The 144179-nt window shown below is 36.9% G+C and overlaps 4 protein-coding genes across 9 annotated transcripts in view; all 4 read left to right on the plus strand.

Annotated features, from left to right (window-relative positions):
- The window catches only part of creb3l2 (cAMP responsive element binding protein 3-like 2), a 39797-nt gene extending 31775 nt beyond the window's left edge, over nucleotides 1–8022 (plus strand). Inside the window, exons 10-13 of the mRNA XM_028451250.1 lie at nucleotides 1794–1893; nucleotides 2050–2179; nucleotides 4001–4229; nucleotides 5639–8022. Coding sequence (XP_028307051.1) covers nucleotides 1794–1893; nucleotides 2050–2179; nucleotides 4001–4229; nucleotides 5639–5714 — 535 coding nt within the window. The 3' untranslated portion in view covers nucleotides 5715–8022. The remainder of the gene's footprint in view (nucleotides 1–1793; nucleotides 1894–2049; nucleotides 2180–4000; nucleotides 4230–5638) is intronic.
- Nucleotides 8023–14458: 6436 nt separating this feature from the next.
- dgki (diacylglycerol kinase, iota) lies at nucleotides 14459–102770 on the plus strand. Of its 5 annotated transcripts, none has more exons than XM_028449145.1 (34): nucleotides 14459–14931; nucleotides 60800–60908; nucleotides 63981–64076; nucleotides 67356–67430; nucleotides 68506–68562; nucleotides 69468–69536; nucleotides 69643–69711; nucleotides 70867–70983; nucleotides 71267–71341; nucleotides 71763–71858; nucleotides 72495–72577; nucleotides 74870–74930; nucleotides 75022–75135; nucleotides 79719–79844; nucleotides 80544–80622; nucleotides 80708–80763; nucleotides 82344–82406; nucleotides 83584–83657; nucleotides 83777–83888; nucleotides 83962–84048; nucleotides 84714–84826; nucleotides 86581–86643; nucleotides 89451–89551; nucleotides 91125–91204; nucleotides 91456–91500; nucleotides 92524–92593; nucleotides 93872–93912; nucleotides 93995–94119; nucleotides 94276–94301; nucleotides 95890–95927; nucleotides 99058–99178; nucleotides 99258–99294; nucleotides 99409–99508; nucleotides 101097–102770. In XM_028449145.1, exons 1-34 carry the CDS (start codon nucleotides 14699–14701, stop codon nucleotides 101202–101204), a joined length of 2919 nt encoding a protein of 972 aa, XP_028304946.1. In that variant the 5' UTR covers nucleotides 14459–14698; the 3' UTR covers nucleotides 101205–102770. The 5 variants fall into 5 exon arrangements, with proteins under 5 accessions (XP_028304946.1, XP_028304947.1, XP_028304948.1 ...); XM_028449146.1 differs by having other exon boundaries at nucleotides 67359–67430; XM_028449149.1 differs by lacking the exon at nucleotides 14459–14931 and adding an exon at nucleotides 51915–52075.
- Nucleotides 102771–110228: 7458 nt separating this feature from the next.
- LOC114465410 (apoptosis facilitator Bcl-2-like protein 14) lies at nucleotides 110229–117193 on the plus strand. 2 transcript variants are annotated; one of them, XM_028450403.1, is made up of 7 exons: nucleotides 110229–110493; nucleotides 112181–112590; nucleotides 113644–113763; nucleotides 115109–115176; nucleotides 116723–116884; nucleotides 116966–117079; nucleotides 117153–117193. In XM_028450403.1, the coding sequence occupies exons 2-7, from the start codon at nucleotides 112182–112184 to the stop codon at nucleotides 117189–117191; spliced, it is 912 nt and encodes a 303-aa protein (XP_028306204.1). In that variant the 5' UTR covers nucleotides 110229–110493; nucleotide 112181; the 3' UTR covers nucleotides 117192–117193. The 2 variants fall into 2 exon arrangements, with proteins under 2 accessions (XP_028306204.1, XP_028306206.1); XM_028450405.1 differs by having other exon boundaries at nucleotides 112181–112467.
- A 1626-nt stretch (nucleotides 117194–118819) lies between these two features.
- Nucleotides 118820–144179, plus strand: part of rassf3 (Ras association domain family member 3) — a 74308-nt gene continuing 48948 nt past the window's right edge. Inside the window, exons 1-2 of the mRNA XM_028449929.1 lie at nucleotides 118820–119415; nucleotides 131099–131211. Of these exons, the coding sequence (XP_028305730.1) occupies nucleotides 118905–119415; nucleotides 131099–131211 (624 nt within the window). The 5' untranslated portion in view covers nucleotides 118820–118904. The remainder of the gene's footprint in view (nucleotides 119416–131098; nucleotides 131212–144179) is intronic.

A 144179-nucleotide genomic window follows, 5' to 3' on the forward strand; every position in this document is an offset into this window, starting at 1 on the left:
CTCAAATATTAGAGCACATAGGGGACTTTTTCTTACATTTAACAAATAATTTGTGTTTCTCATGTTTTATATTTGCACATAATGCTTAACATTATTCCCCCTGAGAAAGTGCACAGCTTTAATTTAGCATCCGTGCACAATCAGGAGGTCATTTTGAAGTAAAACATCCAAGCTGCAGCTTTGTTGTTTTACACTCATTAGGCCAGAATGAACAGTGTGTGTGTGTGTGTGTGTGTGTGTGTGTGCGCGTGTGTACCCAGTGATTTTTGTGTGTTAAGTGAAGCTTCATGGATTGCAGCTGTTTTGCACCCAATGGATAAAGTAAGCTTCACTGCTAATGTTAATTCAGTTAAATGAACCAGTCGTGTTTGAGCGTGTGTGTGTGTGTGTGTGTGTGTGTGTGTTTATTTTTGTGCCTCTGCACCTGGGCTTCATGTTTGTAGAGTTCAGTTGAATTATTTTAAGACTGAAAACAACAAAAACTTCTCTAAATATTTCATAAACAATGAACAATGCCATTGTTTGCAGCGTTAAATGAAATGCTACGTATTCCTGAAGAGGTTGTATCAGTTTGTCCCAGTTCATCTACAATCAGCTGTTTTTAATCTTAAAAGTAGCGTCTTATAGGACAGGGATGTCATAGTCATTTGATCTTAATAGTCCCTATAGCAGTGGTTCCTACAGCAGTGGTTCCCAACCTTTTTTTGGATCGTGATCTCATTTTGAGATCACACATTGTTTTGCGACCTGGAGACTAATATGTTCTTTCTAGAATTAGCTTTTGATAATGTTTGTCACAAGATGTACAAGGTCAGAATTTTTTATAGTGCATTTTATTTTTACTAGATTTAACATTTGGGAAAGGGAAAGTGAAAATATAGAATATAGTTGTTCAAGATAGTGTGTGGTGTTATAATATGAGAAAGAATAATAATTTAAACATTTTAAATATACATTTTTAATTTATTTTTTTTAAATGATCAATTTCTAGACATTTCACGCGACCCCACATGGGGCCACGACCCTAAGGTTGAAAAACACTGCCCTACACAATCTTTACGTCAAAAGTAATTGATTTTGTAACCAATTTTGCAACAAATTTTGTGGGATTTTTGGGGGAAAATTGCAGGATTTCAGTAAAAAATGATTCTTTCCACAAGTTGCCATTAAAAATGACTGCAGTCATGTGATATAAGCATGGGAAAACTTCAAATATGTGATAGCTGTTAAAAAGCCACATTTAAAACAAAATCTATCAACATTAGTACAATAAAAAATGGTACATTCTAAAATGGAAAAAAATAATAATTCACCTACAACTGAATTATTTGGTATTTAGACAATGATCCGTGTTTTCTCAATTATGCGGGCCAAATTGGATGTTCTAAATGGCCAGATTTGGTCCACGGGCCTTGAGTTTTACACATGATTTAGGGGTTTTTATGTTTGCTGTCCTCTAGTGGTCTACAGAAGTATGACAGTAGCAATGTAGACGGCAGTGCACGGAGAGGATGGGCAGGAATATAAAAGTATAAAACAAGATAAAACTCATTACATTACAATTACATAGTAATTCAATTAAGATTACATTGCTTAATCCTTTAAATATTCTAATAAATAATGTTTTTTTTGTCGTCATTCATCGCATTTGACATCAATGGTCAAAAGTTACCTTAGTTACTTTCAGGTTGTATGTTACGGAATGTGAGTCTAACGTGTGTGAGTCTAATGTGTGTGTGTGTGTGTGTGTGTGTGTGTGTGTGTGTGTGTGTGTGTGTGTGTGTGGTCCGCAGGTCTCTGCTGCAGCAGCTGCAGTCTTTACAGGCGGCCGTGGCAGGAAAAGTCCCCAAATCCTGCAGAGTGGCTGGTACCCAGACCTCCTCCTGCTTAATGGTACAGTGTGTGCACCATTGATTATAATACCAAACACCTGCTAGCAGCTTAGCATTTAGTGTGATTCATAATTAATTTAGCCCTTCTCCCGCCCCTCTCTTACTCTCTGCTCCTCTTCTTGTCTTCCATTCTGTCTCTCTCTCTGGTTTCCTGTAGGTGGTCGTGTTGTGTTTCGCTCTGTTTTTGGGGAGTTTTTACCCCGGTGGGTTGAGCCCCTGCTCCAGCGTCACTGAAACAGGCCTTTCCTCCAAACAGATGGATGTCAAAGAAGCATACACAGCCACAGGTACCAGCTCACTGCACACAAAAATGTTACAAAAATGTGATTGTATCTGATCTGAAGGTCACATTATCAACATTGTCTTTTTTTTGTCTTTGTGGTTTTGTTGTTTTCTCAATTTGTCTTGATTTTGTGTGTTTTTTGGAGTCATTTTGTGTGTTTTTGTTATTTTTTTGTGTTCTTGTTGCAATTTTGTGTATTTTTATGTCACTTTCGGCATTTATGTTGTTGATTTGTGCATTTTTGGGATCACTTTCTGTATTCTTGTTGTTGCTTTCTGTATTTTCCTGTCATTTTGTGTAATTTTGTTGCCATTTTGTTTGTCTTTGGACCTATTCTGTAATGTGTTGTTGTTTTTTGTGTCTTCATAGTCATTTTGCTTGTTTAAGTGGTTGTTGTGTCTGTCTTTGTTGTCATTTTGTGTTTTTTATAAGTACATTTTTTGTGTGTTTTTGTGTACTTTGTGCATTTTGCTGTCGATTTGTGTGTTGCACAGAGGCCACACCCTCACAAACGATGCACAAACAAACTCAAGTGTGGTTTGCATTGCAAAACAAAACATCATTCAGCAAACTAATACATTTTTTCCCCCTTTTTTTTCTTTATAATAAGAATTGCAACAATCAAACAAATACATGTTTTTTTACCAATTCAATTACAAACAAAAAACCCCTAAAAAACCTCTTTCAATTACAAACTAAAATATTTTAAATACAGAACAGAACATTTCATCAAAGGTTTACTTACATTTGTGTGTGGATCTGCAAGGTGGAAAATTAGTGGCAAAAGTACAACAACAACAAAAAAAATCTTTCAAATACAAAAAAAAACCAAAAAAAAAACAATTCTACAGCAAGGAAAAAATGTCACTTGACTTTTTGACACAATTTTACCACATTTCGACAAAATGTTCTTTTATTCTTTTTAAAAACAGGTTACAGGATATTAAATAACCACCTTTCTTTTTATTTTTTTGTTTATTTCTTATATATCTGATTAATACAGAGCAATGTTGACAAAGACAAGGCAAATGTATTTGTATATACTGTAGCACATTTCATACACAAGGCATTTTAATGTACGTTACATGATTAAAGAATTGCAACAGAAAACAGTTTGAACATCAAAAAGAACATTAAAGATGACAAACATTTAACCCTTGAGAATATATAGCATCACTAAGAAATGGGTGAAGATTGAGAAATCAACACAAAACCAATAAATCAAAGTTTGAATTTAATATAAATATGATTAAACGAGTGTGAACATCATTGAGTTTGTATTACTTTTTTCCTTTAATGACGCCGCTTTTTTCCCTTTACTATAATTTTTACTTAGATGTACATAAATAAATATACTGTGTCACCTTTATGAATGAATGGTCAGTTGTTGTTGCTACTGATCTAAATATCAGTAATAAGAGCCACTCTCATTATGTTTTTAGCCTTGTAGACCTTCCATGCCGTTTTCCATTGTAATGACTCTATTTCCTGACTACAAAACAGTGGAGCTCCATTATAACGTTGCCAGTAATCATATTCCACCTACAATAATACGCCACTGAGACTGATTAGAGGAGCTGACCTTTTACTACACGCTCTGTTCCCTCCCACGTGCTTTACCTCAACAGGACCAACCACGTTTCATTTTCCTAACTGTTTGTATTCACTTTCTGTTCCCATTCTTACACACACTCACACACACACACACACACACAGAAAAAGGCAAAGAAGAGAGTGATAAAATATGCACGTTGTTTTTCCCCAAAAATATACAGCATTTAAACAGCATCAGTTTGATCTTACATTATTGTTGCTTCATTTTCAGTGAAGTCCAGAAGTCTGTTATCAACCTTCGAGGACGAGCAGCCGCATCTGCTCGGCTTGGGCGGAGAATATCCTGACCAATGGGAGGAGACGCCGGCCGTCGTCATGGCAGCGTGGCGTCGTTCAGAGCAGCAGAAAGTCGCGGTGGAGGAAAATGCGGAGACGCATCCGCCTTCCAGGAATATAAACGACACGCAGACGGCAAACAACGTTCTCCTGGACCTACACAGGTGAACACACCCACAAGGAAAAACTAGGAGAATCAATTGATAAACTATTGCTGCTGAGTAGCAATGGGCGGGGCCAGGCAATTTTAGGCAACAGCAGCTGTCACAGATTTTAAACGGCTGTCAAAATTTCAGTCATTAAGATAAAAAACCTGAAAAATCACAAATTACACCGAGACAGCATGGAGATGTTGGTAATCTGTTTTTAACAATGATTTATTGCAGTGGTTCTCAACCTTTTTAGGATCGTGACCTTATTTTGATATCAAGAATTTCTGGCGACCCTAAAGGCGTTTTTTTCCTAGAATTAGTTTTTGATCATTTTGTGACACTGTATTACAAATACAGAGGATTAGTGACAAGTTGTGCCAGCTCAGATATATATATATATATATATATATATAAATATTCAAATTTGACAAAATTAATGTATAGAATACAGATTTTGTGTTGTTTTAATCTGAAAAAGAATAATAATAAAAAAATCTGTAATTTTTTTTATTATAATCATTAATTACTAGACATTACAGGCAACCCCATTTAAACTTCAGGTGATCCTACTTGGGGTCCTGACCCTAAGGTTGAAAAACACTGATATATTGGCTTCATAAGTGAAAAACTGATGTTTAAAAATGACATTTTAGCATTGACCCCAATTTTTTGCACTGAGAGTGAAATTCGAAATGCTGTAAAATAAGATTAAAAAATTAAAAATAAAAAATTCTGACATTTTTCAAATAGAAATTTGGATATTTAAAAAAAAAAAAATTAGGTATTTTTCAAATAACAATTCTGATATTTTTCAAATAAAAATTCAAATATATTTCAAATAAATATTGAAATATTGTCACTTTTCTAATGAATATTAAAAATGTATTTAGCAAAAACTTACAAGCATATGTTTATAGTATTTTTCCTGTAAAGTGCCTTTGAGTGTCTGGAAAAGTGCATTTAAATAAAATGTATAATAATAATAATAATTTTATTATTATTATTGTTGTTGTTTTCAGTCATATATTTCACCCACTGTAGGCTCAGTTTTGGACAAATGAAAAATCTGTCTGTCATTTGTGTAGGACAGTCTGAAGATGTGCTGTAGCAAGTGATGGATTTCATAAATTACAATAGGTTTAAATGTATAAAAGTTTATTCAGTGTTGGGGCTACATTTTAGTGAAAGTTATAAATCTACAGCACATTTGGTTGATTTATTGTACATTATCAGAGTTCTGAACTGTAGAGGCTTCCTGTAGCACCTCCTTTAGGACGATTGGCCTGATTTTGCAGCTGAACATTTGGTAATTGTCCACTCAGTAGAAAAAGAAGAAGAACATGCTCCTGTCTACATTGCAGCAGTGTGACATTTGTAGCCACTAGAGGTCACCACAAACCTGCATTTCTTTTGTGTCTCAGGTCACTGGAGCAGAGAGCGAACGAGAGCAGAAGTAAAGTCATCGATCTGGAGCAAACGGTCAAAGAGACCTCGTGAGAATGATGTTACCCCCGCCCTACCCTTCTTCTTACTCTTTGTCCCGTCGTGACCTTTGACCTCGGGGTTCAGTGTCCTGGAGCAAACCTCACAGAGTCGCTCCTTCTGCTGATTGTTAAGATTGTTGATCCCAGACACTGTAGCGGCACAGATCATAAAAACAAAGGGCACTGGTTGCCTCAATATTTGAAGTCAAGTTGCACTGACTAGTTTCTCCATGAGTCAACTTTTTACCAGACTTTTAATAACGACCCGGCCTCGAGAAGCTGTGTTGAAACGTTGTTTATGGAGTGAGTGTTTGTACAGGACACTGATGAGGACTTGTGTATTTATATATATATACATATATATTAATAATTAAAAATACCTGTTTCTTTTTTTTATTTTTCCAAAAAAAAAAAATGTAGCTCTTCACAGCCATGAAATGTTTTTATTTTGTTGCATTTATTGCATAAATCCCATTTTGATACCTTCATGTTGTTTTTTATATATTGTTTGTACTTTATTCGCAGTGCCAGGCATTGTGGGAAATGTTTTTAGGTTTGGTTAAAAACAGAGTGCTGAGTTTGTACAGAGTGCCTCTCATTTCAAACAAAAAAAAAATGGTTTGGATCATGTGTCAAACTCAAATCCGGCCCTTTAGATCAGTAAAATCAGTATTTAGTGCAGTGGTTCCCAGCCTTTTTTGGATCGTGACCCCATTTTGATATTAAGAATTTCTGGCAACCTCCAAGAATTTTTTTTCTAGAATTTGCTTTTGATCATGTTTTTTTTTTTTATTTAATTTAACTTTTTTCCTTCATTTAATTTGAACTAGATCTATATTTTACTCAGTGAAAGTATAGTAATACAGTTGTTTAGGATTGTGTGTTGTTTTAATAAAGAAAAGAATTAAAAAAAAATTAAAAATCTATTAAAATTTTTCTGAAATTTCAGGCGACCCAATTTAAACTCCAGGCGTCCTCACAGGGGGTCCCGACCCGAAGGTTGAAAGACACTGATTTAGTGGCTCCTGATTTATTTCTATAGTTTGTATTTTTTGCGTCATCTCACGCCTGGAGTTGGACCAACACTTTATTTGTTAATTTTCCACTCTCTCTGTCTCTCAAGTACCCCCTGTACTCCTATCGCGTACCCCTTCAAGAAGAAATTTTAAAAGAAAAGAAAAAATACATTAATTACTGCTCAAAATTACCAAAGTATTCGGTTAAAGATATCAAAAATTCAATGAAACTCCACAATATTTGGAGGATCACGTCTCTCCCCATGCTTTTTTCACATGACTGCCGTCATTTTAAATCGCAAATTGTTCAAATAACACAATTTTCCTGAAATTGTTTCATAAAACTTCACAAACTATTGTTGGTGCCTTACAAACTTTATGCATGAGTGTAAAGTACAAACTTGGGGACATTATTGTTGCGATTGCTCGTTTTCCCGCCTAAAATCCATGGCCTATTTAAGATCCAAACTACTTGGTGTTTGGTCCCTGAACTAAAAAGAGTTTGACACGTGTGGTTTAGCTGTTTAAAGGTGGGCTGAGCAGTTTACCGTTCCATTCGCACTCGTTTCGCCCTGTTTTTCCACTGTAACTATTGACTGAAATTCAAGCCAAAGTGGATTTCTTCCTTTGTGGAATCCCTTTGAGGCTTGTGGTTTAACTTAAGTTTGATTGACATGATTCTCGGTGTCGGATTGCTCTTATTTAAAGCCCTATTATTACTGGGCTCTATTCATTCATTCATGTATAAAGTAAAAGAGCTGGAGCGTTGCACATTTTAGCTGCCTGCTCATTGTTTGGTTTATTTACAGCATTTACCAAAAAACTTTATAGGAATGGGAATAGAAACGTAATTCTGTGCGATTGGAGGAAAAAGTATGTTTCTGTTGGGTTTATTATAGATTCTAAACTGTTGTCCTCAGGTGTCTTAAAGGGGTCACATTTTAAATGTACGATCTTCGTGTTTTCTTCATCACTCTTTAAATTTCACTCATGTATAACCTAGACCATGAAATATTAGTGTTGTTTCATCGATGTATCATCATGTTGTCTTCTGTCTGTAAACCATATGCATTCCACAGCCAAATCTGAGTAATTTTCTGTAAAAAGAAATATATTTTATATGACGCAAATCTGCGAAATTTGTTTAATTCTTTGGAAAGAATGACCAAGTTTGGCCTGAAATCAGCAACCAGCATAAAGATTTTCAATGTTCTTTATTGTTTCCTGTGTATAGCCAGCCTTAACCAGGCTTCCTGTCTCCTCGCCTTCAAATTAATAAAGTATTTTTCACTAGTAAAAGCAGAATCAGTTGTTACCTTGTTGTTTGTTAATCTGTTTGACAGATGTGGACTGAATTTCCTCAATTTTTATTTCGTTTTCGAGTTTATAATTCATCACTTACCAAAATCCCTGAATATTGTGCAACCAAGTATTATTAATGAGTCAAAAATAAGTATTGGAATCTCCAAATATGGGATATTATTTTAACAATATGCACCAATTATTTTATTTTAGCATAAAAATATGATAGAGTTAAGTTCAGATACTCTACATGGGAAAATACAGGACGTCATTGTTACCATCACAGATACACAATAGACACAAAATGACTAAAAAAAACACAAAATATAACCAATACCATACAAAATTACAGAAAAACACAGATAAAATACACAAAATGATCAGAAAATATACAAAACGACAACAAGAATACGTACTCCCAAAACGACTACAAAAATATAATCAAAATACAAAAAATTACTCCAAAACATATAAAATGACACAAAAGAACAGCAAAACTACACAACAGTAATTACAAAACACAATATGACTACAAAAACACAAAATATAACCAAAATTAGCTTAAATTACTCCAAAACATACAAAATTACACAAAATGGCTTAAACAGCATACTTAATTACAGAAAAACACACAAAAGGAAAACAAAAATGCACCAAATGACTCCAGAAATATACAAAATTACTTCATAAAATGTAAGTGATTGCACTTACCAACTACCAACACAAACAAAAATAACCAAAAAATATAAAAAACAACAAAAAATAAATTAAAAGAGAGGAAAAATGCACAAAACAACTCCAAAAAAACATAATAAGAAATTACCAAAAAATGTACAAAGAACCCAGTTGCTGTTGCTGCTGCTGCTGCTGCACAGCTGCTGACCAGTGTGTGCCCACACTGACCTCTGTATCCCACAGAGATCACCATACATGGGCAAATGAGTGTCTGACGGACACGGTAGAACCACTGCAGGGTCTGATGACCCATTTAGTTTCACGTTGGAGAATATTATTGGAAGCAATAGAATAGAGCCTAGGTTCCCAAAGTGGGGTACGCAAATTGCCATAGGGGGGTATATGTGCAGAGAAATGAAACAGTGTGACAACATCGGATTACACATTAGCCATAAGACTACTTTCTCGCACAAAACAATCACATCAAAAAAAGCACGAATTTGGTGAGCGCTACATTGCTTTGAGCTAGCCAAAAATGTTTGATGCCTTTTGCCACCACGTACTTTTGCGGAGCCCGCCAGGGGACATCACGAGGGAATTAATTATTGCGTTATTTCGCAACAATTTGTGATAAAACGCATTAACTATTTTAAAATAATGCAATACTAATGCAAAATAACTCAATAGTTTTGCAATAAAACACAATAGTTAGAGATTATAACCCTAACCCTAACATAATCCAATAAACTAATAAAACACGTCTGTTCACTTTGAAAACAAAAATAAACAAAAATGAATTATTATTGTTTTAGCAAAAATAAATTTTCCGCTTGTGCATATTTGTGCATGTACAATCTCAGTACAATGCGCACTCAGTACATGACACCGGAAGTGCTCTCTCTCGTCCTCTACTCCAAATATGAATTATTGCATTATTTTTGCGATACTGTTGCGTTTTTTAAAAATAGTTATTGCATTTTATCACAAATTATTGCAAAATAATGCAATAATTAATTTCCTCGTGACGTCCCCTTGGCGAGCTCCGTTTCAACAGGATAGCTAAAATTCAGGGACAGATTTCACAGTAGAGGTAAATTGTATAGCACATTACATTAGAATATTTTTATTTCTTTAGTTTGTTAGTTTTTATAAGTGTGCAGGAGTAGGGGGTACATGGCTTCAGGTTAAATGTCTGAAGGGGTACGACTGTACGGGACAGTGAAAAGTTTGGGAACCACTGAGAGCAATAGTTGCTTAAAGAATTGAGGTCTTAGCTGACGTGCATCAATGCTGGAAAAAAAGAAAAATAAAAGCTTTGATTGTGGGCGTGGCTCCTTAAGCAGTTAAGCCATGCCCAGTCCATTTTATAAAATATCCAAAGAACAATCTGCTATGCTCAAACTCACTAATCTCTCTATTCATAATTTTCTAAATCTAATCTACTCGCCCCAGATTGCAGAGATGCTAGTTTTATCTAAAAGGGGCGGGGCTAACAGTGGGGGTTTGTGATGTAATAAGTCACCAAAACGTCACAAACCACCATTCTCAGCCAATAGCAAAATTAAATTGTGATAGCAAGGTTTCAACTAATACTTTGACTTAAATCTCAAGAGGAATTGAACAAGAATTTATCGACATTGTTTATTCGCAAAATATATTTGTTTTCAGCAGAAAAAAAGTAGTTGGGGGTTTATTTACTCTTTAACTTCATGTAAAAAACTGATTTATTTGCTTCTGTTGCTCAAAGTGTGAATCAAAACGGCTCAAATTCTCAGAGGAAGTTAAGGGAGTGTCAGCTGCTTCAAAGCATTTTACAACTTTAAATAGTGTTTCGGCTTAACTCCATTAGGGATCAAAGACAGAGAAGTGGTTACCAAGGTGCAGACAAACAGAAAAGCCTTTTTTTTCTCCCCATCAGGACAGATTTCCATAAATAGCTTTTCTGCTGCTGCTCAGCCTCATAATGAGGAAAAGAAACTGGTCACACAGTTCATACAGATGATGAAGTCCTGATGATCCACATCTATGGTAGCGTAGAGCTGCAACAGAGATCACTACATTGTAATAACAATATAATCATATTGTACAAACATTACATTATATTGTACAAACAATATACTTATATTGTATGTACAATATATAGTATATTGTACATACATATTATATTGTACAAACAATATACTTATTGTAGGAACAATAAAGTATATTGTACAAACACTATACTTGTTTGAACATGATATTATATTGTACAAACAATATACTTATTTTGTACAAATATTATGCTTATCTTGTATGAACAATATATAGTATATTGTACAAACACTATACGTAGATTGTATGAACATGATATTATATATATATATAATATATATACTTATATTGTTCGTACATTGTTTGTACAATATAAGTATACTGTTTGCAAAATATATGCATATTGTTTGTACAATATAATGCCATGTTTGTATAATACAATTATATTGTTTGCACAATAGAATATCATGTTTTTACAATATAAGTATATATTTTTCCCTGTGCACTTCAGCAACAAGTCTGTATAATCTGCTCTACATGTGTTTGTGCTCATTCTGTCTGATTCTAAGCCTTAATTTGACAGCAGGATGATGATGATGATGATGATGATGATGATGATGATGATGATGATGATGATGATGATGACGATGATGATGATGAAGATGATGATGATGATGAATGTGGTCACTTCAGGTCAGTGATGATTATTTGATGATCTGTGACGCAGCATCGCAGTGAAAAAGCACTGTGACAGATGATGACAGATGTGTCCTGGTGTTTTGCACTCTGAGGTAAATAAACGCGTCACTAGAATGAACAGCTGACACAGAAACAGACAGAAACAGACACAGAAACAGAAACAGACACAGAAACAGACACAGATACAGAAACAGACACAGACACAGACACAGTAACAGACACAGATACAGAAACAGACACAGACACAGAAACAGACACAGATACAGAAACAGACACAGACACAGACACAGACACAGTAACAGACACAGATACAGAAACAGACACAGACACACACACAGACACAGAAACAGACACAGATACAGAAACAGACACAGATACAGAAACAGACACAGACACAGACACAGTAACAGACACAGATACAGAAACAGACACAGACACAGAAACAGACACAGATACAGAAACAGACACAGACACAGACACAGAAACAGACACAGACACAGAAACAGACACAAATACAGAAACAGACACAGATACAGAAACAGACACAGATACAGATACAGACACAGAAACAGACACAGATACAGAAACAGACACAGATACAGAAACAGATACACACACAGATACAGTAACAGACACAGATACAGAAACAGATACAGACACAGATACAGTAACAGACACAGATACAGAAACAGACACAGATACAGATACAGAAACAGACACAGATACAGTAACAGACACAGATACAGAAACAGACACAGATACAGACACAGACACAGACACAGATACAGATACAGAAACAGACACAGATACAGTAACAGACACAGATACAGAAACAGACAAAGACACAGATACAGAAACAGACACAGATACAGATACAGAAACAGACACAGATACAGTAACAGACACAGATACAGAAACAGACACAGATACAGATACAGACACAGATACAGTAACAGACACAGATACAGAAACAGACACAGATACAGATACAGACACAGATACAGAAACAGATACAGACACAGAAACAGACACAGGCACAGACACAGAAACAGACAGAGACACAGACACAGAAACAGACACAGATACAGACACAGAAACAGACACAGACACAGATACAGACACAGAAACAGACACAGACACAGATACAGACACAGACACAGAAACAGACACAGACAGAGAACAGAGCGTGTGAACTGTGTGATTAGAACTATCCCGTGAGAACGAGATGCCCACAGCTCACCCTGTGCCCTACTTTCTGACTGATGATGCTGCACAACGGAGGAGAGAGGAGAGGGAATATCCCACAATGCCATGCTGCTCGTCCCGCGGGATGGATGAAAGATGGATGAACGATGGATGGATGAATTGATGGTTGCATGATGGATGCATGACGGATGGATGATGGATGGATGACAAATAGACAAAGGCATCGGACAGATGGATGCACTCCATTCACTATTGCTGCATCAGTGATGATAGTGAACTTGTGTTATGTTACAAAGCATTAAAAAGCCTATTTCCGGTTCAGGATTTCACAATAAATGCGTGACTGTTCTGCCTCAATTACATGCGTTAGCTTATTAGTCCTGTTAGAAATATTGGTTTATAATTAAACATAATTACAGTCATTTACTCCTTGGGGCTTTGCTTCGTCCAGCTTTAATAACTAGTGTATTACTTCACTGGTTTTGTCAAAAATTCCATACATTATTATTATTATTATTATTATTATGCAAGGCAAATTTATTGGTGTAGCGCATTTCATACGCAAGGCAGTTCAATTCAAAAAGTACAACAGAAAACATTGAAAAAAAGAAAATAATAAATAAAACATAGTTTGAAATTAACATTAAAACACACACGCACGCACACACGCACACACACATCCCACTCTTTTTAGAGCAGTGAATTTATGTTTATGTTAATAAACATCATATGTATTAGCCATGTAAGCTTCAAATGGAAAACTGTATGTACACAAAAGCTTTTTCTTATTAAATTGTTGGAAATAGATAAATGAATTAATAAAAAAAGGAGTGCTTTAAGCTTGAAATGTATCTATTTATTTATTTGAGTTTGAATTTTATTTTGGCAGTCTTCAGAAAAACCAAAACAGAACCAACAACACTCGATTATCTAACTCTTCAGCTCAAAGGTTGAAGCAAAAACTTATACACACCTACCACATCATAAAAAAACAAAACAAAACAAGGCTCTACAGATATTGTCACACAATTATTACTATTATTTTGTTAAACTAATATTACTATTTTTGCATTACACATTCATTGTATACAAGTTTCATCTATACATTTTATACATTCACATCAAACATAATCCTACATATATATATATATGAATATACATGATATGTACATAATATTAATAATACACAATTCCAATTTCATCAATGACATTTTAAATACAAAATACAGTGTGGCAATGTTCAAACTAATAACATCCTCCATAACAATATATACATGTTATTATGTGTATTAAGTATGCATATTTTTTTTATACCATTATACATATTATATATTATTTCTGTTCTAGGTAAAATTGTTGCTCTTCTTTCTTATACTTGCTAACGATATATGATTTATAAATGTTGTTTTAGCATATTGCATTGTGAAATGTAGTTTTACATTTATATTCCCCTTCTCTGTATAAAAATCTTCTTTTTTTTTCACAACCACATTGGAAGTGCACCTTTACTTGCACTGTCCTTAAAACTGTACATGGCAAATAAAACATTTCTGATTCTGATTCTGATTCTGATAAATCATTTGGACAGCTTTGAGTTGGATGAGACCGGGGAGTTTTAAATAAATGCCATAATAATAATAATAATAATAATAATAATAATAATAATAATAATAATAATAATAATAATAATGATAATAATAATAATAATAATAATAATGATAATAATCACATTGCTGTCTTTGGATTTTATTTTGAAGGTAATGTGTACAACTCCTCGTGTGACGTTAGTTTTTTTGACGTAGCTCTCTCCCAGTTGCTTAAACCGGGCTCGTGAGTAGTACACTTCCATCAGCACTCTCGGCGGCAGCTCGTGCAGACCGCCTCGTATAGATATATATATATATCTATATATATATATATAGATATATATATTGGACTAACGGTCGTCACGGTGCAGAGGCTCACCGTCCCTCCACCGTTACCGTGTTTCCCGTCTGCTCCTCCACGTACCGGTGGTCACAGTGTGGGAGGGGGCGGGGGTCCAGCGCCGGGACGAGCTGCCAGCAGCATGGACCCCCAACCCAAGGAGCACCGGAGCAGCCCACCGGCGGCGGCAGGGAGCTTCAGCGAGCGGCTGGCCTCACTGGGAGCCGACGGCGGTGACTCGGAGTCCGGAGCCGGGTCGGAGGAGGCTGCGGTGGGCTGCTGCAGCGACACGTTCAGCAGCCTGCCCGACATGGACCAGGAGAGTCTGGAGGAGAAGCTGAGGGGACTGGCGTTCAGAAAGCAGACCTCGTATCGGTGAGTAGAGACTAGAATTGTGTTTTTATTTACCTCCATATCCAATGTCAACACTAACATTCATATGACACAGACTAACATGGTGTTTTATTCGATTCAATGTCAGTATTTGCATGTAAACCTGAGCAGGACAATGTAGTGCATCCACCCTCACATTATCACAATATTATTATAAAGACGATAAAGGACGTCAGTTAAGCTTTGTGTGTGACTAAACTGAATTCAAATATATTGATATTTTCGTCAACTAATAAAGACGAAACTATAATTTCGTCACATGGGACGAAATCCAATCATGTGATCATGTGGTCCTAAGCATATCACAACAAATGTATAATTAACACAAACATTAGTATCTCATATTAGGTTGATAAAATGGTTATTTAATCTTTAAAAAATAGGCATAAACTTTTATGCATTTTATTTTAGTCGACAATATCTGTAATAGATTTAGTTGACAAAAATGTCAATGTAATTTAATTGACAAAAACTAGAATATAACTGAAATAGTCCTGATGACTACATTTTGACTAAAACTAAGTTGCATTTTAGTCAAAAGGATAATAATAATAATCACGCCGTTGTCTTGAGATTTTATTTTGAAGGTATTCCGTACATGACTAGATACGACTAGAACTAAATAAAAATTTGCTGAATCCATCCATCCATTCATCCATCTATCCATACATACATACAAAGACTATTGCATCAGTAAGAAGCCTACAAGCAATGAATGACAGATATCAGTGCTGGATCATCTTTTCAAAATTACTTCTCTTTATGACAAATTTTTGTGTAATTTTGGGCGATTTTGTTGTTGGATTGTTTGTAAGAAATTGCAGGTAGTTTTTATTGTAAATATTGTCATTTCGTTTGTAAATTTGAAGGACTTGAGATATCTACATTTGGATATTTTGTTAATTTACATAGTGATTTATAATTTCTCAGTCATCTTTACTTTCTCCGGCGGGACGAATTGGATGCTTTAAAGCACATGTGTCAAACTTATGGCCCTGGATGCCAAATCTGGCCATTTGTAGCATCCAATTCAGTCCGCAGGAGAAAGTAAAAAAGACAGAAAACAAGAATCATTGTGTAAATAAACAATATTTACTAGGGCTGAATGATTTTAGAAAATAATCTAATTGCCATTTTTTTCCACAATATTGCTATTGCGATTTAATATGCAAATATTTTTTCAAGGGCCTCTTGTCATGTATTTTTCAATGAACATAGGCAATAAATCAATCTGTTTCATAATAAACTATTTCATATTTATTTAAATTTCAAATAAATATAAAATGTAAATTTTAAAGCACAGATTACAACAATAAAGCAAACAAATCTGTGGCTTCACGTTTCATGAAACATGTAAACATGTGGACTGCACTTCTTAAACACTCTCTGAATTTAACAGGACAGTACAAGACAGGACAAGAAAAAAAAAAAAAATAATAATAAATTGCGGCCTTTGCGATTAGAAAATTGCTTTTTATATCGTGATAATATCGCAAATGCAATTATTTGTTCAGCACTAACATTTGTAGAGGCTCGCAGTTTTCCAGGTGCTCACATGATTGCAGTCATTTTTAATATTAAAAAAATCCTTACATTTTCCTTAAATTATGACATATTTCACCTAATTAAATAGAAATTGATCACAAAATCTAGGAAATGTAAAGTATAGATTCTGTTGGGACTGATATCTGTCACTCATTGCTTGGATATTGTCGGTTTCTTACACATTTTGTATTTTATGTATACGTAGAAGTGCAAACTATGGCATAATAATGTTAAAATGACTTGTTTTCCTGCATAAAATCTGTGTCCCACTTGAGATTTAACTGCTCCGTAATTGGCCCTGAACTAAAATGAGTTTGACACCCCTGCTCTAAAGGGCCGGATTTAGCCCTCGGGCCTTGAGTTTGACACACGTGAAGTAAAGCAACATTTCTGTCTGCTCAAAATAAAGACATGTGAATAGTTATACCAATTTATCCTATATACGAGAAAGGAGGGACAGAAATCTGTCAATTTTTGCACAATCACAGATCCTCCATGACTCATAGTTCCTGTAAATGTAAAAATAGTTTGTGTCCAGATATTTCCTTTTCCTTGGATTATAAATGTATGCATTACGTTTACAGAAAATGAATCCATTTTATCTGCATTTGTAGTCCTGCCACCTATTTTAATAGTTTTGTAAAACTGTTTACATTGCTTTTTTGGTTTGCATCTCCATACAATGCCTATTATGAGGCATTTCTGCCCAATGTATGGAACAAAAACTATCATCAAGTGTGTTATTTGTGTACTTTTCTGTTATTTTGTGTATTCTTTTTGTCATTTAGTCCATTTTTCGTGGTGATTTTGTTAATTTTTGGGGTCATTTTGTGTGTTTTTTGTTGCCCTCATGTCTGCATTAATGTGGTTAATGTAAATAAGTATATGATGAAGACATCTATAATTGATGCATATTGGTTTCATTTCCCTTTCAATAAGTAGCAACATGTACTGTATAACATTTCAGCGCGAGGAAAGCATTTATTATCTCTCAGCTCTGTTTAAGGGATATTTTTAGGTCTGTCATACAGATATAGACTAGATTAATACATCCTTGATTTATTAACAAGGAGGCTTCTCTGAGTAATAAAAGTCAGAATGGGAAATAAAACTATGTACTACCCATTATAATGGAATTAACCCATTTTGGAAAGGAAATTAAACTAATTTTAAAATGAGCTGGCGCTCTATAATCATATTACTGTCCATTCATTCAGCTGAGGATCATTTGTTCTGTTGACTAGTTTCTCTTTTTCCTCTTTTTTCCCATACGAAAATCTTTCAATAACAGACTTCCTGAAGTAGATCAGCAGCCGGATTAGAAAACGACTCTTCTCTCATTCATTGTCTCACTCTCATTTTAGTTTTTTGGTGAAGTTTAGAAAAGGGTATTGATGTTACTTAAACTTCCTACTTCTCAACTGATTTATTCTTTCCTCACACAAAATAAAAACACATACATTGTGGTTTATGGAAATGTTAAGGTTGTGTAACCAAATCGTACGTCGAAGTTGTGGAATTTGCATTAATGAAACTGGTGCAAAAAATTACATTTTTAAAGCAGCAGTAAGCATCCGAGATCTATTAAAGCAGCGAGGGGATGATCATTATTTTAATCAGATAAAAACATACAGTAGGCCTCATAGATGAATAAATCAATGATCATTTTCTCAAAAAAATATGTTAAAGGTTAAAATTTCTGTGCAAAAGTTTGTTTTGATCTCCACTGTAAACAGTTTCTTTTTTTTATTTGTCTCTTATTGACAATATTAGAATAGTTTGACGCACTGCATTGTGGGATGTGGAGTCCCGTAGACAGATGCATAGAAGTGCTTTTTCTTAATTCTTTAGCTTGATTTCTTGTGTTTCTATGCCAGACAAGGAAGACATTGATTCACAATTTTTGTTGTAGTTCAAGGGTGTCAAATGTCCGGCCCGCGGGCTGAATCTGGCTCGCCAGAGTCTCAGCTTCAGCCCATGAGAGGATTTTGTTTGTATTTTAATACATTATGTTTTTTTTAATTACAACACAAACGTGAATCATATCAGTCCCTCACTTTGCCAGAATTCTGAATATTTTTCAAAATCCTGCAATTTCTCCGAATGATTCTTCAAATTACAATAAACAATTGGACTTTTAAGGTACACACGATCCTGGAGTTACTAATATCTGTGACATCATCTTTTACACCAAGGATATTATAAATGAACAAAATACTTTTTCTTTTAATGTGAAAATCTAACTTTGAGTACAAAAATAGTAAAATTGGTCTTACATTGAAATTATTTTTCTGCTGCTGCTCCACTTGAGATTAAACTAGGTTGTGCTGTATGTGGCCCTTGCAGTAAAAAAAAAAAAGAAGCTTGTTCCCAGTATTTCCAGTGATATCACCTCACTCCATTAGAAATTCAATTTCATCCAGATTAATTTTTTTCAATGTAAGTCCTGAAATAAACATTCACCATTTTTTTGCCACAACTTTTAGTCTGTGAAAACACCAGAAATGTGTTGGGAATTCACTTTGGCAGAGTTTTTGGAGGTAAATGCGATAAATCACAGTAAGAATGAAGTAAAAACACTTCCATGCATCCGTCTATGGCTGTGGTTCAAAACTTTTGGGTCAGGACTCCATTTTGGGTCGCAAGACACTGGGAAAGGGTCGCCAAATGCCTTCAAGAAACTACTTTTCCTGCAACTACACCAAACTTGCCGTATTTTAACCTTTTTTCATCACTTTTTCTTGCCATATTTTTGCTCCTTCTAATGCATTTTTGTGACATACTCTAATTTCTGCCAGTTCTCCATAAAATTTCAAAGCCTTTTTTTGCACATTTCAAGACATTTTCCACACTTTTAATTACCCCTTCCACCACTTTTCCCACCTAATCATTTGTCACATACTGTATGTTGACCCATTATTGTCATGTTCAACCTCTTTTCACCATATTTCATGCATATTTTTTTGCTAATTTAACCACATTAACGATTTGTCAGGCCCGTTATTTGCTAATTTAAAGTAATTGCTCCTACTTTTTAAATTGCATTACCCCAACCCCCCCTTTGGTCACTTTTAACCCATTTTATTTCTGATTAAAACAAGGATTTACTTCTATAATATATAATGTAATAATAAAGTCCCTGGATAACAGTGGATATTATTAAGATAAATAAATAAATGTGGTTATCACAGAATGATCTGGGATTTACTGACTATGAGGCCTACACTGTGTTTTTCTTCATGTGATAAATAATGCTGGTCTCTCTCCATCAGCTTTAAGTGTTCCCCGTCACTCTGCACTGTGTATGTGTTTGTCTCAGCACTCGTGTGTGTACCTAATGGCTTCACTGGTGTCCCTCGTTGGATTAATCTGTGGTGGGAAAGCTTGGCTCATGATTCATTGGCCACTGTTTGGTATACAGACCACCAGAGAGTGTGTCGCTTTATAGCCTACAGAGTGGAAGTCAGAGACCAGCTGGTGACACAATTACTCTATTGTTGTTGTTGTTGTTAATAACGTAGCCTCTCTTTTCTATGTTTATATGATCGAGTTACTTATCATTACTTAACCATGTTTTATCATTCGTTTTAAATTGAGTTTTTGAGTAATAGTCCAACCAAATTGGAGACATTGTGGTATTTTTAACACACATTATAGTAGTTTCCGACTACTTTGGTACATTTTTATTATCCTGGATTTAATGAACCCTGTCCCTTTCAGCATAAACACTGAAAAACAAGCTATTTATTTAGTATTACTCAGAACTTTTGCTATTTGTGGAACCGTTCTTTCTATCTGACATAAACAAAAGTTGAACTGTAGCTCTCTTTTCCCCTCTCAATTGCTGAGTTAGTTAGTTGTTTTCGGGTCTAATTCTTTAACTTTGACCCGTGTGGATCAGGCTACAAATAATCCGTCAATTTTCCTCTTCATAGCCCTGCTCAGCCATGTGGATAATATGGAATTAGCCAGTGAGGTGGTTGGTAAGAAGGAAGGTTTACAACGCTTTAAAAAGCCCAATGCTGAAAAGTAAATGACTATATGTGGGGAAAAATGGAAGAAGTCGGACATCAAAGGCCGTGTGTGTGTGTCTTCTCCTGTTTTGTGTGTCAGTAGCAGTGTGAGGCACGTGTACTTTATCAGCCAGACATTCGTCACACTTTGTCTGTGTGCGCTTCCAGAATAAATCTCTTCTTTTTTTTCTTTATCTATAATTAAACATCAACAGCCCTTCCCTTGGTCAGAAAGACAGTTTTGTGTGTGTGTAACAAGCTTACTAGTTAGTCAGCAAATCGGTTCCCCCTGTATAGCATTGCTTTCATTAGTTGGTCAGTCAGCAGGCCTGTTTGTGTGTGGGAAAGTAGTTTTTCCTGGCAATCTTTCTCGCTCCAACTTGACGGTTGGTCTATTTATCAATTCTTCATTTTAGCTTGTCTCGTAAAGTTTACACACAGAACAACATCAGAGCTCTCAGCAATAATATTAGAAGCACCGCATCATCATCATCATCATCATCCTAATGTACCTTCAGCTAATGTTTGCCCACAGTAATCTCAGCCTTACTGGAATACAGCAGAAATAAAGCCACAACTAATGGAGTTGTTGAATCCAATTGTATGAAATATTCAAAGCATTTTAAAGTGGCAATTAAAGGGGACATATCATGGTTTTAAATCCTTCCTTTTTACATATAAATCATACAGTTGTGGTCTATATAAAGCGAAACTGCAATGCTTGGGTCTGAATTCCTCATTATTATAGCCCCACAGGCCTCTTTTCTACCCCTTTTCTGATGTGCTTCTGAGAGCAACTCGTTTTGGTGCGGTCTCTTTAAATGCAAATTAGACACTCCATACCCCTCTTCAGGTGAATCTCGGTTCAACTCCACCCTGCTCGGCCATTTTTGTAGTTTGATAGAAGAGATACGGCTATGTAGCGGCGCATAAACTTTTTATTCACACGTTATTTACAAAATGTCAACAACAGAAGACTTGTCCATCCAGCCTTACATGTTCGAGCCAGAGTCGGACCCAGCGGAGTGAGATGAAAATGAAGATGATGAACCTGCAGAACCCTAACAAGTGAGCTAACACAAGCACCGAGCTAACGCTAGCGCCAAGCTAACGTCACGAAATGCATTTTAATACAGTCTTTTCAGAGACAAAAACGGCAAAATGAAATGACTAATGAAAACTTTAGACTTAAATTAAATCACGTAGACCATATCATCAAGGATCTAAAACGAGCACACAGCGCTAACATATGAAGTCTGAAGACGGTGCAACTGCTAAGCAACTGCTAATGCTAACAAAACAATGACAGGGACGTCTTATCATCACACTTTTTAGTGTTATTTACAGCTTACCGAAGTGCTCTGTTCGTCATCACCAAAGCTAGAAGGAATTGAACCCTCAATCAGACAAAGTGCAGAAGCAGTCATCCTTGAAGTGCTTCGCGCACACAAAAATGACCTTACCCACAGATGTGGGTACATTTCTGTAAAAAATAAAACTCAACCAGGCACATTGAAAAGGTTCTGATGCTGGGAGACGGTGTAATGAAGCGTGTGAGTTACTACATCCAGCAACTGAAGATTTTGACTTATGCTCTCATAACTTCGGCATCCTTGAGCTTGGACTACAAAATAAAAGCGAGAAATAAAAATGGCGGATTGCTCGAAGTGTTGGACCTGGAGTTGATGTACTAATTTGGCAGTTCCGCTGCAAATACTGTGATGTAATAGTTCAAAAAACGTAATAGAGAATAGAAAAATCGAAACAGATTGAAAAATATGAGCAAAACAGAATATAAAGATATCTACGGAGCACCTGAAGAGACTTATTTGATTTTTTCTGTACTTCTAAGCACTCTAAATAAACAACAAAATGCATTTAAGGGCTAAAAAAGTGGATTTAGCATGATATGTCCCCTTTAAGCCGCAAGATTGGCCGATGAATTTATCTTACACACATCATGATCAGGCCTCTGATTTTTTGTTTCAAAAATTGCCAAATTTTCTTTCAAGGTATACCAACATACACGTCTTTCCATGTTTAGATGACTTTACTGGTTAATAAACTTCCAGAAACTGAACCACACATGCTAAATAGGGTTATTAGAGTCAAATACTGTTATTATTCTGACATTTTATATGCTTTGTGAAACTGTTAACCGCTAACGCCTCACATTTAGCGTGTAACCCCATGCAACTTTTGCCGTGACGTGTTACCAAATAAAATGATCACCAGTTCAGCTAATACACCAACAGCTAAACCTGTGTTTGTACCAGTGCATTTTCAGATTTGAATGCAGTCATAATGATCCTGAACTGCTTGTTCGTAGCAACACATTAAAGCAGAACTAAGTAACCTTAGCTCTGAATAAATCTGAATAAATCCTTCTTGTAATCCCTCTGAGGGTAATACAAGTGTTTATGGGGTGATTGGGGGGTCTTTTATCTCCCCCTGCTGTCTCTGGCCAGAAAACCACACTTGCAACTTTCCCTGCCTACGGACCGCTACCAGTGTCGCAGCTTTGTTCTGCTTTATGGGGAGACAACTGGCTGATCACTTCACTGCTGCCTCGGGGGGTGCAGTGTGTTTACGACAGTGACATAACCAAAAGGGAACTTTAGGGGGAGTTACTTAGTTCTGCTTTAAAAACACACTTCAGATGAACAGAATAACAGGATAACATGATCGCCACTTAGTCCGTAACACGTAGCTAGAGATTTTGACAGGATTACCCGGTGGAATGGGACATAGTCGTCCATTTGTCAAACTTTGGAGACATTCAGTCACTGTTGCTGCATTGATACTTAATATACCTTTTTCACGACAACCGGAAGTAGCGCCTCTTGGTGCCGAGTAACTTCCTGTTATTGTAGGTCTAAGGGAAAGTAGCTCGTGTTTTTTCAACCGTTGCTCAACTTGTCAGCTTTTTCGTTTGCTGATACGGAGGCAATCGCAGCGGCAAATACTCGAACAAATAAACTTGATAAGGGGAATAAGTTCTCCCATGATTAATATATCCACAGCTATCAAGATAAGAAAAGAATTAGCTTTGTGAACTAACCACTATCAACAACATATGAAGTATAAACATTGTAATAAAGAAACCTAATTTAGTCTGCTAAAATATTCAGAATGTTTAAAGAGAGGCATGTTATAGGCTTTTAAATTATGTTTTAACATTCTGATATGTGTTTGTCTTATTTACCTGTGGGTGGATGTGCCGTAGCAGCTTCAGCCTAGCTAGCTTACTGTGAGAGGACAAGCTACCGTTTCTGAGCCCAGGGAAAGAGAAATGGAACAGCTTCACTTTTAGTGGACTGGATCCGCTGACAAAATCCTCCTGAGTGAAGTGCCGGCTGCATACGAAAGTGCTCCCTGGCTTTATACAGATTCTGGACCCTCATCCCTCTTAGCTGCTTAGATCCACTGGCTCCTTTGGTCTGGGTCAGTCAGAAAAGTGTGGTAAGACAGGTATGGGTGTTTTCTTGCCCCACAAGAGCAACCAGAAACAGAACAACAGCAACCACGCCGAGACTGAGCATTTTTGTCACTGTTTAAAAGCTAAAGCTATAGCCACAGGAAGTTGTTGCACACCACTTCCGGTTTAAAATGCGAAAGTATGAAAAAGGTCTATTGGTGCTTAATAAATGTGTGCTAGTTAAAAAATAATGAAAATAAGTCTCCTAACGGATGTCACTCTTTGCGGATGCTTATAATGCCTATGCAATGAAGTCATAATACTTCATTTGGTAGGGATGAAAAACACACTTTTTGAAATAAAGTAGATAAAGAGTGATGAAAACACATGAAGGACATTTTCTTGGTCAACAACTCTTGACCAGTTTAGAAACATTTCACTCTATTGTTCTACTCAAACCACGATACCGTGTGAGGGACTTTAATAATCACTGAAATCCTGAACAACTGCCCCTGACTTCTGACAGCAAACCTGGCAACACAGCCAGTCTGCCTCAGAGGAAATAAAGGCAAACAAAGGACTGCTTTGTTTTGCCACTCGGCCCAACATGCAGTGAGTTTACAGCCACCTTAGCAGGAAACAATGCAAAAAACAAAAAAACAACAACATCCCTGGACAGGATGCTGAAACATTACCCGGGCATTTCAATGTACACGATCCTGTGTTGGGCACGTTTGGTCATCTGAATGTTCGAATTAGAGACGCATGAAAACCAAGAGTAACGGAGAAACATGAAAAGATGGGTAATGTATCTCATGTGAACCACCTGCGGGGTATAAACATTGATCAAAGAGCTTTCATCATCATCCGATGCAGCCAGAATATAAAACTCCATTCAGCCTTCAATTAGACCCAAACACAGAAGGAGAACTGAGGGATGGAGATAAAAGGGCCAGTATTGAACACTCACTCAAAGGCGTTTGCGTACAAAAAAAGTGCAAAAAATATTTACCCTTTTAAAGCGGATACTTAAAGTTATGCAGTTAAAAGCTGATAACTGTGTCCACAAATAAACAAAAACACTCACTTTTATAAACACAGCACAGATAAACTCTTAAATTCAGGTGAGTGTGTGAGGAAGGAGAGCACATTTCCTTTTGTAGTGGCGTCAATTTGTCCTGTTTCATGGCAGAATCCCCTTCAGGCCAACGTGGATTGTTTACTTTGTGTTTTTGAGTGGTTTCGAATAAACAATATACACGGTTCACAAGCCTCTAACTGCCTTCAGCGAAAAGCTATTTCACATTTAGATCCTCTTTGATGCCATGCTGCATATACAGTGATTGTGTAACGGCGTAATGCATCACAGTGCAGAAAAATAGAGTAGGTTTGCCCAGGGGAAATCATGTTTAAAAGACTAAAACCTAAGAAAAAACAATTCTATAGGACTAATATGTTCACCTCTGCAAAACTATCCCTGTCACAAACTATTTGTTTTAATATCTCATATAACATTTAATGTTTTCTTCAGAGGGGCTTGTTATACATTCCAAGAAGTATCAAAGAGAAATCAGCGTTTTTCTCTACAGTTTTAAAACAGGGTCAGATTTAATGCCTTCCAAGGCTGCACACTCTTATAAATGTTGATATTCAGCCAATAAAATGCATATTTTGATTAGTGTGGCATGTAACAAATAGAAAACTAGCTTTTTTATTCTTTACACAAACTTACAATGAAAAACTATTATATATTTCTTTATAAACAGCACACCTTTGCAAGTAAAGAATAATAATAATAATAATAATAAAAATAATAATAATAATAATAATCAATCCGAGCATTAATAAAGGAAAGAGTAAAAGGTTTGTGTTTTTGTTGTCATTATGTGTATGTCCTGTCATTTTTTTGTTTTTGTGTCGTGTTTTGTTATATCCATTTTGTTAATTTTTCTCCCATTTTCTGTGTGTTGTTTTTGTGCGTTTTTCAAATCATATATTTCTTATTTTTGTTGTAATTTTTGTTGTATTTTTCGTCATAAAAAAAAAAATATTTTTGTGTTTTTTGTGTTATTTTGACAATTGTCTATTTTTTTTATATAACATCTTTAAAAAATGGAAATTTAATGTTGGTTTAAAAAAAAACATACTTTCATGGGGGCATGTTATACATTCCAAGAAATTATTATTTTAATTCAGCATTTTCCCTACAGTGGTAAAACAGGGCCAAAATTAGTGCCTTCCAAGGATGCATTGCACACTCATAGAAATGTTGATATTCAGCCAATAAAATGCTTGCGAAACTAGCTACTTTTTTATTCCCTGCACAAACTTACAATGAAAAACTAATAAATATTTCTTTAAAATCAGAGTACTGTGTTTTCTTCATTTATTGAACACCAGTAAGCTAACTCTCCATTACCAATCATGGATAAAGTGAATATAGATACAAATCAATGAGGACTGAAAGCTTTTACAGCTGCACATTGTACGTATAATAACGACCTAAAGCTGGTGTATGTTTTGTGGGGGAGCTATAGCTCTATAGTTTTGTAGCCCACAGTGTATTAGATCTAGTGGAGTGGCCTGCCTCGCAGTCTGTGCAGCTTATGAATTTTTAAGCAAACGATCAGCGCTCCAATTGTTGCTGAAATTCAAGGCGAACTGACACAATTTCTACTGCCCCGCTCTTCATCCTCCACGCGGGGAAACAGATATACATACATATTTATGATGGCCTCTCATTTTGAAGCATGAGCGAGATTTCCAGAAAGCCACGCGTTTATGTTAACCAATTAAAAAGACCTAAGTCAATAAATTATTGAATTATAACAGTGTCTGTGTTTACATAAAGAGGTTCTGTGATCCTTTCTGGTTCTTTGATGTTATTACATCTTTTTTTTTTTTTGCCATCGGCTGAATCAAAAGTTGATTCACAGACAAACATACTCTTACTTTATAGGTTTTATTTAATCAAATATTCATGTTTCACATGAGGAACTAGAGTAGATGACAACTTCTACACAAACAATTCAATTCAAGCATGAACAATTTCACAATAAAACATGTTAAGGTTTCATTTATCCACTTTGATCGCCTGATATATTTCGACTAGGGATGTCCCGATACAACTTTTTCACTTCCAATACGATACCAATATTGCAGCCTTGCATATTGGCCGATACCGATATTGAGCCGAAACAATATCAGCACGAATCATACATACAGTACTTTTATTACTTATTTTGTAGTATGGAATGTTAGAAAAGGCTTGATCAAGTGATGTTACTCAAACAGAGAACAATAGTCAGCAACAGCAGGTAATTAGGTATGAGAAAAAGCTATTATTATTATTAACCAATTGGTTACATACATTTTAACCTTCAACATAATATCCACAGTATTCTACAATTGAATAAATACAATACAATATATATCATAGATTTTAGATGCAGTTTGATTAAATCCGATATTCATTTTTTTTTGGCTGATATCGGACCGATATCTGATATCAATATCGGATCGGGACACCCCTAGTTTCGCTTTGATGTTGTTCTGCTGACATGTCAGGAGATCAAAGGGATTTCCTAAGAAACAGTTATCTCAATAAATGAAACCTTAACATATTATTAAAAATTAATCTTGCTGGAATTACTATGCAGAAGTCAAGGAAACTTCAAAGGAAACATCAAAGCGACCAGCAGACTCCTCTGACGAAGACTGGCTGTTGTCAGTCGAAATATGTCAGGATGATCAAAGTGTATTTCCTTTTCTGAATAAATGAAACAGTAACATAATATTCACTTCTCCTTTTATAATAACCAAAATGTGCTTTTCTTACTATTATATATTAATGATTATATTAAAATTATATATTCAGTCATTTTTTTATTTTTCAATTAGTAATGTACTTGTTATTATTCATTTAGTTTAGTTTGTGTGTTAACCATGATGAAAGGAGTTTCCTGCTGCTGTGACTCATGTTTTTAAAGCGTGCATTATACAGATAGTCTAAAGGTGTTTGTACTGGTTCGCTCTATCAGCTCTGACTAATGCTGTTACAGTTGGCTGCAGCTCCGTTTGTGTACAATTATGCATCAGAAGGCAAAGGAAGGAATTATGGCAAGTCTTTGCAGAGTGTTAGATTTCTGTTCCATCTCTTTCTCTCCCTTTCTCTCTCCATTCCTGGTTTTTTATGTAGTTTTTGACAGGGAGCTAGTGTGTGTGTGTGTGTGTGTGTGTTTCAGTTGAAGGGATTTTTTTTGTGCCCATAATGCAGAGGCATTAAGGGAGGATTGGCTGACGGGAGCCGCTCCTTATTAGTCGTCTGGCTGGCTGTAAGAGGCTCTTCGGGCTTAAAAGGGAGAGCAAAAAATAAGAGAAGAGAGAGAAGTGGATCATTGTGGTGCAACATCTCAGAAGCAGAACTTTTCTCACCAAACACTTCCTTTTGCTAACAGACTTTTGCATGGTTACGACAGGAGGGTTTTTCTGCTTGGACATATGCAATATTGTTGTGACCTTTTATTTTGAACAGATGCCACCATTGTAGAACATCAAAGCCATCCATCTTGCTTTAACTGCCCTTCACTGTCATTTCTAAGCTGCTGAACGCACCCTAATAATAATAATAATAATAATAATACAGCAAAACAACCAAAAAGGCATCATAATGCAATAACTAGTAGATGGAAACAAAGTTAGTGTAAGCAGAGTCCACTGTAAAACACTGTGCTGACTTTAAAAGTACATGACATGACATGCTATGTAGACATAGTTCCCCGCTTCTTTATGAACTGTAGATGTGTTTACATTCCATGGATGTAAAGAAAAGAATTAGGTAATAAATTTAGTCAAGGCCCAACAAAAAGAGAAGAACACGTTTGTTTTTTTCATTAATGTTATGAGTGTTTTGTTTTCATTGTTTTGTGTATTTCTATTGTCATTTAGTTTACTTTTCTCATGTTTCTCTTATGTTGTTTTTGCATATTTTTAAAATAATATTATATATTTTGTTGTGATTTTTTTGTGTTTTTGTAGTGTTTTTGTGTATTATGTTCTTTCTTGTGTGATGTCAATTTTTTTTTAAAAATTTTTCATCATTTAAAAAAAAAAAATGTATTTTTTTGTGTTCTTGTCTTTTTGTGTGTTTTTTGTGTAATTTTATTGACATTTTGTGTTTTTCTGTCATTTTGTGTTTTTGTGTAATTTTGTTCTCCTCTTTTGTAATATTGTGTGTTTTGGAGCAATTATGTTTTTCATCATTTTGGGGGCCACATAAAATTAGACCCAGGGCCACCAGTTGCCCTTGACTGATGTAAAGCCTTCATTACTTGTTTTCATCACACCATTTGTGTGTCACTCTATCTCATCTCATGAGGCGCTGACGTGAGAACAGTTAGTATAGAAAATAGATGTTAATTTTGACCCGAATAGCCATTGATATTGATTTATTCACCGCTAACGGCTACCTCAGCAACACACTAATAAAAAAATACTTCAGTGGAGTACACAGAAAACAAAGGAATGACATTTATTTAAACCAGGGTTTACCAGGTGGAGGTTAAAGTGTCAGGACTGCCGAATGAATGATTGATTGGCTGAGTGACGGAGTGCCCCGACTGAATTACAACAGTTCGGTGATTGACCGTTGTTACTTGATAGTCTGAAAAAAAGCTTAACCCCGTTTTGGAAGTGTCACCTATTACAGTAGATAGCTGGCTAATTTGCTAGCTCACTTTTCCCTTAGCCCTTGTCATGGACAAAATCGTAAAATCTAAAATGAACAAAGCCAAACATTTTAGGCTTATTGTTTGTATCTTTTTTTTTTTTTCATCCTTGTTTATTTATTGTGTTTACATTTCTGACAAATATACACAAAGGGGTTTAGGAAAGCCCGCACAGGTGGTGTCGAATCACAAAAGTAAACAAGTGCCTGGCTAAACAAACAGATCAAATCAAGACCAGAACAGAATGTGTGGATAAGATAATCTGCTCCGACAGAAGAAGAAGAAGCATGGAGAGAGAGATGAGTCGTCATGGTTTGATTCATTACACAGCAGCACATCTCTCCTCCACTCAGCCCATCTGTCGCCATAATGAACTTGTGGGTTAGACTCCTGAGGTGTTATTAGCCCCATCGCTGCTACTTTGGCTCTTCTCTCACTGTTTCTACTGTTTAACTCTTTTATTAATGGTAGCAATGTAAAGTTGGACCCATTTGTTTGAAAGCCCTTAATGGTTATCGTTAGCCAACTTTGAAAACCTTTACACATGACACAACGTATAACTTAAATATATCAAAAATGGATGTTAGGTAGGACCTTCGATATTCCGTGATTGCAGAAAACTGACGGGAAAAATTAAGAAAACAATCTGACCCGTTTATTTTTTTTAATTTTTTGTTTGTCTATGATTGGACGCCAACACAACACAGAAATGCCTCACGGGCATGTTTTGGGACAATGTTATGCTATTTTTCACTGAAAAACAGGTGAATAAATTCAATGCCTGTTTCAGCAAATCTTCTTAGGCATATACTGTAAAATGTCAAATGTAGTTTGACTCTGTTAATCCAATTTAGCATGTTTGGTACGATTTCAGCAAGTTTAAAAGCCAGTAAAGTCATCTAAGCACTGCTGTACCTTTGCACTGTAAGTAGATATTTATGTGCTTTTAATTTATTAAAGTTCACGTAAAGCAAATTCAGCCATTTTAATCTAAACTCATTAAATAGGTCATGAATGTATTTCCTTAAAACATGTAAAAAGCCATTCAGCCATTTATATATTAATTGTGGAGCTAGGCTTCACAAACGATGTTTCAAATATATGTGTTCAGGATTTATTGGACGGGTCAGAAATCATAGCAGTGTTTCGTAACAGAGCCATCATTAGCATAAACCCGACCAAACTTCTGTTGCCTCCAGCCAGAGCAATTTGGCCCATAGCCGAAAACAAACCGCATAGTCGGACTCGGGGTAATAAAAACCGTCCACTGGTGCCGCATTTTTCATGAATTGAGCACTTTTTTGCACCGCGATTGTGTGCTTCGCCTCTAGTGGGCACAGTTCTGACCTACCTTGTATGACTTGTGTTGTACAATGACAATCAAATCTAAGAAAGATGAGGAAATGGAAACATGATGTGGAAATGGGGAAATACTGAAATGGAATTTGGGAAATTTTGAAAAATTTGAAAATTGAGACCCAAGTAACTAGATTCCCTGCTTTTCATCACCCTGAAAGGAATGGATTCAAATCATCCAGCAAGAATGATTTCAGTAATTGTATTAGAATACAAGTGGTAACTCGAATTCAAAAAAATTGAATTAAAGTTACAAAAACAACAATATTACCAAATTGAAGAAGATGCTTAAGAATGCTTTCTGATTCAAGTAAAAGCATTTTTCCTCTTCATTGCTGTGCCTTTTACAGGTAGGCACAAACTTCTGTCCTGTCATTTATTCAAAGCTGTCCGAGAGCATTTTAACTATAGCTTATTACAGTGGTTCTTGAATTTTAACTAGACAGAAATGTAACAAAATGTAACCTTATTTGAAAAAGGTCAAACTTGTGATTATTCTTCTTCACAACTCATGAAAAAATACAAGATGTGCATTCACATTTATTAGAACAACAATTATAAAGTAATACTATTAAATAATAAAGCCCCACTATTTGAGAACCACTGGTCTGATAGATCTATACCTGGTATTACACACCTCCCAACTGCAAACTCTGTGTTTCTTTATTTCATCAGGTACATTTCCTTTCATTTGGACACTAGAGTTGCCTCACCTGCTTCCCTTTTCTTACAGTTACATCATCTTCCCGGCCTTCTATTTATAGCTCTATCATAGCCACACTTACGCACTGTGCAATGATTGTAAACATGTGTATGTGGATTAAAAAGGCCTTTTGGGAGGGTTTCTGGCATCTGCCTGTGCTAGTGCTTGTGTTTACGATTAGCAAGCGCTGATCATCACTCAGCACTCAGAAAGATGAGTCCCCACTCAAACTCAGATCTGTGTCACACACACAAACACTGGTGCTGGAGTCAAACTACTAGCTTTGACTCACCTGTATTAACCCTGATTAAGTCATGCGTTTGTAATTTTGATCTTGTCCTTAAAAGTTGATGCACTGTAACTCACACACACACACACTGGCCGGCAGACCTCAGCTGCAGAGACACACTGTAATTATTGAGACAGCATCTTTATTGCACTCTTTTTTTTCTGTGCAAGTCGCACAATAATTAGTTAGACGGGAACCATTAGTAAATCCTTTTTTATAGGCAGCTTTAGCCTGAGGTTACTCCACTTAGTCCTTGAGTTTTATCCAACTTTCTTCTTTAGCTAAATACACACCATTGTTTCTTCTAACATGGCTTTACTGAGTAAACATTCTTTATTTTTGTACCCACTGTACATGGAAGAAACTTTGAAGTAGACCTGGACAATATATCGAGATTCAAGATATATCGAGTTTTTAATTTTGGCTATATAGAAAATTACAATATCGCCTATATCAATATATTTTTTATTTTATGGCTTATTTTGTATTTAAATAGTCATTTTAGGAGTTACTGCTACTTCTCAGAACAGCATGAAAATCACAGTTAGATGGATTGATGAAGTGGTTGAATACAGACATGAACATTGAAGAACAGTCATGTGGAGACAGGGGAGAGCTTTTTAGGGGCCCATTCATAAAGTCAGCAAAATGATGGTCCATTGTTTTATGAATCTGTGATAACCATATTTATTTATTTATCTGAATAATATCCACTGTTATCCAGGAAGTTCATTATTATTTCCACCATAGCATATTTTCATCTTAAAGATGTAATTCCATGTTGTAATCAGATATAAAATGGGTTAAAAGTGACAAAAATGGTGAAAAGGGTGGTGAAATGGGATTTTAAAAACCACAGAAATAGGTTTAAAGTTGCAAATTAGAATGGCCAAAAATGGACAGAAAAAGTGGTTAAAAGGTTCAATCTTGTAACAAATAGTAGGAATGATTAGTTTAAACTGGTAAATAATGGGCATGACAAATCGTGAATGTGGTTAAATTGGCAAAAAATAAGCGTTAAATATGTTGAAAAGAGGTTAAAAGTGACAATAATCGGTCAACATATGTGACATTAGGTAGGAAAAGTGGTGGAATGGGTTTAAATGTCGTGAAAGTTGAAGAAATGTGCAGAAAAGGCATTGAAATTTGATGGAGAAGTGGCAGAAATGAGATTAATGTAGCAAAAATGTATTAAAAGAGCAAAAAATGTGCCAAGAAAAGGTAATTAGAATAGGTTAAAATATGGCGAGTTTGTGGTTTCAGAAAAAGGGTAAAAATCAGCAAAAATGGGCTCAAGTTGTTAAAACAATATTGTTAGTTTCTTGACAGCATCTGGCAACCTCCTCCCAGTGTCTCGCAATCCCAAAATTTAACCCAGAATTGTCTTTTTAGTCAGACTTCATTGAGTTAAAAATATTGAGATTCATAATCATATTGGATATCAATATTTTGAGAATTTTGGTCTATATCGCCCAGCCCTACTTGTCATTTTAATTATAAATATAATAAAATAATACTTCCTTTCTGGCTTCCCACCTCGTTCTGCTTGTTTCTTTAAGTCCCACCATATGTTTATTCCATGAGTTGCCCTTATCTTTGTGTTAGCTTCTTCTGAGCAGTAAAGGTCAGATACAGATGCCCAGCATGAATCTTAATGCCTCCCCCACATTACATGATAGAGCTCTCTCTCTCTCTCTATCTCAGTCACATATGCACACACCAGTGCACTAACTCTCTGTAATTATGCATGTGTCAGAGGAGGATGTGAGATGCTGTGGGAAAAAGCGCGTGTGAGGAAAGGGTAGTATCACCCCTGTGTTCTGGCTGTGGTTTGTGACACATAATAATTGATTGTAGAGGTGGATGTATGCACAGTGTAATCACTGCTGTGTCTTACTACAGCCTAGAGCATCAGTATCCTTCTCACCCACCAACTCATCTATGTATATTTCTAGCATCAGTTCTTCCTTAATCCTGTTCGAAACAGTTGGTATCTTTGCAATTTTTCTTTATTTTCCTTAACGTGTCAAGTAAAGTGAGTAAAACTTTTCATCTCTTTAACCATTACCATTCAATTATTCAGTTTCACAGCCTTAAATAATTCAATATAGATTGTAATCTGAGTTAGCGATAACAATTATTATTATTATTATTATTATTATTATTATTAACTATTCTATAAATACAAAATCAAACATTTCATCTCAATATGTATATCTTTCCAAGTGATTACCATTCCTCTCAAGGTTTTTATTTAAAAAAAGTGTTTGCCAAGGCGAGGACACCTGCTGGTCTGCTTTTACATTTGGTAAAAGCCATTTGCATCTATTTGTGTCTATCCAGGGACTTTGTCCTGCTTGGCGTTTGCATTTGATTTTGTTACGTTTGAACACTCATTTGGCTTTTGCAATGTAGGACATTCACTCCCTTAAATCTGTTTCTGAAATGCTTGATTAAGTAGAATTCATCACCCATTCTAGATATTGTATTGCTGTGTAATACAGTTCATCTAGTTTTGTGGTATAAATTTGCATTGCAATGTTTCTCACTAGTGGGCAAGTTATTTGATGAATCATTGTTTAAGTTAGTGGTTCCCAAACTTCTACAAATCACCACCTAATCTCTATTTCTGTGGATAAAAATACAGAAGAAAATTTTAAAATATCTTCTTTAGATTAAATGTATTTGCTAATTTACATCATCCTTGCCAATGGCAACACAGAATCTAAACAAATTACTTATTACTTATACTTACAAATGATCAATACTTTGACATTTGAGCCATTTTCATCCCAGCAAATGAAATAGATTTACTTGACAGCAAACATAAATTAAAGCCGCGAGCGGCGTCATAGGGTCCGATGAAGCGGCCGGGGGCGGTAACCCACGGTCACGTATACCACTGTTGGGGATTTGGGAATTGGCCTGAGCAACTTTGGTGTAAATTGGTGTAAAAACAACTGAGATATTGCATTTACCAAGAAATGGCGAAAGATTTTCCTGTCATTTTAGGCCCTTCCCACTGATGACGCTAGTGTTTTGAAGTCAACACGACATGTCGTCTTGCCGCTAGAGCTGCTGGCGTAGGACGGCCCAAGAAGCGGCGCCCTCTGAGAGTGCAAGGCATTGTGGGTGTTTTTGGTTATCGTTTGTTGTTTGGGGCTGTACGGTCATCATGTGTATCAAATATGAAGCACTTTGAACTTTGCATTCTGGAGTTGTAAGCGTTTTCGTATAACGGCGTAGTTATGGCAAGGATTTTCCTGTGTCATGATAGGCCCCTCCCACTTTTCACAGCCTGCTCTATTTGCCATAGCAATGTGCTTCCATCTAATAAGATTCATCCTACAGTGTTTTGAAGTCAACACGACATGTCGTCTTGCCGCTAGAGCTTCTGACGTAGGACGGCCCAAGAAGCGGCGCCCTCTGAGAGCGCAAGGCATTGTGGGTGTTTTTGGTTATCGTTTGTTGTTTGGGGCTGTACGGTCATCATGTGTATCAAATATGAAGCACTTTGAACTTTGCATTCTGGAGTTGCAAGCGTTTTTGTATAACGGCGTAGTTATGGCGAGGGATTTTCGTGTGTGATTATAGGCCCCTCCCACTGGCCATGATGGGTAATTTGGTCATCGAGCGTTGTTTATGGATGGACAATCATCGTGTGTATCAAATATGAAGCAGTTTGAACTTTGCATTGGAGCGGTATAAGCATTTTCCTATTACAGCGTGTTGATGGCGAAGAATTTTCCAGTGACATTTTAGGCCCCTCCCACTGACCACAGTCTGTTGTTTCTTCAATAGGAATTTGCTCCCCTCTGTGTAGGTTCATCCTACAGTGTTTTGAAGTCAACACGACATATCGTCTGTCTGCTACAGCTGTTCGTGTAGGACGACCACAGAAGCGGCGCCCTCTGAGAACGCAAGGCATTGTGGGTGTTTTTGGTTATCGTTTGTTGTTTAGCTCTGGACAGTGATCGTGTGTATCAAATATGAAGCAGTTTGAACTTTGCATTCTAGAGTTATAAGCGTTTTCGTATAACGGCGTAGTTATGGCGAGGGATTTTTGTGTGTGATTATAGGCCCCTCCCACTGGCCATGATGGGTAATTTGGTCATCGAGCGTTGTTTATGGATGGACAATCATCGTGTGTATCAAATATGAAGCAGTTTGAACTTTGCATTGAAGCGTTATAAGCATTTTCCTATTATAGCGTGCTGATGGCGAAGGATTCTCCTGTGTCATTATAGGCCCCTCCCACTGATCACAGCCTGTTTTTTCTTCCATAGCAATTTGCTACCCTCTGTGTAGGTTCATCCTACAGTGTTTTGAAGTCAACACGAGTAAGTAAGTAAGTAAGTAAGTATTTATTTATAAAGCGCTTTTCGCAGATAAAATCACAAAGTGCTGTACACAGAAACAATAAACATACATTTACATCACATGTGTAGCATCATAAAAGGGCAGTAAAAATTAAAAATAAAATCTTGTTAACTAAAAGCTTTTTTGAAAAGCGAAGTCTTCAAATGTTTTTTAAAAACGACATATCGTCTGTCCGCTACAGCTGCTCGTGTTTGACGACCACAGAAGCGGCGCCCTCTGAGAACGCAAGGCATTATGGGTAAATTGGTTCTCGAGTTTTGTTTATGGCTGTACGATCATCATGTGTATCAAATATGAAGCAGTTTGAACTTTGCATTCTAGAGTTCTAAGCTTTTTCCTAGAACAGCGTCCTGTAAATGCTAACCGTGTACATGACCTTAAATGACACCGGTCAAAAACACAAGGCATGATGGGAAATGTTTCAAAGCAGTCATGACCAAGCTTGGGCACATGTCCTTTGTGTGAAATTTGAAGCTGATCGAAGTTTGTGTGTCAGAGTTATGGAGATTTGGAATTTTCAGCGTGCTAACGAAAATTAGCATTGCATTTTTGTGGCGGCGCCACGACCAAACCGTGACAGATACGAAAATTCTTTTGATAACTTTTCATTTTCAATGGGTCCTAAGTGTTGTTGCCAAGTTTTGAGCGAATCGGATGAATCCCCTCAGACTAGTTCGCGCAGATGCGTTTCGAGGGCGAAACGCCATTTTTGACCTTTGACCCAAGATGGCTGACTTCCTGTTTGGTTTTGGGCGGGGTCACAATGTAACTTTTTGCTCATTCTGGGGCGGAGACTACATGTGGCGATTTTCGTACATATCGGTCAAACCTGGTGGTCGTGCGGTTCCATCGTTTTTTTGGCGGCAAAGCGTTTTCTGTCCGTTTTTTTTCACGCCATCAAATTTTTCGCCAGGCCTGAGGTGCGTGCAAATTTCGGTGAGTTTTCGGGCATTTTTAGGGGGTCGAATTAGCGATCAAAGGTAGGCGGGGTATAATAATAATAATAGGAAATAAAAGCAAAAACAATAGGTTCCTCTGTCCCATTCTGGGACATCGGACCCTAATTACCCATTTTTGGTCTTTAAGCATAGTTTGGCAAACAAAGATAATGTGCTGCATTTTTTTTACATAAAAAAATAATAATATTTTTTTCTGCACTTTCATCTGTGATGTAAAAAGGAAAAAAAAAACATGTGGTGGTGGTGTTCAATATGTTGGTAATGTTAGCTTTATCAGGACTGACTTGGAACAGGTTTATTTAAAATTTTTCTATAGAAATGATGGAAGGATTGTTTGTGGACAATAATAACATTTCCTCCGCCATGTTTCAAACCTGTTTGTGTCAGTCACAGCACAGACTTGGTGTGATTTTACACCACCTGTCTCCGAAGAAATGTGTTATTTTGCTGTATTTGGGTGATGCACTCCCCACCCGTGGACCTTAACAAACCTGACATGCTTAGAAGATTGTCTCCAGTTTCTTTAATTAGCATTCAAACGGTAGAATCAACCAAGTGTGTGTGTCAGCAGAATGTTGAGTTAACACTCCACCAACGTGACTGTTTGTAGTCCATTCACAGACAATAGGCAGTTCCCCCATCTCCTTCCCACTTATAGAAACCAGAGTGGGTTCTCTGAGTGGGAGTTTGGAAAAGCTGCGCTGCTGACTCTGCTGAACAGGAAGATAGAAAAACTGTTAGTCACACACAGCAGTGCTCCACTCTGAGTCCTAGATGTTGGTTGGAGCAAAATGTAAAAATTAAAGCTGCTGGCGACAATAAAGACATAAAAATTCTGACGTCAAATGAGTATGTAGTGCGTTCACATTAGATAGTATGTAAAGATTGAGTATGCGAGAAATACCCGGATGTATAGTATATCGGGACATTTTCTATCCACTAATTATACTCAACCGCCCCATGATGCTTTGCAAATAGAATGTAAAATAGTCCTGGGACCGGCCTCAAGCTCAAACGCAAACATCCACATTTAAAAAAAAAAGCATCTCTTCTCGTCTTCCATTCATTTTTTGACGCTTTTGTAAATAGGGCTCTTGTTTTGAAGTTAACCGGAAGTTTTGTCAGTAGCACAACGGCAGGTCTCCGGAAATCTCCTAAATGTTGGCATGAAATGTGTTTCCTAGAGTTTTTTTTTTGATCAAATGACCACACATTGATATCCTACTTGGTCACTTTCTCACTTAAAATGCTTTCAGAACTTTCAAAGGTAGAGAATCAACAGAGATATTTAGCCTCAGTGTGATTCAGGGTTTTTTTCATTGTAGGTTTGAAATGCATCTTGTGAAACTTGGAAGTATACTTCAGTTTAACGGTCACCATCGGTCATCATCCAAATCATACTTGGAGTATACAGTAGACAGTATTTACTCATTCAGTTTGCAGTGTACAGTACGGAGTGTGCCATTTAAAAACAGCCATAGAGTAGGACTCATGGATCAATAAATCAAACACCATCTACACACAAACAAACGTAGAAGGTTGTAATTGTTGGTTGACAAATGGTCATGTGACTTAAACTTTTCAAAAGTTTCACGCATTGTATTGTAAGATCGGGATCCATGTAGAAGAAAGGAAAGATGGCGTTGAGGTGGAAATGCTTCTTGTTTTACTTCATTCCTCCTGTGATTTCTTTTGCCAAAGAAGAAAGTGAGTAAGTCGTTTGATGCCATTTCTGTTTCCCGTAATATGACGGCACTCCATTATCCGCTGTTTCCATTCCATTTAACACATTGTTTGATGTGGAGATTAAAAAACAAGCTCTTTAGCAGTAATTTCAACTTTTTACATTTGTTTGTGAGTAAATGATCTTTGGTTTATTGATCTGTGAAAGAGAGCTTGTTTAACTAATAGATGCTAACTAAATAAGACACAATGTAACAGCAGACAAGGGCTGTGATTTTGTATAGAAGTTATTTCCCGATTTGAATGTACAAAATTCAGGTTGTGTTTTTTTGACAACTTTACAGCATTTGAATGTTTTTATAAAATACATTTGAAAGTTTAGAAAATTTAACCTCATAAACACAAAATTGTGCTCATTCCTTGATTTAATCCTGTTGGCGTGGGAAGCCGCTGCTTTATTTCAGTTGTAAACCTTTGAATCTGATTCAAATTTCAGCCAAATTGAGAAAAATAGTGAGCAAAAAGCAGTGGGCGTAGATAACCAGATAAAGATTTCCAACTAAGGATAAGGTTGAGGAGGGGAAGGTGAGAGAGCAAGAGAGAGTGAAAGTGTGAAGGAGGACGATGAGGAGGAGGAGGAGAGTTGCCAAGGCCTTTGGGCAAAGCCAAGGCCGCCTACAGACGCTCTCCTTTCCTCTCCTCTTCACACTATTTCCTCCTTCATGTCCCTTGTCTTTCCCCCCCGTCCTCTGTAATAGCTTTGACTTTAAAGGGGACATATCATGCTAAATCCACTTTTTTAGGCCTTAAATGCATTTTGTTGTATATTTAGAGTGTTTAGAAGTACAGAAAAGTTCAAATTAGTCTCTTCAGGTGCTCCGTTGATATCTTTATATTCTGTTTTGGTCATATTTTTCAATCTGTTTCGATTTTTCTATTCTCTATTACGTTTTTTGACTCCAGGCCCAACACTTCGAGCAATCCGCCATTTTTATTTCTCGCTTTTATTTTGTAGTCCAAGCTCAAGGATGCAGAAGTTCCGAGAGGATAAGTCAAAATGTTCGGTTGTGGGATGTAGTAACCCACACGCTTCATTACACTGTCTCCCAGCATCAGAACCTTTTCGAAGTGCCTGGTTGAGTTTTGTTTTTCACGGAAATGTACCCACATCTGTGGGTAAGGTCATTTATGTGTGCGTGAAGCTATTCAAGGATGACTGCTTCGCCAGTATAAAGAAGGATTTGCCGAAAGACTTTGTCTGATTGAGGGGTCAATTCCTTCTATCGTTGGAGACGACGAACAGAGCACTTCGGTAAACTGTAAATAACACTAAAAAGTGTGATGATAAGACGTCCTTGTCATTGTTTTGTTAGCATTAGCAGTTGCACCGTCTTCTTATGTTAGCGCTGTGTGCTCGTTTTAGATCCTTGATGATATGGCCTACGTGGTTTAATTTAAGTCTAAAATTTTCATTAGTCATTTCATTTTGTCGTTTTTGTCGCCGAAAAGACTATTAAAATGCATGCCGTGACGTTAGCTTGGCGCTAGCGTTAGCTTGGCGCTAGCGTTCGCTTGGTGCTTGTGTTAGCTCACTTGTTAGGGTTCTGTAGGTTCATCATCTTCATTTTCCTCTCGCTCCGCCGGGTCAGACTCTGGCTCGAACATGTAAGGCTGGATGGACAAGTCTTCCGTTGTTGACATTTTGTAAATAACGTGTGAATAAACATTTTCTGCGCCACGAGACACTCGTATCTCTTCTGTCAAACTACAAAAATGGCCGAGCAGGGTGGAGTTGAACCGAGTGTCACCTCTGCAACTTGGAGAGGGGCGGGGTATGAAGTGTCTCATTTGCATTTAAAGAGGCCGCACCAACACGAGTTGCTCTCAGAAGCACATCAGAAAAGGCCTGTGGAGCTATAATAATGAGGAATTCAGACCCAAGCATTGCAGTTGCGCTTTATATAGACCACAACTGTATGATTTATATGTAAAAAGGAAGGATTTAAAAGCATGATATGTCTCCTTTAAAATAGACATAAGGCAGACCAGTGAAGGAGTAAAGGACAGGGACAGCCAGATCTTCACTTTATCTACTAAAGGACTGGTCTGCATTTCTTGTTCTTTCATTTTCCTGGAGACGTATTCTGTGGCCAGTTGAGTTAAACTGCTTCAGCAAGAAGTCTTTCCTCCCAAATCCCAATTTATTAAGCTTCAAACTGGTATCCCATCGTAAATGAGCTTTTCAATCCTGTTCAAGTAATAAAAAAAAAAGAAAAGATGAGAAGCGACATGGAGGTGGGAAACAACAAGTCTGTTGAGCCAGCTCATCTCCCCCACAGAGCAAACAACATCTGTTAGACATGTTAGTTTGCTTTAGTGTCCAGTTAGGACCCATTAGAAGGACACACACATCAGACGCCAAATTGTCCTGCTGCTCCTTGCTGACTGTGTGCCATCAGCACGGTGGACAAAGCAGCTGGAAAAACTATTTCTCTACTCTTTTTGTTTTCACACAATCAAAATTCAAGTTGCCAGTTTTGATTAGTGTTTGAGTTTGAAATTATCTTTATAAATGTGTTTGTTGTTCCCAAATGTTTTCATCTTAAGACCCAAAGCAGGAATTACATTATACACCTGCAATGAAATATAACATCACCCCATCTCAAATTTTGAATTGTAAATGAAAACTCTTAAGTCAAACTAGTAGAGCAGACATGGGCAACTGGCAGCCTAAGGGCCACATTCAGGTCCTTTGACTAATTTAGTGTGGCCCAAGAAGTAAAAGCACAAAATGACTGAAAATATTTACAAAATGACTCAAAGAAAGAAAAAAAAATACACAAAACTACAGTAAAATACACAAAATATCAACGAAAATACACATAAATAATAGAAAATATAAAAATTACATCAGAAATACATAAAATGACTGCAAAAAAACACAAAATGACAACTTAAGTATACCCAAAACAGAAAATATACAAAATTACATTCTAAATACTGCAAAAACACAAAAGGACAAGAAAACACACATAAAAAACAAAACATATTGAAAATGACAACAGAAATACAGTTCATAAAATGACTCCAAAAACACAAAATGTAACAAAAATACACATAAATAGAAAATATACACAATGACGACAGAAATACACAAAATGACTTATATAACACACAAAAATAGAAAAAATACACTGCATGAGCTAAAAAACACACAACTTTTTGTTGTTTGCTGTATTGGTCATTATTCTAAATGCTGAAATGAATGCATTGCATGTATTTTATCATATTGCACCAAATGGTTATTTCTACAGTAAACACAGCAAAGTTAAAGTGTGATAATTTTGGCTGCAAGGTTGCAGGACACTATTGAAAACTAGTGTCCTGCAACTGTAAAATCTAGAAAAATCTGAAACGTTTATGAAAAATGTAACCAAACAACTATAAAATACCAATATTGAGTCAGACTATATTGATTCAAGGGAGTAAATGGCATGTGTGTTACTGGCACAGGGGACAGTCAGGGACTTATAAATAGGGGGAGGAAGGTCAAAGGGAAAGAGTCAGGCTTCCTGTATCCAGCTTCATAAGCGGATACACACACACACACACACTCAGACGTACATGGACCAAACACACAACAAAAATGTGACGTCAGGGATGTAATTTTAATTTTCATTCCACTATTGTTTCCATTGCTGCAGATCTGTCGTTAGATTTCTAGAAAAACACTTTCTTTTTCTGTCTCCATCTGCTTCTGTGTTTGCTTCTCAAACTATTTTTGTTCATCATCTCTTTTCTCTTCTGTTTCCACATACACACCACAATGTTATCTGTTAGTAGAAGACAAGAGCAGAGTCCATCCAGAGGTGCCTACACATGTGTGTGCTGCTGCTTTTAGTCTATGAAGACATTGATCTATCAGGAACTGATGGTGCACACAAACGCAGCTGCTCTCACACACCCACTCCCTGTCAGTGACACACCAAGAGAGGAGAGCCAGGCTGTAATTAAATGCATTATACTGATCAAAGTCGAGGGGGAAACACTGCAGTCAGAGCTGAGCGAGCGCTCGTGTTTAAGATACAGCGTATTTAATTACTAAAACACTTTCATTACTTTATTTGAAACTGTTTAACAGGGAATCAAATCAAGCATTAAGCTACGAGTTTTAAACATGAGTATTTACACTTTCATCATCTGTAAGTCATGAATGCAACAGAACTTGACCACATTTGCAGAATTTAAAATAAAGTAATGTAAATTGCGTGTTGTTTTGCAAATATGTCTTGTTTGCATTTGTCTTTATCAGTATTACATCAAAAGTACCTAACATATTTTGACAAAATTTCATCCAAAAGACCTTAAGGCCCAAACATACTTGGGCGACCGAGCCTCCGCCAGGCCAATGAGCGCAATGCTCCAATTTTATGACTGGGCCTTTATGGCACGGAGGATTCCCTAAAATATGATCCCTAAAATACATCAAAAGTACCTAACATATTTTGACAAAATTTCATCCAAAAGACCTTAAGGCCCAAACATACTTGGGCGACTGAGCCTCCGCCAGGCCAATGAGCGCAATGCTCCAATTTTATGACTGGGCCTTTATGGCACGGAGGATTCCCTAAAATATGATCCGCCTTGAACACGGAGTGTTTTATATAAAAAATAAACCGAACGTTTTATTCTGTGTCTGTGCACTTCTTCCTCTCCCAGACAAGCTTATCGTTGGAAACTGATAGATTGACTATGATGGAAACATATAAGCTCCGCCGCCGTGCCAGAGTAGAACTGCAGCCATTACGCATTCAGTGGAAATTTGGGTGAGAGGATCTTGGGCGCTTGGCGGAGATTTGCGTTCTTTCAGAGTGTTTCAGGCAGACGTTTGAGTCTTATGTATTTCAGGCCGTGGGAGGAAAACGGAAAACGTGTGTGACACCCTGGAATTACACATTTGACCTTTTAGCTAAAAGGTAAAGTCACTAACCTCCATGACACCCAGTAGAAAAAGTGAGTTAGATAACTGGTAACCTTATATTGACCATAGATAACTAGATCAGCTGATTGTCGTGAACCAGAGCTGATCGAGCTCGCTCGTCAGATTGTTCAGGAGAGCGCTGTTTTATAGGCGCTGTATGAAAAGAACCAAAACAGTGCTTTTCAAACAGAGTCATGAGAGAAAGTGTTTTCTTAGCTGCTGCAATCTCTATTTCTACTCACTTGAACTTTGCTTAACTCAACTCGTTCTCATTAGAAAAAGCAAGCACAGACTCTATAAAAGGCAGGAGCTTCTCATTAGCTGCCACCAACTGTTATATATTCACAGGTTGGATTGACAGTGACACATCACACTAACCACTGCTAATTTAGACCAACTAACAGGAACAAGAACCTTGTGGCAGAATAACATTGCTTCTTTTAAAAATGATGTTTTACAACCAGCCTTTTTAATACTTACTTACTTTATACTTTATTCCAGACCCAGAGTTCCATATTTCTATACATACAGTACAATGACCAGTGACAATAGACAACAACCAATGGATACAATCACAGTTGACACATAATCAGTAATTAAAACACAAAGAGACATTTGTACAAATTTTTCCAGTAACAAGATGAGGACCTTGTGTGGCTTATTGTGAGTAGTGACCTTATTATTTAATTTCCTTCAATTAATCGACCCAAAAATGTGGACATAATCTTTCTGAGTACAGCGTGAAACGTGGACACATTATTGGTAACAAACATGTGACGAGCACTCGTCCATCTAGGCAATTTCAGAAATAATCTAAATGAATTCCGGTGTTTCTATTTCCAGTTTTATTTCAATTTTGCCCTTTTTCAAGGGTTATAGAAACATAGCTATTATGAGCTACCTGTAACTTTTTCAATATTAACATTATCCGTACACATCTGAAACTTGCGCGCAACATGTTAGCTTGTCCAATTACAATTTACAACTACAATTTACAGCACTGTTGCTGAACATCATCATCATCATCATCATCAATATCATCATCAACATCACACAAATCATTTCTGATAATGTGCCCCAGATAGCTGACCTTTTCTACCACACTGAGGGCTTAATTGATCAATCAGAGATCAGAGGAATACTGGAAACAAACTAAAACAAAGTGTCAAGTGGATCAATGTCATCCTTGTCTGGTAGGGATGTACCGACTAATCGTAAGGCAGTTAAAATCGATTCATAGATATCATGATTGACATCAATACTTTGAAAATTGAATCACAGTACTTTTTTAAACAGCAGAGGGCGCTATATATTATCCCTTCTCTTGTCCAGCAGTGTACGTGGTGGGTGGAATCTGCTACTACTTTCTTTCTGGCCGCATTCTACTCTTAAACATGTTCATAAATGATTCCTTACCCCTTTATCACCGAAAGAATATATGTAATATTACGTGAATATCTGTAAAAGTCAAGTTTTTCTATTAGCTCTGTCTGCTAGCATTGCATCTCTTCTTCACTGCAAGAATTTCTGCGCCCTCTGCTGGTCCAAACAAATATCTGACGTAAATCAGTGAAATGACTGTTTTTTTTTTTTTTTAGTCCAATTTTCAGTTGCAGTTAAAAAGAAAAATAATTATTATGCAGCTTTGCATTGTTTACTATAGAACCAGAATTTAAATTAATAGGCTTTTTCTTCATTTGTATTATTCCTTTATTTATTTCATTCAAGATTTATTTTTAGTTAAATTGCATTGTTTTGAATAGTTTATCAAGGGATTCTTTTGACAATTCTTTTTTCCCCAAAAAAAAATAAAGGAATATTTTTCAGTCATCATTTGCCTACAGTCCCATTTTGTAAAATAAATCGTGAGAGAATCGTATTGTGAACCCAGTATCGTGAATCGAATCTTATCGGGAGTTGAGTTGAATCGTTACATCCCTATTGTCTGGCGAAGAAATAGCGGTAAAAATGAAGTAAAAAACATGTCTATGCATCCATCTACCGGTCATCAATCCACATTCCACAATGCAATTTGGGAAAATGTGATGGAAAACAAACTTTCACGTGGAGTTTTTGGAGTAAATTATGTTAGATTTATTGATCTATGAGACATACACTATGATTTTTAAAGAAATTATGGGTAGCAGCTTTACTCTAGTGTACTGTAACGTACATGTTTTTGGACCGTTGGGGGACATCAAGGTGTAAAATGTATGCAAATTTGAACAAAAAATCATCACAAAAATATGATAATTGAGCCGAGTAAAACATTAATATCCAAGGAGATAGTCAACAAATCTACTGTGCCTCCTCCACAATAACACTACAGTGAGTGAAACAACACCACATAATCATTTGTAATAATACTTCCCGATCCCAAAACTGTTTCCCACCTCTATTATTCTTTTTTCAACCTCTCTAAGAATACATTTCTGCATTTAACCTCCACATCTGACTTATTCAGGTCATGGCAAGACCTTGAAAATCTAATCTGACACACTTTACCATCTGTAAAAAGACACAAGGGGATTTTCTAATCTAATCCTGTGGAAAGTTGGCCAATTGTGTCAAAGCTTGGGTCTCAGGTGCAGACCGTACTGCGTTTTTAGAGATAATCAGTGTTACTCAGCGTGGCCGCGGGGCAGCTCTCAGCACAGGTGGTGAGTTGTCTACTGCAGTATTACCAACCAAAGATCATTCCTAAGCAGAGCTGAGTTAGTTCATACACAAACACACAGAGAAAGGTCTGCACAATGCAGAGACAGATGGACAGGCACACAAGAAGGAAGACGGACAGAGAGGAATGCTGCGCTCTACGATAAAACAGGGAAGGAAGTCTTGAGTGGTGTCTCCATGACAACCACACATTTCACACCCTGCCTCCTAACACCCTTACACTACCACAAAATGTGCACAAGCACATCCTAAAAGCCAGTGGTTGGCTTTGGATTTCAGATCAAGGCGCTAAAAGCAATCCTATTTAAATTTATCTGTCACTACAGCACAGGAACACAGTATCATTGGATGTTTTTAGAAAGAAAATAAACCCAATTTTCATCCAAAGCTCGATTCACATTAAGAAAGAAAAATTCATTAACCTCACAACAGGATATTGTATTTCAAAATAAAATTGATTTCATGCTCCAAAACTCTGGATTACGTAACACAGAAAATTATTTAACATCCCGAACAGCTTTGTAACGAAATCTGCAACCAAAATTATTATTTTTTAACTATTGCTGGGTGAACAAATGAAGCTTATAAATCAACACCAACTCATCAAATATACAGTAGCACATATCTGTGATGTGCTTATGCTAGTAGTGATGCAACAGAGTGAAAAGCTTTTGTGTATATGAACACAGATCATTTTGTTCATATTTTGTATATACCGTTCTAAAGCCCATAATAGTTATAAAGTTGAAAGCATCACCAGAATGTGTGTGTGTGTCTGTGTGTGCGTGGGTTCACCTATTTATCCTGCTATTGTCGGTGTGCAGTTACATTCTCGCATTTTTGTGTGTGCGTTTTGTGTGCTCGGGTTCAGACTTGGGCTAAAGCCACAGAGCGTTGAATGATGTCAGTACGTTTTAAAAGCTTTTACAGTCGATGTATGTTAAAATAAAGACATTTGTGTCAACTAAACTTCTTGAGAAACGTTGCATTGCACAAATTGTGTCATAGGAAAATAAGAAATGTATACATCTGTTACTCTTTGGGCTTAATATGTTAAGGTTATATTTATTCGGACAACTGTTTTTCAGGAAATTTACTTTGATTTCCTGAAATTGTCAGTTTCTCTGAATCAAGGAGCCCCATGCGAGAAATAACATTAATTTAACCCTATTTGCAACAAAGGCACCTAAGCTTTCATCCTCCAGTTCTACAGTAGTCCAAAATCTATTAGCGCTCCATTTTTTTTTTAGTTAACAGTATAATTTTTTGGATATATGCCCAAAATACACATTTTTACCTTAAAATGTAACTATTTAATTCCAAATTTAAGAAATTTTAGACACATAGGATGCTTTGGTGAAGCTTCTTCTAAATGCCAGGCTATCCATAATACTGGCACAGAGATTGAATATTTTTACGAGTTTGTAGTTTATACTGATGGTCACACCTGTGTGTTTTCTTTAGAAGTATGTGCTAATGTTCTGACCTCAGGTTCCAATGTCTTTTTTAGCTTAACTTGAGCTTAATTGTGTCAAAAATGTCTATTGGTTACTGTTCAGACCAGAGCATTGCGCCAATAATAGTGTATCACCTATTAATGGACGTCAGTCAATAGGCGAATATAGTGCGTCACCTATTAACTTTGTAAAACATTATAACACTACACTTTAGTGACCCATGACAATAACATTGCTCCAAAGGAGAGCATTGTGGAATTTTTTTCACACAAGTTTTAGAGAGCGTATTTCAGCGTCTTAATGTGTAAGTTGTATTTTAGTGAGAAAAACAAAGATATATTCAACTGTTAATGAATTCTATGTCCAAGTTTAATATCAGAATACTCTTTATGTTCATATACAGTATATAACCTGTGTATATCAATGTTTTTATTTGGCCAATTTATTTATTTTAGTCAATATATCTGTCGATTTATCAGATATCGGCTTATTAAAGGGATCCTCCACTGTTTTTACACAGGCCTAAAACCTTTGATATGTACTCATTAGAAGATTTATGCCTTATAAAATGCTTTATTTTGCACCATTTTTGTTTGATGAACTTGTAAAAATGGGACTACATTACGATTTTATTGTTCCGCCGTCTTGAAATCATGTGATTGATGATGTTCCAAGCCCCATTTGCTTTCCAAATGTTTTTATTCTTTTTAGGTAAACGAAAGAGGTTTACATCGACATCTTTAACTTTTCATGAATATTTAGAGCAACCAAAAGCAGCACAAAATAGCATTTTTACCAAAAAAGCTGCTAAATGATCTAAAAAGCAAGGCTGAATGCTTCATTCCAATAGGAAACAATGGGATGTTTACAGGCAAATAGGGCCTTGTGATTTCAAGATGGCGGTATACAGGCTCTAAAACGGTATAGTAGTCCCATTTTTAAAAGTTAATAAAACAAATATAGTGCATAATAATGTTTTTTTTAGACATAGATCTTCTGATAAGTATAATTAAAAGGATTTAGCCCCCCCTCCCAATAATCAGTTTTAGTATTGGCCCTAAAAAACCCATATGGATCGGTCTCTGATAGTAACACTGGCTCATCCTCCATCACCTGCATGCCTTTACAGTAACACACACTATCTTGTATGCACTCTGTCTATATTCTGCTGTATCACCAAAAGCAATGAACAATCCGTTCTTGGTGACCCAAATAGAAGCAGAGGGTGATAAGAGAAGAGTAGAAAAAAGCAGGGGGAAATAGGGTGAGATAGAATCAAGTGGGACAACAGCATAGGAGTCATTGTTGAGCTGGTACTGTATGAAGGACTGATAGAGGGATGATAGATTCTGCTGTAGCGTCATGTCCTCTGCTGTTCTTCTCCGTCAGCACTAATAACGCCTCTGCTCCGCCTCTCTCTCTGTCCTTTTTAACATTGAGGCTGAGATAGCAAACTTTCTGCACGCTCTCATCGTGCTTCGCTTCTCTTACGTTGGAGGTTAAAACCGTTGTATCATCTGTGAGGGTTGTTGTGGTTTGTTTCTTTGTTACTTTGTGGATTGGAAAATCCCTGGCCTCAGCCATAGTGCGTAAGCACTTTCCTGCATAGCTGAATTATCCCATAAAAATGTTCAGGTTATGACATTTTTGTCTTCGTATTTGAACCAAACTTTACAAAATATCAGTGTGGAGGGCATTTAGGTGCACCTGTATCTGAGTTTTTATTAAATATAACTATAGAAACTAAGTCACAAGTGTTACAGTCAAATGCTTTAAGTGTTTTTATGTTTAAGCAGCACTCTGTGCTATTTATCATTTCCCCAGGTGGTTTGAATGTGTTTTGAACAACTTCAAAGTACGGGTGTCCTTTTTTTTTATACCTCTGATACGATGCCAATACTGTTGTCTTTAGAAATGTCCGATATTGATCCGATACAATATCACTACGAATTAGGGATGTAAAGATTAATTGTGAGGCAGTTAAAATTGATTCAAAGGTGTCACGGTTCACATCGATACTCTGAAATTAAATCGCAGTACTTTTTTTAACAGCGGAGGCCGCTATCTATTTAGAATTTGAAGTTCAGGACGCACCACCATGTTTTAAATGAGAGGTGTGGAAGCATATTGGCTTCCCTAAGACAAAATGAAAGAAGTGAGAAATAAAGAATGTGAACTCGAAGGTAAGAGGACACAGAGAGGAAAGGGAGAAACCAGAGAGAATGAAAGCCATAGTTTGTTTATTTATATTATTTCTTTGATATGGGATTTGTTTGAAAGTCCAGTTGTTAAGGCACAAAACACATTTTCAGTTGCACTTTTAAAAAGAAAAGGAACTATTTTGCAGTTTTGCATAGTTTACTATACAGCCAGAATTTAAATAAATAGACTTCTTCTTCATTTGTACAATTTTTTATTTATTTCATTCAGGATTTATTTTTCATTAAATAGTTCATCGAGGGATTCATTTGACAATGAAATATAAAAGAAAATAGTACAGTTTTTGTACTTATTTTTTTTCAAAGAAAAAAAATGAATATTTTTCAGTCATCATTTGTCTACAGTCTCATTTTGTAAAATAAATCGTGAGAGAATCGTATCGTGAACCCAATATTGTGAATCGAACTGTATCGGGAGTTGAGTGAATTGTTACATCCCTAGTGCGAATCATACATACCGTACTTTTATTACATATTTTGTAGTGTGGAATGTTCGAATAGACTCGACCAAGCTATATTACTCAAACAGAGAACAACAGCAACAGTAGGAATGAGGAAAAACTCACCCATTTATTATCAACCAATCGTTACAATGATTTTAACCATAAACATAAGAATATACTACAATTAAGAAAATAAATACAAAATAAATTAGAAGATCCTGAAAATGACTTCAATAAATCCAACACAAACAAAACAAAATCTATAAATTTTGGATCAGCCCCTATGTTAAAGTGTTGCCCAACACTAAAACAAAAATTCTCCAAATGTATCTTAGGTTCACCATGCATTATTTTATTATATTGTTTATTCTTTTATGTCTTGCTTTATTTGCTTATTCACCATGAACCTAAATTAACTAATCCATTGGATAACTTTTACCCCCACCCATTCCTGAAATGAAGTTGTTAGTCAGTGAAAAAAACCCAATGTGTCTTTGTGTGTGTTTTTAACATGATCTTATACGCTTGTGTTTCAGCTCCTCAGGTTCCCCTTTCCTTATCACTTACGCAACGTGCTAAAAATAGAGCAGATTCACCTGTGAGGGACCCAGGCAGGGCTGACTCAGATACAGCTGTCAGCGTGAGAGCAAAGGAAAGCAACCCTGCTATTGTAAACACTAATAAACTCTCTTAATTTAGACCATTTGATAATATTGACTGATTAAGAGCTTATCGGCACCACATTCTCGCTCATGAAAATTGTCCTCTCCTTATTCCAATTTTTTATTTAATTTGGGTTTTTGTTTAATTACATTTGTTTAATTACTTTAAATGATGAAAAACTATTAACCCAAAATAAACAATGGCAAAAATTTAGAACCATTTGGGAACCGTTAACTATCAATGTTTCATTCTTGTTTGTGTAAAACACACTATTGTCGTGCACATAGTGCAGGCAGGGCCAAGCTTAAGTCATAGCAGAACAGAACAGAAGCCTTAAGGCCAAAAAGCTCACTCACATACAGCGTGTAGTCATCACAGATCTCAAATGTCTGGTGTCAGGTCTCCCCTGTGGCGTCACAACCAGCGTAATTACCTGAGTTCTGCTGTGAGTGACTACAGAGATAAGTAGTGGTTGACTCTGCTCTGCTAGGGGAGCTCAAACAGTCAGACTACACCGAGTAATCTAGTGATGATAAATGTCGGGGCAGGCGGGGAGACGGGAAGGAAGAGGAAAGTAAAGAGAGTGCGCTGGTTTCATCGGCTTCTGGGCCACAGGTGAGGAGTCATTAAGCTTCTCTGATCTAGAGTTAGAGCAACGTGTAGTGTTAAAAGCCAAACCAAAACTCCAACGGCATCCTGGAGGAATCTTTTGGCTGGGGGTAATGTGACCATGAAAAATGTTGGTTTTAATAAACTTGCAACAGTTTAGCAGTGGCCAATGGTCTTTCTCCAATTGTTACAAATGTATTAAGATGACATTTGGATTTACTGTGAAAAATCTCATGTTGCAATGCTATTGAACAGTTAAAATCATTGGCTGGAGGTTCTTTCAATAGTTAATGATTTAGAGCAGTGGTTCCCAACCTTTCTTGTCTTGTGTACCCCTTGAGCCTTTTTGTCATACCATGAGTACCCCTTCATTCAGACGTGTTCATGACTCTCCAAAAGTAACACAACTGAATATTTAACGCAAGTCATTTTATTTCATCTTCTTAAATTGAACAGTTAATATTCAGGCATTATCTTCTTATTTAACTCAAATGAAATATAAAATTATGTTGCCTTCAAGGCCATAAAAATTTTAAATGTAAGAAATAATATTATAGTAAATGTTTGTATCATTAATACTGTATTATTAATACTAATATGTTATGATTATATTGTCATTAAAGATAAAAAAATAAAGTTGAAATTAGTAAAGAATGAATAAATAAAAATAGTAAGTAATATAAATAAATAAATAAAAAACATAAATTAACCTGCCTGTGTTATATATAACTGTTACATTTACCACAAAAGGAGCTTGTTTGAATACGTCCCCTTTAAACAGGCATTTAAACTTTAACCATTTTATTGACGGACTTATGAAATGACTGAGAATATTTTTCATTATCTTGGAAATAAATTCTTAATTTTTCCACGTAACCCCTGCACTGTGCTCACGTACCCCTGGTTGGGAAACACTGATTTTGAGCATCATGGGGGGGGGGCATGATGTCATGACAGGGGGGTGAGGGGTTTTTCAGCAGCTCAAGGTTGTTGAACCTTGAGCATGAAAATTAATTTTCTTTTCTTTGCACTTTTTTTTAAATAAAGAGCTTTATTACTGTTCTAAAATTATTATTTATCAATATTTATTTTTATGAGATTTGAAAAATATTCCACATTTGTATTTTTTTCAAAACAGATCACACTTTTTTTAACCTTTCTTTTTAATTAAGAAAATATAATTTGTTGCAATGGTGGGGGCTGAGAGGTTTTTTTTTGCACTTTATTAATAAAAAGCTTTATTACTGTTTTAAAATTATTAGTTGTCGATAGTTATTTTTCTGAGATTTGAAGAAAAATATTCAGAATTATTGTAATTTTTTTCAAAACTAGTCACACCTTTTGTAACATTTCTGATTTAATAAAAACAAAACAAAACAAACAAACAAAAAAAAAAAAATATATATATATATATATATGATAGTTTTTTTACTTTGCACTTTATGAATACCCAAACCACTGATTTAAAGGAAAATGTCATCAAAGAATTTCAAGTCATATTTCTCATGATTACATCAATAATACGGTATACATTATAAGGATGTTTTACTCACTGTAACTAGTTAGTAACAGCATAGATGGTGACATGCTTTGTTTATTATATGAAAGCACTTTTTATGGGAATATTTTGGGAAATACTTTAAATTCAACACAATAGCACCTTAAAACAATAATTTGACACGCCTCAGAAAAGATTAACTACATATCTGTAAGAAGTCTAAATGTGACTAGCCATAAAAGCTCTTTGTGGGATGTCATTAGAAACAAAGTTTCACATTTTGTGCAAAGCTCTCAGATATTTTCCTGCTCCACGACTCGAGCGTAAAGCCCACACTGGTGCCGTCGACTCTTTTGTTATCCGGATTCTTCTTCCCACGTAATCACAACATCTTCTGGAGTCAGAGGATAGTGAATTTGATTCCTCCCACTTGCAGCTGCCTTTTTTTTTTCCACGGCTATTACTTTTGTCCCTGACTTTGTATATGAACTGTGTTTAACAGCCATGAAACGACAGGTTCAAAGGATTCACCAATGGATGAAGGCAGTGGGACTTCACACTGGGGCTCGTGTTTGTTTTCTCCTAATTGTAGAAAAATGAACACCAGTTGCTGGCAGAGCAACTTTGGATTCAGAAGATCTGTTTTTTGGAAAACATCTGAACTACAGATTGCTTCATACAGTGTGTGGGCAGTAAAACATGATTTATTCATCATCTTGTCCACTCTGGGTAGAACTCTACATGCTGTAAATTTATAAACACACACACACACATACGCAAAAGAAAAGATTTCCCACCAATATAATTACTGGATGAGCTGCCGATGCTCCCGCTGTGTGGTTGTCATAGTAACGCCGACAACCCACCTCTTGCAGGAGGAGGAGGAGGAGAAGGAGGACGAGGATGCTGAAAATAAGGAGAGGAAACAAATGGAGGGTCAGAAATAAGATGATGTCAGGGAGCGCGAGGGAGGAGGTAGAGGAGGAGGAGGAGGAGGAAGAGCCGAGGCAGCGGCGGGGGAGCAAAGGTTAAAACGAGCACGAAGAAAAGACGATAAAGCTTTGAAAAGTCTAAGTAGAGGAAAAAAGACAAATAAAGGAAAAGCTAGGTGGGTTGATACTGCGAGGTGGGGGAGAGAGAAAGAAAAGGTCTAAAAAGTTACTTAGTGCTACGTACTGACACAATGAGGTGGATAATTAATCTGCTAACATACAGTATGTCAAAGGCAGTGAGGATAAACTTATGCTGGGAATAAATTCAATAAAACTACTTTAGAGCCTGATTTTGAGTTTGAAAATATGGCAAGTGATTTACGATTCTGATTTTTTATTGACTTCCTTCTTATTAAAAATGTAAAGAAGTAAATAAATAATCAGATTATGAACTCCATAACGTCTTTTTGCCACAGATTCCAAACGCTGCTCAATAACGATGAAACACAGGGTTGTGTGCAATGTGAAATCCAGGTCATGGTCTTTCAGAGTAGAGTTTAAGAGAATCCCTAAATTGACAGTAGGAGTTAATGTGTTTATGTCTGTGCCTGGCTGTGCCTGTCTGTGCTTTAGGGGATGGGATAGGCTGATATTAATAACCTGTTTATCATCCATCTATAGCTGCTTTTTGCTCTAATAAATAAGGGTGTAAGAATAAAAGGTCATATTTCACTGCGCATTTATCTTATTGAACCAAAAAATGCCCACATTAATTTTTTTAACCTTTTTTTTAACGAAAAAAAACATTTAATTGTGTAAACATATGCATAGCAAGTAAACGCTGTGTCATAGGTGTCAGTGAACCACATCAGACCTTGTTAAACTACCTCACTCTTCAATGTATTTTAGCTTGGAAGTTGATTGCATTTTATTTTCATAAAACATAATGGACAGTTTTATAGATGTATGTGGTTGCTTTTTTTTTTTTTTTCAAAGAATTTTAGAACTTAGAATCAGAATCTGTTGTCGAAGCAAAAGTTGAACTTTTAAAAAAAAAGTATTTGACAGTTTGTTAAACATACTACTTGTTTTTGATATTGGTACTTGAATTACAGATAGTTAATATTTACTTGTTGTTGCAAGTTTAAACTGTACGTGTAAAGGTGAAATTTGTAATTATTGATATTGCGATATATCTATTTATATATCGTATTGTTTAGTATCGGGATATATCGTATCATGACAAGCAAATTGTACCGTATTGTCAGATTAATGGCATTGCACACCCCTACTAGTTAAGCTTGGACAGACTACTGTTCCTTTGTCATCCTACAGAAAGGTTAAACTGAGTTTTAGGCTTGGAGATGGTTTAAGGCTTCTGAAGACATTTACCGTTGGTGTTAGTAGAGCTAGAATAAGGCTTGTAAGCCTACACAAATGCCTGCAACGTGGGCAGCTGCAGGTCACACAGGGTGTAAATGAGCTCCTAAAATAACAGCAAAGCCGAGTGGAAAAATGTACTGATAGAAAATGTAACCAATGTTAAAAAAATAAAAAATGTAATGTAAGCGGTATTCAAATTCAAGTTCAGCTCCTTTTTTCTTTTTTTTTTTTTTTTCCAGATTCCAGAACAAAGAATAATTCTTTGATAATATTTATCTTTCATTTGCATTAACTCAATGCTTTATGTTTTGCTTATTGGTTGTAGTAAGATTTGTGCATCTTTTAGACGTTAAAATAATGCTTTTAACCAAGATTTATTCTCAGACTCGTGAACTTTTGCCACCCTGTGCTGATGTGCTGTCACTTCCTGTAGCCACATATGCTGTGATGCTTCTAACTGCACATTTTTTTCCTCTAAGTGAGTTTTAAATGCCTTTAATCTTTTTTTTTGCTTTTTGGTAGATTAGGGCTCACTGAAAACCAAAGATTGTTCATGATGTCAGGGTAAGAGATGCGCTCGGTTCAGGTTGTGTTCTCTTGCTCAAGAATAATCTTTTTTCCTCACTTATTAATATAGTTTTTGGTTTTTTAAACACCAGAACAGAAATCAGATGCCAGGTTACAGGGATTGATTCACTATGACTATCAACACACACACACGCACGCACGCACGCACGCACACACACACACACACACACACACACACACACACACACACACACGCACATTGAGCCCATTCATTTATATCTAATAAAACATGATCAGTTAATCCTCAACAGGCTGTGTGTGTGTGTGTGTGTGTGTGTGTGTGTGTGCACGTGCCTATTTTTGTTGAAAAGGCAATTGATGTTGTAGTGTTGAAGTTTGGCTCCAAAAAGCCCTCCACTGTTTTTACAAATGTGGCCTAAATCCTTTTGAAATGTCCTCATTAGAAGATCTGTGCCTAACAAAACGCATTATTTAGCACCATATTCATTTTATGAACTTTTAAATTTATGACTACTTTACCCGATGTGTGCTCCGCCATGTTGCAATGACGTCATTGGTGTCATTAGCCCCTTTTAGTCCATTGAGTTCTATAGGAGTTTAAGCATTCAGGGTCATTTAGCATCTTTTTCAGTCAAAATAACAATTTATGCTGCTTTGGATTGCTCTACCAATCAATAAAACTAAGATTTAAACCTCTTTTGTTTACTGAGGGATAATACATTAAAACCGTGACTGTGACGGAGCAGCGCCGTCACTAACCGTGCAGCAGCGCACGCACGCACACACACACACACACAAACACGTCACACACATTCTCCTCACATCATGCATTTAACTCATATCCTTCTTCCCCAACTGTTGCTAGAGTCAGCCAGGGGTGAACACTTGACTGTTCTAGGCTTCACCTGCTGCACAAACATTCACACATTCTCACACACACACACACACACACACACGGAAACTCTTACCGGTGACATGACGTCTCTGAGCAGCTGACGGACAAAACGGGGCGGAGTTAACTAAGGGATTATGTAAGGCAGTAGCGCAGGGTGGGAGATCATGTGATCAGGGGTTATTTTGTCTTAATTGTTTTTACATTTATATGGGGATTAATTTAGGATGTGATTCGAAAAATGCATTTGTTTATTAGAAAATCAGTTATCATTTGAAAAGGATGTGAATATTGTTTTTGTTCCTTAATAATTGTTTTTGGTTTAATTTAAACCACACCCATGGGAGGGGCTAACCTGTTAAAAGCAGTGTAGGAAGCTGCATAGAGGGAGTCTTTCTCTGGAGGTGCATGTGGGAGCAATGTACCTGGACATTTCTGAAAGCCTCTTAGCTGGAAGTAGAGCTGGGACCAGGTTGTGTTTTTTTTTCTCTTGATGTAAATATTTGTGTTCCACTGTAAATATTGAGCACCGGCACCATTTTTGGAAAAATAAATGAAAGTCGACTTGCCATATGGATGGTCGTGGTTCTTCTTTTTGAACGAAAATCGAACCCCGCCACAGTGACCACTCTGCTGTTTCGTAGACGCCATTGAGGAGTGAAGAAGAGCTCCATGTGCATGTAAATAAATATACTCCTTTACTATCTTTTTTCATTTCCTTCTGCACCCTTGAGGTTGCAGTTCCAAGGAGCAGTTAGGGTAAAGAGCCTTGGTCAAGGCCCAATAGCAATGACCCACTGTAGCGTTCGAACCAGCAACCTATCAGTCCTCTTCCGTAACCATTAGGCTACCACTTGGCTTCTAAACTGATACTGTGGTTTAATGAAAAATACTTTATGTACTAACTTTGTAGTAAAACTAAACATAAACATTTCAAGAGATTTTTCTTGAGAAATTCTAGTGAAGACCAAGATGTCATGATGTCAGATGCACAGAATCGCGAGAAACCTCAGTGATTCTGGAATGAGATAGCAGTTTGTAGACTACCTTAACTAAAGCAGAAATTTGAATAAAACCATACTGAAACACAATTTTTGCATTGCCATGCCTCTTATTTTTCAAAAAATCTAAACAATGGTTATTATTCTGTAAAGGTTTGCCCCAAATACAATCATTTAATTTTGCATTTTCCAAAGCAAAAACAAAAGTGAAGCATCTCACTTGATAAATGTTCCTCCTTTCACTTTCTGCCTCTGGCCTCACTTGCTCATAAGCGGCTCCAATAAACTGCACAGCCTGGCTGATTGTTGGCCTGCTCATGTTACCTCACCTGATGACTGTTGGGCTTTAGTGTCTTCATGTCCTTAATGCTCCATGGCAAAGGTTAAACAGGAATTGTCACCTAGCTGTAATAAATGAGGCCCAAGAGTTTAATGTGACATAACCAAACAATGTGTGAGAAAAGGTGCTTGTGTACACTGTGTTAGTGAACTATTAGTGTAGAGTAGTAACTGTGGTTCCTGCTCTAACAGTACATAGGCATGTGTCACCATACGTCCTTGCATTTGTCAGCGGTGCAAATACTATCTTTATCTCAGTGTGTGTGTGTGTGTCATCAGGTTACTGGGTTTGTAAGTGTACTCTTTGTCCTGTCCGACACTTTTAGACAGACGGTCACTGAAACTTTCAACAGGCTGTTCAGATGTGTCGCGTATGGAACCGTCGCACACTGAAAGACACACACAAACCCCGTTTGTTAGGTTATTTAAGGACAAAGATTGTTATCCTACATGTTCTTTTTTTCTTCTTCTTCTGAGGAAATCCTACTTCCCATGTGCGAACAATTACCAAAATTTTGCACAAAGGTCCAGTCCCATGCCAGATTGTTTCAGCTGCAAAAACAGGCCATTAGTCCTAAAGGTGGCATTACAAGAATCCTCTAACTTCAAAATGTAAAGTTAGTGCAAATTATGAAGTTTATCGCTCTGTTTTTTTTTCACAGAAATGTTGTCACTGTTTGTTGAAGGAACCAATATATTATTTACTGGAATATTGCACTATAATGGTGTCACTGGTAAGAAAGACCCTATTTTTTCACTTAATCTTTTTTTTCTTGTTATGTCATAGACTATCGTAGATTGATTTCTGACCAATATATCGTTAATTGCAGTATCGTCATATCGTGAGATAGTCGTTATCGTGAGCTTTGTATCGCGTATCGTATCGTATCGTGAGGTACGCAGAGGTTCCCACCCCTACTCTGAACTTACGTATAGCATTTAGCATAGCATGGTTACGCCCAAAGGCAGCGCCTTTTTACGTAAATGGTTGTCATCTTGGGGAACTGACTGAGCATGTGCAAACATAAAAACACGCTATGGGAACAGAGGCAGGGCAGCAATGTGCTTTTGGGAGAGGGTGTGGCCTCCTCCTGCCTTACAGCAGAATGATGAGCACAAAATGCTGACTCTTTTTCAAACTTATAGGTATTGTAGGCTATCGGAAATGGAAAATTTAAATACTTTATAATTGTATTATAATTAAAACAAATAATCAAAATATCAATTCACCCTTGGGTAGGCACTGCCTACCTTGCCTACCCTGACTGCACATCACTGGTCTTATCTCAAGAATAATGTGACTCTTATATTAGCAGTCCCAAAAAGGAAAGGCTAACTTTTCTACAGTGAGAAACTGACATGATGAGGAATGATGAAAGCACAGAGGAGGCTAGGTTTTGTTACGACGTTCTTCACTTGAACTTTGTGAAAAATACAGCTTGGTCTGTGCACAAATCAACAGTAATGATCTCCATTGACATCTTTAATAAAAGCACTTTTTTAGAACAAAATAAATCAGTCCATGTTCATGAGTAAGCGCGTACTACAGCACAGCATTACCTTCTTTCACAGGTCCCGAAGAAAATCACATAAATTAGAATATGTTGGAAAAATTCAGGCAGCTGTATTGATTATAACATTCTTAATTTGAATCAATCAACAACTCTACTTCATACCCAAATACATTTGGTTTCAGCAGATGAAAGTGGTTTTGGGGTTTAGTTCATCTTCGACACTCTCAGACATGCGTCGTTAAAGGCCAGTGAGACAGGAAGAGTGGGTGAGAGACTGATGATGAATAAGAAAATCCAGGAAAAAGCAAACAGGAAGGCCGACGAGGGCGAGCATCCAAGGCTGAAACATGCAACGCCACTCAATGCTGACTCATGTTCTGACAGAACAGACGCGTGTCGATCATTCTCTCCCTAACCCAAAACGCTGCTGGCCGTCTGTTCTCCAAGCTGTTCCTGCTTCTCCTCCACCAAATACCTTTGGCTGAGCCTGATAAAATGTGCTCTCGTCACATGAATAATTAAAATATTCTCAAATCCTGAATCCGTTTCTCTCACTGATTCAGCTTCTGTGTCCTGATGATGCTGAATACAATCTGAATACATTTGGACTATTGTTTTTCAGGAAGGCGATCTCCCGCTCTGGCCTCCATTTCCTCGGTCCACTCCAACCATCGCTGCCCCCTGCATCCAATGGCCCCAACAAGGACCTCCGTACCTTCGTGGACTGGACGGTCAGCCATGCAAACACCCCAACACCATTTACATTTATTGCTTCTTTTCTTTGCACATATTTCTATCAGCTATTACGCACTGAAAGAGTTTGAAAAGCCTTACACAGATACTTTTGCTGAGTCAGTGTTGTCCCTCCTCTGTCTAGCTGAGTCAATCAGTGCTGTTTGGACTTTCACAGCAACAGATTCATCAGCAGTTCATGTGGAATTAAGAAAGTAGCAAGCGTATCTTCATTGTAATGATTGTAATGATTACACATCATGCCTAAAAAGACATTATGTTTTCAGCACATATATCATTACATTTGATCAACAAGCTACAAACCTCATTATTGAAAGCCATCTGAGCAAAAATGTTATATTAGTGATATCAACCACAGTAAAGCTCTACTAGTGCTCACGTTTGGAGTACATGTTCTCAAGTTTGGTTTACTAGTGCCTGAGTACACTTTAGTAAAGTAGCTGGGTTTCCAAAACCCTTTGAAATGTCCAAAATCTAAATAGCGCAATAAAAACTGGTAATGGAAAAACCTGAATTTGGAAAAAAACAAAACACTCAAATGTCACATAAAAGTTTTTACGCTTTCATGAGGAGGTTTTTTCAGACGTTTCAATATTGAAATGTATCGCAAAGGAGCAATGACCACTTCTCTCCGAGAAAACATGGTGCAGTACGTGTGGACAGAAGAGGAGACCGGGACATTTCTTAGCATTATACTTAAAAAATTATTAGAGTTATAAGGAGGTTATGAGAGTCCATCTTCCTGCACGAGAGTTATGAGGCTCCTGCTCAGAACAACCTTCAATGGAAATACGTTCATAGCAGTTGAATTGAATTTGAAGTATCGCTTTTATTTTGCAAAAAACTGTAATGGAAACATAGCTAGGAAGCTGGATTTGGTTATAATCCTACTTGTGCACCAGTAGACCTTCTTAGTAAAGCCCAATCATCTACCAGTAGACAGTTTCCTGTTACTAGTAGTACTAGTAATGCTTTGGATGTTTACTAGTAACATATTTTAAGTCTACTTTGTACGACTACTCATAACACAAAATTGTCAAATAGTAGACAATTTTGCATTTGTTGTAGTTACTGGTTTACTTGTACACTAAAAATCTTTAATAGTACAACAAAATTTGTGTCTACTAGTACTACTAGTATATAGTAGACTGTTTATGGTCTACTAGTAGTACGAGTAAAGCCTTAAGTTTCACTAGTAGTACTAGTAGATCTAATGCAAATGAAGTAGGAGGGATTATAACCAAATCTAACTCCCTCATTGGTTGTAATATTCTCAAATGCCAATGGCAAGCCTGAATTAGCTTTTTCCCTGCCCCCTTATTTGCATATAATGCTTATATGTCATATTCTTGACATTGCAAATACTCGTATTTGCTTCGCTACTGCTACTAGTGACACATTTTTCTTCACCAGTAAAGTGTATTCATACACTAGTCAACCAAAACTGAGTACATGTACTCCAAATTGGAGTACTAGTATATTAGTGTATCTTTTTCAGCTGCTCTGAGCTGGAGATTTAGGAGTGTAGTATAAATCATACACTCACTAGTTTGATTGCACCAGTCTCCAAATCAGCATGTAAGAGTAACTGAACTGCAAACATTCATCACAAAACATTGTATGAAAAGGTAGACTGCAGAGTTAATAATTGTGTTCATTGTGAATGTGCCACTGTGAGTAACCCAGCTATGAATGATTCATACGCTCATAATGAATTGTAAATACTGGTGCTGTATTATTAATGTTATGGGATGAGGATTGAGTCCACATGTGAGATTTATCCAAGCTCTGTCTGCAGGGACACTTCCACCACTTCATGGCTGCCCTTTATCTCTCTGCACGACGCTCGCGCACTCAGCTCATATATAATCATCATCCAACCTAATCAGCCATTAATACACAGAGGAAAGAAGGAGGAGATTCACTCACGTTAATGGCTTTACTCTCACTTCTTCAGGTCAATCACTGTTTGTCCACCATCATCATCCTGAAGATTTATTACAGGACCACTATCAGACATCCATCTGTCATCCATCCGTTACCTATACATCTGTCATCCATCCATTACCCATACATCCATCCTTCATCCTTACATTACCTAGCTATCATCTGTCATCCATCCATTACCTATACATCCATACATCCATACATTACCTATCCATCCATCTGTCATCCATCCATTACCTATCCATCCATCCATTACCTACCCATCCATCCATTTGTGCATTATCCATCCATTACTTATCCATCATCCATCTGTCATCTGTCTGTCATTCCTTCCATTCATCCATCTGTCATCCATTCATTACCTATCCATTCATCCATTTGTCATCAATTTGTCATCCATCTGTCCATCCATCATCCAGCCATCATCTATTCATCCATCCATCTGTCCATCCAAACATCCATCTGACATCCATCATCATCCATCCATTTGTTCCATCCTTCCTCCCATCCATCCACCTGCCCATTCCTCCAATCATTCACCCGTCCATCCATCCATTACCTATCCATCCATTACCTATCCATCCACATGCCCATCCATCAGTCATCCATCAATCCGTCCATCCATACATCCAACCCTCTGTCCATCCATCTATCTCATAACGATCTACATGTAATTAGCTTCCTTAAATCAGTTCATCTCTTTCTGTGCTCTCACCTGTCACATTCTAATTGATTACATTGAAAGGAAGACTTATTTATCACGTTTTCTTTCTGACAAGTGACAGGTGAATTAAAATGCACGCAGCATGTTTGTATGCACATGGATTCAGGTACTGTAGGTGTATTTTTGCACACTTTGAATTAACATGTTCAGTGAAATTACACACCTACTTAGGAAGAGAAATTATGTGCTCAAATGAGACACTTGTTGACTACGATCAGTGATCACGGCAGTGTACTTTTGCGTATACGGTGACAATTTAATGTGACTGAAAATAATCAGTCATTAGACAGAGGAGAACAGGATAATGAGGCACACACGAGAAGACTGCGAGCTCTTATTCCTTAATTATATGTCTATTATTTCTCTCTTGCGCCTGCAGGAAAATGCCATGAACGGAGACCACCTGTGGATGGAGACAAGTTGTTCAGGAGAGATGTGTTACCTCGGAGAAGACACCTGCCTGCTAAAGACTGCAGTGAGTAGATCACAGTGTGCACTGACCACTCAAAAGCGTGAACGATGGATTTCATGTCAGTACAGCAATCAAACCAGAGCTTTAACACCAAAAATGCTGTTGAAATAACTCTGTGACTCAGTTTAATAATTCATACAGCGACATGACATGGAGAATGCAAAGACTTCTCATCAACTCGTGTTTCTTTTTTGTTTTTTTATTTGTGTTTACACTCAAAACCAAATTAAATGTCAAAAACAGCAACTCAAAGAGCTCGATGAAAACACAGACCCTTGATGAATATTTGTGCAATATATAATTAATCACAGTGAGTGTGATGCTGTTTAATTATTTAAAGTGAAAAAATATCCAATCCATCTTCAGCTCACCGAGTCATACAAAACTCATCGAAGTTAGACTCAATATTGGTTATTTTGCAATTATTATTTACCTCATGGCTCCTATTTTCTAAGTATAGATTCAACTTCATGTATCACAGAGAGCTGAAATGGTGCGGTTAAATTGCTCTGTCATTAGCATATACACAATTACACTGACTCCTGGTTTAAAGCTCTCATAATAAGCCCTGGATGTAATCTGCACTATAATTTATATTACTGCACTGTCTTACTGTGGACGAATGTCTGATTACTGCGTCAAATAAATTAAACTCTTGTTTGGTATTAAATAAAATATCTCACATTTGTTTAAGAAAAATATTTTTAAAACGTTTTGGAAAGAAATCCCATTGGTGGTGATTAGCTTCTGCTAATTGGTAATTCTGCTCACAAATAGGACGTTGTGGGGAAAATATCAAGTTTTGTCACTACTCAGTGCGTTTACATGCACACAGCCCTGGAGTTGTGCTCACAACTCAATGAAGGAACCCTAATCCATCTGACTCCGCCTCCATAGGTGCCTCTCGCTTAATGCAAAGAGGAAGATAACAACAGATTGATGGCATAAATCTCCATTTCTTCGCGGGAGAAAACGTGGTACATGCACGGAACGCCGTATGGGATTCCTATCAAGCTAACGCTGCTACACTGCCCTAATAACTCGATTGGCAATTGCATTATCTGGGTTTGTTAATCAAGCTACAGACTGTCCAACTCTACCCGAGCTAATCTGTTTACATACATTTAAAAATCCAGTTACAATCAGACTAAGATATATTATTTGGTTTATGAAATAAATGACAATAAATGAAATCATTCAATCCAATGAATTGAACTTTAAACCCAGTAAAATGTGTGGTCATAAGAAAAATATTATAAAACAATATTAATATTGCGGATAGCCTGTACACACTCATGCATACATACAGGTGACAGGATTTTATTTTGAAACAAATGTGAAGAAATTAGCTTCAGTGTTAAAATAAGTTATGAACTCACTAAATATATTTCCAATAGGGAGGATTTGATTAAAATGTGCTTCTTTCATTTCAAAGTATAACTAAATTATCTGGTATGTAAGTAAATGATATTATCTAGTTTATAGGTTTAATTGTGTGTTTTTTCCCTTTCCCAAATGTGTTTAATTTTAATTTCAACAGACCAAAGTAATTTTCCTGAAAAAAGTTGCCTGAATAAGTGAAACCTTAAGACACATGAAAGAAATTAGTTGATGCTTTGATGCTTTCCTTGTGAAACAACTTGTAAGGATACGTCAAATCAATCAGTAGATGCCTCTGAGGAAGACTGACAGTTGAAACATGTCAGCAGATCAAAGTATATTTCCTGAAAAACGTTGTCTGAATAAATGAAATCTTACCATATTACACGGCCTCCTGAACGTGTTGTTTCCTATTAAAGACTGGTTGTGTAAACATCTTAAGGACAGCTGCTAACCAGCCAGTGTTAAAGGCTGTGTTTTTGTCAATGCGAGAACAGCCATTAAGTGTCGACTTTGGGAAAACCTATTGAGCAGAGGTGAGAGAAGCTCCATTATTTTGCTGTCACACTATTAGACATAATGAGTAGTTTGTTGCACAATACAAGGGCATCAGAGTAGTATGATTAATTGAAAGCAAACGGCACTTTTTACAGCTTAAAGAAGTGATTATTTGATAAAAAAAACTACAAAATTGAACCATCCATCTTCAATATAGGAATATAGACCACCAGGTCTAAATAATGACATGCACGTTGAGATGGTAAAATACCAAGATGTGTGTTTAGTACATTGTGCTAAAAGCCTGCTGGAGCGTTTCAGGCAGACTAAGACGAGGCGTTAAGTGTTGAAGCACCTCCATCACACCTCTGTACGTTACTGTGTGTGTGTGTGTGTGTGTGTGTGTGTGTGTGTGTGTGTGTGTGTGTGTGTGTGTGTGTGTGTGTGTGTGTGTGTGTGTGTGTGTGTGTGTGTGCGTGCGTGCGTGCGTGCGTGCGTGCGTGCGTGCGTGCGTGCGTGCGTGTGCAGATCTTAAGTGTGTTCTTTAGAGTGTTTGGATGTGTGCGTGCGTGTTTGTTGGTTAGTTTGTGTGTCTTAGACCAGGGTTTCTCAAATGGGGGTACATGTACCCCTGGGGGTACGCGATGGCACTACTTGAGACTTAGAGAGAGAAAGAGAGGGAAGAAAATGTACAAATGAAAGCATTATAAAAATGGGGTTTATTTTTTAGTGAAACAAAAAAAAAATAACAAACAACAACAAAATACACAAAATGACACCAAAAACACACGCCCGAAGAGAGAAAAACACTTTTACCAACACTATTACCAGCAACACACAATATGACAACAAAGTCATTGAGTGATAAATTCACAAGGTCACTCCAAAATACACAAAAATAACGACATAAGAAACAACCAATAACACACACACTGAGAGAGAATAGTTTAAATAATACCAACACACAAAAACGACAACAAAAAAATCACAAAATAAGAGAAAAATATATGGAATAAAAAAAAACAAACTACAACAAAATACACAATATGATACCAAAAACACACAAAATGATGATAGAAATGATCTTGATTCGAACATGAACTGAAAATACGAGGGTCAGTCTTGGTCCCACATCAGGAGGGAGATGACCATAAATGATAAAAACTATAGAAATAAATCTATTAAGGAGGCACTGAATACTGTTTCATTCACTTATTTACAAAATTAGATCTTTTGAAATGTGTGTTATCACTCATTCATTCCATCATTATGATCTATAGTTGTTTGTTCATACTATTCTGAGGGGGTACCTGCATTCAAAAGTAAGAGAAAGGGGGCACTTGAGCAAAAAAGTTTAAGAACCACTGTCTTAGACTGTCTCTGCTCTGCTCTGTGTCCTATAAGAAGTCGGCCCCCAGGAGGAAATGTGCAGCCTGTAAGATCGTTGTCCACACCAGCTGCATAGATCAACTAGAGAAGGTATTCGCACACACGCACACATGCACATGAACACATAATAGGGAATAGCATTCATACTGTCTGATCTATCAGATATTGGTTCAATATTAGCAAAAAAAGTGATCCATTATATCGACCTGCATTTGCAGACTCCACGGCTGCACTTCTATCCAGCACCAGCAGCTGATAAAATTAGATAAAAAATAACTGGTGCACTTTAAAAGTATATATTTTAAATGTTTTATTAGTTTTGTGGTTATTTTTTAAGATCTTCTTTTTTCTTTAGATTCTATTTATTTGTTGAATATTCTTATGTTTAAGTTAGGCTAGTAGCCTTTTTACACTGAAATATTTTATTTATTTATTTTTTTGTTAATTGGATTGATTTAAATTATTTTTCAGGGTCTTTTATTTTATTTATTTCATTTATTCAATTGTAGAATATTATTATGTTTAAGTGAAGCTAGTGGCTATTTATCATTTTTATTTTTGCATTGTTTTTAGTGGATTTATTAATATTATTTTTTCAGGGTTTTGTAATTTATTAATTTTTTATTATTTTTTATTTTATTCAATTGTAGAATATTCTATTGTTTAAGGTTAACATTTGTGCAACCCATTGGTTATTAATAAATCGTTCAGGTTTTCCTCACACCTACACTCTCTGACTATTGTTCTTTGTTTGAGAAATATCACTTGATTAAGCATTTTACACTACAAAATATGTGATAAATGTATGTATAATTTGTGCTCATATCGTATTGGATTGATACCGGTATCGGCCATTACGTAAGGATTCAATATCGGTATCGCATCGAAATTGAAAAAGTTGGATGGGGACAAACCTATGGCAGCTGCACAACTCATGTTTGCCTTATACTTCACGGTTTTGTTTATCAAATTTGCAATTTTCATCAGTACTATTCTGCACGAAGCAAAATTATAAATTTTTCACCTAATCTACATTAATTAATGTGGAGGTTCCTTCATGCATTTCAGCCATTTTTGAGTGCATTCTTTTATTTATTTGTGGTCATTTCTGAATCAAAACAGCCAAAAATTGATTGTTTGTTTTCCCACCTGTCTCACTCTCTAGATAAATTTTCGATGTAAGCCCACCTTTAGGGAGGGAGGATCCCGGTGCCTTAGAGACGTAAGTCTGTATATGCATTTTCTTTGCTCCTGCACTTGGATTTTGCTGTTTTGTTGTTGTTTCAATTACCGTATTTTTCGGAATATAAGGCGCACCGGATTATAAGGCGCACTATCGATGAATGGGTCTGACTGGGTTTATTTTCATACATAAGGCGCACCGGTTTGTTGTTGTTATAATTATTATTTTTATTATTATTATTATTATTATTATTATTATTATTATTATTATTATTATTATTATTTAGACGCATTAAGCGAAACAAAATAGTCAGATAAGTCAAACTTTATTCAACTCATTAACAATAACTCTCAACATTGTTCAGGTTTAACACATAAAATACAGAACAATACACTCACTTTTTCAGTTCAGTATGTTGAAGCACAGTACAGGTACATATCACTCCACGAGGCGCCTGACTGCGGTAGCCCTAAAGTGCCAAAAATCCATCAAACAGTGCAGCTTCATAGTTTACCAAAGTTGTACTAAAACATTTTGACATATTAATTTCATACATAAGGTGCACCTGATTATAAGGCGCACTGTCGATTTTTGAGAAAATTAAAGGATTTTAAGTGTGCCTTATAGTCCGAAAAATACGGTAATCTCCTGAATTACCTTTTGTACCTAACAGTTTTATAATTAACTTTATTTTTCTACAAATGCTGTTAAAATATCATTAAGTTTTGGTTTCATACCATGTCCTGTTTGTTTTCTGTTTGTAAACTAAAATGATCACACACACACACAATGTAATAGTAGTTTTCCAAGTTTTACACCCTGCTATGGACGGGTTTTTGTGAAAAAAGAACACTTCAATCTCATTACGTTAGCTGAGGGAGTCTCAAGATGATTTTCGGGGGTTTGTTTTGTGATTGGAAATAAAATGTTTTCCCTGCCAACAGCAAAACATATTGAGACATCACTGGGTTCACCGACGAAGGCAGGAAGGGAAATGCAGACAGTGTGGAAAGGTGAGATATCACACACACACACACACACACACACACACACATGCACAGGCAATGCGTTTATTCTTCATGAATGTTTGAAACCCTCGTTCTTTCTCTGTGTCTGCAGAGTTTTCAACAGAAGTTCTTCCACAGTAAAGAAATCATCGCCATCAGTTGTTCCTGGTGTAAACAGGCTGTAAGTGATTCATCATCTCTGTTAACATCAGACGCGTCGCATAATTTATTTAAAATAACACACACTAATCAATCCCAGTCATTAGCCATCTTCTCAGAAAAATGAGACGGATAATTAGACTTCTTCTACTTCACACAGCAACACTTATTATACATTCCCTCAGCAATAATCTCCATTTTAGCTCGATTTTGAGAACTGTTTTCACAAATTTCACTCCTCATGAAGGGTTCACTAGTCCGAACACGTCCTCCCACAAGCGACTTTCCCTGCATTCATTTCCTCCATCCCTCCGCTACTGAGTCACTAATAAACCATGAATTTCTTTTCTTCTATCATGAATAATCAATACAGTGAATTGAGGCTGGAGCCAGCATTGGATAATGCATTGATTGTGGTGTTGAGGTTTAGTGTTATGATGTTGACCAAAAAAATGAAGCTTTTTCCCAGCCTACATGTTTGCTGTTGACTTGCTTCATGCTGTAGATGTTCTGAAAACGGCCAATCTACTCTCACATCTCTGTGATAATGCATTACATTCAGTTTTTGCTGAGTTTTTGATCTTCTCAAATGACTCTCAAACATGTTTTATTAATGTTTTTCTCTGTCTTCTACTGTCCCTTATTCCAAAATGTTTATGTACATATTAACATCATGTATTTGTGTACATTTTAGAAGTTTATTTACCTTTACAATAACACACAATAACAAAACCTTTTAAGGGTCTGTGACAATTTACACTTCATAGATTACCTGCAACAGAAAGAAGAGCTTAAGATACTTTGGATGAGATGAAAAAGCTTAAATTCAAGACATTCAAGAAAAGATATAGTTTTATTGTGAAAAATAAAAACGAAGAAGTAAGGCTTGCGTAATTGGACCTGTGTTGTGCTTAATCCTATCCCAATTTATTCAGTTTGCAAGCAGAGGTGCACCTTGGGCAGGTTAATAGTCCAATAAAGTTTACGTACTCAATTTCTTCTTCTTCTTCTTCTTCTTCTTCTTCTTCTTATTTTGATGATGAACAATTCCTCTTCTTATCGCACAAACCTGTGTATTAAATTCTACAGAATTTATTAATAAATCCATTTCAAAGCTCCTTTGCTCCTTTTTTGATAAACTAAAATTCTTGAAAAACAGTACGTGTTTTTGTTGCAGTTCCACAACAAGGTGACGTGTTTCATGCTGCATCAGATCGAGGAGCCGTGTTCGCTGGGGGCCCACGCAGGCGTCATAGTACCGCCTTCCTGGATCATCAAAGTCAGGAAACCACAGGTGTACACGCACATATATACTGATGCACACACACGTATTCACTATCAGGAGACAAAGTTCACACAATAAGAAATGATTCAGTGTTGCGTTCAAGGAATAATGCAAGTGTGTGTGTGTGTGTTTGTTTTGTTTGTGATAAGATTTATGGCTCTGTTAACATACACATCTATACACTTTGTGATGCTGCATGCTTCACCCTACTTACTTACTGTGTGTGTATGTGTGTGTGTGTGTGTGTGTCTGTCTGTTTGTGTTTGTGTGTCTGTGTGTGCGTGCACTGCAGAATTCACTAAAGAACTCCGCCAGGAGAAAAAAACGCACATCTTTTAAACGGAGGACGAGCAAAAAGGGATTAGATGTAAGTAATAATGTGACTGACTCAGTCGTTGTCACTGTATTTAAGTATAAGAGAAGTAATGCAGGTTTCATTTTAAATGTCCCAATTTTCTATATATTTTTTTGGATTTTGTAATTTTGTAATTTTAAACAGGCCGTGGTACATACACGCACTGAAATGTATATGTAATGAATTTGATCGTTAAATGACATCCTATTGTTTATAGAATTTATAAGATGTAGGTAAGTGACTTGTGTCAATGAAAGAATCCAAAAAGTAAAATATTATCTAATAAATAAATAAACCAAAAGTATTTATTTTTAGTTTTATATTAAACATTTAAACAAGTCTAGTTTTAGCTTAGTTTATTGTCAAGCAATGGGAATAATTCCTTATCTTTAACTCCTTTTTTATTTGTTTCTCTTTTGTCGTTTCTTTTCAGGAGTCTAAATGGCGTCCATTCATGTTAAAACCACTCCCGTCTCCTCTCATGAAGCCTATTTTGGTTTTTGTCAACCCAAAGAGTGGAGGAAACCAGGTGAGCATATTTTAAACTTTATGTTCATCGTTATTTATCAGTATTTACAGTATTTTAAATGTTTTATTTTTTTATTAAACAGCAATGTCACGAAATCTTCTACGTTAATGCTAAGCTAATAATAGGTTAATACTTCGCTAATGCTAGGCTAAGCTAATGCTAGACTAATGTTCAGCTAATGCTAATGTGAGACAAATGTTAATGCTAAGCTAATGCTAACTTTAGGTTAATGCTAATGCTAAGTTAATGCTAGGCCAATGCTAAGTTTATGCTATGCTAATGCTATATTAATGTTATGCTAATGTTAGGGTAATGCCAGTGCTAATGCAGTTCTCGATGACGCTAGCCAGCACCTGCATCCGCACTTGCATTTTCTTAAGGAAATGCAAACATTCTAATTTATTCTGTTATTCAAAGTGTCCAAATATCATATCCTTTGAATTACTGTAAATCTATTCAAATTTATTTTCATCCCTATTTTACTCATATTTTAACGCTGTATAAGATTATAAAGCATTTCTATTTTCATTTTCATCATAATATTCATGCCAACGTTGCCCGTTGATGCCCATTTTATGAAATATCATCCAGTGAAATTCTCATACATCATTGACCCATTTATATTGTTCTCTTCAGGGTGCCAAGGTGTTGCAGATGTTCATGTGGATTTTAAATCCCCGACAAGTCTTTGACCTTTCACAGGGTGGACTGAGGGAGGCGTAAGTGACCTTTGTTATCAACACTTTAGGGTAGACACAGGCAACTGGCGGTCCGGTGGCCACCTGCGGCCCTCAGTCTAATTTTGTGCGGCACCAAGACAAAATTGTATTTCATGAGGTTTGAAGTTATATGAAGCCTAACACAACACACGAAATGCACAAAATATCAACAAAAGTACACAAAATGACACACTAAACAACCACTTAAACACAAAATGACAACATATACAAAAGGACTTCAAGTTTGACGCAGATTGGAGCATGCTGCTCAAATTTTCTGTTACCAATAGGTGGCGCTATGACTATGAATACATCTTAAAATGTGGATGTGTTCAGACCCGGACTCTTGTCCAGCATGTGAAATTTGGGCCACACTGCATCATGTATAGCTGAGATATAAACATTGTAGTAGTCATGGCGAGACATCGAAATTTGTTAATCATTATCAAGGCCTTAAGGCTTATGTCACCACATTTGAGGTGAATAAGATCAACCAGCTAATAACAGCACATCAATGTGGAAAATATGTCATTTCCTGTTTGCCAGGAGGTGGCGCTATGACTGTGAATGGATATTAGCATATGGATGTGATCAGGGCAGGACTCTGATCAAACATGTAAAGTTTGACGCAGATTAGAGCATGCTAAGGTTTGATAAGCAGCACGTCATGTTTGATGGCGAAACCTCAAAGTTCAAGACGTCACCAGTACGACGCCCTTAGACTTTTTTAGAAGATTTTGATAACTTTTAATCACAGAACTAGGGGTGAGTATTGGCAAGGATGTTGCAATACGATACGTATCGCGATACGTGGGTCACAATACGATATTATTGCAATAATCGCAATATATCACAATATTCTACCCAGTTAATATCAAAATGAAACGTAGAGATGAAAAATCAAGTTGTTATATATGTTCATCAGAAGATATTGATCATTCAGAGGACAAATTGAGTCAAAACTAATGGCTTCAAAACATCCTATTTATTATTTATTATTAGTGTTTTTGCACATTTTCACTGAAAAAAAGAAAATGCAGTGTTACACACTGCTATCATAAAATAAAGAGCAACAAATTTCTTTTCACTGAAACTACTGTGTAGAAGTTTCAAAGTAACCATGACAACATAATGACAGCATTGTAACAACTGTAAGTGAGAACATTAAGGATAAATCACGTTACTGAGTTACTGACAATGTACAAAAATAAGAAAAAATTATTTATCCTATTGTGTAAGTTTAAGCACTGATCTGAACAGATTATGGACCCCAGGAAGACTAGCTGGTTGCCATGGCACTAGCTAATGGGGATCCCCTAATAAACAAATAAACAAATTATATGAAAAAGAAAAATGCCTGTGCATGCATAAATATTGCAGGCCTTACACACTGCCATAAGAAAATCAAGTGCATCAAATAACCATTGCAACACCACTGAAATATTGCTCAAATACACAAAAATATTGATTAAATATCCATAAAAAAATGTAGAAAATTGATTTAAAATCCGCACCTAAATCGCGATATATCGTGAAATCTATCTTTTTTTAACACCCCTACACAGAGCCCTGTTGTATATACTGGCCAAATATTAGGTGTTTTGGAGTTACAGTACGCTGTATGTTAAAAGGTGTCTTGAAAATGAACAAAATCCTCACAGTTCATTGAAAATGGTGGCTTCCTGTTGCATTTTGGGCAAATAGTTGATATGGCAATTTTGTTCGTCTTATGATACATATGTGTATCAAATTTCTTAGCTGTACGTGAAACTAATTATATTAACTCCACTAAAGGCTAATGTGCAATTCCCCAAAAATATTAAAGTTTACCCCAGACCTAATATGCGTTTAAATTTTCATGAGAATTTGAACATGTTTAGGCCCTTTTAAATGTGATCACTTTTTTGTAAGAATGAGAAAAAAAATGAAGTGCATTACAATAGGGTCATTGGTGCTTGGGCCCTAAAAATATGACAAAAATACTCATAAAGACTCAAAAAACCCACAAAAAGGCAACAAAATGTCACCATATTGACAAGAAAATGGACAAAATAAATTCCAAAACCCACATAAAAGCACTACAAAGACAAAACCCTTTGTTATTATCTGCTGACATATCTGCTTTAGGGAAACATGGCATTCTGATATCCATAGGTTTATCGACATTCTGAATTTGAATAAAAATTAGTGTATAGTGTTTTAGGGCTCATACATTTTTGTTCAATCACAATCACACCGACTTTCCACTAAATACTTCCTTATATTTCTGCTTTTTGGATCTCGCATTGCCAGTTTGGAGTTGTATCGCAAGGTGCCAAATCTGAGGATTCTCGCGTGCGGAGGGGACGGCACGGTAAGCGTCTGAGACTTGGTTCATGTCTGATCTACAGTACCTGCTGCAGCTCACTGTCTTCCTCTGTGTTTATGTGCATGTCTTTGTGTAGGTGGGGTGGATCCTGTCTGCTCTTGACGAGCTTCAGATGAACCCCCAGCCTCCTGTCGCTGTGCTTCCTCTGGGAACAGGAAATGACCTTGCCAGGACACTCAACTGGGGCGGGGTGAGTTCACAACCTTGACTTCTGTCACTGAGTTCACAGAAGGCCAAAAGGCCATTTGTTCTCCCTGTAACAAATCATACTCATCAAGAAAATTAAAAAAACATGGACTATTTCTGCTCATTAAAATTCAAAAGAGAGCCTGAGGCCTTATTTGACAAAATCACACAAAAGAACAGAAAAAGCAGCACTGATTATGTTTTTGAGCAGGAACTGCAAACAATTCAGCTCACCTTGCCAACAGTGTTTGCAAATACAGCCACAAATCTGTCAAAGATCTGTAAAAGCCGCTCATTATGTGTTATTACCAGATAAATCTATCTAACAACGGTTTACCCATAAAATGAAGTTGTTCCAGGATGTCAGCGAGAGCTCGTTTCCTGTGTCTTACCTCGTCGTGGTAGCCTTGATATCTGATCTCTGCCTGACTTCCACAAAGCGAAGCCAAAATGTCACGGTTGTTGTTGCCACCGAGAGGTTTCCTGTAGTCAATATTCTTTCATAAATGGCAGTCTGAAAACCACATGAAACTCAGCATGAATACCACCGAGCTGTGAAACCATCAATAACTGACAGTGTTTTTCTACACAATAATTCCCATAATCATTTAAATGTAATTCAGAACTGGTGTTTTCACATGCTGCTCTCTGGGTTATCTGTTTTACAATGTCATTTTTTCCTATATATGAGCAGCTGATGTTCTGATATGATCCATTAAAAGCATTGATTGCAGTAGGAGTTGTAGTGAAATCAAACAGTGTAGTGTAAATAGTCCCAGTACGCGTCGCGCTGCACTGAATGACTGGCCAAGGACACCACAATGACTCCAGCAGCTCAGGACGATAACGTGCAGAAGAACTCTAGATGAAGCCAGAGATATAGGCTTTGGGCAAAGACGAAGCCGAGTGAAAATCCGTATCTAGCAGGGACGTAATTATTGTAATTGGTTCGTCATTTTTTGTCCTTCATTTCAGCACCTCGGGTTCTTCACTGCGGGGTTTTAATCAACCTTATATCAGCAGCGTATATGCGGAAATTTCTCCTGCACACTCTTTTTCTCATCTTTTACCTTTTCTTTTCCTTTTTTCGTCTTTTCTTATAATAATATAAAAAATTGGATTACTACATACGGTGTACTGCCTCCTGATATATTCTGAGCCTGTCACTGGTGCAGGATGGGACTAAATGTTGATCCTTGACTATACGTTACTGATGTTATGTATGGTGAGAAGGGTGCTCAAAACCCACTCAGTACTGTTCCTGATCTCCAGTCTCTCGTCTCCCACACTGTCATCAGAAACCTTGGTGTAAATTTGGACACAAACTTGAGCTTTCACAAACAAATAACTACTCTGTAGTTAAGGCTTTTTCCAGCTTTGCCTTCTCGCAAAAGCTAAGCCTTTCCTCAGCCGCTCCGACCTGGAAAAAACTATTCATGCATTCATCAGCTCACGATTGGATTACTGCAATCCACTGTATTTTGGACTCAATCAGACCTCCATACACAGATTACAGCTTGTGCAAAATGCTGCTGCCGGGCTCCTCACCAACTCTCCCAAACATGACCATATCACACCTGTCCTTTACTCCCTGCATTGGCTCCCGTTCCTTTTCAGGAAGTTTTGCTTTTTGGTTTCAGTTCCATCCATGGCCTCGCACCTGCGTATTTATGTGAGACTTTGACCCCTCACCAGGTGAGCGGAGCCCTACGTTCTGCCCAACACCACCTGCTCGAGGTTCCCAGGTCACGTTACAAACAGTGGGGTGATTTTGCTGTGGCAAGTCCAAAACTCTGGAGCCCGTTGCCACTTGAGTTATGTGCCATCAAAGACCTGCCCCTGTTCAAAGCAAAACTAAAGACTCACCTGTTTAGAAAAGCATTTGATACATAGTTCTGTAGCACTTGTTTTAAATGTGTTAATGGTCTGTTATTAATTATATATTATGCTGTTTTTAATGTGAATTTTTTTATTGTGTACAGCAACTTGATTTGATTTGAATTTAATTCAATTCAATTCAATTCAATTCAACTTTATTTATATAGCACAAATTACAACAAAATATAAAATTTGTAATAAGAAGGAAAAAAAACAACAAAATCCACATAAACAAACATTTAGCAACAGTGGGAAGACAAAACTCCCTTTTAACAGGAAGAAATCTCCAGCAGAACCAGGTTCAGAGGTGGCAGCCATCAGCTTTGACTGGTTGGGGTTAGTGGACAGAAGGACCAACAGAACAGGATAGAGAGATAGAACATCAGAGTGTACCAGACTAGTTGAGCCGTGAGCCACAGATCAGGAACTGCCAGCTCCACCTTCAAGACACCTGAAACAGAAAAGAGAGAGAAGGGTGAGGAGAAGGCACTGACTGCAAAAAAACATGATACAGTATGAACAGGTCTGCCTTCATGGTTTTGGACTTTGTTCCTTGTGAATGTGTTAACGCTTGTTAGAGGGGCGACGAATCTCTTCCCGTAGATTGACAACTGCCATTCGAAACACACCATAACATATTACTAAAATCAAAAGTCAAAAATAATCTTGCTGGAATTACTATGTGGAAGTCAAAGAAACTTCAAAGGAAACATCAAAGCGATCAGATGACACCTCTGACGAAGACTAAAGTACTGCACAGATTTTGACAGAAATTTAACCAAAGATAGACCTTCGGTCATGGAATATTCTGTTACATTTTCGAGGTGGATCCGGATCAATATATTGATTCAGGATCAGTTTAAGAAATCAAAAATCCCAATCAGTTATTATTGGTGATGTTTCAAAAATTCATATCTGGGTTTGTAACTGTCAATCTTTATGAAATTTGATTCAGTTATGTTTGGTTGGTTCTTCAATCCCACTAAGTTTTATTGGACCAATATTAGATACCAATATCGAATCAGGAGACTGTTTATCCTCCTCGTCATCATTTCTAATGCATTCGACTATAAAGGAGTCATCGGAAAACTTTTGGAGCTGGAAGGATCCAGAGTTGAACCTGAAGTCTTCTGAACTTTTTCAGTGCTTATCAAAATTAGAACTTTATTCCAGTATTTACTAGTCGTTTTCCACCTAAACGAGTGCTGTCTCACTGAAAAGTTTTAAATGGGTTTTTGCTTTTGCAATTTTTTTGCAATGATCTTTATACTCTCTTCTTTTTGTTTTTGAAAGTAAAATCCTTGCTGTCACACTAAGCTGTTTGAAAAATGCTGCTGAATGTGGCTAACCTCATGTCAACATAGCTGCTGCAAATCAATGCAGGCGTTCCAGGTCAGCCTGACCCAGCGTGCGTGGTTAGTGTAATCGCTCTGTGTTGTATCAGCAGCGTGTAAAGAAACCAGACTAACTCAATGCGGTGTATATGATTTAATTGAGGCGAGTTAATCAGATTAGTGGAAGGTGTAGGTTGTTTGTAAACGTGCAGAAATGGCTCAACGTGAGTCAATGTCGTGTGTTGGAAGGTGATGAAGATCCTACTGAGAGTGTGAGGAGACCCTGCTGTTGAGTACCACTGTCACCAGATTGTTTTTCTGGTCTGTCTTCATGTACGTGTGTGTGTTTGTGTTGGACCTTGTGACCTGGTCTAGAGTGAGAGAGAGAAACTCTAATTGTAACTTAAAAGGGTATTTTTTATGCTTTTTATACCTTACAATACGTAATAAATCTCATATTTTGTTACATTTTTGCATTAAAACATTATTTATTCCGTTTAAAAGTGTATACGTGCAAATAGATTGAAGAATGCACACTTTTTGCGTGTTTTATTAACAAATATAGCAATAGCAATTAGGGTTGAGAAGGAGCGGAACATTTCTGATATATTTTCACTTGAACAAAAGATCTGGAATTTCAGGAATATTCAAAAACCTAAACCTTTCATGCTAATTATGTATTGCTATTTACCGGAAATTGGGCATAAGTTTTCTCCATTAATTTTAAAGGAATGTTTCCAAATTTTGAAAATTGCCAGGATTCTGTAACCCTAGTTGAAATGTCATGTTTTATTGTAATATTTTGAATGGATGCTAATTTTTATGTCTGGATATGATACAGTTGTTTAAAATTTCAGGTTAATTCCAATAAATAATGCCAGGGAAAAGTTTATGTTTTTAATTATTCCCAAACTTTTTGACTTTAAGTTTGCAAACCCCTAATTCTAATCACAATACATTAGAAATACAAATTCTGACCATGAATTTTTTTTCCCACAATGGTACTTTCTTTTTTCAGCAAATGCCAGAGTGCATTCACTGTCAGTTCAATTACTGTCATTAGCTTGTCAGCCGATTCCTCAACTTTTGATGGATTTTCGTTGGTTTTATCTATTACTGTTTGAGAGAAAAATAGATTGCTTGGCACCCTCTGCTGTCAACTGCCAGCATCAATTTTTTACACACAGTTAAATCTCATTCAAGCCTCAACTTTAATCCATTCCAACAAGTACTTTATTAATAATGCAGCATGTTTCATATAGGTTCACATTTGGTCATTGCTGTCAAAGTTTCTAATATTTAGAAAAAAATCTAAACTTTTAATGTAAAGATCTTTTCATTATCTCTTCCCCACGACTTTGTTTTCTGGCTTCAGGGCTACACAGACGAGCCTGTGTCGAAGGTTCTGTGTCACGTGGAGGATGGTTCTGTGGTGCAGCTGGACCGGTGGAACCTCTTAGTGGAGAAGAGTGCTACTCAGCCTGAGGAGGGAACTCAGAAGGTCAGATTGGCTGTAGAGAAGTGTGTTCTGTAAATATACAGATTTGATCACAGGGTTAATCCATTTTAACGAGCTACACTCAGGACTTTCATGAGCCTCTTTAGAGTCTGTCGTAATGAGTCTTCAGTGTTTTCCCATGTCTGCCGAGTTTCCAATTTGATGTAATTTGCTTGTTTAATTAATCAACACGTGAAGAAAACCTTTAAAGGTGTCCCCAGTAAGTAGTTTTTGCTCCTTTACACCAAAATGTTGGTTTTACAAATGTAGATTTGTGCTTTGAGTTAGAATAGTATTAGTTACAGTATTTTATATAAACCATTCTATTTTTCTCATGTTTTTCATGTGTATTTCTAGAGTCATTTTGCGTATTTTTACTATCTTTTTCTCATTTTGTGCATTTTTGTTGTCATTTTGCATGTTTTGCATCTGCTAGGTTTGTGTATTTTTCGGTTATTTTGTGTATTTTCACTATCTTTTTGCAAATTTGTCTGTAATTTGTATTTATTTTTGTCGTTTTGTGCATTTACTTTGGGGGCCATGTCTGTTCTAAAGAGACAAAAATACTGAGTGAGTTAAGTAAGAGGATTTTGGATAAGTTTCACCTGCTGGATGTCAGAGTGGAGCTCTGCAGCATGTGAGTTGCCTGTGTGAATATTCATGCAGAAAGCCTCCTCATGCTGCTTCTCTGTGTGTCCTCAGCTCCCCCTCAATGTGTTCAACAACTATTTCAGCCTGGGCTTCGACGCTCACGTCACCCTGGAGTTTCACGAGTCCAGAGGTGTGTGAAACCAGGTTATATTTGACCTTAAAATAACTAATTGAAGAGTGAGTCTCTTTCATTCTTCTCTTGTCTCTCGTTCCAGAGGCCAATCCAGAAAAGTTCAACAGCCGCTTTCGCAACAAGATGTTTTATGCCGGAGTGAGTGACCCATGCAATCACCAACATTTATTTTATCATCAGACATATGCAAAAGCTATTGGTTAAAGGAGAAATTTGAATGATCAGAGCAGAATAAAGATCTGGGAAACATTTGGAGGAAGAAATGCAAATGAGGACAGAGGAAAGGGGATTAGGTTGAAGCTGGAAATTTTTGTATCTTATTCGTCAGAAAGCAAGCGAGAGGAGGAGTTGTGCTTCTGCAGCATGGTGACTGAAGTAGTTTTCCATTTGTTATTGTCTCAGAGCAGTGTTAGGAGTTAAGCTTTGTCTTTGATTGATAAATAGATACTTACAATACTTAAATGATCCCCAACTCAAGTGCCACAGCAGCTCAGAACAGTTCCAGGAAAAAGGAGGAATTATGGAAGTATACATATACTGTACATGCATATACCAGGGTTCTTGCCAGCACTGTTGAGCGCAGGGGCCCCCTATAATGTAATTTTGATCCCCTACGGTGTGTTTCAACCAGCGTAGGGGACTTTTCTGTTGTTTTATTCCTTTTTTACTCTGTACCATTGTAATAATTGTTGCACTCTTGAACACAAAAGGGACTTCCAGTGTTACTCAAACATAAACTGTGTGATTCAACCAGATGTAGCGTGTAGCGGCACATGAAGCTGCTTGTCATATTTATAACACACAATGGATGTGAATACTGTCGGGTTGAAAGAGACATTCGGGTCGGAAGGGCTCTGGCTGGGTCAGGTCTTTTTTTTTAGACTCGATTAAAGCTGTGCTACTATGTGCATTCTCCGCTTTGTAACCCATAATCACCGTCCAAAATTAACGATGTGCTTCATAATCTAAAAATTAATGAGTTTGCGGTCGGGGCTGTGTCCATAACAGTCCCAATATCACTGCGGGTCCCACATAATACCTCATTTAAATTTGAAATGAATTGAATGAGTCTTTTGAATCAAATGTTATTTGTTGTTTATACAGTGTCTCTGAGTATTTATTAGTGGAGAACCTATACCAAGCATGAGTAACTATCTACGTTCATCATGACCTTCACCAATTCAACAAATAACTGTTGGCTAGTAAAGTAGTAACGAGATCTATAAAATAAAATCTATAACACTTACGCCGTGCACCTTGCGATCCCCCTACACTATGAAAGATTCCTGGTGAGAACCCTATATACAATAAACTTTTCACTTGTGTTTTAAAACTTTATATATTTCTGTTACTGATGACCATATTCTTTTAATGTCGCTTTTTTTCAAAAGGCTGTATGATTTTAATCGAAAAATTCCATTCGATTAAAGGAATTCTGTTGTATTTTATGTCTCTGTTGAATCTACTGTCTCTTCCAACATAGTCCAGGGCTACAGATGGAAAAAATCTGTCCGTCTCATCTTGTATTTTAAAATCAGTACATGCTGTATTGAGAAAAAAAACATGTGCAGCTTTTCAGTCGGAGCAGATGCTCCATCCATGAAGAATAGATGTTTGCTGTGATAGATGAAAGAACAGAATGTGACAATCAGTAATTCTTCTTTCACTGTGTTCTTCTCTGTGCACGTGTGTGCGTGTGTGTGCATGTGTACACGCAGGCTGCCTTCTCCGATTTCCTCCAGAGGAGCTCCAGGGATTTGTCCAAGCATGTCAGAGTGGTGGTGAGTGTTAACACACACACACACACACACGTACACGTGCGTTCTCCCGCTGTCAGTGTGTATCACCTGTCTGTGTCGACATGGCGGTGCAGAGACACTCTTTCAGGTGATTAATTGGCTGTCCTTCAGCTGCTTCTCAGCATCCGCTTTAAGTCCTTCACTGAAGTCTTATCAGGCAGAGTTCAGCATTGCTCGATTAACGGGAAATATTCAATAAATCCCTTGATAAATTGACTTTTTATTTGATAATTGTAGACTTCAACTGCATTAAAAGCATTGCTGAAAACACACTCACAGCTTCAGTGGTTCAGAGCTATCACTTGGGAGTAATAACTTAGCTTTAATGCTGAAAACAAATGTATTTGTTATGAACTAGTGCAGTTGATTGATTCCAGTCCAACTCTTGACATTTTAGTTATATTTTGTTGTAAAAATGTAAGAGTGACTGCCCTCTATGGGTTGAAACATGGCTATTACAATTGAATTTTGCTATTGGCTGAGAATGGTGGATGGTGACATTTTGTTCTCTTATTACGTCACAAACCACCACTCTGGGCTCCGCCCTTCCTATAAAAAACTAGCACCTGTGGACAATATGTAAGTAGGGTCGAGAGAATTTTGACTAGAGAGCTATAGTGAGAATTGAGTAGCGAGTTAGCATAGCATAGATTGTTCTTTGGAGATTTTATAGTATATTTTATGTGCATCACATCAGCTGGAAACTTATTTTGTATCTATGTTGAATTGCATTGTCCCTGTCAAATAAATAGATAAATAAATATGTCCGTCAGTCAAAATTGCAAGGTTTAGTTACTTTTTAACTTCTGTGGCACCATATAAACTTATTTAGTTTGAAAGGAAAAGTTGAATTGAATAATGTTTTTCATTTTTCCCCCACTCAAACTTGTTTATTTATTTTTTTATAAATCACGTTGTTTATTTTTCTCTCTTAATATGTACCTTTACATATTTAATATTCTGTCCCTACATTCTTCAGTTGAAATTATTGAACTTCTTATTGGCTTGGATCTTTATAAGTTGTGTGGTACTTTTACCCTCTAATAAAGAGTGAAAAAAATCAGTTAAACACTCAAAACCTTTGAAAGGACACAAAGAACCTACTCTTATTTCAGCAAGTTCTCACAATATAAAGTTTCTCTTCCTCTCTGTTTGACAGTGTGATGGCACAGATCTGACCCAAAAGATTCAGGAGCTGAAGTTCCAGTGCATCGTGTTTCTAAACATTCCCAGGTAATATCCCATAGTGACATCACTCCTGAATGACTCAATAAACACTTCCTTACCGTATCCCGTTGTGTCCCTGTCATCCACACTACACAGTGACATTTGAACCATCTTGGTGTGTGCAGGTACTGTGCAGGCACCATGCCGTGGGGAAACACGGGCGACCATCGCGACTTTGAGCCTCAGCGTCATGACGACGGCTGCATCGAGGTGATTGGCTTCACCATGGCCTCACTGGTAAGGAAAATGAAACAGAAATTGCAGAGTGAAACCCCCACAATGTGATGCTGACGTCCTTGTTGTCCTCCAGGCGGCGCTGCAGGTCGGAGGTCACGGAGAACGACTTCATCAGTGCAGGGAAGTTGTCCTCACTACCTTCAAGACTGTACCTGTACAGGTGAGTGTCAGCGATATTACAGCCAGGTTGTAAATTATGTCATAATTTAGCATTTTTCTTTCACGTCTGCCACCTCTATAATGAATTAACAAAACTTTTAGTCTGCGGAATATTTTCACTTCCTCAAATAAGGAAGTTCCTATTAGGAGCTACAAATCTTAACTGACCTTGTGCCAAGTTTGGCTCAGTTTCAGTAGGATACAGGAAGTAAGTCACAAGTTTTTCTAAAACACGTACTGTAATGAAACTGATAGAAAGAAAAGTGACCATTAAAGAAAGCTGTTAAAATATCAGAAATCCAGAATCATTAAACACGGGACGTGATGTTAAACCGTCCTTTGGGCCAAAAGATGATAATCACATGAGGTTTACCATTTGAGAGTGGTGTGGGAGCTGTGTGTCAGATATGGAAAGGGTGTAAATTTGGGACGCATCATCAGTAGTGTTCCTTTGAATCGGGGTGTTTAGGCCTTTTAAACATGAGACACCCTCATCAAAGGTGGCCAGCTCCAGGGTGATCAAGCCTGAGCTTGTATCGCATAACTGTTTCCCATTCTCTCCTGTCTGCAGTTTTAGGCCACCTCACACTCAGAAATCCAAGGCTAAACACTGTATAGGACGGTTTTCCTTTTAATAATAACTTTGCTGCATCTGTGTGATCGCAGGTGGACGGAGAGCCGTGTCGATTGGCTCCATCGACTCTCCGCATCTCCCTTCGAAATCAGGCCAACATGGTCCAGAAGAGCAAGAGACGCACCTCAGTGCCTCTGCTCAACGAGTAAGACACACACACAAAGAGACACACACACAGAGAGAGACGCACACACATACACACATTTTTTATATGTGACTAGTTAATTGAACCACATCAGACCCAAGCCTTTTAGACCTAGCCGAGTTATTATATCTCATCATTATAAAATAAGTGGCCTCTCCATCCACTCATCTTCTGTGCCTTCTTATCCTAATCAGGGGTACCAGGGCTTATCTAAAGTGAATCATGTCAAGTCTATGTGAGAGGGTCCCTTATTTACCAGAGGAGGTAGAGGACCTGGACAATGAGCTGCTTTTGCAGGTTGGCACATCTTATGCTGACAGAGTGAGGAGTTCAGAAATCCTGGACAAGCCCCCAGATGTGAGGGTTCAATTAGCCTGTGAGGATGCCATATGGTGGCCTTCCTTTGAAGGTGTATTATGCGTTAAAAAAACTGAGACAAATATTTGTACTCCATGTAGAATAAGCAGGTATGAAGATGTTTGAACGGAATCATAATAAACAAGAGCAGTCAAGAGGAAACAAGAAATTTCTATCCCCATTCATAATGATAAAGTAGGTCCAAATGTATTGGCACCCCTATTTGTTTTGAAAACAATAAAGCTTGTTGGGGTCATTGAGGAACCAACCCGTCAAATTTCATAAAGAGATCAGTCGATTACAAACCAAATGGATTTTTGAAATTTCTGCAATTATGAGAGATTGGGATTTTTTGATTTTTGAAACTGATCCAGGTTCAGTATGTTGATCCAGATCCCCACCAAAATCTCGGACAATCTATCTTTGGTTGAAGTTTTGTCAAAATCCGTTAAAATGTAAGTACACCCTTAGGTTTTTGCTGACTTGCCACTAGGAAAAAAAAATCCAAAGGACACGCCCAGTCACAGCAGCCCAGTCACAGCAGCCCACCCCCACAGCGCTGAGCAGTTCCTAGCATGGAGCTGTCAATCAATGCTCAAGAGGGCTGTGAGATCTTTTATAGGAGGGGTGGGGCTAACAGTGACGTTTAGTAACATCACTGATCCATAAAGACATCACTGATCTAATCACAGCCAATAGCAAAATTCATTTGCAATAACTCTGAAATGTTACTGCTAAAAATGCTAAATTTTAACACTTTGACTAAAATGTGAGGAGTAGGACTAGGATCAATAAACTACATTACTTAGTACCTAATCATATATGTATTCAGCAGAAAAAAGGTTTTAGGGTGGACTTACATTTAAAGTACTTTTGACGTCATTTTGCTCACAGACAAACAAACGAATAGATAAACGCAGGTGGAAGGTAATAAGAAGTACATTTTTCACACTTGTAATCATCCAGTCAGCCACCTTAATGCTGAAGGGTTTTGGTAGCTGTGGTTTAGAGGCTGCAGTGGATGTGTGCATGTGGTAGACCAACAGTAGATGAATGGTGTTAGTCTAACTGCTGGAGCTGTACTGTGTGCTATCACTGTTTGTCTACTACTTACCAACTGGACTTGTCTCCACCTGTCCCTCCTCCTGCCTTCTCTCTCCATCCCACCATAATTCTCTCTCACTCCGATGCATATCTGGGATCTTTAATGATTACTAAATGTTCCAACCCTCTTTCTTCTCATTTTTTAAACCTCTCTGCTCTCCGACCAATGTTTCAAACACTCATTTTTTAATTTTATTTCCTCTCTTCTCTCATCTCGTTCCTCCTCACCACTATACGATCCTTCTCTCTCTTTTCTCTGAATGTGTGTGTGTTTGTTGTGAGTGCGGCCGTAGTATTCAGAAGGTGTGTGCAGCTGATTTGCGCCGCCTCTCTGCTCCCCCTGACTCCTTCTCTGTGTAAGTACCTCAGCCCTCTGTCACTGTGTGTAGCTGTGAGTTTGTGCACACGTCAGTCCGGTTTCACCAATAATTACATTTCACTCAAACCAGACATTTCATAATGTAAATTATTCTATTAGATTTATTTTGACCTTTTAGCATTACTAGTTTGCACCTATAAAAGCTTGTGCTGGGACTAGGGATGTAACGATTCACTCAACTCCCGATACGATTTGATTCACGATACTGGGTTCACGATAAGATTTTCTCACGATTTATTTTACAAAATGGGAATGTTGAAAAATAGTCCTTTATTTTTTTGGGGAAAATACTATGCTATTTTCCTTTTATTTTTCATTGTCAAAAGAATCCCTTGATAAACTATTCAAAATGATGCAATTTAACTAAAAATAAATTTTGAATGAAATAAATAAAGGAATAATCCAAATGAAGAAGAAACCTATTAATTTAAATTCTGGTTCTATAGTAAACAATTCAAAACTGCATAATAGTTATTTTTCTTTTTAAAAGTGCAACTGAAAATGTATTTTGTGCCTTAACAATTGGACTTTAAAAAAAAAAAACAGTCATTTTACTGTATTAACGTCAGATATTTGTTTAGACCAGCAGAGGGCGCTGGTAACCCAGTAGTCGGTTGGCATGCAGTTATTCCACCAGTGAAGAAGAGAAGCTATGCTAGCAGACAGAGCTAATAGAAAAACGGGACTTTTACAGATATTCACGTAATATTACAGATATTCATTTATGAGCATGTTTAACAGTAAATGGCGGCCAGAAAGAAAATAGTAGCAGATTCCGCCCGTCACGTCCGCTTCTGGAGGGATAAATATATAGCGCCCTCTGCTGTTTAAAAAAAGTACTGCGATTCAATTTTCAGAGCATCGATGTGAACCGTGGTACCTATGAATCGATTTTTAACTGCCTTACGATTAATCGTTTCATCCCTAGCTGGGACAGAAGTAAAAAGGAATCAAGAGCAATTTCATTGGTCTGACTCTTTTTAGATGTGTATGGTAAAAGGAGACTAATCAAGATATTCAATTTAATCATCACAACACCACATTTCACTCTTACCTTAAAAAAAGTCGACTCTTCCCCACCTCTTCGATTTTCCAACCCTGACTTCCTCTTCCCTGTTCCCTTCCCCCTCACCAAGGTGTAACACTGCCCTCTCTTTTTATATTCTCCCTTTAATGAAGTTCTTCTTAGCCTTTCTTAGGGAGGGCTGGTGATGTTCACAATTATGCAGTAAAATAAATGCATTTATTTAATTGCAATAATAAATATAAATAAATAAAAAAGTAAAAATTTGTATCCAGTTTAAAAAAACCCCAAAAAAAAACATGTTAACTTTTAAAAGTATAAAATGTAATATTATTTTGTATTATCATTGCCATATAATGTACACATTTAATTAATTGAAATTAAAAATGTAAATAAGATATGACGTTTTGGTGGTTTTTAACATTGGATTTTAGTGATCTCAGATTTCTATTTATTATATATTTAAAATACACCTGTTACACTCAGATTTATCAAGATTAAAACTCTTCTACTGAAACTTTATTGTTATTTTACATCATGTTTACATGTACAAGAATTTTAACTATTCGTGCATTTGTTGCACTCTGAGATTTGCTTTAAAAATAAAGTGCATTATAAATAAAATGTGTTATTATTATAAATAAAATGTGTTATTATTATCCCCCACCACGAAGTGGAAAAGGGGGATATAGGTTTGAGCTCCGTCCGTCTGTGCATCTGTCCGTCCGAGTTAAAGGGGACAGCTTATCTCAGAAACCGTTTGAAATAGTTAGTATTTTATTCTGATGTGATAATATTTTCTTATGTATCCATCTACGTTCTTGGATTTAGAACATTTAGGAAAAGGTTATGAGTTATAATGACAACCAATCTGGTGGGGGATGTTTATGACTGTCTTCTTGTTATTATTATAATTATTAATGAAAGGTAATGTAAGTTATTAATAAAGAAAATGTCGTCCTTTTTGCATTTTTTGTAATAAAATACATTTTATTCACAAAAAATTAAGATAGAATAGAAAATGAGAATAGAAAATATTTTATCCTTAAAAAAATTCTGTGAATTGAATAAAGTATACAGGATAAAATATTTTTCATTCTAGCTTAATTAACCTAAACATGTCCCTCCGGTGTTAGTCTAATTGATGAGTTTAAACCGTTTTAAAGCAGTTTGTTTGCCGTGATGCATACTGTTGGTGGAACCGTTGTGTTGTGATGTCAGTGCGCTCTTCCTGTGTTGGTGTGTGATGATGGAAAGACTAAACGACTGCATGCTTTAGCTTCTCCACTCGTCAGCGAGCTTCTGCTGTAGTCTTTTCACCTTTGCTTCAGACTGAGATCTGTGCACGACACGTGCACCGAGCTGGTCTCTATCCACGTCACACTAACATTATAACAAGAAATTCATCTTTGATTTGACTCCTGATGTGTTTGCAGGTAAGAGTTTGATGTTTGAGACTGAGAGGTGTTTTACACTTTCTTCCTTTAAGAATACAATTGTTACACAAACACACAAATATGCCTCAGAAGAAGAAACGTCTGTTATTGTGTAACTATCACCTGTAACAGAGAGTTTTCCTAGACTCCTTAGTTGATTTATTTGTTCCAAAATAGGTTTCCTTACCGGTTTGTGATGTGTGTTTCTGTGCATGTGTCGTCGTGTGCACGTGTGACATTATCCCTGTGTGTGTTTGGCCACATTCGATCTGTGTGTGCGTGTGTGTCTGTGTGTATGTGCCTATATCCTATCCCTCCTGCCAGTCCTCACGCAGTTCCAGATCGCCTGCGTCTTCGAGTGAACCGGATCAGCCTGCAGGAGTACGACCGGCTACAGTATGACAAGGAGCGCCTGCGGGACGTTTGTGAGTCTCTGTGTGTGTTTGATCCACACAACGTGCAGAGAAGTGTTTCACATAAGTCATTGATTTGATGCCATTGTTTTAAAAAAAAATGTCTTTGTAACACAGAATTATGCGTATCTTTTGAAGTTAGCCTCACTGAAGTTATTTTATTTGTTCATCCATTTATCATCTAAGAACACATTGTTAAGCTGTGTTCCTCCTTAAAGGGATCTTCCACAGTTTTTACAAAATCTTTGAAATGTACTCTAACAAATCTAACAAAACACATTATTATGCAACATAATCATTTAATTGTCTTTTATAAATGGGACTACTATAAAGTTTTAGAGCCTGTGTTTTGCCATCTTGAAACCACGTGGTTGATGATGTCACACGGCCCCACTGCCTGTAAACATCCCATTGTTTCCTATTGGAGTGAAGCATTCAGTCTGTTTTTTGCATAATTTAGCAGCTTTTTTGGTCAAAATGCCAACTTGTACTGTTGAAGGGCCCCCACCCAAAAGGACTTCTATTTTTAGGGTTTGTGTGTCTTCAACAGTCCGTGATTACTCACTAACTTTAGCCATCAGAGCATCAGCTGTGCACTGTTTAAAGGCAGGCATACACAGTGCAATTTTTGGCCCATCTTGAGCCGATTTTCGACTCATGCGACTATTTTGTGGGATCGTGCGAGTCGTGCTTGATCGAGTCGTGCTAGATCGTGTGTCGTGCATCGTGTAGTATACATGAGGTCACGAGAAGCGATTAACACCTCACGACCAGCTCCCAATCAGCAATCGTAGGTCGTAAGGATTTCAAACATGTTTGAAATCCAGTCGCTCCTCGTGAGCTCCTCGTGAGGGTATCGCACAGTTGAAGCAGTGCTACAGACCGGCTTACCGTAAACGCTCGAACACCGTAGGCCCGCTGTAAAATTGACGGACTGTACTGCCCACGTCTGTCCAGCCAGTTCCTGGTCCATCACATCGTCGTCTTTTCTTTTTTAAAGCTCTTTTTGCGGAGAATTGCAAGTGTCTCTCCACTTCCGGGATTTTCTTCTTCGTCTGTTTTAATAGTGACGCTTCAGTGTTCTTCTTCCAATTTGTACGTTGTATTTCCGGAAACAAGACCCCGACGTGTCGTGTATGAACGTACAGTGTGAGCAGTCAGATCGTATCAGAATGTCGGTCCGTACTGTGTGAGAACATGAGTTGTGAGCTGCGCACATTCGGGCTCTGCGTCTGAGTCGCACAGTTTGAGCTGGAGCTGAGTACAACGATTGAAAAAAAATCACACAGTGTATCCCATTTTCATTCTCTTTCAGTAAACAAAAGAGGTTTACATCGACGTCTTTTACTTTTCCTGATTATTTAAAAGCAGCATAAATTGTCATTTTCACTGGAAAAAGCTACTAAATTATCAAAAGAGCAGGCTCAATGTTTCACTCCAATATAAAACAAGAGGATATTACAGGCAGTGGGGCCGTGTGACATCATTAAACACTTGATTTCAAGATGCAGCTGCGTGTATTCAATCTACAGCTCTCAGTGAAATCCGGATTTCACCTTTATAGTTTTCTGCTTCTTCTTTCCAGCCATCCCAGTTGGCATCGTGGTGGTTAGAGGTGACTGTGACCTGGAGACGTGCAGACTCTTCATTGACAGACTGCAGGAGGTGAGTCTTCATCATCATGACCATAATTTTTAACTGTCCAGCTCACACTCCTGCTCTGCTCAATGTACTTCTCTGCTGCCTATTATTCATAGGCAGAGATTAAAAAGTAGCCTTCTGTTGAGCCTCCTGTCTCCTGTGGTGAACGTTCACTAACCCAGTTCAACGTGTGTGTTGAGGCCGTTCTTGTTTTCTATTGTGAAAATGCTGTGGCTGTGCAGTAACCTTGAAACCTGTCTTGCTGTGCTTGCTAGGACTTACACCAGACGCCATCTACTGGCCACAGAGTGCACTATCAGGTACATGACCTTAGGGTGTCTCTCTGTAAGGCACAAGTATCAAACTCAAGGCCCGGGGGCCAAATCCAGCCCTTCAGAGCAGCCAATTCGGCCCGCACGAGAAGTAGAAATGACAATAAACATGAAGCATTATTTACAAATTATATATATATATACAAATTATGACAGAATTCAGTTCTAGATATCTCAATCCCTCCAAATACACAAATTCACAGAATTTTCAGGGGCTCACAGTTTTCTTGTGCTTATGCCAGATGATGTCTGTCATTTTTAATCTCACATTGTTGAAAAAACTCTCAATTTTGCCAAAATCTAGCAATTTTCCTCAAATCAGTCCACAAATTTTAAGTTAAGGTTATATTTTTTCAGACAGCTTTTTTCATGTGCTTTTCTCCTTATAAAATAACTCATAGGGATATATCAAAGAAATCAGTAGATGCCTCTGAGGAAGACTGACAGTTGGCACATCAAAGTACATTTTCTGAAAAAAGTTATCTGAATAAATGAAACCTTAACATGTTTTTTTTTTTTTTATAAAAATTGGTCGTAAAATCAAGGAAATTTAGGTCATGAACCTGAAGGGACTGATATCCGTTTCTTATTGCGTGGATAATGTATATTATTTATAGATGGAAGTGCAAACTAGGGCACAATAATAATGAAATGTCTGTTTTTTCTGGCTATAATCAGTTCAGTGCAGACTATTCCTTGTTTGGCCCCTGAATTAAATTGAGTTTGACACCCCTACTGTAGGGGAAAGAAACACAAACTTTTGGAGCATATTCAGACAAACGAACATTGTACAGTTTATAAAGTGATGAGTTTAGCTGATCAAAGCTGAGGTCTTTACAGAAAGACACCCATAAACTCTGATTACATGTTTAGGCTGAAATATGCATGTCACCATGTCAGATTGTCCTGGTGTGTTTTATACTGCACAGCCTTATTCACACAAAAACACGTACCCTAGAGACTTGAGCTTGACAACAATGATGATCACAGTGTTTGTATCTTATTGTGCAGGACGAGTGCAGAGGCATTCCCAGGAGCAGTTCGTCCAGTAGACTTTCTGCAAACTGGAGCTTCCTCGATTGTGAGTGAAAGCCTGAACACAAAAACACATTTATGTCGTTTCCACACAGTGAATTATTACCAGACGTGTGAGAATTAGCTCCTAATCCAAAATCCGGGATCCAACGCAATAATTTATGCATTTAACCCTCCTATTATTCTTTGGGTCATTTTGACCTCATTCAATGTTTATCATTCAAAAAATAATAGTTGACTTTGTTTGTTAGTTTTTTTGCTTCATATTTCATGACTTTTCCTAATTTGATGGATACAATTATTGATTAAGCATAAAGTTATCATGATGAGATTTTTTCAATGTGCTGAACACATATTGCATGCATTGGTTGTTCCATCCCCGCACCTGCAGGTGCAGAGTTGATACTTTTGAGTTGATGCATGACATGGGACACACACACACACGCACACACAATATTCTCATGAGAAATTTCCAACACCATGATAATGGGCATGAATGTGTGTATCTTTGTGTGTGTATGTGTGACCTACTACTCACACCTTTATCCAAATCATTCCTCTTCGTGCTCTGTCTGTATTGCAATCTGCTCTTTCTCTCTCTCTAATGAAAATGTCCTCTAGGTAGGAAAAGGTTTACTGTCAATGAGGTTTTGGAACAGCTCTTTCACAGTGAAAGTGACGTAGAGGAGAATGATTCTGAGACCAATGATTTTGAGACATTCTCATCTGAAGTAGTAAATAAATTTGTTTATGAGAGGAAGGGGGGGTCACCAACATCAATCAGTATGGTTCGTTCTGTGATAGTCATTTTACACCCCAAATTAGAAAATATTTGAATGAAATTAGATTTTTAAGATAACTAACTCTAAAACTGAAAGTTTGACCTGATGGTGGCGCTGCAGGAAAGGTTATATCATCACCACAACCAATAAGGTTCATACATTTGTGGTCATTAATGTTGTCAGCACATTTGTGAAGATTTAGATGAAAACTATTCAAAATGAATGAATTCCAAATAAAATGTTCAGCCTGATGGTGGCGCTAGAGAACAGGTCAAGGGGTTATTTATTCAACCCATAAACAATGTGCTTGACACAAAAACCTTGGTCAACAATTTTCTGAAAATCATTTTCTGGAGGCAAATATCCCTGGAGTCAAGTTGACCCCAAGGATAAAATGTGCAATAGGAGGGTTAATTAACATTATCATGCTTATTTTTGTAAGAAAAATAATCATCATTATTTTTAAAGAGGTGGCAGGTGAAGATTTGGTTTTTGTACCTTATTTCACATTTACTGTAACTTTTTTACTTTCCTCTCCACAGCGACGTCAGCCGATCGTTTTTATCGCATCGACAAAGCTCAGGTGTGTGTGATCGGCCCCTTGAAGCATTTCGTATTCTTATTGAACAGATAAACATTTCAACGCGTCTGGCTTTGCTCTACAGGAGCACCTGCACTTTGTGACGGAGATCTGCCAGGACGAGGTTTTCATCCTGGACCTCGAGGCTCCCGTGGTGAACCAGGGCTCGTCTGCAGGGATGCCAGATCTGGTGGTGGAGCCCACAGTCAGGTACGAACGTATCTGAAAAAACAGAAATAAAAGAAACTAAGGTGAACATGCAAAAGGAAAACAAACACAAGATCATCACATTCATGCATAAAATGTTTAAAACATTCACTCTTCACGGTCACCAATTCTAATTCTCTCTTTGCTTTCTGTTTGTAGCGTTCCCCTGACGGCTGAGGAACAAGGTGTGACACAAACCAAGTAAAAAAGTGTTTGGCTGCTGTTTTCAAGGCACTTACAAACACATGATTGATATTATATTTAGTTTATGTGATACGTCCCCTTTAAATCTAACATTGACGTCATAAAGGGCCTATACCACAAATCTAGATTACCTCTTATCGTGCTAACTTCCAGTGTGTGCTGCACTACAAAGCTTGTTGGAGCTTAATCACTATGGCAATTTATGCTGCACAGCTAACCTGGTTTTTCTCTGGCTTGGATGTTAGCGAGTCCTAAAGCCCCGCCTCCTGACCAATCAGATCTCTTTGAAAACTACCTGCCCATTGATTGAAGATCCTGGTTGGTGCAAATCTGACAGCTGCGTTTAGGAAAGAAGATTATTAATGATAAATGCAATTCTTTCATTCACCAATGACATCCTTTAGGAAAGATATAGATTTATATCTAATGGACTGATCTACAGTCAGCTGATGAAGCCAGTGTCTCGATCGTATGCACGGATGAGTGAAATCATTCATTCATTCATTCAACGCTGAGGCTGACACCACAAACATACAGTTAAACAATGTACTGTCATCCCATTGTGTGTGATAAATAGGTCTTGAATCGTGTGTGCTGTAATACCTGCCTTTTTTTTAACATCAGGGTTGTCTTTGGTCTGAATTATGGATTTTAATTATTCATCATTTTAAACTTAAGCAACCTGGTCGGGACCAAGTTATGAAGTGGATCAGATCGGAGCGAGTACAAGAGCTCTGCCTCCTGCTGCGCGCTGCAGTAATAGTGTTGCTGTTTGCTGTCCCCATGGCATTATATTCATTATATTTGTTTAAGATTATAAGTTGTTCCGTCATTCATTGTGCAGACGCTCAGTCTGCCAGTTCTCTCCATAGTGATTGGTCAGATGCTGAAATCTCCACCTCTTTTATGGGCACGTACTGAGGGTGAAAATACTTGGCTTAAATTAGCATGTTTTGATCGACATTTGTAAAACAGCTCTTGTCTGGCAGGGATTGTTTGGTTAGTTCAAGCCAGCTAACGGAGATAAACCCAATCTAGATTTGTCACATAGGCCCTAAATGAGTCACGTCTTGTTATGAAAGGTTTCAAAGTTCAGGGAATTCTCCAGCATCACGGTTCCTCAAACTGAAGTTTTACTTTCAGTTTTTTTGTCACTGCTTTTACAAGCATCGCATTCAGATAAACAGTTTTGCTTTGCAGTGTAATTATGACATTGAATATGGATTGTTATTTTCAGAGGCAAATATCTGCATGATGCAGGAGGCACTGCTGTCGTTTAGTGTGTTCAGGGCAGATTTATGGCTCGAAATGAGCAAAAATAATAATCTGTCAAAGCAACAAAGGCTTAGTTGGCAAGATATTATCTGATAAACAACAGATCTGTGAAACACTAAATAAAGATGATTTGTTTGATGAAAGAAACTAAATTGAAGTGTTTTAATCAGAGTCAGCCTTGCAATGCATTTTCTACAGATGCTGAAACTCTAAACTTGGTAATATTTTGTGTGTGTTTTGAGACTCATTAACCTGTCTTTGTGTTTGTGCGTGTGTGTGTGTGTGTGTTTCCAGAACTGCTGACGGCTGCCAGGTCAGGGGATCTCTCACTGGTAAATGACCCTCACTCTGCCCGCTGAGGAACCAGTAATCCAAACCAGTTTTTCCTGTGCGTCTGCATCCTACATTTTATCATCAGTGTATTGACGCATTAAAGCAGGAAAACTACTTCTGTTCAGCACAAACACTTGAAAATACATTTTAAACAATATTTTGCACATAATCTAAGACCTGTCAGTTATACATGCTGTGAAAAAAAGTAATAATTTATTGTTTCCTCATTGAGTTTCATTTTTCAAAGTTACAGCTGTTCATCTGCTCGTCTCAAACAGCTATGATGATTATCATATTCATTGATTAATTTTATTTAGAGCTTTAATAAAAACAAAAAAAAAAGACTCTTTTCATGGATTAATCAATACTAAGAGCATAAAAGCAAAGAATGGATGTTTTTGTCTGGATTACCGTAACTCACTTTTGTCCGTGTTGAGTTGAGTTTGGGGAATTTGTGAGATATATCCTGGTTTTTCCTGCAGAGATGCAATAGTTAGGAGTTTTTTTCTTGGACATATTTAAATAAGAAACTTGTGTAATAGTGTAAGATATATAAATATATTTAATATGGTAAATGCACATTTATTTGGGAAAAATAACACAAACTACAACAAATATGTATCTTCTATACATTTAATGTATGTATTATATTTGCATATTTAATCCTGATTACTCATATTTTGTTTTTAATTTTTTTAATTTCTTTGTAAATAAAGTACAAGTCATCAGGGCTAGCATCACTCCTCCCTTGGTTAGCTTGTGCACTGCATCAGCCCCTGTGAGCTCATGGTCCTCCTTCACTCCTGTCAGCCTAGAGGATGTTCAGGTTTTAGTAGGAAAGATGAAACCCTCATCGAGCACTGTAAACATTGTTCCTACTTCTCTGCTTTTAAATGTTTTTGATGTTGTTGGTCCTTGGGTGGTAAAATTGATAAACCTCTCACTTTTATCTGGCTCAGTCCCCAGCTTCTTTAAACATGCGATAATAAACCCCATTCTTAAAAAACCCAATCTTGATCCGGGGGAGCTTATAAACTACTGGCCCATATCTAAGCTTCCCTTCATGTCTAAAATCATGGAGAAAATGGTTGCTAAGCAGCTGACCTCATACATGGAACAGCATGATATTTATGACAGATATCAATCTGGTTTTAGATCAATCCACTCCACTGAAACTGCTCTTCTGAAAGTTTCTAGTGACGTGATGATGGCAGCTGACTCTGGTCGTTACACAGTTTTAGTTTTACTTGATCTGACAGCTGCCTTTGATACAGTAGATCACAGTATACTGGTTGATCGACTCAAATCTGAGATGGGTTTTCTGGTACTGTTCTCCAGTGGTTTACCTCTTACATTAATGGAAGAACCTTTAATGTTGCTATTAACGATGTTATGTTTAATATGTCCAACCTGTCATGTGGAGTAGCCCAGGGCTCTGTTCTGGGGCCTGTTTTGTTTTTATTGTATCTGATGCCTCTTGGTCGGTTGATCCGTGGTTTTAAAAATGTGTCTTGTCATTTTCATGCTGACGATATCCAGTTGTACTGCTCCTTTTTCACTTTTTATCTGAGTTCTTAGATTGTATATCCTGTATCAAAAACTGGTTGTCATCAAATGATCTCCAGATAAATTCAAATAAAACAGAAACTCTGATCATTGCTCCTGATAAAAAGATCCCTCTGATTAAAAACTCTCTTGGTGATCTGGGCTCATCTGTTAAAACCAGCCTCAGAAACCTTGGGGTTGTTTTTGATCAGTCCATGTCTTTGGAGGGACATTGTTGTCATTTGACTAAAAACTGTTTTTACCGCCTGAGAAATATCTCTAAAGTGAGGCATCTATTATCAAAATCAGATCTGGAACTGGTCATACACACATTTATATCATCTCTATCTACTACTGTAATTCTGTTTTTACTTGTTTTAATAAGTCGACCCTAAACAGACTCCAGATCGTTCACAACGCTGCTGCCAGACTTTTAACTGGTGCTCCCAGATCATCTCACATCACCCTCATTCTTTCTACTCTGCACTGGCTTCCAGTTAAGTTTCGCATAGAATATAAAATATTAGTTCTCACGTTCCGAGCATTACATGGTCAGGCCCCTAAATATATCTCTGACTTGTTGTGCCCCTACTCATCAGGGCGATGCCTTCGGTCTTCAGGTCAGGGTCTCCTAAAGACCCCAAAAACTAAATGTAAAACCAGAGGAGACTTGGTGTTCCAGGCTCTAGCTCCCAGACTCTGGAATAACCTGCACCAGTTTCTCAGGGAGCTCAACTGTGTGGACACTTTTAAAAAACTGCTGAAGACTTCACTTTACAGAAAAGCTTTTAGTTAACTGGATTTTAATTTTTATTTGTCCTTTAATGTTGCTGTTCTTATGATGTTTATGCACTCTTGTTTTATTGTTTTATTGTGTTGCACTTGTACTTTTACCACAACTCTGTACAGCAATTTCTGATTTTATCTGCAAAAAGCACTTTATTAATAAACTGCTTACTTACTTACTTACTTACTTACTTTAATCCTTATTGTAGGAGCCATTTTGTGTTTATTGTTGGCATGATATTTAGTTGTGGATATGTCTTATATATTAGTTTCCACTAGGGACACCAAAGGGCACTGGGGTGTGTGTATATAAGGGCATAGGTGACAGGAAGGGGTGTAACAGGTAGGGGGAGCACATACAGTTCTCACCAGACAGGTTTTCATGGTGAAACTCAGCACTCAGACAAACAGCTGGAAAGGCGTGTGTTGTTCTCCTTTTGACTTATCAAACATTACAAATAAACCCAACTCAACTACAATAACGGCTGGAACATCATTGATTGCATCTGCGAAAGACTTCACTCCTACCTGTGTGATAATGGCAATCATTGGAACAGTGGAACAAAATCTGGAAAATTGCCATTACACTTATTCTTGTATTATTATAATCATTGTCTTGGTTTCTGTATTTCCATTTTTTTATTTTATTTTTTTACTTCTTATTCATTTATGTGTATCTTTTTAATCATGTATGTATCCTTTGTTGGTGTTTCTTTTCACCTTTGTTATACTTTCATTTAATAATTGAACCTTTTGAGACATTTCAGTTTCTCTACGTTTATCCATGTGACCCTGCAGCTCTGTGAGTGTGTGCGTCGAGGCGTCAGTTTGTTGGTCAGAGACTCTGGAGGATGTTCGGCGTTGCACATCGCAGCCCAGAACGGACACACGGAGCTGGTCAGCTACATCATTCACCAAGGTGACTGTCTAAATATATAACGCTGTGAAATCTCATCAGTCAAAGTTAATATTACCTGGATTTGATGTGTTTTGCTCAGGTTCAAAAGCTCTCCTGGATCTGCTCGACAGAGAAAAGTATGTAACGTTTGTTGCTTCATACGTTTTCTCCTTGCAGGAGTTTTTATGAGTTTATTCACAATGTATGATTTCTCTCAGTGACTTTGTTGGTGTGTGTGTGTGTGTGTTCAGAGGGGACACGGCATTACATAAAGCAGCCTCAGAGAAGCAGCATGCAGTGTGTCGGCTACTGGTGGCGGCCGGGGCGTCTCGGGACAAAACGAACTTCCAGGTGAACGTTCGTGTCCTGTAAGGTCAGCTGACTGCGTCAATGATTGACAGAGGAAAACTGTTCACAGTTCACAGCTTGTTTCTCACTTTGTGCATCATGGGGGATGTAGTTTAGGTTTGAAGTGAGCCTAAAAGTGACACTGATAAGAGGAGATTGTATAGACGACAGATAGGACCCATTTAAAGCGTATAAAATGTAAACAAAACAAAACAGAGTGTAAACCTTCACCAGTCGCCAAATGTCCACTCTGCCTGGTAATGGCAGTTATCTGGATCAGTGATTCTGATCATGGTACCATGATGATCAGAATCACTTTAAAGGCTTGGAAGAAATTTTTATCCCCATCAATAACAATACAGTAGGTTTAACTCAATTGTATTGATAAATCATGAAGAAATGCGGAAACTGTTTCCGATGAAACTCGTTGGGGTCATTGAGGAACCAACTTGACATAACTGAGTTAAATTTCATAAAGATCGGTCAACTATAAACCAAGATATTAATTTTTAAAATGTTGCCAATTATGAGAGATGGAGATTTTTCTATTTTTGAAACTGATCCAAAATCAGTATATTGATCCAGATCCCCTCTAAGATTTAATGGAATATTCCATTGCGTGAGGTCTATTTTTGGTTAAAATTTTGTCAAAAGTCCATTTAGTACTTTTGCAAAAAAAAACAACCTGCGCTCATTTAGCGCAGACTTTCAAAAACGGCCGATCGGATCCACACGTCTCCACGGAGACACTGTTCCGAAATGAAAACGTTTTCAAACGTATGTCGGTCAGTCTGTGTCCGTTTGTGTACACGATCGTACACTGATGACATCACTGTTGATGACATCATCAGTGTTCTAAAACAATGTTTTTAACAGGAGTTCCACAGTGTGGATGGGGAATTGAATGGGATATATATATCTATATATATTTTCTTTTGGTAGCCAGAACATCACAAAAATATAATCAGATGTTCCTTGACCTATTATCAACATTTCCTGAAAATGTCATCAAAATCCATTCATAAATTTTCAAGTTTAGTGTACACAAACAAACACACACACAAACAAACTGACTAACATACTTACAAAAACAATTTTCAAAAGTAACAAACAAACGGTGGGGGATATATGACCTCCTTGGTGGAGATGAAATAAAACAAAACTTACAAAACGCAATCGTCATTGATTCTATGCCAAGATTCTCTTAATTTATTTTTTAAATGCAGCTCCAAACTTAAAAAAAATAATAAATGTTACATGTTTATTCTTTCTTACGTTCTAACTTGTATTCTTTTATTTTGAAAAATTGTTTGGTTTTTTTCAACTTTTCACGCAACATATTTGGCGTAAATATTGAGACGTGATCCTTATGGATCCAAATGACTGCAGAAATTTAACATCTGACCCTCAGTGACCCTTTAAAATAAACCATTATTACAGGTATTGATTTTTCAGTGAAAATGCTGATTATTCAACAGAAAAAAGCTGCAAATGAGCCAGAGTTAGCCTGCACTGGCTACTTTCCATCTGTTGTTGACATTATAAAAAATACAGAATTATTGAGGTAAACACGTAGACGTGTGTGCTGCAGGGGAAGACGGCGGCCGACTACGCTGAGGGAGACTCTGAGCTCACCGCCTTCCTGAGCTCCAACCAAACGCCATCAACCAACCACGAGGACCTGGAGACGGCGGTCTGAGGACTCACACTCACACTCACACTCCTGAGCGTGCCTCCGTGTCCAGAAGAGCGTTAAAGCGTAAACGAGTGGCGTCCTCGCTGACAGATACGGACCTGGACACGACAAACTGCTGCGGTGGAAACTATTTATTTGTATTTATTTATTCCTATTCTATTTAATGGTTGTTCTGATGGATCGACTGATGGTAGGACTTTCAGCGTCTCAGGACGGAAGTGCAACGGGACCGCGTTGTTGTATGGCGGAGAGAGTCGCACACACACTTCAGGAGGAAAGGACAAAGTCAAAGTTTGTGTTGATGGTGTAAAACCTGCCGTGCCAAAGACATGATGTCACACATTGTGGTGGAGTTTCCCTGTTTTTCCCCCTGACATTGTTTCTTTTTCTGCAGCCTGAAGCTCTGAAAGGTAAACAAACAAACAGTCTCATAACTGAAAACATCACTTATCTTTAAACTAAACACGGTTCAGGAAAGATGAAACATTAAAGGTCCCATATCATGCATTTTTCACCCATCTCCATTTGTCCTAAGAACCCCAAAAACATAGTATTTGAGGTTTATTTTACCAAACTCACCTGTTGTTCAGAGTTTTAGCCTCTGAAAAGTGACTCTCTGACCAACGGGCTGTTTGCTGCCTGCTTATGCATATTCATGAGTGGGTGTGTCTATAAACTGACTTGCCTGCAAGGCTCCTGCATGACTCGCCCTGAGGTAGATCAGTGATCACCAAAGCATTTTTCTCTTGCTATCCACACACTGTTGTTATTGTTTTCAGTAAAAAAAAAAAACTGCACATTAGAGTAAAACACATGGATATTTAAGCAGCTATTGTGTGTCTGTCTCAGCTGTGTGTTCATCCAGCAGCAGCAGCAGCAGTCAGCTGCTTCAAACACTCAGCTGAGTTTTAAACTGCTAATTCACTTACTTCTCCTCATCTTTATTAAATACAGGAATAGTGCATTTAAGGTGATAATCATTTGTTTATCACCTCAACTGTTGCGTCTCTTTGGGTCACAAACACGTCAAAGGCGATAAGATGTCTACTCCCTGGGTGCCTACACTGCAGTGTTCACCGTGCTAATGACGTCACTAGCTTTATGAACTGATCGTTTTTCAGAAGAGGGCAGAGAAGCCCAATAATACTTTGGGGGTGTTTTTGAAAAGGAATTAATGTTGTAACAAGATTTAAAGCTCAAAAAAGTTGATTTGCATGATATAGGACCTTTATAAGTTTGATCAGATCTCAATATGTGTTGGATTGCATATTTTACAGACAAAACACAGGAGTTAAAGCCCAAATATTAAGAATTGGAGACTTTGATATACGATTGATTGTGCTATCTATAAAACAAAACTCATTTAAAGGCATTTTCTCTGTTTCTGCTCATGTCACTTTGTCGGTTTCTTTGGTGAAATTAAAAGTTTGGCTTATTTATATCAGACACAAAGACAGCATGAAAGTGTTCCACTGTTTTATTTCTATTGTAAAAACCTGTAACTGTAACACATTTTCCACTCTTGCTGTTTAAAAAAGAAAATACAGATGTTTGTTTTTAGGATTTCTACGTTTTCTGGTCCGAGTGGTTCATCTGAAGGAGGGATGGGATTCATTTATTACATCATGGATCTGTTTATTCAAAATCCTCCAAAATGTCTTCATTAAATCACAACAGTGTGACGGCCTCTATTCGTGGATTAGAAATTATTGATTATCCTTCAACATTTAACAAACTGAATCAATTATAGCATCAAATGTAGGGTAGATTATGGATTATACTCGTAAAACATGCACACAAGACATTAGGGTTGGTTCATTTTGTATTTTTACTGGTCTTTGGACTGAATCTAAAGCTTAAAGGCACTCATTTCCCACTCAGTCAGTGCATGTTTAGGTCTCAGTATTTTCTGTTCAGAAAAGGATATTAAAAAAAAACAAAAAACGAGTGTGTATTTGATTTTAAAATTTAAAAAAATAAATAAGATTGAAATTCAAAGCATTTTTCTTTTAATCAGGGTTGAGAAGGGATGATGAAAACTCTAAAAACCAGTTGATTTTCATTTTATGTTTCTAAAAATGAAATGTTAGAAGACAAAATATGGTGTGACTGGTGTCATGGTCTGAGTTCACATCTTACTGCGATTGTATATGTGCACGCGCGCACTACCGAAAAATGAATTTTTGCTAAACTGAATGAATTTATTTGTGTTTATTCTTGTTTTCAAAGTGAACGGACACGTGTTTTATTGGTTTATTGGGTTATCTTAGGGTTAGGGTTATAATCTCAGTACGGAGGTAAACTCAGACCGTGATGCTGGATATCGCTGTTTTCAAAGTAAGAGCGTGTTTAGCCCAGCCTAAAAAATCTGTGAAACGTTAATCTGACGTGATTTTTGAAATGGTAAAAATAAGGCTTGACATCTGCAGAAATTGCGCTCTTACTTTGAAAACAGCAACTTCCTGTTGCCCACTGTATAAAAGCAGGCTTTTTTTTCTGTTTGTTTCTGTCATCTAACATTTTATTCTTTGTTTTAGAAACAGAAAGTGAAAATAACCAGTTTTTAAAGATTTGTTTATCCCTTCTCGACCATGATAGAAAAAAATCGCTTGAATTTTAAGTTCACTTTTCTTTTTTTTTGTTAAAAGAAAAAAAAAAATCTCAGTTTTTCAATCTCGATACAAATTTTTCACTTCCGATACGATACTGATATTGAACCCTTGGGTGTTGGTTGCCACTGCTATCAATCCTAAATACTTTTATTACTTCATAGATATAAAACAAATTACCCTTTTATTATTAACAAATGGGTTACGGACATTTTTACCCTAATCAGGAGAATATTCTGAAGAATAAGCTCAATAAATCTAATAAAAACAATGAATATCCAAGTTTTGACAAAGGCCGATACAAAATAAAAGGTTTTTTTTCTTGCTAATAACAGATCGACGTCCGATATCGGATCAGGATTTGTGTAAAATCATCTACTCAATGCAATATGAGATGATTTTATTTGCGTTTTATTACATTATTTGTTTACATTACATTAATGTTTTTAATCAGTTGACCTCTGAGCACTGAATGTGTGAGTTTATTCCGTTTCTTTTCCTTATGTCAGCATGTTTTTACTACGTTGGTCTGATCTACAGACGTCTGTTTGATGAGGAGCTGTAAATGATTTACTTCTCAGGTGATTTGTGATGCGTTCACAGAAGTCCAGCTGGAACACTCAGGTTTTCCCATTGTTGGCATTCATTTTATTATTAGTATTTTTTAGACCTGGTGAAGACGTGGCCCTCAGTCTAATTTTGTGCAGCCCCCAAAGTAAATGCACAAATGACAACATAAACAAAGAAAACCACAGAATGAGTCCAAAAACAGACTGACTCATAAAGCAAGAGCAAAAATACACAAAATGAAAGAAAAACAGACAAAACAGCAACAACAAGGCACAACATGACTACAAAAAAAGACATAGTAACAGAAAAACACACAAAACAACATAAATTCACATTATGACAACAAATATTCGCAAAATGACGGAAAAACATACAAAATGACTCTAAAAACCTTCGTAACAACAGCAAAAATACACATTACAACAACAAATATACACTTAATGACAGAAAAACATACAAAATAACAGCAAAAAAAACACAAAATGACAAAAAACAGCAAAAATTCACATTATGACAACAAATATTTGCAAAATGGCAGCAAAACATACAAAATGACAGCAAAAACACCCAGAATGATTACAAAATGACTCCAAAAACACACAAACAACAACAAATATGCACCAAATGATAGAAAAACATTGAAAACAGTAAAAACTCAAAAAATAATAAAAACATTAATGAATGCCAGTTGTTTTTCCTTTTTATTAATGGACATAAACACAGTAACCTGTTTGTTCTGCATCAGTAATGGACCTGTGACCACAACTCACATTTCCACCTCAAAGATGTCCCCTGAGATCATGTTATGTGTGTGCGTGTGTATTTGTAACTGAACTTTAGAAATGCTGAGGAGGACTGGTACTGGTTAACCACTATACAGAAAACCAGTTATACTGGGGAACTCTCCTGTTGTTTACAACCAACAAACGTCAGAACCATGAGCAAAAGAGGAAGTTGAAAAGGTCATTCAAAACACACTTCATATAACTAAACCATAGGAGAAGGAACAACAATAAAGATAATGAAAATACAAATGCAGATTCACTTAAAGCCTAGTGCAGACATGGGCAACCTGTGGTCCACGGGCCTCAGTCTAATTTTGTGTGGCCCCCAAATTGACTCCAAAACACTCAAAATGACAGAAAAATATGCAAAACGACAAAAAAAAAAAAAAAAAACACACACACACACACACACACAAAATGAATCTAGAAACACAAAACAAGAACAAACACACACAACTCAAGTGAAAAATATACAAAACAACAATAAAAATGCACAAAGTGACTCCAAAACACACGAAATGCCTGAAAAGTACATAAAACAACAGTGAAAATTCACAAAATTATTCCAAAAACACACAAAACAAGAACAAACACACACAGAGCAAGAGAAAAATATACAAAACAACAATAAAAATGCACAGTGACTCCAAAAAATGACAGAAAAGTACACAAAACAATACCATAAACACACAAAATGACCAGTTCAACACACAAAATGAATTCAAAAACACAAAACAAGAACAAACACACACAGAGCAAGAGATAAATATGCAAAACGAAACAATAATACACAACGACTCCAAAACATACAAAAAAATGACTGAAAAGTACACAAACCAACAGCAAAAACACACAAAACAACAGCAAAAACACACAAAATTATTCCAAAAACACACAAAATTATTCCAAAAACACACAAAATTATTCCAAAAACACACAAAACAAGAACAAACACACAGCGCAAGAGAAAATATACAAAACAACAATAAAAATGCACAAAATGACTCCAAAACACACAAAAAATGTCAGAAAAGTACACCATACAACACCATAAATACACAAAATGAATCCAAAAACATAAAACAAGCACACATAGAGCAAGAAATAAATATGCAAAACAACAACGAAAATACACAAAATTAATCCAGAGACACAAAACAAGAACAAACACAAAGTAAGAGACAAATTTACAAAACAATTATAAAAAATGCCTAAAAACACACAAAATGACCAGTTCAACACACAAAATGAATTAAAAAAAAACTTGAAACAGCAAACACTGAAGAGAAAAGTACACAAAAGAATACACAAAATGACGTTAAAAACACATAAAATCTTTGTTCTTTCCTCTATCATTGCTTGGACTGGTCATTATTATTGACAAGAAAAATACACAAAATGAAACAAAAAAACACAAAACAAGAACTGACACAAAGTAAGAGAAAAAATATTTTAAAAATGAGAATTAAAACACAAAATGTCATTAAAACATAAAACCTTTGATCTTTCCCATATTATTACTCGAACGAGTCATTTTTAACGACAAAAAATAAATAAATAAATAAAAATACACAAAATGAATCCAAAAACACAAAGAAGAAAAAGAAGAAAAATATATGTCCAAATGACAAATTCATATTCAGAGATTTTAAGTCTTACTTCAGCTCCAGCTTGATTCAAATATGACCTTTAAATGTGACACAACCATTTATCAACAGACACTAAATTTACCACACGCAGCCTTAAGAAATGAAGAAAAAAAAACTGCTTTTATTACAGATTTTTGGAGTACGTGATATTTTCAAAAATCAAAGACTTTTATCTTAAAGTAGCTTTTACCAGTGGTTTGAACCTTTCCAGTCTTTATTGCAGGTTTTTAAGTTAAATTTGACCTCAAATGTTTCACCTGTAGAGGATGTGAACTCCTCAGTGCCACCACGTAGCTGTCAGATTCCTCAGGCAACTGTAAAAACTCGCACTGAGTCATTGTAGGGAGTTCCCTAAAAAAAAAAAAAAAAAAAGATCCTTAAGTACTCAAAGTGCTGACTAATGTAACGTCAGCGTCTTAGCTTCCTGTTAATAGAGCTTTATTTAGCTTTTAAAAACTGGTCATTTAAGGAAATACAGACGCATCAAATCTAAAACCTCATCACGAGTCGTTACTGAATTAAAAATCATCTTATGTTAAGGTTTTCATTTATCCAGACAACTTTTTTCAGGAAACTGACTTTGATCTCTTGACATGTTTTGACTGTCAACTGCCAGACTTCCTCAAAGACGTCTGCTGTCAGGAGATCAAAGTACATTTCCTGAAAACAAAAATGATCTAGCTGGAATTTAAAGTACCGTAAATCTGTTCATGTTTTACTGACTGTTGAGGAGTCATGCTGCTACGCCCTATTACGAAACTGGGTTGTCCTCTAGAACAGTGGTTTCCAACCTTGGGGTCGGGACCTCATTTGGGGTCACGTGACACTGGGAGGTGGTCGTCAGATGCTTTCAAGAAAATAAGAATTTTTTTTGAACAATTTGAGCCCATTTTTGCTTATTTTTACCCTTTTTTTTTTTGCAACGACACCAAACTTGTCATATTTTAACCTATTTTCATCACTTTTTTTCTTGCCATATTTTTTGCTCCTTTTAATGCATTTTTGCTACTTTACTCCCATTTCTGTCACTTCTCATCACATTTCAGTGCCTTTTCTGCACATTTTTTCCATTTTAAAGACATTTTCAGCACTTATAAACCACTTTCACCACTTTTTCCACCTAATGTCACATATGTTGACCCATTATTGTCACTTTTAAGCTCTTTTCACCATATTTCATGCTTATTTTTGGCCAAATTAACCACAATCACAATTTGTCATGCCCATTATTTGCCAGTTCAAAGTAATTGTTTGTACTTTTTAAGTTACGTTTCCTCAACCCCCCCATTTCTGCCCCTTTTAAGCCAATATTGACACTTTTAAGCCTGTTTACCACTTTTTATGTCATTTTTTGGCCACTTTTAACCAATTTCTGCGCTTTTCCACCATTTTTGGACACTTTTAACCAATTTCTGTGCTTTTCCACCATTTTTGGACACTTTTAACCAATTTCTGTGCTTTTCCACCATTTTTGGACACTTTTAACTAATTTTTATTTCTGATTAAAACAAGGATTTACATCTTTAAGATGACTATATACTATGGCACAAATATTGATAAACTTCCTGGATAACAGTGGATATTATTCAGATAAACAAATAAATGTGGTTATCACAGATTCATAGAACAATGGACCATCATTTTGCTGACTTTATGGAAGCACCCCAAACATCTCTCCCCTTTATCCCCCCTTATAGATGACCCTGTCTGTGTTCAACCTCATTCAGCTACAGAGGGGGTCTCCGGTCTCTCTGGACCATTTATTTTGGGGGTTGTGGGCTGAAAAGGTTGAGAACCACTGATCTAGAATGCTGCCCTAGCATATGACTGATACATATGTAGACCACCTACTGGTTTGGAAGTGGGAGAAATGGGCACGTGTAAGGATTTAAACCAGTTTGACTATTTGTATCCAATACCACGTGAGGGTGATTCACCCTCTAGACATTTAGTCACCCATGTTTGAGGAGAAAATAGAGTCTGAACTGATCCAAAAACATGCAATGGGGGGGAATTTCTGTGTGATGTCATATTGGAGCAGGATTTTTAATCTCAAAATTAAAAATTCTCAGTTTTCTGTGATCACAAAAAAATCAAAGTCTTCCATAAATCTGCTGTGCACTGCTGCTATTTATCACAGCACGGCCTGTTGGAAAGTAAATATTTTAAATTTGACATAAAGATCTATTCTTTTTCAGTTAGTTATCTGTACAAAAGCAGAACTGATATAACAAATGGAATAGAAATATTTGGAGAATTGGAAGATCCAAAACTGCTTTTAATTGGAGGCGAATCCTACAGTTTTGCATTAATAAATCAACTGAACTGATAGAAAACTGAACTGTACAAGTGTTTAACAGCTAATCTGATTTTTTTGGAAGTGACCTGTGGAAGTAAAACTTTCTACACCTCATACAGGAACACGATCACACCACTACCTCCTACTTTCTGTAAAGAACAATTTGAAAAACTGTAACCAGACACAGTCTAACGTTGATTTAAAATGTCATTAAGAGTCATAAAGTCACAAAAGATCACCATGTTATTCCTGATCTGTCTGTCAGTCAGAACGTCTCTGTTTTTCTTTGGGTTTTGTCGACACATCTAACATATTTCCACTAAAACAAGTAAAACTACACTAAATGATGAGGGAATTACATTTTTAAGAACAAATAAATCACAAGTTGAAAATCTTTACATTTCTCAAGTGATTTTGTCAGATCACTTCCTGATTTTAGTGTTAAAAGGGCGGGACATACTTTTAAATGAGCCAATCAGAAGTAGTTCTCCTGTGACGGCAGGATAACTAAAGTTAATTCAACAAAATATATATATATATATATATATAATTTATACTCTTCAAAAGTGTTATCTGTTTGGACTGACATTTAATACCATAAAGATATGGTGGATGTGCAAAAAAAAAAAAAAAAAAAACGACATTTACCCTTCAGAAAAATAGACAATTATATCTTTTGTTTGCATAATATTGAAAATATGTATAAAAAATATATGTGAATATGGCATAAGATCATTTGTTTTAAAATAGTTTAAACATTTAACAATCTTCAATCGTTTATACACTAGTTTTATTCTAGCAGATTCATTTTACCACAAAACATTGTGTGATAATTTAAATGTGGAAAGTTGTACTGTCTCGTGTTATTTTTCTCCTCGAGAACTTTTTAAGTTGTGGTGAATTTCCGGAAGTACGTTCAGTAAAAGGTATTTAACACTGCTTGACTATCTTCTGAATATATGTTTTCCCCAAAACTTTGTATTTATTTCTAAAAAAAAAACGTTATTTAAACGATATATTGTATCCTGTATACACAACGGAGCATGTTTAAAACATGTAATGTTGGTACGTGTAACGAGGGAGCAACCGGAAGTAAGTCACTAGTTAAAGCGGAAACCGACAAACGCGTTACCCCACCGCTACGACGACTTTTCTTAGATAGTGGTTTAGTGTGTTGGGATTAAAACCGTAGTCAGGTTTAAAGGTGACTCATAATTTAAAAGTGGAAGCAAACGAGACAAAGTTTCATTTTGTACGTCGGACGTCAGACGTGATGACGTAACAAACAGAGACTTTAAAACTGAATCATTGTGAGGAAGGAATCAAATCACCAACACGACGTTCACATGACGATTGTCCTTGACTTTTGAAGCTTTTCCGGTGAGTTGTTGTTTGTTTTCTTTTTATTTTTAAACTTCTATATCGTCTACATGATCAGAGAAGTTTCTTTAAATGTGTGTGTTTTTTTTGTTTTGTTTAATCTGGAGTGTAAAAGTATACATTTGTCATCCTACGCGGTGTTTCATTGACTGAAGCTACGCCCGCGTCATTTGTAAACAACCTGTTTTCTTTTAAATTAACACCATTTTCATTTTTAACACTTAATACAAGTTTGTTAGAAATGTGTGACTAAGTGTTGTACAGTGTGTCCGGTTTGAAACAGCATAGTCGGCTCTTTTCCTCCATGTTGAGGTAATTGCGGAAATAAATGAGCATTTCCAGTGGATACAGGTGTAAACCTGAATCACTTTTATCAACCACCAGAGGGCGACAAAACACATGATAACATTTAATATACAGTTAAAATAAATAAATAATAATAATAATAATAAAAAGCTGGCCATTTTGACTGGTAGATAAAATAAGAAACATTGTCAAAAATGATAATTATTTTTCAGGAACATGTTGAACATAATACACGTCATAAAAGGAAATTAAAAGAAAAAATAAGACTGTGTTTTTTGTTTTTTTTTAGTTAGTTTTTAAATTTTGTTATTGCTTTTTCTTTTTACATTTCTTTTCTATATTTGTATAAAACAAGTGATACTGAATTGCTTTGTAAGTGTGAGTATTACTGTAAATTGTATCACTTTGAACAAGCTCATAATAGAAATATTTATAGAAGAGAAAAAATAAATAAATGATGACGAAACGCATAAAATGAAAACAAAATGAGAGAATCTTAAAAAAAAAAATACTAATTTCAGTGCTAGTGTTATCAACATCTCTGTAAGCATGGGCATATGTCAGTGCTGCTGAACAAGCAGAATTAACTTGTTTTATGAAAACTGGAAAATGTCACTGCATATGAAAAATAAACATTACAGTCAGTGGTGCATTACCCTGGTATCAATGGTCTCGTCCACAACAACACACAACCTTTCCCACGGATCTTCTGTAAATCTGACGCACACCGGAGCGTGCTCCCCAGAAACGCTTCCTTGAAATGTTCCTTGCCTCACGGTGACGCATTTCATGCCGATTCTGTCCATTTGATTTTGTCCGCGATTTCGTTAACATGGATTTTATAGGGCCCTATACTTGTGTAATACGGGAAAAAATGAACATATAAATATTTATATTTGGCGCCAGTGACTCGATAACGTACCACTAGACAAAACCTTGCCAAATATCATCATATCGATATTTTGGCACACCCTAATAGATAGATACAGCAATCATACATTTTTTAATGTCTTTTTTATATGAAAGTGTCTATTTGTATGGTTGCCGTACAGACAACCCCCGGTGCTGTTGGTACGGTTACCGAAGTACAAGTACGTGGCGTCTTAGGGTTAGGTTATAACCCAATATAGCAACAATTTTTAGGGTTAGGTTTAGTCTAAGTCACGTGACCTAAACTGGCCAAATAGGTGCGCTGCGTACGGATAGAATGTCGGTATATTGATACAGCAATCGTACGGATTGCCACTGCCTTTCTATATTGTTGTCCTATTGTTTTTTGTTCTTTATTTTAAAATGTGATGAAGGATTTTAGCTAGGATGATGATTATCCAGGTTAATTCAAACATAGGATAATTGTTCTATCCTCTGACCTTTAACCCAGCATGGCGAACGAGCACGTTGAAATCCATGACCTGTTCTCCAGTCAAAGCGTCAGTCCTGGACCTCCCTCGGACACAGAGAGCATGGAGAGCTCTGTGGAGTACAGACTCATGATGGTGTATGCCCAGAGGAGGCGTCCTCCCAAAGAGCAGGGCCCGACTGAGGACAACCATGAGAACGGGAACGCTATCACGTCACAGACTACAAACAAAGCTGAGGAGACGACCACCACTACCACGACAGTGAAGAAGAAGAAGAAGAAGAAGAAGAAGAAGAAGGGGTGGAAACGTCTGTCTAGTTTTTTTAAATGTGTCTCACCTCAAGCTGAGGAAGCAGCGGTATTTCATTCAGCGCATTTTAGTGAGGATGACGAAAACAGAATGTTCAGTCCTGCAGCGGCACAACCGATAGGTACAACATCTTAACACAATATAACCAGTAGATGTGAGTAATAATAATAATTAAACAACAAACAAAAAAACAGTAAAATGAGACTTATTTTCCCTGAAATAATTTTTTTCATCATGTTTGTTATACTGTGTTACAAATACAGTATGAGTAGTAGCCAGTATTAGTGCACAAAGTGACAGCATGCGCTAGCGCCTCAGATATATTTATACTGCATTTTCATTTTAACTAGATTTATATTTGTGAAAGTGAACGTATAGAAATACAATTGTTTGAGATTGTGTGTGGTAAAATAATTATCAATATAATTTATCCAATTTGTCCAGTGCAAAGTATTTATATATTTAATATTTATTTAAAATTTGTATTTATCTATAGATAAATTAATTAATAAAATAAATTAAAATTCAAGTATTCAAATACAATAATTAAAATAAATAAAATAATTTTAAAAAATTAATTGTTAATTACAAATTATAATTATGAGTAATTTGTTAAACAATTATTACTAGACATTTTTGAAAACTTGGGTTTTCAAATCCCAAGGTTGAAAAACCCTGTGCTTATTTAATCTCCTCAGATGCAAAGTGGTTATTTTATGTAATACATCTATCGATAATAAACAGTTAATCGTGGTTAAATAGTCAACCTGTTATGGTAGTGTTTTTCAACCTTGGGGTGGGGACCCCATATCGGGTCACCTTGACTTTAGATGGGGTCTCTTAAAATGTCTAATAATTGATAAAACATTTTTTTTTAAATTATTATTCTTTTTCAAATTAAAAGACAATCTTAAAGAAACATTATTGTATACTTTCACTTCTGCCAAATAACTGTTGTTCAAATAAAATTAATTAAAAAAAAAAAAAGAAACCTAACAATCTAAAAAAAAGTTTGGGAACCACTGGACTTATGGACTCATAATTTATAAAAGCTTTGAGAGACACATCTGTGAGGAAGTAATGGTTTTAAGCTCATTGATGATGTTTGTGATCTGATCAGTCCTACTCAGTGTCCTTTTTTAATGCTGCTCTATCTACTTCCTGCTCTCTGTAGTCGTTTCTTCAGTCAAAGTGAACTCTGACTCTAAGCTGGAGGAGGTGGTGGACAAACTGACGGAGATCGTTGTCGACGTTCCGTTTATTCAGCCAGACATCGAGACTGACGCTCCTGAAAGTGAGTTTAAATAAAAATAAAAGCTCTTTGATAGGCAGATGATGCTGTTAAGTTCATCTATTAGTTGTTAATTTATACTGAAGTAAAATGACAAATTAAAATAAATACACAAAATTACTCCAAAACCACTAATCTAAGTAAATTACTAATAATTTCACCAAAGGACAATAAAAAAATACAAAGATTTACTCCAAAAACACAAAAAGACGACTACAAATATAGACAAAACAAATGTAATATATACAAAACAAAACTGCATATAACTGGCTCCAAAAACACAAAATGCCTCGCTTCACAACCAAATAAGATATAAAAACACACGAAATGAGTCTTAACACACAAATAAAACACAGAAATGCACAAAATATTGCATATAAAACACAAAATGACACTTGACTCTCAAACAAACACAAAATGACTCATGAAACAGCACTAAAATCAAACACGAAAACACACAAAATTACTAATAACTCATAAAAACACACAAAATGACTAATGAAACACACCTCAAACACAAAAACACATGCAAATGACTTAAAAACAGTCAAATCAAACACAAAAACACACTAAATTACTTGTGTAAATCACAAAATGAGACACATCTACAACATGACAACAAAAACCAACTAAACGCTTTGTTCTTTACTGTATTAATGCTCATATTGATCATTATTCTAAATGCTGATATGAATGTTGATATTGTGGCCCTTGGATCAGACAACACATTTTTGTGTAATAAAAGTTGCCCATCCCTGTGTTATATAAACAAAACAAAAATATTTTAGTTTCCACCTTGTTATTGTGAAGCTTCCTGAGGAGCTGAGAATCTGACTTTTACAATAGTTAAACTTTTGTTTATTACAATGAATGGGCGTTTTATTTCATCTCCTAACAGATAATGTGAAATGTTAAAAAAAAAGAGAAATTTCCATAAATTTAAATTTGTGAGCTATTTAAAACATGCAGAACAACAAACCTCCAGGACTGGAGTTTAACACGTCTGACCAACAATCGTCCAGAGCTAGTGAATGTGTTTTTTAAAGCTGTTTGACCAACACTGGTTTATTTGTTTACTGATGCCTGACGAAAGGCCAAGCATAAACTATTAAACTCGAGCAGTAATTTTTTAGCACAAAATGATGAATCTGCTCTGTGAGCTTATTTTGAGTCTGCCGTAGTTTATTGATTTACCTTCATAAAGCAGCGTTATGATATTATCAGTGTTAATCCTGATTTTGGCTCTGAAATCTGAAACATTAATTTATCAAACTACGATATTGTTCCTCCTCAGGTTTTAACCACTAATGATATATTTATTCATTAATTTTTTCCTGTAACGTGGCAGATTCTAGGGAGGTGGAGGTGATGCTGGCGCTGCTGCTGAGGGAAGCTGGAGATCAGATCGATGAGGAGGTATGAAAGGAACTTTTAACACTTGACTTAAAGCTGCTGGACATGAAAACTTTTCATCAGAGATTTAGATTGAGAATACTTTATTCATGCTGAGAGAAATTCGGTTCCAGTTGCATCCCGTCCAAGAAACATGAAAAGACCATCGCATATAACATGGGAGTACATGAGCGGAAGTACTGTGGGTCGCAAGCCATTAAGGCAGAGCCCCGTATCTTGGCTTGGGGAATCAAATGAGATAACGATTTTTTTTTTTTTCGGTCAGGCTAAGCACAATTTTCCTTGAGCCTTTGGGTCCATCTCTCAAGAAAAGAAACCAGCTGATCAATTCCATAATTTTGGTTTTTGAATAGAGATGTAGAGAGAAAGCCTCCTATTAGATTCTAATGAATTAATAGGAGTCTCCATCTTTACAGATAAAAACGTAGTGTAGGCGTCATAGATCATGTTTTGATCTCCATTGTTTGTTGACATCGTCAGAAAAGTTTTACTTCACTCTGATGTCACGTGGAATACTAGGAACAAACTGTTTTCCACGATTACGGAAAATCGGAGACCCTACAAATGTTCCTAGGGTTGGGTACCTTTAACATTAGAACCGATACTCTGTCCCTGTGAATCGGTATTGGTACTCGGTGCTACCAATTTTTGTTACTTTTGTGTGGTAATAAATGGTAAATGGTAAAATCTCAAAATGTTCCAATTTACCATACTTATGTCTCATATTAATAATAATGATAATAACAAACAACTTTAACAAATCAACGTCCAACTGTTTGTATTGTAGCAACATACCTACCTATAAGGCACAAATTAAGAAGCGGCTCTATGAGACAGAGCTCTATATTGCGAGCATTTCACTTACATTTGTGAAAACCTATGTGCGAACGACAAAAATGAACTTATTTATAGCTCGGCCGAAGCAGAGCAGCGTAGCCAGTGTCTCCCTCTGACCCCTTTTCGATCAAAATACCCGAGTTATGCTGAGGAGCTTCCATTAGCAGCTCTTGTAGTCGGTACATGATCACGGTGTTCCAGAGTGCAGCTCACATTTACACCGGTCATGTTTCTGCGTGGGGCGTGGGTTCGGCAGGTGCTCGGTCTACAGTGCATTTTAAAAAGTGGAGCCATACTTAAAAATGATTTTTAGGGATGTCCCGATACCAATATTGCAGCCTTGAGTATTGGCCGATATCGATCCCAGACGATATCAGGCCAAATCATACATACTTTTATTACTTAATTTTTAGTGTGGAATGTTATAAAAGGCTTCATCCAGTGATGTCATTCAAACAGAGAACAATAGTCAGCAACAGTAGGTACGAGAATAACTGACCCATTTATTATTAGCCAATTGGTTACATACATGTTAACCTTCAACATAATATCTAAAGCGTTCTACAATTGAATTAATATAATATATATAGGAGATTTTAGATGTAGTCCAAAATTGGTACCAGGTAGTAGCGAAGGAATTCAGTTTGTAACTTAAAAAAGTACAGAATTCAATACCCATCCCTAATTGTGACGAATATTTGTTCTTCTTCAGACGCTGAAAAACGCCAACATTGCCTCTGAGCTCTTCTGGAACTACAGCTTCTTTAAGACGCTGATGGACGCCTTGCTGAGGAGGATGGGTCTGAGGAGTGCCGACCCCGACGCACCAGGACCGCAGGCGTCGCCCAAAACCCAGATCGCTGTGTCCTGTGAGGTGAGGACGACTCCAGGACCGTCTCTAGGAGTCGGTAAACAAAGGAAAAGCTGTGATTAATGCTCTTTCATCTCCTCTCAGGTCACCAGTCGTCTGTCGACTGTGAACACGCTGCCCATGACTCGTATGTTTGACCACGGTGCCAGATACCTGCAGGATTACTTCTCTGACTGGGTTCAACGGCAGGGTGGATACGTACGTAACGTCACACAGAAACTCTCTGTGTGAAGCTTGCAGCGTGATCTAAAGTGTCTGCTTTCATTTACAGGAGGAGGCGTTTGAAGAAGATGAAGATGAAGTCCAATGAAAGAAAAAAAAGGGGCGGGGCTAATAATGCTGAAAGCTACTTTAAACAAACTTCAGATCAATGGTTCCGATTGGTTAAATTCAACTCAAGGTGGTTTCTGTACTTTGCCATGACACTGTTTACATGCAACTTAATCAGCTTGTACTGCAGTATCAGTGTGTGACTGTTTGTGTGTATGTGTGTTCATGCGTGTGTGTGTGTGTGAGTGTTTCTTTACTCTAAAAAAATAAAAATAAAACTTTTTGTTGCATTTATAGAAACAAAGAAATTGAATTCTGCTTTCTTATAGTTGTTAAACATGTTTGTTTTTAAACGTTTGAAATACTTAAGCACTTTATAAAAGTTATACCTAAAATAATGCATGGACGTATTTCTGAAACATTTTGCTCATGTGTCTTTTTATAAGAAATTTTACTATTTAGAATCACAGTTTTATTAATTTAATGGGAATAAACTGATCATTGTTAAATTAGCAGTGTCTCACTCCTGTTTTTCTGTCAATTATTCGGTTTACCAAAATGCATTAAAAATTTATATCTTCTTTGATTTTTTTTTTTTTTTTTAAAGAATGTGACTGAATCAAAGCTTAACATTGATAGTTTGATGTTTATTTATTTGCATAACAATGTAATATAAGATATGTCAGGCTTTATTGATCTTATTCTACTCTCTTGTTGCAACTATAACGCAACAAATTAACTGTATGGTTGATAGCTGAATTAAGCCTTAACAGCATTTTTGAAAATAACAAGAAATAATTATTTTATGTCAGATTACACTCCACTTAGTAAAATCACATTATATATCCTTTTAATGCCCCCCTTAACTTCCTCTCCCCTTTTCTTCTTGTGCTCTTTTATTTATATATAATATATATATATATATATATTAACTCGGGTAAAATTTAGCTTATCCTTTCTCACGGAGGGCTAGTGATGATCACAACTCGGCAATATAATACATGTGTTCTTTTATTTTGTGCAGGAATAAAACATTTACAGCTGTCACAAAAATAGGTGCAGACAAAAAAGCAATTATTATATAGACATTATGGATTTATGTAGAACATGTGAACTAACACATCCTGTTTGTTCACAGCAGTAACATCACAAAATTAAAGCAGATTTATCCAACACACTGAGTACAGTACATAGGTTTTTTTTTCCCCTTCATGTGAACTTTTTGTTTCGTAAGAAATAATTAATTTAACCCATTATACAAAAACTGATTAAAACACAATACACAAAAAGACAATAAAGAACTCAACAGAAAAAAATAAATAAAACCAAAATAAATCAGTGAACACCCAAAAGACATTTCAAATAATTTGGGAAATCTGAACAGCAGGTTTTGGATTGGACAAACTTTATTATTATTATTATTATTATTATTATCATCTAATAAATGAATTAAAAAAAAAAAACCTGGCACCGTTATTAAATATTTACATTTATAAATATAAAAATGTAATTCATTAAGTTAACAGCTCATGGTTTGAGTCGTATCTTTGACACCTTCATTGTTTCCATGAACAACGCTCACCTGCACAATAAACCAGTTCCGGTGTAACTATGTTAACTGACGTCACGTAAATAAAAAGTTTTTGTTTTGGTGAATGGACACAGGCGCGCGCCTCTTCCTCCTGGCTCGTGACCTGATGAAACCTGCGGAGCTGCCCACGCGCATCTCACCTGTGGTGCCCCGCGTGCGCAAATGTTTAACGCCGCTGCTCTCGCGGGTAGGAAGTATGCGTCCCCGCGCTCCCCGGTAACGGACGGTGGACCTCATAGACATGACTACGGCGGTCCAGTCCCGGTGCTCGTCAACGGGACGCCCAGGGAACCGTGGCCGCCGCCAGGCGCAAGAATGCGGATCTCCAAGGCGGGTAAGGGCGCAGCGGTGGTGAGAGCACCGCGGCGGAACGCGTCCCCTCAGCCGGCCGGAGTAGAGAGCCTGGAGGCGGTGTGGGCCGATAGAGGGACACCGGGGGCCACACCGCAGAGGCCCCGGAGTAAAGCGGAGGCAGAGGTCGCTGGAGGGCCGCCCCGGAGCCGAAAGAAGGGCTTCAGAGCCCCCGACGTGAGGACTATCTTCTCCCCCGGAGAGAGAGACCCCCGGGTGAGACAGGAGTCTGGGGAGGGACACAGCTTTGAGTCTGGAGGAGATAACTCCTGGTGTGACCTGTGCTGCCACTACATCCTGCAGTGGGGGGTCACCTGTGCAGGTGAGTGATGGGTGTGATGGAGCCCAGATTAATCAGAGGTCACACAGTGAACTCAAGGTCAAAGCCACGAAGCCACAAAACACCAAAATAAGACAGAAACATGTGATGACTTTTATTTTATGTAACATTAGTGTGCATGTGTCAAACTCAAGGTCTGGGGGGCAAATGTGGCCCTTTATTATACTTAAAGCTCAGATGAACCATGTGGGAGAAAAAGAAGAAGCTGGAGAACATGCAAACTCTGGTAAAGAGATATTGAATTTTAATAAAGGAGCTTTTTAGTTAAACTGAAGAAAGAAAATCGTTTAATTCTCAGTACTTTATGTATAGCTGCATGTTACAGCTGACAACAGGCTGGGCCTAGAAAGCTTCTCTGTAGCAGGAATGCAGTTGGTATGCAGTGGGACCAGTTCAGCCCTGAAAGAACAGAAGCTCAACAATAGAAAATGAGGGAGTTCCTTATTGTCACGAAGACATTGGAATGAGACTTTTAAATAGACTCGGTGTTTTGTCCTGGAGGCTTGTAGTTCTGCATGTTTTTGACGTCTTCCTGCTTCAACGAACCTGATTGGTGAAGAGTTATTTCTAGGTTTTCTGCATAAAGAAACTGATTGATCCGATTCAAGAGCTTTGGAGCAGGGAAGCAACTAAAACCTGCAGGACTGCAGCCCTCAAGGACCAAGCTGTAGACCTACACTCTTTATTCTGAATCAGGGTGAGGAAAAGAAGAATATCTGATAATGTGTATAAATATAAATATTTATATTTGTATATACACAGTAGATATACAGTATATTATATATGTATATTAGGGAGGGACCGATATGGGTTTGTTTGTTTTTTTTAAATCGATGACCGATACGGACTGTTGATTTTCTTGAGCCGATACAACTTTTGCTTCCTCAATTTACATCTAAAAAAAATTACACAATCATGACAACAAATGGTTCGAGTCTTAATTTTTTTTTTTAAAAAATGAAGATTTATTGAAATTAACAAAGGCCAGGTAGAACGACAACAAATAAAAAACATTTAACAAATAATAAAAACAGGTGACGTAGAACAAGAACAAGTAAAAAATATTTCTGCTTTCTCTAAATAATGCAGATCAGCGAATGCAGCAGCCCACATCGGCCGATGCCGATAATATCGGCCGGCAGATGTATCGGTCTATCGCTAATAGATATATATTATATTAGATTAATATAAATATTTCTATTTATTGAATAGTGAAAGTAGGGCTGGACGATTTTAAATCCCAATCCCAAAATAAAAAGTAAACGAGTCTCTGTCATTCAACAATTTCAAGCTTTAACCCACGTTTAAGAAAAAGTGCAACAGCAACTTCACAGTTGCTTCAATTTTCTGATTAAGAAATCAGATAACTACATATTCTATAACATATAACATTACAATGCCCTGCAATGGATTGGCGCCCTGTCCAGGGTGTACCCCCGCCCAGCGCTCAATGAGAGCAGGAGATTGGCACCGGCAGACCCCCGCGACCCTGAACAGGAATAAGTGGGTCTGAAAATGAATGAATGAATGAATAACATTACAATTAAAAATAAAATAATGAACTCTTCCTTTAGCATCTCAGCATAGTGCGAATAAAAAATTGAACATTCACACTGTGGCACACATATAATCTACTCAAAGGGTAAACACATGTAAACAAAGAGGGGGCTGGATCACATCACCCTACGTTAAATAAAACTTGAGGGGTGGTGTGTAGCTCAGTGGGTTGATCGCCCGCCCCATGTACGGAGGCGGTCCAGGTTCGATTCCCGGCCTGGGACCCTTTGCTGCGTGTCATTCCCTGCTCTCTCTGATCCCTTTCCTGTCAAGCAACTGTCATATAAAGGCCACTAGAGCCCAAAAAATCCCCCAAAAAAAAAATGAAACTTGAATTGGCAAATAAAAAATCGATTAAATAAGTGAAAGCTTAATTAATATGAATTATTTCTGGAAACTTTAACTCTGCGAGTAAAAAAAACAAAAACAAAATTCAAACAAAGGTAGAAAGAATCTTTGTATTTTTGTCTGACTTAAGTTTGTAATTTTTGCCAAAGTTTTTGTTTATCTAAACCAGCAATTCTCAACTGGTGGGTTGAGACTCAAAAGTGGGTCGTGGACCTCTACTGGGTGGGTCTCGGACAGCTGCTCACAAATACATAAATACTTAATGTTTCTCATGTTGGGTTGAACTTGTCTTTTATTTTGAAAGAAACTTTTCTTTTGACAGGCACGTTGTGAAATGCTTTTTGCACAGGCAAATATATAGATTTATGTTTAAAAAAAGCTTATAAATCTTATAAAACTTATAAATCATTTTAAAAAAAGAAACATAATGTGATAAATTAAAAATCGTAATTATAATATAATTATAATACATTGTTAGATTTTTTTAAAACAATTGTTTTGTTGGTTTTTATCCAAGCATTCAAATAGTAAGTCGATGACTGTGTGTCCATTAGGCTTCTTATCTGCTGATGTAATACCTCACTAACAGAAAGACTTGACACTACTTGAGAGGACAAATGAAGTAAAAACGTTCATGTTTCGTCTCCATGAAGTTTGTTTACTTATTAACACACAGTCACTTATAAACGAGCCGCACAGGAAGCTGAAGTGAAAAATAAACCCTCTGACTCTCAATAACTAATAAACTGTATGTTCTAGTTGTTTCTAATCTTGTTTGATGGATAAAATGATTGCGTTCTCACAGTTCTTAGGTTTTAAAATAGACTTTAGCTGTTTCTACATAAGGACAACGTTGTTTCTAGCTTTTAGTTTCAACACTACATGGAGAGATTCACGATGCTACAATCTGTTACACTTAACCAGTTGCTCCTCACGCAAGATGTGTGATACTTAATGACATATTAATCAACAAGTCAACGAATAAAACAAATATTTAGTGTTTAAAAACAGCAACACTCAGAAAACACGAGCCACAGCTTATGATTGTGCTTTATTTTATTCACATGTCTACATCTAGTTTACTCATCTGTTAGATTACATGTTTCCATTTTGTTTAGTTTCATTGGTTTTTTCTATTCAGACGTCATTACAGGCTTTAAACCTCCCCTGTCGTGTTAAACAAACATGCTTAATACGGTCAATGGAGTTAACTATTGTCAATAATTTCATATTCATTGAACAAAATAAGCACGTGCTGAAATTACACGACATTTTGCTCAAGATTTGATGTCTAGCCGTTTGCTACACTTGCTAAAGCTAAAAATTAGATACGTGTCCATTTAGTCCGCGTCAGTGTTAATTTTGTTGACTAAAAATGTAGAGTCGTTTTGTGTGTTTTTGTTCTTCGGTTTTTTGTCATTTTCTTGTGTTGTTTTAGTTATTGTGTGTGTTTTTGGAATCGTTTTGTGTATTTTTGTTGTTCTTTTGTATGTTTTTAGTATAATTTTATGTGTTTTTACAGTCATTTTGTGTATTATGAGTCATTTTGGTTACTTTTGTTGTTGTGCTTTTATTTTGGCAGGCCCCTGGTGAGACCGGTGTCACGGTCTGAGTTTACCGCCGTACTGAGATTATAACCCTAACCCTAACATAATCCAATAAACAAATAAAGCACAATGAATTATTATTTTTTTTTTAGCAAAAATTCATTTTCCGGTAGTGCGCATGTGCACGCATGCGCATATATGCGCATATACAATCTCAGTACGATGCACACTCAGTACATGACACCGGGTTGCAAGTTATTGAGTCCTATACGACTGCATTGTCTGCATATAGCCAGAAACGGCTCTGCATAAGGATGTGAAACACTCTGGCTGGGCGTTGTGCCGACCATCCAACACATTCCCTGTCATAAAAGTCCAAGTACGGTCCTAGAGAGCCCCTGTCCTGCATGTTTTAGATGCTGCGGACAGCCTGATAACGAGCTAGCATACAATCAGCTACAGCGTAGATTCTTCTTTCTTCAGTAACATGAACCTGAATAGAGAGAGTGAAGGATCTCTGTCTGCTGTGGTTTAATGTTTCTGAACAAACACTGTTGATACTTAGAGTCAGTCTGTCCTTTGTTGTTCTAATGGTTATTATAAATACTTCATTTTATACCCTGTGGCTTTACTGTGGATTGTTGAGAAAAGGGTTATAGTTTTGTTTGTTGGGATGTTATTAAAAAAAAAAAAAAAAAAAAAAAATGAAGGTAATGGTAATAATTTTCAGGTCAACAGCATCGTTTTTTTGAATTTTGAAAAAAAATAAAACGTTGAAGTTACAGTTTAAAATTCAGAGGATGGTTTGAGGGATATTTTGGAAATCTGAATTTAAAATCACAGATTTAGAAAAGGAGAGGCTTTTAAAATTTAGCAAAAAATAAATAAAAAAGAAGAAAAAAATATATGCATGCACATTAAAAAGAAGAATCATAAAATAAAACTAAAACAACAAGCTGTTTATTAATAATACACAAAAAATGTAAAACATTTGATTTGACAGCACATTTTGTTTCTTTGGAATATTGAAAGCCAGAGAGGTTTTTTAAATTTTGGCAAAAAAAAAAACAAAAAAGAAGAAGAGAATATATATACATTAAAAGAAGAAGAAGAAACATAAAATAAAACTTAAACAAGAAGGTATTTATTATTGATACACAAAAAAAAAAAGGAAAACAAGGTTTTTAAATGCTTTAAAAAAAAAAAAAAAGGGTTTGGGGACTTTTTCAGGCAAAGTTAAAACAGTTTTTATAAAAAGGCAAGTTTAAAAGCAAGTTTTCAATAAAATTTAAGAAGAAGGTATGATTTATGTTGAAAATTAGATTTTTTTATGTTGAGCTCAGAAAAACTGATTTGAGACGTTAAAAGAAACAAGACGAGGTAACAAAACAAAAAGAGACACAGACAGTGAGTGAGTTCACATCATAGAAACTCATTTTGTACCAGTGTGAGAAATACTGTGTGTGTGTGTGTGTGTGTGTGTGTGTGTGTGTGTGTGTGTGTGTGTGTGCTGCATCAGCTGCCATCCATTTATTTGTTCAGTCTTTGTGACAGTTTGGCTCCAAAAAACACACTCTGCGTGAGCTGGAGAACGACACACCAACAGTGTGTGTGTGTGTGTGTGTGTGTGTCAGTGATGGGAGGGATCCACACACACAAACCAAGGCTCAGACAGACACATGATGGAGGGCAGAGAGGGATGATGAGACCATGGCCACTTCTTTGGATAGAAAAACTTTGACTTAAGTGTGTGTGTGTGTGTGTGTGTGACGGAGAGCTGTGTTTCTATGTATGTGTGTGTCCGTGTGTCTGTGTGTGTGTGATGGGATTTTCCAAGAATTTTAGTAAAACTTTTCGGCGGATGTCGAGGTTTTTTTACGGCTTTCCTAAAGTGATGCAGCGCTCCCGTCGTCTGGAGGTGGGGCTGCTGTGGAGAGAATCTGGTGAGTTTGGAACGATTTCAAACTTTCCCCTTAAAATATTTCCATTTAGACCCACACTTTTAATGTGGAATAGAGAAAAAACCTACATGTATGAACAAATGTCGTGTGTTGTTTTGATGCCGCCTTTGTGTAATTGAAAACCTGCAGCTGCTTCACTCACGGTTCGATTACACAATAAAAGCACCTGAAACTGGGCATGAGCTGGAGGAAAGGAGACAGAAGTCAGCAGATGGCTAGTGTGTTATTGTTGAACACACACACACACACACACACACACACACACACACACACACACACACCTGTTGTCTCTTTGTCTCCTGTAGAACTATTGGCAGCTAAAGATTCCTGCTAATCACAGAGAGCTCATCCTCTTCTATTCTGTTTGATTTCCACTTTGCTTGCTCTTATTGTGAAACTCAGAGGTCAAAGGTCAGAAATGCTCAGACGTCAGGTTCCTATAATGTGTGTGTGCGTGACTAGTTTTTAGCACCACGGTGAGAATTGGGTCGGTTTGTGCAGACTCCAGAGGGCAACGATGAGGGTTCAACTCACATCACATACATCCTAATGCTGTAAAGCTGCAGTCACAGCCCCATGTGGATCAGACCCAGTATTCCCAAAGAGTTTTACAGCAGCAGCCACAGAGAACGACTCCTCTACCATCATCATAGTAATGACTAAAGCAAACCCAATATCCTCTTTTCCAAATATTGGCAGTTCTAGTCCCATTAGTAACAATACAGTACAGGTTCAAATATTTTGGCACCCTCATTTTCTAGAAAAATTCCAATAAAATGCAATGCAGATGAAACTCAGTGGGTTAAATTAAGAACCAACCTGACATAAATGCATCAAATTTGATAAAGATTGGTCACAGAATCAATATATTGATCTGGATCCCCTCCATAATGTAATGGAATCTTCCATGGCGTAAGGTCTATCTTTCCTTAAAACAAATGTATAAATCTGTCAAGTACCTTTAACGTAATCCTACTAACAGACAAACAAATCAATGACAATAAAAGTATTACCTTCTTGGTGGAAGTAATAAATGTTGAAGGTTGAAATTGTTGCTTGAAAAATTGTTGGACTCATAATAATAATCATAAACACTTGGTTTCTTGACAAATGGTCATGTAACTTGAATTTTAGAAACTTTTCTCACATTAGCTTCTCATAGAAGGATGCCAAGGCGGCACCGAAGTGGAAATGTTTCCATAAGAAGTATTTTTGTTTCGTTCTTACGAAATGGCATACTAACATACAGTATATAGTAGGGGTTAATATGATTAGGATGATGAGTGTTCCCACTGAAGTATACTTCCAAGTTTTCCAAGATGTATTTCCAACCTACAACGACAAAAACCTGAATCACACTGAGGCTAAATATCTGTTGATTCTCCACCTTTGAAAGTTCTGAAAGCATTTTAAGTGAGAAAGTGACCAAGTAGAATATCAACATGTGCTCATTTGATCCAAAAACTCACATTTAATTCTGACATTCAGAATTTTCGGCCATTGTGCTACTGACAAACTTACGGTTCATTCAACACAAGAGTCCTATTTACAAAAGTGTTAAAAAAACTAATGGAGGACAAGAAGAGATGCTTTTGTTTTGAAAAGGTGATGTTTGATTTTTAGCTTGAAGACGGTCCCAAGATTATTTTACGTTCCGCTCGCAATGCATCATGGGGCGGTTGAGTATGACTAGTGTGTCCACCCTGCATACTTAAAGAACAAGTTCGGATGAACTACAGCCAGGCCTGCAGTACGTCTCCACGTACTACGTTCCTGAGAATTCAGTCAAATGACTTCGTTCCACCGAGTAAAAAAATGGGGCTCCCAGGCAACCCCGTGGCTCATACGTAATAATGGCCCCCATTCATATATTGGTATGTGTCAATGATTTGGTGCCACCAACTGTGGCAATATTTGGCTCACAAATAAATGAAAAAAAAAACTTTAATGGAATATGCCGAACAAAGGGCTGTGGGCCCCCGGGCCCCTAATCGAATTGTGCGCGGCATAATCGTAATCTACGGTGAATTACATTTGAAACAATATATCACACGACTATGTTCCCTTGCTTTCAAAACAAGATTCCTATTTTAAAAAGCGTTAAAAAACTAATGGAAGACAGGACGATTTTACGTTCCACTCGCAATGCATCATGGGTAGGTTGAGTATGACTTGTGTGCCCACTGTGCATACTTAAAAAATGTCTTGATATGGTATACATCTGGGTATTTCTTAGGTACTCTATCTTTTTATACTATCTAATGTGAATGCCCTACATACTCATTTTGACTTCAGACTTAGTGTGTATGTGTGTGTGTGTGTGTGTGTGTGTGTGTGTGTGTGTGTGTGTGTGTGTGTGTGTGTGTGTATCCGGACTGATTGAGTGCAATCGATTTGTAGCTTCAGTGAAAAGCTTTTATCCCTGAAACAGCCGAGTGGATGAAAAGAAGAGAAGGCAGCAATAATGAGAGGATGACCACTGACGGATGATGAAGATAATCACTGTACTCTCCACTCCTGATGTTAACAGAGCGCCCCAGAGCGCCCCAGATCACCTGTTATCGCCGCCTGCGCGATGAGCCTTAGTTATTGCTTAAGTCAGGCCCCTCCCCCCACACTGGCATGTGGTGCGCGACGCCCTGAGGCGGCAGAGCCGCAGACCCTGGCCTCGCAGGGCACCGCCCAAGCAGGGGTCACCCCGCACCGCACCCGCAGGCATGCAAGGGCGCGGCTCACCTGGCCCGCCCCGGAAGACCCCTGCCAGGACTAACCCAGCTAGCAGGCCAAGCCCGCCGGACTCCAAGAGCACCCCCCCGGGACAGGGAACTCCCCGGGGAGAGGCCCCCCACCCCAGCCCACAAATCGGCCACAATCCAGCAGGGCCGCACAGCCCCAGACGGCGTAAGGACAGCAGCCCAGGCCTCACCACCCACCGGACAGCGCAAGTCATGGGGCAACGCCCTCCATTGGTGCGCGAGCGACCGACGGCCACCACCGCAGGAAGGAGGCACACCAACGGCACACATCTGGTGCGGTACAGCAGCCCCCAGCCAAGGGCGCCCATCTCCCAAACCGGGGCGGCCTGGCCACACACTGAGGGGAGCGCCCCCAAGGCAACCAGTAGACGAGACAAGCACAAAGCCACACCCTAAGCGAAAGAAGCACCTCCATGCCCTGCCAGGCCGCCCGGAGAGACCCCGCGAAGAGAGCACCCAGCAACACCCCATCACGCCCCCCAGAGACCTACCGCCCCGCCACGCCTGACCGCACCATCCTGATGTATTTGTGCTCTCATCAGAGAGCACAAATACAGAATCTGTCTTTTAATGCTAACGGCTGCTGTCTTGTTTTACCTAAAATTGCCTGACCCTGCCCATTGCTGCGCAGGAACTATAATCTTTCTATAATAGTTCATCTTCTGCTGGTAACCACTGAAAAAGTGGATGAACTGTGCAACAAAAGTCATTTTTATTATAGTTTTCATCCTTCTACGTTTGTTTTTTGATGTATTTTTAGGTGAATGGGTAGATGGCTGAGTGGAGGCATGAATGGAGGACTGGGAATGTGTATTTTTTTCTCTGTGGGTCAAGCTCATTGTCAGATGGGATTTAGTTGGATGATGAATAAAGGAAGAATGGGAAGCTGGACAGACGGACTCAGGCTTGTTCCAACAATCTGTAGCTACAGAGCTGTTAGAGTTACATGGATGAGAGTAGAGAGTCACTGTGGTTGACTGAGTCAGCAATCCTTCTACACCACCCTCCTGTGTGTGTGTGTGTGTGGGTGTGGGTGTGTGTGGCATCTATTTGACTGTTAAATCACTCACTCAGCACAACAACTCTGATGGCAGCACATCAGCGTCTCTAGTCTGAGCAGAGCTGCTGAAATCACTTTAGGGAAAAGACACCAGTGTGTGTGTGTGTGGTTATGATAACTGTGTGTGTGTGTGTGTATGTGTGTGAGAGAATAAGATGAAGATGGGAGATGGGAGCAGCGATTTGCAAACTGTCGGATAAAATCGGGCAGCACATGAAAAAGGGGTCGACAGGTAGGACCTAACACACACACACACACGCACGCACACATATACACACGTTCCTGCGTGCAGTTAAAGTACTTTTTTTTGTATGTGTCACTAAAGCAACAAATAAAAGTGTTGCAGGTCCTCTGTTTTCATCATGATGTGCACTAATGTACTAAATAGTGTTGAATAAAAAGGTTTATATACAATTCAAGGAATAGACAATGTGTCCTTTAGTGGTTTCTTTGTGTTTTTGTCTTGTTTTTCTCCTCCTCTGTTTACTTATTTAATTCATTCAAGAATAAATTACACTAAAACAAACCTGAGGTGTTTGTTTTGAGCTCTGCAGCTGTCGCTGTGTTGTTGTTTTAATAAAAGTGTCACAATTTTATCAAGTCATAGGGTGAAAGTAGGAAGACTTCCTCACATTGTTGAGGAAGAAACTCAGTGAAACCAACGATAGATGACTATCGAAAAGTGTTTTGAGTGAAATCTTTGTTTCGATGCAGTATGAGGAGGCTGCTGAATATGAAACAAATATTTTATCTTTGAAACCAGACCAACTTGTTTATTTTGCAAATCGCAAGTTTTTCACACGACAAAGGAAAACTACCGTCCAAGTGGCATATCCGTGTTGATAGTGTCCGTCTGTTCCCGGCTGAGTTTGAGCAGCTTTAAAAGTTTAGTGCAGAGATGATGGAAAAGCTAAAGCGGAGCCACAAAACTGTGATTGTCTGATCCAAGGGCCACGTGATCAACATTCATATCAGCATTTAGAATAAAGACCGATCTAAGTGTCAATACAGGAAAGTCTGTTTTTTCTGCCATTTTGTATATTTTTCTATTATTTGCCTGTGTGTGTTTGTCCTTTGGTGTACTTTTTTTTTATCATTTTGTTTGTTTTTAGAGTCATTTTGTGTATTTTTGTTTTGTGTGTTTTTAGAGTTATTTTGTTTTTTGGAGTCATCTTGCAGTGTTTTTAGTGTAATTTTGTGCATTTTTTTTTCTTCTTTTGTATATTTTTAGAGTCATTTTGTGTATTATGAGTAGTGATAGACTGACACATCGGCCGATTTTTGCGTTTTTTACGTGTATCGCCATCAGTCGATGCGGGCTGCTGTGTTCGTCAATCCGCATTATTTACAGAGAGCAGAAATATTTTTAACTTGTTCTTGTTCTACATCATCTGTTTTTAATATTTGTTTGATATTTTTTACTTATTGTCATTCTACCTCACCATTGTTAATTTCAATAAATGTTCCTTTTTTAAAAAATTGAGACTCGTACCATTTGTTTTCATCATTGTGTAATTTTTATGATGTAAATTGAGGAAGCAAAAGTAATATTGGCTCAAGAAAATCAGCAGTCTGTATCGGTCATTGGCTGAGGCTGATGGAAAAAAAATCTGTATTGGTATCGGCCCTAAAAAATCCATATCAGTCTATCCCTAATTATGAGTCATTTTGTGTACTTTTGTTGGTTTTTGTGTGTGTTTTTAGTTGTTTTGTGTATTTTTATTGTGGTTTTGCGGGTTTTTACTGTTATTTTGTGTGTTTTTGTGTATTTTTGTTGTTTTTGGGGTTGTTTTGTATTTTTTTGTATGATTTTAGAGTCGTTTGGTTTTTTTTGAAGTCATCTTGTGTGTTTTTGTGTATTTTTGTTGTTTTTGGGGTTGTTTTGTGTATTTGTTTTGTATGATTTTAGAGTCGTTTTGTTTTTTTTGAAGTCATCTTGTGTGTTTTTGAGTCATTTTATGTATTTTTTGTTGTTTTGTGTATTTTTGTTGTTGTTTTGTATATTTTTAGTATCATTATGTGCATTATGAGTCATTTTGTTATTATTTTGTGTGTTATGTGGGGGTTGTATGACAGAGCTGCCCTCGGGCCACCAGTTTCTCCATGTATGGTGTGGTTTATTTAGTGAATCTGAGAGAGAACAACTTAAGAGGCAACTTTGTCCTCATGTGCTGCTAAAACATGAGGACAGACACAGGACAAAGTTTGTAGTTATTTTTATAAGAAGACACACTTTAGTTTGTATGTAAATATAAATGAGATTATGCGCCACAGCTCGTCCCTCCCTTTCATATCTGGTTGACGTGTGAATTTGCATGTTGATATTTGCATTTCTCAGAGGATTATTTGCTTTGACCTTGTGTGTCTTGTTTTGGCTTTTTTTTTAAATTTCTGTCTTAAGATCAGAGACTGATGAGAGGATGTGTTTCTCTGCAGGTTGTAAGTACACGTGTCACGCAGCGTGCAGGGACCAAGTGTCACTGGACTGTCATCCTGCAGCATCTCCTGTCCATCAGGACCAGATCAACAACAACAACACACCACTGCAGGTGAGTTAGCATCTCATGTCTCACATGATGTCTTCTATCCTCCTTTCTATCCTATCAAAACCACGTCCACACAGTGGATTCACAATAATTGTACAATTCTTGACATTTGCTGTAACATTTTAAGTGATTTATTGATTTTAATGACTATTAGATTTGTCCTAAAATGTTTTTTTAGTTTCTCTCAAGCCTGAAACATGTGTCAGTTTTTCCCTTTTGGTGCCATTTTTTTCTATCTTAGTGTGTAAAACATTCAGTTCCGATCATTTGTCAAATTGCTATCATCATAATGTGCTTCCCTTGCTTTTATTATTTCAAAATTCCACCTTTGTACCTGAAAAATGTTGTTTTCTTAATGTGTGTTTCTAGTATGTATTGATAAAATAAAAGGGCTTTATTTATTTATCTGTAAATATTCCCAAAGAAACTCATAAGATAATTATTTTTTATGTTGGTTATCATTATTATTTTTTTTCACTGATTTTCCTTCTTGTCCCAAAATTGACAATATCTAACTTTTCTGTATAAAATAGCTTTGAGAGCAACTCTAAAACTTTACATGTAATACTACGTATAGCCGCAAGAGAGCGCTGTACACCAACATTTATGTGAATAGAATAGAATACAACTTTATTTATCCCCAGAGGGGAAATTCACATTTGCAGGAACAAAATATAAGAGCAGAGTAAGAACAAAAATAAATACCAGCATCGGATTACAGTGCAAAAAGTAGAAAAACAACAACAAGAACAACAGAAAGAAAAACAACAAATATGCAAATGACAAAAGTGGTTTGTTTCAGTATCTGCCAGTGATTTATCATATATAACTTGTGGTTTACACTTTAGTATTGTTTGTATGACAGTTTGTATGACTTTTGAGAAGGTTTGAAACATGCTGGATGTTATTAACTGTTTGTTGAAGAACTTCAGACGGTCTAAAGCAGGGGTGTCAAACTACATTTCGTTCAGGGGCCAAATACGGGGCAGTTTGATCTCAAGCGGGCCACAGATATTAAGCAAAATAACGAGTAATTTCAACATTATTGTGCCAAAGTTTGCATTTCTATGTATACATAAAATACAAAACAAGCAATAAGTGATATATATATCAGTCCCAACAACACAATCTTCAATTTGAATTGTTTTAGATTTTGAGACCAATTTATTTAAGGGAAATATGTAAAAATTTGCAGGAAAATTTAAGGATTTTGTAAGAATTTAGAGTTTTATTCCCAACTGTTTAACATTAAAAATGACTGCAATCATGCGATATAAGTACCGGGAAAACTGTGAACCCCTACATATATTGTTGAGTGTCGTTTACACAATGATTTGTGTTTTCGTTGTCATTTTTACTTTCTCCTGCGGGCCGAATTGGATGCTCCAAAGGGCCGGATTTGGCCCCTGGGCCATGAGTTTGACACAGCTGGTCCAAAGGCCTAATCTTTGCATTTAGTGTTTAGAAATTAGTTAAACGTTAATTATTATACCGGTTTATATTTACTATCAATGTTTCTTGGGTTTTTTCCTATTTTTTTGTGAGATGAATGCACAAACTCTCGCACCCTGACTGCCTAAAAGCATCTTTCACCGTGCATGATGTATGTTGGTGAGTGCTTGTGCACATCTCTACTCCCTAGAAAATTACAGCGTGGTTTGTCATAGGTCTGGTTTATGTTAATGTTCTGACTTCACCAGGCTGTGTTGCAACTTTCCATATCTGCATTTGTGTGTTTGTGTGTGTGTGAGTGTGTGTGTGTGTGTGTTGCAGTTTATTTCCCATCTCGGTTACAGCCACAGGCAGGCACAGAGAAGCCTCACACAAACATTTGAATGATGCTGCTTTGTTGATTCCAGATTATGAGATGAGAAGTAAAGTCACATTTTTTCAGTAAATATTTTAAAATGATCTCATTTTCAAGGCTATTCAAATGATTTTTTATCAATAAAGAGCAAATTGACGGATTGCAGCTTCACCTTTAAAGTAAAGAAATGTCGATTTATTGATTGGTTTATTTCAAACATGTAAAATGATAACAGAATAATAGTTTTAAAAATAATAAAGAGGATGAATTAGAAATAGGCCATTGTTATAATCCATAAACACTTAAACATCTCAATTTACATGTATGAAAAGGAGTAGGAAGAAAGGTAAACTTATTTAATTCTACCCCTTTATTCACTACTGATTTTACAATATAAGGAATTACCCATATACCATCATACAAACAATCTACATATTCACAAATAGTACATAGCTAATTGGTATTACTCAAAACAGAAAAAACAACAACTGGTGATTAGTAAAGCGCTTCCTCCTGTACTTTGTGAAGAAAATCATTTCTTTATTGCTTATTTTTTAACTCCACACTCATTCTATAATAATAATAATAATAACTTGGCAAGACCTGTATTTGCAAGATGAATATTTGGCAATGGAAAATTTAAAAATACGGCAAAAATGACAACCAGTATCTGAATTTGTTGACAATTGAAATTGAAAATTATAATGCAGGAAAAACAGAATACGGACCTTGACCTTAAAATAGGACCTTGAGCAAAGGTCAAGGTCACACATTGAAAGGAAATGTTGTTCAATGGTACCAGTCTGAGCACTGTATCTCAATTTGTGGCCAAGTTATAGGGGAAAAAGTTTTTTGTTGTCTTGGCTGAGCTTTGTCGACCTGAAAGCGTTGAGGTCTCACTTTGTTGATGCGACATTGACCTTGACCTTGACATTATGGCTCCAAAAAAGGTTGACTGCACATCCTTGACATTGCCCCTATGAGATGACATATGTATCATTAGTGCTGCATTAATAGCATAGTAGGAGTTCCAGGACATAAGAGATGCGGAAGAAAAAAAATAAAAAACTCGTACAAGAACAATGATATAATAATAATATACTACATCAGTTTTATATAGTGCTGTCTCTGGGACTCAAAGCCACTTTACAGAAGACAGAAAAATAAAGAAATATCAATAAAAATATAAGAAAGGTTTAGGAAAAGCTAGTTTGAAAAGGTGGGTTTTAAGGAGTGTTTTAAAGTTCTGTTCCATAGTTTTACGCCTCAAATGGACATAAAAAAAACTTTCAATGTTGTTTGAACACTTAAAATCTTTCAATTTATTAAAAAGTTGTGTTCCTAAAATAGCCTCTTTTTCTGTCTATGCTCGTCTTTAAATACGACTACTGACATGGTCAACATCTCAAACATCTGCATTAAATCACTCTACATCTCATGTTCAGGCTCCTCCACAGTGATGTGGTTCAGTCTGAGCTGCAAGAGGATTAGCTCAGCACATTTCCAACCAACCATGAACAAACAGTCCAATAGTGCGTAAAACAGAGCTGTGGGCCTGCGGCAGCGGCTGCTGCTGCTGCATAAAAACACAACATTTTATGTGTATGTAGTTGGAATCGGGTGTGTCGCGATGCTGGTAAATCTACTGAGGCTGGTTTGAACATGTCTGATCATAATCAAAATTTAAATTATCACAACATCAGGTAAAATGTTAGATTTTATGCGGAAATTGTTTGACATAAAGCTCATTTTCATTTATTTTATTGCAGCTGAAATCCTGATTCACACACTTCTCATGCTTCCTAAACCACTGAGATTTATTGAGGATAACCTTGTCTGCAAGATGAATGCTAGTGATAAAAACCCAATATGCTGCGGGTGCTAATAATTAGCTTCATGCCAGTGTTGAACTCACAGATTTGCAGGAAACACTGTCTTTTATTGTGAAACATTCTAGAATTAATGTTCTCTTAAAATCTGAAAAAATTGTGTTTCCACTTTGTTATCGTGAATGAACAATTAGGGTCTAAGTTCTCCTTTCCTGCTACGTGCAATGTCAAAATCCTTCCACAGTAATGTTCCCGGTCTTCTTTGGAATAACATCTCAATGTTTAAATAATTGGATGACATGTAACTAAGCACTAAAACATTTAAAATTATAATGTGATGTCAACATGATATGTGAAGTCTGATTGGCTGAAATCTCCAAAATGGCGACACCCTCATATAAAAGGATCTAATTTTTGTTTTTGGCTAAAAGTTGATATAAATGACTCAAAAGACATTTCTCACACAAATTAGTCACAAAACATTATTATTCAGCTTCAGAGCGATCTAAAGTTGAGCTATTGTTTTAATGAAGGAAACTAAACTTGCTTGTTTGTAGTAATACTAGACAAACGTAGACATGTTCCCCTGAATCTGAGTCCGTATACACCAGTAAAGTCAAACTTTGTACTGGTGGCTAAAGCACCAGTAAGTAGGTCAGTAGGTACAGATGCAGCCCTGATTCTTACTCGTCCTAATTTAAGTCAGTTGATCCTTCAAACACATCGTAATAGAAAAGCAGCAAATTCAATTAGTGTCAGATCTATTATGAACAACATGCTGCTTGAAATACAATAACCAGATGGTATTTTTTATCTAAATCTGACCCCTTCACATCCCAAAGAACAGGCTGAGCACACACAGGCAATTTAAAGTTTGACGTTAATTCCAGTCATCAATCAGAATTATTCCAAATTGTCCGTAACTTCGTAACACGATAAACAGTCAATTTAATTATCCAGCCTGAACATCCAGCAGGAGAAATAGGGACACTAGCGAAGAGGAGTAAGAGTTGTCTGCTTTATACACATTTAGTACAAAGTACTAGATCAGCAGTGTCAAACACATTTCAGTTCAGGGGCCAAATACGGAGCAGTTTGATCTCAAGTGGGCCACAGATTTTATGCAAGTAATTTTAACTTTATTATGCCATAGTTTGCACTCCTACGTATACATAAAATACAAAATATGTAAGAAACTGACCATATCCAAGCAATAAGTGACAGATATCAGTCCCAACAGGACCTCCACTTTAAATTTCTTAGATTTTGTGACCAGTTTTCAACTGTTTAACATAAAAAAATGATGCAACCTTGGGATAAAAGCACCTGGAAAACTGTGAACCCCTGCAAATATTGTTGATCATTTATGCAATGATTCATGTTTTCTCTGTAATTTTTTACTTTCTCCTGCGGGCTGAATTGGATACTCCAGAGGGCTGGATTTGGCCGCGGGCCTTGAGTTTGACACGTGTACGATATGTTTTCCAACAAAACTCTTTTAGAGTGACACCCCCCCCCTCAGGCTCTGATACAGTCATTTCTTTTCCGACCTGTTGGTGTTAATGAGTCTCCTTTAGAGCCGGAGAGAAAACATATGAACATTCCTGCTCGTGTGCACCTCCTGTTTCTTCTGCCTCCCATTCCTTTAATGTTTCCCCCTCTTTGCTCCAGTGTTTGTCTTTCCCAGCAGACAGGAAGTGGACCTTGCTCTGAGTTTCTCTCCTGTTCGTCACTCATTTACCGCCTCACCCCTCAGAGAAACACAGGCTGAGGGGAAATTAATGGCTGCCTGTACACACACACACACACACACACACACACACACACACACACACACACACACACACACACACACACACCGACACACACACACACACACAGAGACTTGGCAAATGTTTATGTAAGCATCACATCTATTTACTGTATTTAACCCATTAACAATACATTGTGCAGTCGTCTTTACTTCTTTCATTCTTAGTTCTTAAGTGTTGCCATGAAGTAGTTTATTTTTGATGTGTTCTACTGTATGTTGCCTGTTAGAAAGTAGGACATATGCACAAGACTTTGGACTCAAAGGTCACAGTTACCAAACTTATCTTTCTGCGCTGTATTTACATGGGTTGTTTTTAGTATTTAAAGCACCTTAAGTCACTATTCAAGGCCAACATTGTGCCATTAAGGACTACTCAAGCGGCACTTGTGCAATATACACGCTTGTAATTCAGGTGCTGATTAGGGTTTGGCATCGTTTCAATTTGAACAATTCTGGTTCTGATTCTGAATCCTTGTTTCAATTCCGATTCCTAACGATTCCCGATTCTGTTCTTTTAAGAAGCAGTTGTACAATGTATGTATTGTGTACAATGTATATTATATATATTGTGTATATATATATACATGTCTATAAACGTGTATATAATGTACAATTATCATGTTTGTTGTACACCCTGCTGTACATGATCTAATCTTTTAAAAGGTGTTGCCCTGAGCTGAGTTGCTATTTTTACTAAAGTGAAGCCACACTTTAGGCTACCGCTGTTCACGATATTGCAAACACTTCCGGTAGATTCTTCTTTGTTGGTGTTTGGTTGGCAGAATTTACCGAATTTACAGAATTTAATTCAGTTCAATTCAACTTTATTTAGATAGTGCCAATTACAACAATAGTCATCTCGTAGCAGCGCTTATCAAAATATAAAATTCTTAAGAAAAAAGCCCACAAATCCACATCACATCAGCTACAGTGGGAAGAAACAAAAACTCCCCTTTAATGGGAAGAAATCTCCAGCAGAACCAGGCTCGGAGGTGGCAGCCATCTGTAAGTCTGCTATACAAACAGACTTTTGACAAATGTGTGCTGTAACTGTATTGTGTTTTAATTTAAACATGGGTCTTAATCAGGTGGAGCTGACCAAGTATTGATTTTTAACTGTAAAATGTTAATGCACCCCTGCACCAAACCTCCTGCACTGAATGCATCAGTCAGCCTATGACCTGATAGTGACTCTACAATAGGACTATGGATGGACACATTGAAAATACATGTCTCTGAACCAGGCCCAGAAACTCCCACTCTCACTCATTGTTTCAACAGATGGAGTTAGTTACACAGCAGCCTGAGACTAAAACCATAATTAATTCAAATTCCTTTTTTATGTGTGTAATGTATGCATTTAATGTGTGTATTTGGACAACAATGTCAATATAAAGAGTTTTATAAGTCTAGAAAAAACACATTTTACTGAAGAAAAGAGCCAATACTATGCAAGGTGGAAAACAGTAGCTTTGCAAAAGAGAGGAATGGTAAAAAGTTTCACCTTTGGGTTTTATAGCTATTCATTAACAGCTCCATACTGAAGCCAGGGCGAGGTCCTCCTACAGTAAACACCCATGAACACAGTAGCAAGGAGGGAAACGGTTGTAAAAGTGAGCTAAACACATTCTAGCGTGGGAACACGGTTCCCTTGCCTTTAATTGTGTCCTTTGTTTCTCAGTTGAGTGATTTTAACCTTTAACCCGAGGTGTTTGAAGATCCTTTGGTTTCACCTTGTACTTCCTGTCAGTTTGACATCGTTGTTCCTCATATTGCCATTATGCAGTACCGTTGTATTTGTAGCTTTTAATTAGAATACAGCCTTTAGAAGTATGGGTAGAACCTCTGAGTTTTCTATAAACTGTTGTTGTAAAGTTAATAATTCTTTACAAGTAAACAGATGGTAGTTGAATTTTTTGCGACCGCTTAAAAACACACACAAAAATTACTCCAAAAACACACAAAATGACAGAATAGTACATAAAATTACTCTAGACATACAAAAAACAACAAAAACACACAGATTGAAAACAAAAATAGACAAAATGACAGAAAAATACACAAAATCACTCCAAAAAAACACACACAAACACAAATTAAAAACAAAAATACACAAAATAAGTTCAAAATTACCCCCCCCCCCCCAAAAAAAACAAATCAATTCAGTTAAAATTGACAGAATTAACATTAAAATCCTTGTACGAACTGCAAAACCAGTGAAAAACCCAGTATGACAGAACAACCAGTGAGATCCTGAAGGAGAAAACTTCTAAACAAATCTTAATTGTGGCTAAACCATAAGAGTTCCTGAAAAAAGGAAAGAATTGTATGAATCCTGACAAATTTCACTATAAACGTGTGTAATTTCATGTTTGGAGGACAAAATAGATGACTGAGTGTTTTATTGATTCAAGAAGCAACCTGAGAATCCTGCCATTTATTTGAGCTTAGAAATGTGTGGATTTAGTTGCATTTGAAGCTTCGTATTCCATAAACTTTTTAAACAAAGGCTAAAAACACAAAAGGACAGCAAAAACACATATTAAAAGCAAAAATACACAAAATAACTCCAAAAACAGAAACAAATTATCAAACATACACTAAATAACAGATATATTTGACAGAATTACCATTAAAAATCCAGAATGAACAAAATAACCAGTGTAAAATCCAGCATGACCAGTGAATTCCAGAAGGAGAAATCCTCCAAATAAACCTCAATAGTGGCTAAACCGTAAACAGTGTATGGATCCAGACGAATGTATCTATAAATGTGTGTAATTTTATATTTGTAAGACAAAATACGTATATGACCAGGGTGACAACAGAAAAAAGGTGAGTGTTTTCATGATTCAAGAAGCAACCTGCTCCCCAAATCTTCAGTAATGATTTAATTCAGACATTTTGGACAATGTCATACTTCCATCTTTGTGGAAACAGTCTGGGAAATACTTGTTTTATTCTAACATGCCTGGATCAGGAAAGTCAAGGAGCCCTGACCCCAACTCCATCGACCACTTTAGGAATAAACTGGAATGGAGATTGTGGGCCAGGCCTTTCCGTCCATCATCGGTGCTTAACCCTATAAATGCTCTCCAAAATAATTGGGCAGAAATTCCCACAAAAGCACTCCAATGTCTTACAGAATGCTTTCCAATAAGAACAAATGATAAAAGTGGGTCCAATACCATATTAAAGTACATGTATTTAAAATGGTTGAATGTTGGTAAAACAGTGTCATTAAATATACAAATAATACATATGTGGCCTTGTACAAAATATTAGATTTTTTAAAATGAAATGACCATAGATAAGTAGTGCTAATGGATAAACAGAAAACAACAACACGTTCAGAGGAAGCTACAGTCCATGTTTGATTCTAGTTCATGGTATAGAGTGCATCACTGGATTAAGCATCCAATTTTTTCTTTAGAGACAAGCTGATTCCCATTACTAGGATTTATTCTGGTCTGAATTCCCTGTTTAATGAACATTTCTATCCACCTTTTTTTGTTTCATTATATATATATTTTGCTTTCTTTATCAGAGTGTCTGTGAAAAGAAATTAAACACTGAATAACCTAGTTTCGGAACATCCCTCCATGTCTCCTCACTATCAGTCATCAGGTTTAATCTCTTTCTTCCTGTAAACAGACATCATCAACATCTGCTTATCATGACACTCCTTCTATCAAAGCATCTCATCTCATCTTTTCCTCCAGCTCTCTAATCAGCTGCCTATTCTGTTAAAATGACGTATACCTTTCAAACATAGAAAAGGAAATGCAGGATAGAGCTGGAGATAAAGGTAGACATGATGGGATAACTGGAGTTTACATAAGGGTTAAATGTCAGCTGTGGTTTAAGGATGAGGAAAAATGTAAACTGTAGAAAGTAACCTTTATTATGTCAGAGATAGGTCTGGGCAATATATATCGATTTTTCTATTTTGGCAATATATAATTACAATATTGCCTATATTGATATGTATATATATAATGTACTGTATATACTACATAACTCACTCACACATGCTGTCCCTTAGAGGAGAAGAGAAGCCAAAAAGTAGCACATATTGTGCAATCCTGTTATGTATTCTCCTCCTTATGTGTATTTTTGTTGTTCTTTTGTGTATTTTTTGCTAAATTTGGATGTCTTTCTGAGTCGTTTTGTATATTTTCTGGTATGTATGCTGTTCTTGGAGTTTTGTTGCCCCATTGTGTGTTTTTTCTCCTTTTGTTGTCCTTTTTGTTTATTTTTATTCTTTTATGTATTTCTGCTGTCCCATTGTGCAGTTTTTCTCTTTTTGTGTCCTTTTATGTATTTCTCTGTTTATTTGTACGTTTTTGCAGGGTTTTTTTGTGTTCTTTTATGTATTTTTGTGGTCCCATTGTACATCTTTTTTCTCCTTTTGTGTATTTTGTTGTCCTAATGAGTATTTTTGTGTTGTTGTACTGTCATTTTGTGTATTTCTTGCTGTCATTTTGTGCATGTTTGTGATACACGCACAAGTAATTTATTTATTTTTTTATTTTTCACCAGTCTTAAAACACCTTGATGTTATTTTAGCCTGTGTGGCATTTTACATCAGCAAATTTAATCCTGAAATGTCTTTTTTGTCAAACTTTATTGGAATTGAAACTATCAAGATTTATACCGTATATCACCATTTTGAGAAAAAATATTGAGATATAAATTTTGGTCCATATCGCCCAGCCCTACCTCAGGATCGATGTGTGTTGTTAAAAAACATCCAACCATCCATAATAGCTAATAACCTGGTGTCAGCAATACAGACTGAATAGATGAGATTACACAAAATTATATCTGTCAAGCGTGAATCATTTCCTTACACAAATACAATAAATCAAAGGCAATGACAGTGAGGGGATGCCCAACAGAGAGCGGTGAGCCAGTGCTACACACTGTAATCTTTTGTGGATTTTGGGGGATTATCTTTTCAGTCAGATGCTGGTCGGCCAGACAAAGCTCCCCCAGCCTCAGCTGCCTGTTGAAGAGAAACAGGACACCATGCCAACTGCTTAGAGACCCAACAACAGTCCCGTTGAGTTCATTTTGTCGACTCTCAGCGTGTCCTAACATGGCCCGCTGTGCACAAACACACCTTATAGCTGAGGTACAGTTCACACCAGCTGAGCCCCATCTCGCCTCCCAGAAGTCTGCGTACCAGCCGTAACAAGTGGGGCCTTTAAAAGGCACAATTAACAGGCTTTGTGCCAAATAAATATACATGTAGAATGAAAATGCAGACTGTTCATGGTTGGCATCATTTTTGTAGTGCAAAGAGAGTCCTTCGTTACACACCACAATCTGATTTTCCTTTAGATTGGTTCTTCTCTACTTGATTTAACAGGGAGGTTATGGGTTAAAAGCCTATTTTACTAATGGTGCTTTATTGGGCAGTTTTGCACCTGGTTAAACTTTAATTTTTCTGTTTGAACTGCCAGAGAGGTTTCTGTTTCAAATCTTGTGACATCAATCTAAGTCCTTTACCCTCGCATAATAAACTCAAGTATCTAATAAAAGTCAAAGGCTGAAAAGCAGAAAGAAATTTTTGGGAAACCCTGTCAAAAAAGCTGAAAAAAACCCATTATTTTTTTAGATTTAATAGAGTTTTATAAGGGGTGTGTTTAGGTGGAAAGTTCCATTAACATGTCTATGTTCATTTAAACAAAAGTAAAAACCAAGACGGTACAAAACGGAATGAAAAAACAACAAACTAAGGTAGGGGAGATAAGCAATATCACGAGACAATTCAGAGAGATGAAGACCAACAAGCACACAGTGTTCAAACACTCCTATTTATAGTGATGGAGGACAATTAGGAAATGAAGCACACCTGAGTGAAAACAGGAGGGAGCCGAATCACGAAGCTGATAACGGGCTTTGTTCAAAATGGCATATTAACGTACTACTCATACTAAGTCTGACGTCAAAATGAATATGTACTTCGTTTGCATTAGATAGTATGAAAATATTGAGTACGCGAGAAATACCCGAATGTATACTATGTTGAGATTTTTAGGCCGGGCTACCGGACTCAAAACACCACTCACTTTGCTGTTGTAGTTGTTGTTGTTGTTGTATACACTAGTTAAAATCACTACTCCTCTCTTATTTGTGAACGGATCGGGCTGAAATTTGGTAGCTATAATCTATGGATGTGTACGCATCAACCCCTCGGAGCCTGATTTTCGATTTGAGTCCCCAAAAGAAAAAAAAATGAAAGTTGATTTCTCATGTATTTGCGAGACGGTTGGTGGTACCGAATCATTGGCACATAACAATATATGAATGGGGCCCCGGGGAGTCATGAACTGAGTCATTTGACTGAATTCTTGGGAACGTGGTACGTGCTATATGGCGCGGAGACATTCCGCGGGCCCGGCTTAATATGATACATTGCGAGCGGAACGTAAAATCATCCTGGGACTGTCTTCAAGCTGTCTTCCATTGGTTTTTTAACGCTTTTAAATAGGGCTCTTGTTTTGAAGTTAACCGGAAGTTTAATCAGTAGCACCATGGAGAGTCACCGAAAATCTCTGAAATGTCGGAATAAAATGTGTATACGTGAGTTGTGTGGATCAAATGAGCACATGTTGTCAGTGTGATTCAGGTTTTTGTTGTTGGAGGTCTGAAATAAATCTTGGTAAACAAATTATACTTCATCCTAACCATATTTGTACTATATAGTAGACAGTATATACTCCTTGAGTTTGTAGTGTATAGTGTGCCATTTAAAACACAGCTGAAGAGTTTATGACAGTCCACAATAATTTTTTGAGTGTCAATTTCAACCTTCGACATTTGCTGCCTCCGTTAAGCAGGTAATGGCAATACTTTCACAGGCATTGATTGGTTTGTCTGTTAGCAGAGTTATGTTTAAAGTACTAAAGAAATATAACTTTCAAAGGTGGAGAATCAACAGAGATGTTTAGCCTCAGTGTGCTTCAGGTTTTTGTCGTTGTAGGTTTGAAATGCATGTTGGTAAACTTGGAAGTATACTTCAGTGGGAACGCTCATCATCTTAATCATACTTATTGTATATAGTAGTCAGTATATACTCATTCAGTTTGTAGTACATAGTACAGAGTATGCTATTTCGAATACATCCTTGGTCGCCGTCTTGTAAAATGAAAACTGCTAGAAATGATACCTGTAATTTTTTATCAGAAAAATACAAAGATTTTAGGCCTCATTGATCAATAGATTTAAGATAAATTTGCTCAAGACAAAAGCTGTACAAGGTAGATATTGCCACTGAGGAGTTTGTTTTAATCTTTACTGTAAAAACTCTATTATTGAGATTGTTGGAAAAGTTTTGCACATTGCATTGTGGGATGCGGAGTCCCGTAAAAGGGTGCATAAAAGTTTAAGAAATTCTTACCGTGATGTCTTGAGTTTGCCCCCAAAAACTCTACTAAAGTGACTTTGTATCATATTTCTTATGTTCAATGACAGATGTGTGTGTTTTTTTGGCGTACAAGTGAAGATCAGAATC

The sequence above is a fragment of the Gouania willdenowi genome, chromosome 6 (assembly GCF_900634775.1).
Source record: "Gouania willdenowi chromosome 6, fGouWil2.1, whole genome shotgun sequence".
NCBI classification, from domain to species: Eukaryota; Metazoa; Chordata; class Actinopteri; order Blenniiformes; family Gobiesocidae; genus Gouania; species Gouania willdenowi.

Bases quoted from the DNA above. Each gene is read 5' to 3' on its own strand.
- dgki (XM_028449145.1), top strand. From the start codon at position 14,699: ATGGACCCCCAACCCAAGGAGCACCGGAGCAGCCCACCGGCGGCGGCA. The intron at 74,931-75,021 runs GTAAGCGTCTGA...GTCTTTGTGTAG, and splicing joins CGTGCGGAGGGGACGGCACG to GTGGGGTGGATCCTGTCTGC. The intron at 91,501-92,523 runs GTACATGACCTT...CTTATTGTGCAG, and splicing joins GCCACAGAGTGCACTATCAG to GACGAGTGCAGAGGCATTCC.
- LOC114465410 (XM_028450403.1), top strand. From the start codon at position 112,182: ATGGCGAACGAGCACGTTGAAATCCATGACCTGTTCTCCAGTCAAAGC. The intron at 113,764-115,108 runs GTGAGTTTAAAT...GTAACGTGGCAG, and splicing joins CGAGACTGACGCTCCTGAAA to ATTCTAGGGAGGTGGAGGTG. The intron at 116,885-116,965 runs GTGAGGACGACT...ATCTCCTCTCAG, and splicing joins AGATCGCTGTGTCCTGTGAG to GTCACCAGTCGTCTGTCGAC.